Source organism: Spea bombifrons, chromosome 3, assembly GCF_027358695.1.
Source record: "Spea bombifrons isolate aSpeBom1 chromosome 3, aSpeBom1.2.pri, whole genome shotgun sequence".
Taxonomy (NCBI): domain Eukaryota; kingdom Metazoa; phylum Chordata; class Amphibia; order Anura; family Pelobatidae; genus Spea; species Spea bombifrons.
The window spans coordinates 44405859-44544912 of NC_071089.1; the positions used below are offsets into that span (position 1 = coordinate 44405859).

The following is a 139054-nucleotide window of genomic DNA, read 5'->3' on the forward strand; positions in this document are numbered from 1 at the left end:
ATAATGTACATATAAGTGTATGGTGTTAAAAGTGTCAGGAATGAGCCTAGGGTTGGTGGCACAGCATGGGTATATATATATATATATATATATATATATATATATATATATTTATATATTGAGGCCTGTCCCCTCTAAGAATATTGTACACTGGGCCAAAGTATGCAGTCATTAAAGCACTGGTAGGAATGCTTACCATGTGTTTAAAATTGGATCTCCAGGCATTTTAAAAAGCTTAATTGATATGAATACAACAAGGCAAACAAAGTGTCTTTATAAATTAAAAGGATATTTTAATACAAATAATTATCAGGGGGATCTGGTATCCCTACTGACAGGGCAGGAAGGGCATATTCTTACTAGTATACTAGCATAGTTTGCCTTGTCGCCAAAATCATGTGAGGAAATAAATAAAGCCCAGTGCTCTGTGACACTGCTTGGTGCATAAACACCAAAGTGTTAGATATGTTCATGCTGGGGAAAGAATGCAGCAAGATAGTTCATTATATAAAGCTAATAACCGTAACTATTATGATTACACAGATGCTACCTTGTTGGCTGTGGACCCTGAACAGGGTCCAGCTAACGGCTTTCTATGAACTGTGGCAAAAGCTACAAGATTGGCATGTGGGGAAAAATTTATGAGCAGATTTTTTTTCTACTTCTAATGTAAAGACAAACCTAACACTATTGAATGAAGAAAAAAAAAACAGGTCTCTAGGTTTTGACATGCCTGGCACTTTTGACTACGGCTGGTAGTAGAATTAATGCCTGGAAAGGTTTAAAATACCAGTATTTGAAATAGAATGGGATGTCTAGTATTCAAACATATATGGATTGATGGAGTAAATTGAATTGGCCGGTTTCAAAGATGTTCCAAATACAGGGGCGTATTTGGCACCTGGGGTGGATCCTGTATGTGGCACCCCCCTACACACACACTTTAAAACTGCATAGCTTCTATCATAATATAATGGAGCAGATATTGATGGTGGTACAGCATAACTGTTATCATTATAAACTGAGGCAAACATTGACGAGGGTACAGCAGAACTGTTATTATATACTGAGGCACACATTGACGGGGGTACAGCATAAAACCTATCACTATACATAGAGCCGGACATTGACAATAATGCAGCATAACCCATATCACTATATACTAAGCCAAACATTGATGTGGTGTAGGCCTACCACTTCAGTGTCTGGCTTAGTAAATAGGGATGCATCGAAATTAAAATTCTGGACCGAAACCGAAACTTGGCAGAAACTGAAAATGACCCACCAACCTTTAATAAAAAATAAAATCCCACACTTTTATTAACACACTAAAATTGGACAAAAAATATTAAATAACAAAAAAAAATATATATATATATATAATTGATAGCAACAATCACACTCCTATCATGCCCAGGCAGCCAGTACATGCTGGAACCTGGGCATGGTAGAAGTGAGATTACGGCCTCCCTATGCCATGCTATCCCCCCCCACACCTACACATCCATGCTATCACACACACACTCATTCACAAACATTTACTCTCACTGAATGTTTTCCTACCTCTGTCACTGTCACTTTTCCCGCTACAATTCCTTTTCCCCCTCCTCTTAGTTCTTCCTCTTGGCTCTTCTTCTTCTGTCTCCTTCCGGTGCAGTGAGCGCGGAAGGCGGTGGGCGCGGCTTCAGTGTTGTGTGTCGGGATATGACATTATGCCATTGTTTCCCTGCTCAAACACGACACCATGTTTATTCCTTATGGTAAAGTTAACAAAGTCCAGCCTTCAATAGACCTTCATAGACAGAGATAGAACACATACAAAAACCTATATTCCGCAAAATTTATGGAGAACAATATTTTTTAAAACATCCATTATTTTTATCTGATCCTAGTGATAAAACGGTGAGAAGCTGTGTTGTTTTTTATGTAATTAAAATTTCAGTGTAAAAAAATAAAACAAAAGATCTGTTAAGGTTTATTTTGCTCACCTTGCTAGAAAGTACAGATAATATTTTGTTTAAGTAAAAAACTCTACTAGCCAAACAAATTATGACACTTACTAGGCATCCCTCTACTTTATTGGACACCTTAGAGCAAGATGGAGATATCCATGTTTATTCCTTTGTTATGACTTTATTAGCTTTCCTTTTAAAACAGATAGAGACCCATCCGACTGATCTACATAAAAAAAAGCAGAGGCATTTTTATTCTAGAAAATATCTTCCCAGACATTTTCATCCCATGTATAGAGGAGGAAGTAAAAGTAAGCCTTCTATGTTGTATAATTGTATAACCTATGACCTCTGCACTGATCGCCAGAGAGATAACTCAAAACAAAAGATGCACAGATACGGGTACTGTTTTTTTTCTAAATAAACACTGTAATATGTTTACTGTTTGTAACAAAATGACATTCCATTCCAAAACATTTAAATATATAAACATAAAACCACTCAAAGAATTTAAAGTTTCTATTACATAAAACCAACTTTAGTAAATGCAATTTAACTCTACAGGACGGTTTCACTGTCTTGAAAAATCTAGTAGTGTTTTGACAAATACCACTGGCCATACACCACACCAACATGGTGGGTCATCCAATAAAGTTTTAAAAGTCGGGGTTCAGATAATGCTACAAACAGTGAAGTATTCATCTTCTGATCTAGGTTGCCCCATCCCAGATAGGCTAACCTGACCACATAGTACCCTACCTAAATACAGGGGCACTATGGTAAACCAGCCAAAACCCACTAGTCAAGGAAAGTGATGTCTGAGGATCAATTTTAAAAGAAAGTGACACAATGTATGTAGGCCCTATCCCCTATTAACACTTCATCAACATACCAGTTGTGGACTGCCTTAACCCAAATGTGACACCCACATCCTAATAGTTGGTCAAGTCATGATATCATACCTCCCAACATTTGAAATGGCCAAATAGGAAAACTGTTTAAGGGAATGTCTAGAGCTGTGGCTAGGTCTAGAATTTTGAGTTTGTAAGTGTCAGTGACCTATTGATATTTATGTAATTGAGTTGAAGTACTCCAGAGCATTTCTGCCTTGTAAGTGGGTTGAGCACTGATTTCGACATCATTGCAACCATGTGATTCACCCATGGAGATCTGCTGAAGAAATGGGGCTATCCTGTATAAATTGGGACAGTTGGGAAATATGTAAATTGTCGGTTTGTAGCATAGTGCTGCAGGCCGTAACCATTCAACTAAATAGAATTTTATCTGCACAAATTAGTTAGCATATAGTCTGCTGCCATGGGTTTTTTCCTCTCTGTGACTTGTGCGTTACAATTGTTTCAAATAGCTTTTATAAGGTATTATTGTAAAGATAATGTACATTATCCATACTTAGAACCATTTTGCCTAATGCTACCTGAGTGGAGCTTAAAAATTCAAATGCATTTTTTTCCTCAGTTAACAATTTAAATTCATGGTATAAATGGTAAATTCATAATTGGTAGCGAAGACTAAACAGGCAATGGCATTTACTTCTATGGTGCAACCATCTGCTACCCTTTTAAATTGTATTTAGTCAATAAAGTCATTATAAGTGTAGTTACAGGGATCATTTATTATATCATTATAAACACTTAAAAAAGGGGGATGGATAGAAAAGATAGGGGAGATGAGCTGTAACAGACGGCAGAGGGGATGCTAAGACTGGCCCCGCTTTGGTCACCGCATGCGTGATAGTATAGGCATTGTGTGTGTCTCTTTAGTAGTGGACATGTCTCTACAAGTGACTATGAGTCCACTGTAAGCGGTGTTGGTCACAATGTCTTGTGTGAAGTCACACATCCTGATATACAGTACTTACTAGTCATTTTTTCTGTGTCATTCTATATGTTTCAAATGCTCTGCTGCTAAATTAAGGCAGAGTAGGTGTCTAGTTTTTTGGTGGTTGTGTATCCACAAATATAGCCAGGCCACAAAAAGCTCCAAAACAGTTGTAAATTTTGAGAGACGAATGCTTTGCTTTATGTACTATAAGTAACCATCAGTAACAAATTCCTCAATTTCTTAGTTTCAATTGAGTTTTCAGAGCTTTGTGTCTAAGGTCTTCATAAAGAAACAGTATACTTTCTCCAAACATAAATGAGTGTCATTTTCTGGCTTCTGAAAATAAAGTTCTTTTAATTGTTCATTTTTTAATCCACACTATTACATCTCTAGGGTCCTGCAAGGTGCTGTATTAATGCTCTTCATGTGGAAAGGCGTACATTCTCTAGCCAGGGAAAGCCAGGGGTACATTCCCTTCTTGTTTCTGCTATAGCAAATACCAGTAGTCAGTAACTTAAAAAAGAATATCCTGTGTTGTCTCAAACACAAGCACACTCCATGATTTTTTTAGAATGCGATTGCTGACATAGAACTATTGTGCAAGTACTCCATGCATTGTAAAGTGTTCCGTTGTGTCCTTTTTATACACCAAATCAACTTCTACACATTATCATTGCTGGCACCCTCTTGGTCCAGGTGCCCCAGGTGATAACATTTATAGAACAGAGCTGGACCACAATTCCAAAGAAAGCTCTAGGTCACCACTATAGGAACCACGCTTGATCATAAGCAGGATGGCACAGAAGTAAGAGTGGAGGCAGGGTACAAGAAGGATGGCCAAGCTGGAAACAGGAGAGGCAGGATGCTGGACATTTGGATAGGACTGTTGGAACAATGCTGGAGTCAGGAACTCTAGAACTGGAAGGGTTTATGAAGATCTAATCGATTGTCCAGTGGAAACAGCTAATGAAGCAGGTGAGAGCAAAAGCCATCCTATAAGTAGGCTGAATGCTGGAGGATAGCTGGAAGGGAAAAGTCAGCACACCAGCCTCCTGGTGGCTACAGGGAAACGGTACAGCACAGAGCACTGATTAAAATTCCAGTGTAACCATGACACATGCAGCTGCCTTTCTTGCCTGGCACTAAGACAGGCCCTTGAAGTAGTTGTCCAGTATATATACTCAGCCTGTCTGGGTCAGTGTCTTTGGGGACACCCCCTTAGCTGCAGGTTTGTCAGGTTTTTATGGTATGACCCTGCTCTGTAGGGTGTGGAATTGAATTGCTATAATCTCTTTAGACAAAATGATGGTGTATTGGGTCTAGAGACTCCACTCTAAATATGACACTTACTGTTACGCCAAAATTTCATGCTTTAATATCTCACTGTGGGGGTTAATGTGTCCTTGCACTAGCATCTAGGCTGCTCACATATCTGTGTATTCAGGTCTGTATGTCGGAAGGCTCACCAGCGTGATTTTGGAAAAGTCTAACAAAACAAGTCCTTGGAATTTCATCTTAGTGGCCTAATTCATTTTGTTCTTCAGGCTTAGGAGACTCATCCTGTCCCTTTTGAGTGTTACTATGAAATTATTTCAATAATTTTTTATTGTGCTTTCCATGTCTGCTCCTCCCTGTGGCTTCAGGTTCAGGTTTGTAATGGTGTAATACAGGCAATAACATGCCATTCCCTACCTCTCTCCAAATAAATTATAGCAGGTTTTCCACACAAACTCATGTCCCATGAACAACTTCATCAGTACAAAAAAACAATGATTCAGTTATGGAACTAAGTTGTGGATGGGTCCTCCTTATCTCTGCGGGGTCTAGGAATTATGGATGCTAGACAAACTGAGAGTACCAAGGTAATGTATTTTACCACCTAGGACTCCTTAATTGACTTACCCTGATTCTTGCATTGCGAGTTACGTTTTAAAAAAAGGTAAATTCTCAATTATAGCTTTTAGCTCAACTAACTTAATTTATTAAAACATCCATACCTAGTGTTTTTCAGATTTGCAATCAATATTTTTTTTTTTTTTGGGGGGGGGCAAGATTGGTTTAAAAGTATAAGGACTATATTACCAAAGGAAAGCTGTGGTAAAATAAGCAAATCCATTTCCTGTCAAGCAGTATTCTTGGTTCTATTCTGTCCCCACTCCAATAATGACAGACTGAACCAAAAGGAATAAATGGCTTAACAATAGGGGAGCAATAATCATACAGATCCTAAAAGTGGTTAGGATGGTTGCTTTGGCGGGATTCCTTCTGCTGATGCTTATATGACTAAAGAAGGAGGTGTGCTTATGACAAGTGGTGGGGTCAAAAGCAGGAAGAACTTGGGCAGGAATGGTAAATTGGGCATGATTAAATGCAATCTCGTGTGTATCTTTTTTATTTTAATATTGAAACGTCATTATTTAGGTTGATTTAGTGAATTGAAGTAACTTATTATATTACTTCAGAAAGTAAGACATCTTCCTTAAATCAGGCCTCAATTTCACTAAACAACAATGAACTTAAAAGAAGGCAGCTCCAATAATGTCTCAGTATCTTATATGTTTAATAAAAGTAAAATCATTTACTTTTATCTGTCTTTTATTTTGGTTATAGCTGGAGTCACAATTATTATTTTTATATAGTTCCAGTTGATTATTTAGGTTCATTAAGTGTCTCTGACCTGAGGGATTGTTAATTAACTATATACCAATACTCTATCTCATATTTATTAACAAAAAAATAGACGTAGAAATTAAAGTTGGCATAATAGTCTTTGTATTAAGTAGAAAATCGGCACAGTTGTTTAACACCAAAAATTATACTTGCAGAAAAGCAAACCAGCAGGGTTTAAAAGATAAATATTGCTTACTGCAAAAGGTGCTGCTGCATTTGCTAGACCACACTTGTGCTGCTTTAAACATTTTTAAGTTTGTACAATCTAAGAAAAAAAGTTATAAGAAGCCCTTTAAAAGTTCTGAAGCTGCTAAACCAAAAGTTGTCCATGGACTTCCAGTTCCAGCTGAAGCCCAGCGCGAAGGCTACATTCTGTGGTCACAACATTAGTTACTTGATCTGCGTGGTCTCTCTTCATAGGGAGGCACAGGGTCTGGGCAGATACTAATGCAAGAGTCACTTGATGTCTTTAGAATTGCTTCTTCATAAGGTGGAGGTAAGCATATTGTTAAAAAAGAGGCATCGGGCACCAATGTACAGTAATGAAAAGGCTCTATGCTCCAAGGCAAGGTCGGAAAGAAATCCATTTCTCTGTCAGGAGCATTGTCCTGGAGGCCTATGGCAAAGATTTGTCTCTGTGGAATCTTACGTCTGCATCTCCGATACAAGAACAGGACAAAGAACCCTACTACAAGCAGAGCAGTTGTCGGTAGTATGATACACAGAAAGGGCTGTAGGTCTTCTTTGGTAGAATTGATTTCATTCGGATGCTTGCTCTGCAAACAAATGAAAGGACAAAAAAATCAACCTGACAAATCTTTACAGAAGTAATCCTTGCAAATTGCGCATAGCGTTTACGTGTAAAGCATTAAAAAACAAGAATAGCTATAATTTAGTTCATATAGATAGGTCAATTAAGGTCATAGGGTTCTCCTTTGTTGTCCTGTTCTTTGCATGTTCTATGCAAGGGCAGCTCACTCTATTACATGACTGATGATTTAAGGAAATCAGAAGATATCGTGGCACCTTCACGTTATGTGCTTGCTGTTGTGACACCATAAGGCATTGCACTCATGGAGCGTCTCATCTTTTGCTCCTTTTCAGTGTGCACATTGCCTAATTAAGTCACTTTGCATATTAGGCTCCATGTAGTCTCAAGTAATAGGGAATTCTCCTGGATAGTAGAAAGATATGGCATAACCCCCATCATATGTACTGCCCTGGCAAATTTGGCACTGTGGGTGACTATGTATTCATGTAAAAAAAAAAAAAAAGCTTAAAGGTTAACCTTATAGAAGGTAAGGAGGAGAACCTAGAGACAGTTTGGGTAACTTTAGAAATTCGTAACAAAGTTATTTTTTGCATTGGTGTGATATATAGAACCTCTGGAGATGCAGAGGAGCTCAACCATCTGCTAGTTGAAGAAATGATTAAAATGAAAGGTGTGCTTATCGTTATGGGGACTTTAATCTCCCTGATGTAGAATGGAAAAAAACAAACAAGGACTGTATCTTACGCAATTGGTAGAGGAGCCAACAAGGAGGGAGGCTATGTTGGATTTAGTATTTACAAATGGAGACTTGATTTTCAATGTCACTGTAGGAGAGTGTTTAGGCTCCAATGATCAAGATTGTGATTAAGGGCAGAGGATGTGTGGCACTGCACTAAAACTGACATAAATATTTTGACGGAGAAGAAACTAACTTTTAGGAACTATAAACAAACTCAAAATGAGGAAAAACAGAGCAAATATAAAATCAAGTTTAGGAGTGAAAGCGCTTTATTAGATGCACCAACTCAAACACAAAAAAATTTAAAAAATCCCAAGGCAGCATATAGAATTTGGGACACTGTTCTGTCAGTGACAACGGAAGAGAGGGGCGTAGGAGTAATTATGTCTGATGACTTAAAGGTAAGCATGCAATGCAATAAAGCTTATTTGAAAGGAGGAGCAATGTTAAAACAAGAGGCCATAGTCTAAAACTAGAGGGTCAGAGGCTTAGATGTAGTGTAAATAAGTTTTAATTTGCATTTTATTAATATATACATCAACCATGGGTTTTAATATGGAGTTGGCCCCACTTTCGGTACATTGCTCTGATATTTGGCTTGTGCGCTGCTGCTTCGCCATGGAAACTCATTTAATGAAGCTCCTGACGCACAGATGCAGATGCAGTTCGGAACTATATAGTCAGTGGTGCTACAGAAGACTGGGGATTTGTACATGCTGCATGCTCGCCCTGCTCTGTGAGTGTGCATGGTCTACTGCTTGTTACTCCTAGATGCTTTCACTTTGCAATAATAGCTCCTACAGTGGACCAGGGCAGATCTAGTGAGGCAGAAATGTTATAAACTGAGTTGTGGCAAAGGTGGCATCCTATGACAGTGCCACATTTAAAGCCACTGAGCTCTTTTGTATGACCCATACTACTGCCAAAGCGCTTGATATTCTACACCTGTTAGCAATGGGTTTGGCTGAAACTAAATCTAAATTCAATAATTGGATGGCGTTGTCCACATACCTTTGGTCATATAGCGTAGCAGCCTTACATGAGCAAGGTCAGGTAAAGGGAAAGCAGGTTGCCCCTAAATGATAATGGGTAGTCAACCTGGCATAACTGCTGAAAACAAGCCTAGCCCCCCCTCTCCTTTTCATGATCCGGCAAGCTAGTCTGTACAGACCAATGTCATTGATGGAATTACAGCACTCTTCGCTAGGGGTAACACTAGGGACAAATGCATTGCAAGACTGTCTCAAATATAGGTGCTTGTTTGGAAGCCTAGCAGTGATGGAAGACAGTAAGCAGCTGCATGGATGTAAACAAGTATTGCTTCTCTTGTAATAATATTTGCTTAATATCCGCTTCAGTGTTATAAAATATAAAATTGGGTGCTACTGCACATTCAACACTACACTTTGCACAGCACCATTCTCAAGGCTTCACTTTGCACAGCACAATTCTCAAGGCTGTATATAGCAATTAGTATATAATTTTTTTGTAATGTAACATTTATCAGTGGGGCTGCCTATCTGCATACTAAGCTGATGGGCAATTTACCAGAAATATTGTATGTTCAATTCTATATGTGAAACTTATGTTTAGTTACACTTAAACCTGAGGCTCCGCTCTGGGGAAATCAATATAGCTATATAGAGGAATCAGAATACTGCTGATGGTCTGTGACAGGTCAGCAGCTTCTCTAAGTGTAACATGGGGGAAAGGAATCAGATCTTAAATGAAGGGATCAGTTCTTGTGACATCACCTGTACATCCTCATTGTAACATCTCATTGCCCTAAAAAGATATAATTAAACCTTAAACCTCCAGACAGCAAATGGATTTATATACAATTTTTACAGGAAAAATGGGCTCATGACCTTTTTTTATAGACTACAACTAAATACTTTAATCTAGAATGATGATGGTAATAACGATAGGAGTTGTAGACATAAAAAGCCATTGCACCAAGGGTGACAAAAGTATCGTAAACTTGTGGACATGTATTTTTTAAATATGTTGATTATTTAGTATAATTACAGAATATAAACCCCTCTTTACGTATCTGCATCCCACAATCTTATGTGTACGTTCACCTACATGGACTGCAAGTGCAATCCACATGTATGTACCATTACCATTTTACTATTTGACAGGGAGTCTTTTAGGTTGACTTTATCTAGTTATCTATGAGTAGCTTAACCTTTTTTGCAAAATATAGCTTTCCCTAGGAAGATTTTATGCCGTTTATAGGGTTTTCTTATAATCTAACTATCGATACGATATGGAAATTGGCCTTACTTCTGGCCATCAAATGGTTAAAAGATTAGATGCTCCTTGCCCATTTCTCCCATCAGTCTTAAATTTGCTGCATCTCTGGGAAAATGAAAACATCATCCATACATTGCTTCTAGCTTTGCTATTGGCCCTAAACTATATTTTTTTCCTGAGATGGCCAGATGTTCATTGATTCATGCAACAAGGTATTGTTTCTCATTTGATATATCCAATAGAAAGATAATGTTGAAGAAAATAAATAGAAATTAGTTATAATTTATGATTTATAATGACTTGACTAAAGAAAAAAATATGCAAATAAGTTTATATAACCTCATTTAGATAATTACTTGCTGCAGGCAACCAAAAGTGTAATTAACTGAACATAAAAACCAGTATTGGGATAAAGCAAATTTAAAATTATGAACTAAAATCTTTCTTTGGGTGATGTCGTGAAGTCTCTTGATCTGAATTAGAGAATATATTAGCAAATCTGGCTTTGCATTTGGGAATACCTGGTCTATATCTATTCTCCATCTCTCAATCCACATCACTGTCCCCTTAATTATTTAAATAATGACCACACCTGGTCACTGATATTGAATATAAACTCATACTCATTAGATAGCTGTGCATAGTTTATTAGGCTATTATTTATTATGGCATTGACTGATTATTCATTTGCATGGTTAATATGAAAAATGTCACAAATACTAAAATTTGGCTTGTTTGTTTTTAAGAGATTGCTCACTGCAATACTTAGATGCTAAATGCAGGGAATGAATACAAACAACAGGGAAGAATAAAAACATTGTTGTTCTAGGTGGTTTAACAAATATTTCCTTTAATCAAAAACTTGAGAATTCTCAGGCTTTGATCCCAGTCTCAGGGTGAATTATTATGATCACACAGCTTGAAGCTGACTAATTTAAATACTACTATTATTTCATTCCACCCAAACATCCTCGCAGGTTTTATTTTATGTGTATTTTTGTAAATCACGGCTGCAATCCCTTGTTTACTCCAGAATATCCTTGCCTCTTTGGTACTGCTGTTAGTGTGCCATTATAATAGAATCCTTGTGACTGGCTGGTAAACGGTTAATTTTCAAAAGCTTCTTAAGGTCAGCTCACGGAGAAAGTTCCCCCCTATACCAATGGTTCACATAAAAAATATACAAGATTAATTTCCCATATGTTTGTTTTGTTCAAGGGAAAATCTGTTCACATTTAAAGTTATGTTTATGTATCATCAAGCTGCCATGCATGTCAATCATTTGTTGTATGCGTAATTATTCAGTATAACATAAAATACAAAATAGTTTTTCTAATATTTAATGATTTAATCTAAACTACATTATATAAACCACCACAATACTGACAACCTTTTCATTCTAGCTGTATCACATTGGAAAGATACATAACACATAATTCCAGTTGTCTCATTATAACCTTGTTTAATAGATCCCTGGTGCTCATATCTGTTATCTGAATTAAATGAAAATAGCATGTCTAATGCAAAGCGATAGAAATGCAGCAATAAGTAGGAACATTCTAATGGTTGCTATAGCGATTGCACCGCTTTTACCACTTTGTAAGAAACAACGATAATATAAAACCCCATTGTATCTGCCACAAAGCACTGTAGATAGTCAAAGGGTAAATAATGTATCAAGATAAATAATTATAACCCTTGTAAAGGGTAAAGTACAGGGTATGCTGAAAAAAGCAGCAGGATTTGAGTTGGAAAATATATCATGTGTAATCGAACCATTTGTTTTGTTTTCATTCCCAAGTAGTGTGAAAAACAAAACAAGTTAACAGCTGAATTAATCATTTACGTGATGTAGCTGAGTATATAGGATGATGTGTTGTATATGATATAACACTAAGTGGCAGCCCCTATACAGATGCTAGAATTCAAGCAAGAATTCCAGTTATTAGAAAGCTTTAAATAACACGGCTTACTCCGGTTGACAAAATCAAGCCTAAAGTAAGTTATGTAAATACAAAACATGAATAAAAAAATGATAGAAACTGGACCTACCTGCAGCTTTGTGTCTGCAAGTGGTAGTTCTGGCTCACTAGTCATCCAGTCATAGGTGCCCCTACCAGCATGGCCAAATTTACTCCAGCTGCTGCCTAGAAGCCTCCTCATGTTTCCAAGTGGTGCTGCTGTTGCCTATATCCCACACACAACAAGGTAGAGAATTTCCCACAATTCCCTCATTCGCCTGCCTTAACACAGATGGAGGCCTGTGAGCTAATGATCATTGGTATAACTTCTCTCGTGTTATTAACAACAGTGGAAAAAAGCGTGGCTAGGCTACTCTATCAACCTAAGTCAATCTCTCTGGATTTGTTACGGTGGCCTACATTACCAGAAAAGCTGGCATCAGGTATCAGAAAAAGGGCAGGGCTATGATTGGATAGCTCCCTGCATTAGGATTATTAAAGGAGAATTTGCCAGCACATGGTCTGATTCTGAGTAGATGACCTTCTAAATTTAGATCCTGTAGTAAAAAAAAAGAGAAAGAAAAAAAGCAAGCAGAGAAAAAGCAACAACCGAAACAAAATAAATGCAAATTCTGTATAAGGTTACAGTTGTGTGAAGATCAGATGTAAACTGTATGGTGTTGTTTAGAGACGAGCAAGAAGGTCAGAGGCAGCAAGGGCAGTCTTAAGTAGCATGCTGAATTATTTAGAACCATTAGCATTTAGATGTTAATGATAAATCTGTGAAATGCTTTTAGCCTATAAGAGGTTCTCGTTATTTGGAAGATATGATTACGCTCAGACTGCAGAATTTAGAGTCACTCAGTATTTGTGCAAACCACAGTGTCCCTAAAGAGCATTGTTTTACCCCTTATGTGCCAGAAAGACATTTTCCCCTTGCCTTTGAAAACTAAGGATGACTCTGAGCTCTTATATGGCATTAGCTATATTGCAATGATTTCATATGGATGGATAATCTGCTGTGGAGCAGAAAATAGATGTACGATAGAATGGAAACTCATTTTCTCAGTTTTATGAATTATTTGTTGTGATGCGATTCTTTATAAAGAAAACTATCAAATGTAAAATCAATGTTTCTCAGTTTTAATTTTAAAAGCATCAATTATTTATAAATACATAGGTCAGATAGCTTATTGCTATTTTCTACAGTTCATACTTATATTCAGGGGCGTAGCAAGAAACTACAGGGGCCTGGTGCAAAAAATGCCCCACAGTGCCACCTTTGCCCCAAACAGCTTATCAGTACCATCTCTGTCCCCAAACAGCTTATCAGTGCCATCTGTGTCCCCATACAGCTTGTCAATGCCCCCCAACAACTTGCCTGTGCCACTTTTGCCACCAAACAGTTTGTCAGTGCCCCCAAACTGGCCTGTTCCATTCATGTCCCCAAACAGCTTATAGGTGCTCACAAACAGCCTGTCTGTGCTATCGTTGTTCCCAAATAGTCTATCTGTGCCACCTTTGCCCCAAAACAGCTTGTCTGTGCTATATCCATCCCTAAACAGCTTGCCAGTGCCCACAAACAGCTTGTCTGTACCATTTTGCCAACAACCAGCAAATTAGTGCTCCTCAACAGCCTGCCTGTGCCATCATTACCCCCAAACAACCTGCATGTCCCTGAACAGCTTGTCAGTGCACCTAAAAAGCATCCCTGTGCAATATTTGCCCCCAAACAGCCTGACTGTCCCTGAACAGCTTGTCAGTGCACCTAAAAAGCATCCCTGTGCAATATTTGCCCCCAAACAGCCTGACTGTGCCATCTTTCCCAAATCAAGGCTGTGCTCGAAAGGGGGCAATGGGAGCAATTTCTTCTCTTGGGCTGCTCTTATTAGAGGATCTGAGGCCACTACCATAAACATTCTTTTTTGTTTCTTTTTACTTGAGGTTCTAAATATACCCACCTGGTTGTCTAGACTGACTGGACATTACACCACTTGTAAATACATCCCATTAGAGAATCTGACTCAATAATGCATGTGAATATATATATGATACAATATAATGCAATATAGCTATCACTAAATTGCATATGACGGCTAGATCTCCTGTTTTAATAAAGGGGAGAAATTAGTTATGCAAAGAATAATCATGCTGTACTCAACAACAGTAAAATTGAGATAGACGCGCCAATAATATATGCATAAGGGGCTTCTACAGAGGTTTCTGCAGGGCTCCTAAATATGATCGTGCCCACCGCTCTTGGGCAACCTCTGCCATCCCTTGTCCATCCATTTAAAACTGCTAGGTAATACCCGCAGGTAGCAGAATTCTTGCATGCTGATCAGTTTGCACACAGCAAGTAAGTGGTATGGGCAGGGGCACAAACAGGCTGTTTGGGGGCAAAGAAGGCACAGATAGGCTGTTTGGGGCAAAGACGGCACAGACAAGATGAGGGGACTGACAAGTTGTTTGGGGACAAAATGGCACAGGGAAGCTGTTTTGGGGCACTGGCCAGCTCATTTTGGACAAAGATGGTACAGGCAAGCTGTTTAAGTTAAAGATGGCACTAACAAGCTATTTGGGGGCAATAATGGCACATATGACTCATATAGGGGGTCCCAAGGGCAAATTTCACACCAGAAAATTTAGTATCTATGGAAATTACATATGTGCTGTACATATAAGCTCAGGACTGAACTAAAATACATTTCAAACATTTTCAGCTATTGTCAGGGGTAACCAACAGGTAGCTCCTATTACACGTAATGTCCATTACTAATGAAGGGTAGGATCAGTAATACAGCTGACCAGTGAATGTAACTACAGTAGAGTTTGGAACTTACCGGGCAGCATAATAATTGTGAGTTATTTTAATTTAGTTTCCAGGTGAAGGAAACTGCATTTGGTCATGCTTACTTCCACCTGCGTTCTCCCTGCCATCTACCTCTTTACAGTGAAACTGTGGCTAGCTGCACCTATATGGACCTAGATGGAGCTGGAGGCGTTCCTAAGTGTGAGCCTTAGTGAGCAGAATACTATTGAAATTTTTTGATTTTGTATGGACCCAAAGGTATTTTACACCTTGCAAATTGGTGCATGCATTCTTTTGTCTCATTTTCCTTCTCCCCATTGCTGCCTCTACTGAATCCATCCAGGAAGTCTAACAAGGTAGTGTACTTAAGTATACTTTCCATGCATGCAACATAGCACGGAACTGTTGTTCAAATAGCATACACGCAATTGGCTGAAGCTGAGTTTCCATCGACTTTAAAGTGAGTGCTACATACACAAAAAGCATAAGTAACGTTCCTGCTTTCTGTAGAGACGGCCGGGAGGAGGAGGAGGAGAAAAATTAGACAAAAGGAAATAACAAAATAATGTGTGCACTGATTTACCTGGCGTAAAATGCAAAATCTGAACATTTTGTACCCAACCTATTTTTTCTTGTTACCCACAATGTATGAAACATTTCATCCCTCATACTTTTTGTACAGAATATTGCAAGGAGATAAATGACCAGACATTCAATAGATTGCTGTGTATACTTTCAGTACGCAAATTATTTTTCCATTGCATCCATTTAGTTCTTCTCACACTAAATAATTCATATCCTGTGGGCAGCTGTGTTCAGATGAGAACCCTAGAGACCAAAGACTATTAGACTGCACAACAGACTGTGGCATCAGATTAAAAAGAAAAAAAAAAGCTTACACAGAAAAATGCTATTGCTTTTAAAGGGGCACTCTAGTCATCATATGTATTTTTATGTGTTTGATAGCTGAGAGGCCCCTTTAAATTTATATAGTGTCCACCTTGCAAATGCGTGGGGGAGATTTGGCAGAATCCCCCCATATGAATTTACCCCTTTGTCAGTCCTCTGGCACATGATATACTAACTGCCACTCTAGTGCTGGCTCATTAAACAGTCCAGGTGGAGGTCTAACAAGACCTCCATGATCATGAGCAGAAAGCACTCAAATTCATTTTAAGCAGCCAATTGTGTTGTGAAATGTGGGACCATAGAGGAGGTGGGAAGCTGCAGCGGCAGAGTCTTCTCCGTGAGATGTACATACTTTTTTTCTTTAACTTTGTATAATGTATATGAGAGTACTTACAAAGTTCCTCCATATGCATTGATTTTTGTTTTGTGGGACACTAAAGTGTCCCTTTAGGCAAACATAAATTGCTCTGTTTAGTAAAGAGAGTTTGCAGGACAGAATATTTCAACTCCCTGATTTGATTATGCAATATTAAGAGCAAACCTCAGTTGGCCCTCTTTAGTGAATAGAACTAAGAGTCTTAATTTCCATGACACCCATCCACAAAAATAGCAGGGTATGAATTTCTCTGGTATAGCATTTTGACGCATAAATAAAGGGCTAAGTTAATCGGTATATTATAATTATGTTAATCCAGGCATAAAATAATGTCGCCATGCGGCCGTCCCATCACCAAGGCCAGGGCCGTGCCAAGGTGGCAGGGAGAGGAGGAGAGAAAGGGGCGCCAAGTGGTCGCATATGAAAAAGTTTTTAGCAACCGCTCAGCCCCCTTTGTCTCCTCTGCTCCCCACCGCTGCCCTGACTGAATTGTGTAAATGACAGAATGAATGAGTGACTGACTGTATAAGTGTTTTGTGTGTATCATTTCCACAGTTATTTTGAAATCATATCTCAATCATAGTCCTTACTTCAAAGAGATAAGTACATATTATGTAGTTAAAAATGCATGTTTAACACACACACACACACACACACACACACACATATATATATATATATATATATATATATATACACACACTTCATAGTGTGTCCCTGAATGGCAGAAATGGGGTCACCCTATTAGCAAAGCTTCTTGAAGTCTAAATTAAACTTCTTTAAAGGGAGTAGAACGAAGATCTCCACATACTCCCTTCCAGGCACTCGCTCAGCCGCTGGGGAGTGATGCTGCCGACATCTTCTCCCTGGTGTTCCTGCTCTGCTCTGATAACCACAGTCCCATTCACTACCGCAGTCTCTGAGATACATTCACTGTAATAGGGAGCCAGTCTACCTCTGCAATCACTGCGAGGATCACCTCCACCGGAGGGTTGTTGCCGTCAAGCCTCCCTATATGCTTCCGATGAGTCTTGCAACTCTGCATAGCTTACCATCATTCCCTTTCCTGGAAAGATCCCGGTGGTGGTTTGGAATGTCTCTCAGACTAGGAAGCAATCCACTGCTGCCACCAATGTGACAGGACGCACTGTACCCCAACTGGGTACTCCTGCCAAACGTTTATTCCTGCTGCTGGGACACCAGCATTGAAGAGAGAAGTGTAATGCCGCTGTACTGGAGCTGCGTTGTCACTGTGGCTAGACGAAGCTTAGGAGGATGTTAGGGTCCAAAAAACGACTTGATCCAACCTTGGGACCCTGAGCGATAGCGGTGGAAACGTCCCTGGCAATAGTCTGCATGGTAGCCGAGCCAGAGTTCCATAGCCGGGCCTAAAGATTGGTAAAATCAGGGTTCCCAAATGAGCTTCACCATCAGCATAGCGTAACCCCAAAAGAGGGACGTGGTGGGACAACATGTGTCCATAGCGATGCAGTTCTAATCATCAGCAGCATCTCCGAGGTTCCTAACTGTGGCACAGTTCCATGGATTTGTGGCTAGGTCCCATTCAGGCATATGGAGCGTTTCTGGCCATGTAAAGCCCCCATAGCCTGCTAGTTCACAGGAATCTGGTTAGGGCAGACCAGATGGGGTTTCCTGTTTACCCTGTGTCCCCCAATGAGCACTGAGTGACTAAGACCAAAGAGGGGGCTGGGCAGGCAGGCAGGCAAAGAGTCTCCTCAGAAATCCAGTATCCAGTATTCCCCTCCCAAACTCAAATCTACCCCCATGCATCCTCAGCCTTAGGGGTTACGGTGACAATGCCCTTTAACAATCTTCTCCCTAAATGTGCAATTGACTGTCCACTATCCCATCTACTTTGACAAGCCTAAACTTTTGTCTTCACAAAAAAACTCCTGACAGGGGAAATGGCATATGATGCCCAAGCCTGGGGTGGGCAAGCTGCTGAAAAAGGCACTCCTGACAGCCACTCCCAGCTGTCCAGAACATCACTGAGACCAAACCTCCCTACTCATTCCTGGCATTAGGCCCTGCAAGAACCCCAGAAGCATTGCCTCTTCTGCTTCCATCAATTGAAGATAAGGAAAGCATAAAGGATAATTGAATGTAATCCCTTTTTGGATTCAATTTCATCCTCCACCTTCATGCTACAGTAATCTCCCTACCCAAAGAAGGAGCACAGAGTTGGGCAGAAGTATTGTCTACAGATAGGAGTGACTAGCCCTTTAAATGTTTAAAATTCCCACCATCGGGTACATGCATGCATGTAGCGGGGGTGGGCAGCACTAGGCCTCAATTGTAGGCCAAGAAGGCCCCGCTGACTGACGGACAGAAAAGCAGCAGGGATTGGCTCTGGGCCAACTGGAGGCCACAGCCGCACTTCCCACCGTCCCACATAGAGCACGGATCCACCTGATGAGCAGGACCCCCAAGAGAGTGCTGACTGGCCTCTTGAGGGGCTGGTGGGATGGGACTGTGTAAGGAGCATTGAGCAGGCGTTGTTGTTTGATTGAGTAGGCCTGAGGGCCGCACCAAAGGAAAAAGTCCTAGAAGCAAGGGCTCACGAAGGCTCAAACAATGGGTGAGATTTGGGTATGCGTTCTAGATGGAAGGGGAGGCCCACCTGCTTGACTAAGCCCCAATAAATCCCCTAACCTCTCCCTGACCCTCATTTTTCTACTTGCTCCACTGTCACTCTCACAGACAAGTTTCTCAAGCTCTGGCATGTTCAATGGCTTGCTGTACAAGAAGAAAGAGGGGGAGCCTGGCAACACCGGGGTATACTGGGGTGTCACAGCCCACTCCCAGACCATCCTCAACACCATGTCTCTCCGTCTCATCATAAACTTCCCATATGCAGGTGTGTATTGATGTGAGGATATATATGTTTGAATGCATGTGGTTGAGCATATTATGCAGTCTATGTACTGTATGTGTAAGTAGGCAAGTACAGTAGGTGCATTATAAGTTGGTATGTCTATTTGCAACAAAAGGACAGAAGCAGCTTCCGTGACAAATGTAAATATTTATTTTAATCTCATCTGATTGGCCAAACACATCTCCTGCTCAGAAAACAGTGGTGCCAGAAATCAAGAAAGGTTTAAAGGATCTACCTGATGTAATAGAAAACCTGGGCAAACCTTAAGTGGTGTAAGCAACATTGAGTGTTTTCTTCTGTTAGTACTGGGGGCTATATGTTTATCTTTGTGGCAGTATTGGCATTCAAAGCATAAAGATGAACCAGGGGTGTTTTTTGTATGGTTATCACCTTATAAACAGCTCACACATTACCTAGTGAAACCTCTATGATACCTCCCTTTTAAGGATGAAATTAATTATGCAGTGATTTCCCTTTTAACTTGCACATTGAACAGTGACATTAAAAGGAGCCAGATCACCCACGAGGGCGATTGATTCCCTGTTATGTGGCAGAGGGTCTGCTGCCTCCTCTTGGAACGACGGCCATAGGCCTAGTCAGCCTAGGCCAGAATACATCAAAGAAAGATTTGCCTCCTCTTCCTAGTTTTGCTCCAGTTTAAAGCAGCTAATCAGTAATTTGTCGTATACATTAATGGTCCTATGATCTCTGGAACATACCTTTAAATTAAATGTATTACTACACGTCGAGCAATGGGCAGAGCACCAAATTTTTTTTTTACCATGAGCTCAGCATTATGATATATTTTTGGTTACATTATATCACACCGATACAATCTTGTGGAGCATGTTGGTTTCTCTTTTTATTTCTTGGCATAGAGATAATGGTGTGTGTGTGTGTGTGTGTGTGTGTGTGTGTGGGGGGGGGGGGTGTCATTTAAGATTAAAAATAATGTTTCACCCATACATTTACTAGCTAATTGGCTAGTGCAACATATATGTAAAATATGTTACCTTCTGCCTTTTCATATTTCAGATATTTTAAGAAAATTAGTCTACTATATTTGTGTTTTTCTTTTTTATATGTGCAGTTGGTTTGGAGATGCTTTTTAAAAGTATGATATTATTTAATATCAGAGATTATGAGTATCAGAGAGTATGAGCTCAGTCGGAACACCTGTATAGGCTGTGCATGCGCATGAGTTCAACTGAGTGCTCCCTCAGACCCTGAAAGTTGTGTAATGTCCCTGCTTATAATATACAGCAAGAAACTGTATTTATCACTAGTGCCAAAAGCTACCTATTTATTTGTAAACCTATATTTTGTTTTGACCCAGTTCCTTTATCCAGAATAAGGATAATTCCATCTGGGGCACTAGAAATGTATTGGTATGAGATAAGTGAAACAAGACTGAGATCCCTTTAGACTAGAATTATTATCTAGTATTATCTTGTTATTAAGCAGAGCTGCAGATTAAATACCTAGAAACCCAGCCAAATATCACAGCAAAGGCCTTTTTCAAACTGCAGTTCCCAATCGCCCTGCATTTGCAGATTAAAAGCATAATTAAAAAGAGAATCCTTCTCTCCAGAAAGGCTAAGCGGCTGGGGAATTGTAACATCCTACAGCGTATACTAGGATGAATACTGAATATACAAACAAGATGTAAGTAAAATACATTGTCATAACCCTGCAAACATTTCATCTTCCTTACCATGATGAGCTTAACATTTCCCTCCTGGGAATCCCAGGTAATTGTCTGGGAAGGCCAATCAGGAGGCCCCTGATAGGTAAGGGAGGCCAGGGCACCCTTGCTTGTTTGGGCAACATACACTGGTACTGCTTGTTCCCATCCTGATGGCAGCTCAGGGCATATCAACAGCCAATGAATGAAAAAAGGAGTAGAAAACACAAAGGAGTATTTGAAATACACTATATGGACAAAAGTATTGAGACACCTGACCATTATACCAAAAGGGACTTTTGTGACAATCGCAGATTAGATGGTTTGGTGTAAGGAGTATGACATGGGGGGTCTTTATAACCGTGGCAAAGTATTTACAATTAGGAGAGAAAGGGTACATTTTGGTTCTACGTGCAGGGGTAATGACATAGGCACAAAGTCCACAAAACAGTTGGTAACAGCTATGCAAGATGATCTAGAGCACCTGCTGGAGCTGCTGCAAGGGGTCACACTAGTATGGTTGGAGAAAATTCCTTGAAGTTGCAACACAAAGTAATAGTGGTTTCGAACCACATATGGGGAAACATTAACAAACTAACAGCCACATACGTCAGAAGAAAACCTGCCATAAGCCTTTTAAAGGTGAGCGAACGGGAATGACTTCAAAGATACCCAAAATGGCACATGGGGGCAGAATGACCAGCTTTGGAAAAAAATGGTTTTAAAATAGCAAAATGCTACTTGTACTTATTGCCCAATAACTTGCAGAAAAAAGCAAAAAAACATAAAAACATTGGGTATTTCTAAACTCAGGACAAATAGTAGAATCTATTTAGCAGGTTTTTTCATTAGCTTTTTTGGATGAGTAAAAGATTTTTCTGGTAAAAGTCAGAAAATAATTTTTTTCAATTTTTTCATCATATTTTATTATTTTTTATGGAAAACTTGATAATATGATCAACAAAATGGTATCTGAAGAAAACCCTTCTCGTCTTGAAAAACACAACATTTAACTTGTGTGGGTACACTAAATGAGTGAGGAGAAAATTACATCAAAACAGGAGCACCGCAAAAGTGTTGAAACAGCCTCGGAGCCAAAGGGTACAAAAGGTAAAACACAGCCTGGTCCTTAAGGGGTTAAAACTCAATAATACAATGAAACCACCAGAGCCTATAATATAAGCATTCCAAAAGCCACAAAGAGTGGCGTATGTGCCCGTCTCTCTAGGGGGCCCGAGCGATCCCTTGTTCCTGTCTCTTTGTGTAGCTTGTGTAGAAAAGCCCCTTCCGACCTGGATGAGAGTGGGTTGTTGGTGTACATTTGAAGATTGGGTTGAGGATTTTTTGCTTAGTATACAATACATGAATGTTAAAATAAGGGATTATGGAGAGCAATTCTTTAGGGCTGTATTGTAGCAACCCCTTTAGTATTAGAAGCTTAAGCAAAGCTTTACTGAAAGTTAATTTATATGTGTGTCACTGATGGACATCTTTTGATATGCTGTGCAATGTGGTCCATGTTCATTTTGATTAAGGTCACATTTCTGTAGAGAAAAATGACAAAAGAGGGCTGCAGTTTGTATTTCTATGTGACATCTGCCCACAGAAGGATGAAGAACTGACTAATATTTTTTTAAGCCACCACAAGTGAAGGTAGTGAAAGACAACAACTAAATTCTGCACAGTGATCCATTTAATGTAACCGGGATTTTGTAACCATGCAACAAACACACGGATTACAGAATTACAGGTTGAAAAAAGGCTGCCAACTGCAAGTTACATTATCAGATGCATTGATATCAATTTATAGTTAAAGTATACTCAAACGATGTTGCTGCTGATGTCAGCCTTCATAACACTATGTTAAATTTGGTGAGACATTTGCTCTGGGAATACCCATGCCCCTTTGCCATAGCTGTAGCTGCTCCCTTTTTGAAAACTGAAATAATTTTATTTTATTACTAATAAAAAAAACCATAAAACAAATGATCTTTTCATTGCTTTTTATTGTACAACAAGCAACAGATGTATAATTATGTTTTAGTCTTAAAATAATTCTTCTCTTTTAAATCTTTCTGAACAAAATTTACACCAATATATAACTCGCAACCAGTTGAAAAAAGACAATTAGACATTGAGAATCAACAGGAAATTCCGATATACATATATAAAGCGTCGACAAAACTGCCAGAAAAAAAAGGGAGATATTAATTTAAATATGAAAGAGAGAGGATTGCAAAACAAATTAGCAGCAGCCAACATGCGAAGAGCACAACCACTAAAAAAAGAACATATTTAAGTATACATTGGTTCTAAACACTGACTGGAAAACACAGCTCTCAACCTGCTAAAGAAACAGAGTTTTATGATGGGCAGAGATGAGTTTGTGAAGAAAAGACTTTATTAGAAAAGCTACAGCGTTAGTCCAAAAACTTAATTTGTACCCTATGTGGGTATATTAATTTTTTAGACTTAAAAATGAAGTTTAAAAACACATACTGAGACAAGATTTTTAAAGCTGCTGTTCCATAAAGGAGACTCTTAAAACATCCCCAGATCAGTTCTGAATCATGTAGAGAGAAGTAAAAATAAACATTCTTAAAAAACTGGGGCATTAAAGAAAAAACAACCTAGGCCTAGCATCAAAGTCCTCACATTCCTCCAAAGTCTTCCCCTGTTTCTTACATCGCATATGTATAATGCATATGCATATTATCGCATAAATAAAGTAATATTTATTTGAACAATTTTTAGTGGCCTTAGTTATCTGGCCAATGTAATTTAATATGCACTTTTCATTTAAACAAACTGAAACAAGATGACACGAAGGACATTGGCACAACAAAGAATGCTCAGATGCAGCCAGGAGAGTACTGGAACTATTGGCGTTATTGATTAAGCTTGGTGCAGTAAGTTTGTCACATTATAGGTAAATTTATGTTAACATGAATACCATTTATGGTTAGCATTCAAGAAAAAATCACAAATCTTAATCTATATGTAACAAAAAATAAACTCTTTAAGCAAAAAACAAAACCACGAAACCCAGCTGACTATATTATGTTAGTTTACGAAATTCCCAAATACAGATTAGATATCATAGTAGCCCCTACTGGTGAAAAATTGAAAAAAACATTAATCATTCTGAAAAAAAAATCATAGCCCAGTTTTGGGTTATTGGGAAATATTTATTGAGGGGGAGCAATTACATGAGATTTTACCATTATTTATGAAATGCTATTATTTTTCTATGATTGTGTTTATTCGGTAACCCTAGTTATAGGTAAAGCTGGGCCATAACTGGATGAGTGGTACATAAGCAGCATTATAGTACAAGAGTTTTAGGAAACACAACATGCATGTATTTGTAAATACAAAAAACACAATTACCAGACCATGAAAGCAAAAACAGGTACAGTAAAATTGTACTGAGTATAACTTTTAATATGATATATTTACAAATCCATTCGTCCAATCTTCTTGAGCCTTACAAAATTATTCTTTTGGGTGCAAAATGATAAATGCAATTTTTAAAAAGGGTTCTGTCCTATACAATGAACACACTTTCTTTTAACACTACATATTATTGGCAAGTTTTTAAGTGAAATGGGACATATTAGATTGAGAAGAGCCATACACATGTAAAATCCATGAGGTTTAAGAATATGTATAGGCACCAAGTCAGGCATTCCCGTTGCATGGGATTTATGGATGGGGGTAGAAGCAAAAGTAAAAATACCTAAAGCAAGTGGAGTTACTTATGGGTTGTACTGAATGCCAGACCTAATGCTGGATGTTGTACAAAGTGTTATGTGTTCTTTCTACTCATCAAACAGAACATATGGTGACTTTCCAAGTCAATATTCACATCAGGATGCACAAACGTAGCTTGTTTATTGTGAACGAACAGTTACCTAGAATTGAATCATTTTGTAAACATATGCGACTCCTTTTACCTAGAAAAATGTAGTAAATCTTAATCAGTAAAAATTATGGAGCAATCTTTCTCATTTGCACATTCCTAGTATACATTTTATTTTGTTTATAAAATAATATCATAAATTCTACCAACTCTCCCCAACCATTCCCTGACAGCCTGCCTCACACGGATGTCGTTCACATGACATGTGAGCTGACTGATGCATGGAAATACCGCAGGCTGCAAAGCAGTGAACATCTGATCAGGTAGGATCTGAATTTGATTGAGAATGGTCAACACCATGTTTGTCCATGCCTAAAAATATGAGGTAAACACAGGTTATGACATTTCAGTAAATAATTGCATAGATACCTATGAAACCTCACTAATAACCTTCTTCCTTTCACAAGCTAATTTTAGGACATGCTCATTAAAATATTTTTATATATATATCGTATTTGCCCGATTATAACACGACCCCCCAAAATTGTAATATTACTTTAGGAAAAAAAGAAAAAGCCTGAATATAAGACTACCCGATAGGAAAAATGTTTTTTTAATAAATACTATGATTGAGAAATGTCTTTTTGTTTTTATTTACTTCGATTTGCCAACCTGCACCCCAGTTACGTACATCTGCCCCCAGGCTTGCCGCTCTGCCCCCCAAATATGCCTTATATCAGGGAGGCAGAATGGCATATAAGGGGGTATATCACTCTGCCCCAGAAATGCCTTATACCCCCAATATGCCAATGTGCCTACAGAAATGCCTTTTAACCCCCTATATGCCACTCTGCCTACAGAAATACTTTTTAAGCCCTTATATGCCACTCTGCGGGCCGCCCCCCCTCCCAACTTACCAATGCTTCCCCAGACTCACCCCTCATACTTTAGACTCCCTGGTGTCTAGTGGGAAAAAAACCTTGTCTTATAATCGAGCAAATACGGTATATATATTATTTATTTATTTTTAAAACTTTTTTTGGAACTGGAAGGTTCCCCTGATGGTGGCATGGTGAAATGTTACCATTTTTTTTTTTTTTTTTTTACATTTAATTAAATTATTATTTTTTTTACATTTATTTTACTAATCACATGTGATTAGAAAGCTGGGCTCCGCTGACTTGCATGGTTGTGTGCAGTACCTGTTGACGCCCCAGCGAGGATGAAGTCGATTTCGCTGTTGCTGAATGCCTCTACATTGAGGCATTACAGCAACACTGTTTGGGTATGCATGACGTGCCTGGACCGTCAATTGTCATCAAGGGCTTATGAGAGCTGTGCGTAAACAAATGCCCGCAAACCTCAATGAAGTGAAGCAACTTTGTAAAGAAGAGTGGGCCTAAATTCCTCCATAACAATGTGAGAGTGATAAAGACATACAGAAAACAATTACTTCACGTTATTGCTGCTACAAGCTGTTCAATCATAAGGTGTACTTTTAAGGTGTAGTTTCACACAAGGCTTCTCCATTTTGGCTTTATTTTTCTTGAATAAATCATAGCACAATGTGCTATGTAATAATGTCATTTCTTTTTCACATGACTGTATATATACACACACATATATGCGTGCATGTGTGTGTATTATATAGTATAGTATGTATAATAATACACAAAGACTGAAACAAATTGTAAGGGGACAGAAGAGGGCACCTATTTCATAACCCATCTAGTTCACTAAGAACCCTTTAGCCATCTCTGTGTAGTTTGGTGTAATGACATAGAACTGTTTTTTTTTCTCTTTGCTGCCCTGCGCCAGGTAAAGTCAGTTAAAGCTTAAAATAAACTTGCATACCAACGGATCATAAAATGATCGTGAACATTGCCATTGTAAGTCGAGTCATCAAGTTGGGTAACCCTACTAAGATACATGAGTTACCTATGCAAGCTTATGTTTCAAAATTACTCAAGAGACCCCCTGCTACTTTAGTTAATTTACAGAATTAAGAAAAAAATATAAAAATGTCAACATTCAGTGATTTAATAGCAATACTTTTAGTTATAAACTTGAAACCATAAATTCTTACCTGAATCTGTGCTTCAGCATCCCGTGTAGAAATGTTGAAAGTACTAACAGTTGATCCTGAACGAGATCTCTTCTCCTGTCTCAGAATTTCTGGACCAGCACTAAAAGAGTGTCTCATGTGAGACTGGTCTACAAGGTTCTGTGGCCTTTGTGGCACTGGTGAATCCTGTCCTCTTGAACATAATATATCTCCCTTCTTTTCTAATTTAGAGTCCTTGACAAATGTTGTCAGGTTATGTTGCTGCTTTCTCTTTTTGTACTCCGTCATCAGTTTGGCTATTGTTTTATCAGTAGCTATGGTGTAAATTTTGTTACCAGCATTTTCCCACCATTCCTTCTTCTTGCCTGGGTCCCTCTTCTCAGCTTTAGGACTTTGTGCAAAAGCTCCTGCACTGAAACTTTTAGGTGTTGTGTTATCTGTTGAATGGTCCTTAATTAGGTTCCTGTCATCTTCTGATGGCGTCTCTTTCCCAGAAAGTCCACCAGTTGAAGGAGTTGAGGTTTCAGATTGAAATGATGGTAATATGAAAAACGGATCTCCTTTAACGCCTGGAGGGTCATCATTATTCTCCAAATCCAGATGCATCTGAATGTAATTATTACAAAGTTCCATGCACAGCTTGTGAAGCCTTTTCACTAACCATGCCCAGTCAGCATTGCTAACTGGCTGCACACTTAAAGATGGGATTCTACCTCTCCATTGTCTCTTTTCTTTCCCCCGAGGAGGACTGACTTGTGCAGTTTCTTCAAAAATATCTTCATCCTCTGAAGAACACTGCTGTGAGGAATCTGTGCTGTGCTCCTCGTCTTCAAAAAGGATCTTTTTTACCAACTCTGCTGTAATGTTATCTTGGTTGGTTAGCAGAGCACAGATCAAGGCCTGGTAGTAGATGTTAAAGCTCATTGCTGACTGACGATAAAGGTTTGCAGCTCCTCCAATCCCAGAAACTTTCATCAACAGACACTTTAAACCAGGTCTTGCATCAAACTCTCTGGCAGTCCTGTATGAATCCAGCAACAAGTCAAAAATAACCGCAAGATTTTGCATTGAAATGTATCGGAGGAAGCCAACTGGCACTGGAGTAGTTTTATCTTCCTGATTTGAAGGTCCTTTTACAAACTCTTCTAGAAGAATGTCATACAAGTTTTGGAGGAGTACTTGGTGCGACAGTAAACTTACTACAATTGTCCTAAATGGAATGCTTCAACAGAGAAAAAGAGAGAAAAAGGGGAGAAAGAAAGTGTTAAAATTATATTGCTGTGAAAAGAAAAAAAGTCACAATATTAACTAAGTGTAAGCTATATATTATATATTTAAAATCACTGACTGACAAAATCAGACTTTGCCTGTAGTGTAACATTTTGGTGACCTGCATTAGTGGATACGTACACCGATCAGCTATAACATAATGATCATTGACAGGTGAAGTGAATAACACTGATGATCTTTATATCATGGCACCTGTCAGTGGGTTTGATATATTAGGCAGCAAGTGAACATTACATCTTCAAAGTTGAGGTGTTAGAAGCAAGAAGAATGGACAAGCGTAAGTATCTAAGCGACTGTGACAAGGGCCAAATTGTGATGGCTAGAAAACCGTGTCACAGTATCTCCAAAACAGCAGCTCTTGTGGTGTGTCCCTGGTCTGCAGGGGTCAGTACCTATCAAAAGTGGTCCAAGGAAGAAGAGCAGTGAACAGGCGACAGGGTCATCAGCAGCCAAGGCTCACTGATGCACGTGGGTGGCGAAGGCTGATCTGTGTGGTCAAATCCAAAAGACTAGCTACTGTAGCTCAAATTACTGAAAAAAAGTTAATGCTGTTTCTGATAGAAGGGTGTTAGAACACACAGTGCATCACAGTTTGTTGCGTACGGGGCTGCGTAGCAGTCAGGGTACCCATGCTGACCCCTGTCCACTGCCGAAAGCACCTACAATGGACACGTAAGCAAAATAATTGGACTACGGAGCAATGGAAGAAGGTGGCCTGCTCTGATGAATCACGTTTTTGTTTGATGGCTGGATACGTGTGCGTCTCTTACCTGGAAAACACATAGCACCAGGATGCATCCATGGAGGCCCCGCCCCACCCCGCAACTTACAGGACTTAAAGGATCTGCTGCTAAAGTCTTGGTGCCAGATACCACAGCACACCTTCAGAGGTCTAGTGGAGTCCATGCCTCAATGGGTCAGGACTGTTGGTGGCAAAAGGGGGCCCTACACAATATTAGGCAGGTGCTCATAATGTTATGGCTGATTGGTGTATATACAATGTAAGAGGTAGTTTGAACAAGTCTGGAAAGTATGGTCATCCTATATACCTATACGGCAATGTAAAATAAATAAATCAGGTGATGCTTTTCCTAATGACCCACCACCAACAAAAAATTTTAAAAGTGGAAAAACATGCCATCTCCTTAATTTGCCTTAATATACCATGGATATGCTTCACTGTAAAGCGTTCCCAACAAATCTTTAAAAATCCCAAAGATGGCTTGAAACAAACATTTAATTATGGTTAAGTGTGGGCTCATCTGAGGAAAACTTTGTGGTAATGTACATATTCCAAATGCAAGGTTAGTTACTCACACAAGCAAACAATGTTTTTTTAATATATAGAATTGGTCAATTACTAAGGAACTAACACCAATAATCTAAAAAGGAAAATCTGTGTACTAGTGAGTACTCCTGGGCCCATGAAATTTTAAGGCAAGAAAAGCAAGATGAAGAAATGGGGTAAATTTCCGCTTTACCAGCATTTGATAACATTTATACAATTAAGGTTTTTATACAGGGTATCAGGTCATCTTACCCCAACTTCCTGTTTAGTAGAGCAGCGTTAGTTAGTTAGAAGCAGGGAAGAAAAAAGCAAAGAATTAGAAAATTGATTGCACACACAAATCATATTGAATCACAGATTCGAATTTCTCAAGGGCAAACATTTGTTTTTGTTTTGTTTTATTTCTATTGTGAAAATTCATTGCTAGTTTTAGTTTTGTTTTTTTAGAGGGACTCAATTTTTTCATTTAAATTCATTGCAAGCCAACAGGTTTAACAAGGGTCTTTTGGAATAAGCAATAAAAATGCATACCCAATTTTCAGCATAAAACTTCAGAAATAAATTATATCTAGACCTGTTTTATATTAAATGCTAAGTGTTTAAACTTGTATGGGGTCTATACACTAGAGCAGGGTTTTGGGCAAGAGTTGTAGTTTAAACGCGCTCAATTCACTATTGATTATAAAGGGCCATCCCTAGCACATGACAAATTTCACTGAAAATGTATCGTTCAAACAGTAACGCGATGTCCAAGATATTTCACAGATTTAAATATGATTTATCCATGGCAATCCATCTTATTTCTGAGCTGAATAAGGGTCCTTCATAATGTGATATCAGATCAAACTGAAACTCTCCTGCAAACCTCCTCTTTAGTGAATAAACCCATACTGAAAATGAAGATAGATGATGTTGTAAAATAGATGATGTTGTAGGATGTAAAAAATATTCAACATTGTACAACAACATATTAATATATTTTTCATTTCACTAAAATAGTGAATGATATCTCGAGGTCTGGCACAAAACATACCCAGCATTGGCTTGTGCAAACAGACTTTATTGTGCAACACAAAAATCTCTCTCTCTACATCCATAGGTAATTTTTTTTTTTTTTTATAAATAATGTCAATATTTTAAATAATCTTCAGATTTAGTGTATTCCAATGGGTGGTAGTATGTTGTAATTAAGACTTCAACTAAGTTCTAGCACTGGTGTCACTTTAAGTAGGCATTTCAAATTGCTAAAATACACCGAAACATTTATTTTCCTATTAACAAAAATAGAACCAACAGTATTATTAGCTTTAGCAGTGAGTGAAATATCAAACTATAAACCTAAAAATGGATATTGCTGTATTAGCTTCAGAGGTCATTCTTTCATCACATATTTTAGCAGATCAACATGTATACAGTAAGATGTAGAATCACCTACATTTCCAGTAATTCAGATGCACTTTCTTTGAATGTAATGGCAAACAGAAGTGACGACATTTAAGCACATGAGAAATGAACAGGAAAAACAGACTGGGACTGGGTTAAAACAAAGCATTCATTACCATGTCCATAATTAGTACACCATATAAACTATATATAGACCGCTTCCTCTCGGGGAGGCTGGTTACCTTTTTTGATTATGACCATTAGGTTTCTCTTCCGGCGGTAACTCAATGATAAGCACACATGACTGGGCATGCTCAAAACCTTCCCTGTTGTTTGGAGTCTTTGGGGAACACTGAGCATCCAACATGAATACCTTTTAGCACACAAAAAGAAATACCCATAAATAACATTGAATTATTAATCACAAAATTATTAACTATGAAAGGAACAGCTATGTTTGAAATTCAGAATAATATTGTTAGAAGATTGCTCTAGTACAACAAAATATGATTATTTTATTTAACAAACAGGACCTTATATTATGGTATTAATAAAAGGGTAAGAGAGTTACCAATACCCCTTAGCATCATTACATAGCTTATTAAATAAATATATTTTGTATAAATGAAAGTGACTTTTTTACCTTGTGGAAAACGTGACCTTTGACTAAGTCCAGCAATACGGACGAAACGTGTCAGTGACCACTACTCTATTGAGGTTTTTTTTTCTTTTGTTTTTGTCCTGTGTCATGGAAGAATTTACTACTTTTATATTAATATTTAATATATTAATTAAAAATAAAAGGTAAAATAGTTTAAAATTTTACATATGGTATCTCTTATGGGATTTTTTTTAATTCAAATGATGCTTGAGGCACCGTACCCAGGAGGCAGCAATAACTATTTCAGCCGAGTTGCTAAACTCCATCTGATTAATAAAAATGTGGCAAAATTTGCATATTTCCTGTTCTGAAATCGTCGCACTCTAGGAAGCAACTGGTTTTCACCAAAGGAGGAGCAGTAACATAAAAGTACACCTTAAGGACCAGGACTATTTTCTGCTATAGAACCAGAGATTTGTTTTGTGTTTTGGCCATTTATATATTTTATATGCATTATATACAAATGGATAAAACAAAAAACCCAAAACATGTTTGCACAGTTTTATAGGTATATAAATTATACACAAGTAGTATAAATGGGAAAAAATACAAAAACTATATTCATTAACTTGCCCTGGTGTGAAAACCACCCTATAGTTTTCTTTTTTTTTTTTTGTTTTGAGGTTTTTATTTTTTTGGTTATTTTTAACCAATACCTAAACCTAACCCTACCTAACTAATTTCCCACTAACTAACACCCACCACACTAACTACCCAAGTATAAATTAAAATGTAACTGTATCTGTGCATGTAGTTGGCTGTCACGGTCACAGAGTGGGCAACAACAGCTGTGACCTTGAGATTGCGGCAACATGGGACTATTACGTTGTTGGTACTCCAGGGACATTGGTCACAAAGTGGTTCATGATGGTCTGATGTGTAATTATCACTACCCGTTGTGACTGACAATTCCCATGGTCCTCTTATAAAGGAGGTAGTTCGATCAATATGACTGAAGGCTGGGAAAGAGACTTTGCATGGTACCAGGGGAGGCAAATGGGGGCGAACTAGGGAGAAGAGAGACAGACAGCTCCACCAGGACATAGTGGTCTGACCAAAGAACAGCAAAATGGTTGAACCAGAGACAACTTACAAACCAATCTGACATGTATTCTGTTATTGAGGGAATATTAAAAGGGTAAAGTGAAGAAAACAAATATAATAAAGCACTACTTTATATGGAGAGCTGGTACTTTTATTCACCACTATACATTTCATTAAGATAATTTAAGTAAGCACTGTTAGTAGAAGAAATAAGTGTGTGGGGGAAATCATTGCCTTTTCCCTCAATAAACTCTTGAGTAATAAACGTTAGAAAATGCATCACATAATAATTTGATATAAAGTTTGTTTGCATTTTAAAATAAATTAGTTTTTTTAACCACTTAGTGATTCATTAACATGCAATGAACAATCTATAATAAATATCCAAAAATTATCAGAGTTTGTACCACAGATTTAAGGCTGAAATGGAAATTCAGCCATGTGGCCACTGTTGGCTACTCATACATATATATAGTTAGCTGAACAAGAGCATGCTTTCCTATTCCAACAGCTGCCTTGGGCTTACGCTGCCTCTTCACAAAACCACACTCACAGAAGAGGGAACACTCAACGTAGCACATTTTTCCCTTTTCTTATTTCTAGTCCAAATGCATAATTCTGCTTCTCTGGTTTTCTGGGTTAACACCCAAATTATCCTAGTCATGGGAGTGGGGTCCTGACACTCCCCCTCCCCACCCATTTTCTTCTTCAATGGGGTGTGCCCTGCGATGTCAGTGGGACCACCAACCAACATCAAGTGGGGGGGCTCCAGGTAGTCGCAGCCTAAAAGTTCCCAGGTATGAAAATAATGCACAACTTGCACATAGATGTCTGTCAGGCTCCATCCAGGCTGCGCAGCTGCCTTTCTAGAGCTCCCCCGTCTCGCTAGAGTTTCCCCCGTCTTGATAGAAATGGATTAATGTTGTAATCCATTCCTGGATTTCCATATGCTCTGTTCTATGCTTCTGATTCCTTGATTCCAGTTTTGCTCTTTGCTTCACCTCTGTTTCCTTTATAAGGTCTTCCCCACCCTTTTGTTATGTTTGTCTCAATCTGCAGTCTAAAGGTATGTCCTTCTTGGTTCTGTGTTTTAGCTTATTAGTAATTCAGTAGGCAGGGTTTAGTGCTAGGCCCCACCGACTATTGGAGTACTTTGGCTTAGTGTAGGGCTAAGCATATGATGTGACAGAATCTCCAATTGTTATCACATAGTCCTAGGCTAGTCCTGTATTTATGTTGGTCTGTCTCTTATGAACCTTTCGCTGAATCACCTGAGGATCTCGGTTCCTCTCTCCTCATGTCCCAGTTAAAATATCCTATCCTTGCTTAAAGGAGAAGCGTCTGAGTATCTCGGCTCCTCACTCCATCCCTTGTGTTCCTTGTTCCCTGTCCTTTGTCGTGTCCTGTATTATGTATGTCTTGTCTGGCTGTTTCTTGCTCTGTTCCCCTTGCTTGCTATTACTCTACTTAGTTTCCCTACTCCCAGCCTGCAGCATCCTGCACATTCGTATCATGCCTGCTCCAGGGTGCCTGCAGGATATCACTTTGTTTTGTTCTGGACAACATCCGCTGTTATGTCAGGGCCCTGGTATGTGGCCGCACAAACCTACATGCCCACCCGAGAGAGTGCAGTTGCCCTGCACCAGGCCCTGTCCAACTCCACTACTGCTCAATAACTACTACTGAACACCATCTTTGGGCGCTCTGGGTCATTACAGTCGTCTGTATGGACCCAGTCCCTGACAATGTCCTTGTTCCTCAACTATACCACCACTTAAAAATATTGCACGTGTACAGTTTACAATATACTCACAATTTACTAATCAGTTCACCCATACTAAAATACTGCTTTGCACATACCTGTTGTGTCATAGCACGGATTCTCCAGTACTCTGCCTCTGCGTTGGGGGACAGAGATGGAGCAGCTACCTTTACCTCACAAGCATCTCCAGAAAAGCTTTCAGAGCCACTATGGAAATAACCCAAGAGATTCTACAGGGGGACAAACATAAAACATTTAATCACCTCAAAAATCTTTTTTTCTTTAGAACAAAGCCTTTTTTTAAATGGAAGCTGTTACAGCTACGGGGGGTACTAAATATTAATGTCTATGTATATGCAAAGTCTTAAAACGACCTGTTGGTGTAATGATTAGGTGTCCCAATATAATTGTCCATATAGTGTACATTAAACGTTAAATAGGTCTACCATCCTGGACAAACCTGATTACTTTGTGGTTTTGTGTATGAATGTCTTTTCAAACAAGCTTTAGATCAGATTTAAATCAGGTGTCTCATAGTATTAATCTATTTAGCCATTTAATTATCTGATCAGGATCCAATTTAGTTTAAATATGATGTCCGTTTTATCATCGTTAGGCCACCTTAGCTAAAAGTTATGCCACTGAATTACAAAAACGAGTTCACCCTTTGGGATTCATATCCTATCAGCTTTCTTGGGGACAGATAATCTAAATAATGTCCCCACATCTCAGGGCTATTCTAAAGTGACTGTACCTGAAGGTGTCCCTCACAAAGGCTCTCCTCAACTGCTGTTATCCAGTGAGGTTTACATTGGAAGGCTTATCTCACAGGCAGGAACAGACAGAAGCCTTAAACTGAATTTTCTTACCTTCATAGGCTCCAGTGTGGCAGAAAATGCATCTTGCAAAGCACAGCAAGCCAGTCTCCACATCTCTTCTGTAAAAACTGGACCTGCTGTTACCAATACATATCTGGAAAACAATAGTAAAGAAATGAAAGTGGTTAAGAGTTTGTTTCCCATGTATACCAGGACATGGGTTGAAGTAAGTCCAGCAGTCATGTTTAATGAGAAATATATGCAACAGTTGCAAATTGACATTTTCTAATATTAAGAATATATGTTCATGGTATATATATACATGCATCATTCATGCTTTTGTACCCATTATATTTACCTTATACAAGAACAGCCAACTCTTGAAATAGTTTCAGTGGGTTCTGCCACGCAGGCTACCAGCAACTTGAAGAGCTCTTTCAGCATTGTGTTTATCATGTTTTCATAACCTATATCTAGTAAGGGAAAAATAAGCATTCAAGATTCAAAACATTCACAAATCTCTGAAGATCCAAACAGCCAGTAAGTGGCAAGAATGGCTGGACCACGGAGGGGCAAGCAAGATTGTAAGGTCACCACAGATGAGGAGGGTCACTAATACCAAGCCTGTTCCATTACACTAACAATGAAGAAAATCCAGACAACTGTTCTCAGGATGGATAACACATATGATCAAGACCACTCAGAGCCACAGGTACTTGTAACTAAAAGTAGAGCAGAGTCAACAATCACACAAGATACAGACTTGGAGGCTGAAGTGCCAGGTTCAGATGGAGACCAAGTTCCTCTAGAGTCTACAGAAGCTGCTTGCAAAACATCCCGATCTGGAAGAGTAATACGCCCTCCCGAGAGACTGAAAGATTATGTTACAGGATAAAGTATATTTAGCTTCATTTTTACAGTTTCTTTACTGTTCAGTAATGTATGTTTAATAGGGGGGATTTGAAAATAGTTTGGGAGATGTGGTATACTGTTGCTTTAAGAAAGGGCACTCTGCACTGTTTGTGGGGAACTCTATGGTCAGTGGCCATTTTAAGTTTGAGTTCAGTTGACAGTTTGAAGGTTATGTTTTGCATCTGAGCTGAATAAAGAACTGCTCTGTATAACTACTATCAAATAGTGCTGGCTCCTGTTCTCCATGTTAAATACCACACACAGAAAACACTACAAGTGAGTCTCATTGGAAATATACCATCCACAGAGGTCCAGACACACCAAAGTGAAACCATGTTTAAGTCTAAGGTTTATCCAGTGTTATCACAGAAATCAGTGCTATCACGAATATAGCTTTAATGTTATAAATTGAAAATAAGATGTAAATTATAATTATTATTATATTTTAAGCAAACTTGTATTTATAAACAATCCTAATGACGTGAGGTTGACAATAAAGACAAATTAAGATTAGACATGGTTAACTTTACAGTGATATTATCTTATATATATGTATAAAGGGATCCATGTATAAAGTGGATATAGAGGCAAAGGTGATAATCGTTAGCCTTATTTGCATGCGCCTACCCAGAATCCCTTGTGGTTGTGGCAGCGCCATGAGATTTCTGAGGGAAAAACAAGCCTTGTCTGGCATGTCTGGTGTCTGTAGATGAGTGTTTAATAATACTTCTACTTCCCTATCTATATATCTCTTCATACAAACACACTATTAAAATAATATATAATATAATAATAACATATAATAGTAAAAGTAACTTATATATATTTATTGGATCCTTCCACTTCAGACAAATCATTTTTATACATCTTTTCTAAGCAATCAAATATTTTGTTTTCTGCAAGCATGTTACCTGAATTAATGAAGCTTTGAATATGCTCAACCACAAGCTCACACGACAAGCCAATGGCATGTTTGAAGTTTGCGGATGCTGCATCCCAGTATGCGTGATCACCATGACTGCGACTTAGCCACAGTGTCATCACAGGCAAAAGAAGGTGCACAACTGAATAGATTGCAAATCCTGGGCCTGCGTGAAAAAGAAATACCAATTCCAGTAACTTTATTATTTGAATGAAAGTTTAGTCAAAGAGTATGACATCTAGCTACAGCGCCCCATAAAAACAATTTTGAACCTCTTCTAGGCAAGAAATTTGTCACCCTGATCTGCTGTCTAAGTGGGGGGGGCAAGCTGCCCCCTTTGCCCTGTGTCAGGTTTTTAAATGGCTGAGACGGCAACTTTGTTTGGTAACCAGGTCTATTGTCTCTTATCTAACAAAGCATATATGTCCAACCTGCTGAGCATATGGTGGCTAATCACAGATGACAAAAACATAATACATCTGTGACTTGATAAACCCAAGGTCCCAGGTCACCATGGCTACAAGGAACATTTTCTTACGGTGGGAGGGTTTCACCTTCCCAGGGGCTGATGAAGAGGGGGTGCAACAGGGCAACTGTTTGCCTAAAGCTCTACAATCACCAATGCCACTCAGGGGTGCTTCTGTGCCTCTCTCCCATGCAATTAATGCTGTGAGCTCTGAGCGAGGGTGAAGCATTGGCAGCATCCATCAGAGAGGCATTGGAGCGTGGCAGACTCATTAAGCATTGGATTAAAATTAAGTGGGTAACAAACTATACTAGTTTACAGTAACGGCATAGTACACATTTGTGGGAATCGACTACTGATGTATAGGAAGTATGAATGTAATAGTAGTGAAAATACTTATTGTGCTATCACAGCCTACTATTTTTTTTAAAAGCAAAAATCTTGAAAGACATTAAGTAGCGTTTCCAACAATCTAATTATTATTAGGGGCCTACGGCTATTGTGCTTTCAGTTGATTTATGATTTACTTGTAATAATAAACATTCATCTATCAAGAGTTTAAATGGGGTTGGATACCAAGAATCAAGAAACTTGTACTGTCGCCTACTCCGAAAATGTTCAGTCAATATTCATATCTATATTAAGCAAAATGGTAATTTACCGGGTACTTTAGCAACTTCTCTTAGAAGCTCAAAAAGCAAGTCCAGTGTCGGTGGCTGATGCTGGCGAGGGCAGTTAGACACAGCTGTAGTGAGCTGCTCTAAAAGAATAAGCCACACTTCAATAAGACCTAGAGAAACCAAAGAAAATGACTAAGTATCATGTAAAGAAAACAGTGACATTTTTAAAAGCCTCATAGATTGAAAATCAGTTTGTTCTCAAAAACTCCGGAAAACACACTGATATACATACCAGTATCGTCGTCAAACTCAGACAGCACAGCCTCAATCCCATCTTCACTGCTGGCTGATCGTTCTTGAACACGGCGTGGTAAAGTAGTCAGCCGTCCAGTCAGAAAAATAGGTTTCATTGGCATCTTGTAGATTTTAGCCAGTAACTGCCAAACCCAAGATTGGTAAAGTTAGATGTAATACGGTCAAGATACTATTTTTTTTTCAATTTTTAAAAAGGACACTCTAGCATAATGTGCACTTTAATGCAAATGATAGCTGGGTAGTTCCCAGGTGGTCCCTGCAGAATCTTGCCATTTGCCTCTATATCCACCTATATAGGATGTAGATGTGTTGGGCCAAATACAACTCCTGTCAGGTGGTGTACTCACCACCAGTGAGGTCCATTCTGGCTCGGAAAGAGTTGCAGGAGGTATGTGCCTAATGCCTCCTTGGGTGCATGAGGAGAAAGTGTTCCTACTGATTACTGGGGGAGCACTTTCCTGCGTCATATTGGGTGTTTCAATCTGCCAAGCAGTTTTGTGAAAATGAGACTACAGAGTAGGCAGCGGCTATAAGTACTTTGTGAGTACCGAAAGTACTTGGTTGGTGAAGCTGCATTGGACACTTGAGTGTCCCTTTAAGTGCAGATAGATGTAGGAAGTTGTTTGGGCAGGATGTTTTTTTTTTTTCTTGTAATCTAATCTACTCTAAAACTGTGTTCTTTTCGTTATAGTGTACACTCTACACTTAAGCCTTTGCAAAAAAAATTATGTACATGTCGTTTTTGATTTAACTAGCAAACTGCTTGGTGCAAAATGAGTACATGTTAATTTGGTAACCACCTGTTAAGATTTTCGTCTTGATTATCATCAAGGTTAAGTTCACTTCAACAACAATCTTTAATCGGAAAATGCACTCTATAACCCATTATTTCAAAATATAAAATAACACAGCTCTCTATATGACCCATCAGATGAAAATGATCTTCGGTACCTGCGAGCACTTTCTCAGGTAATCCAATGCTGGAAGGCACAAATCTGTGGATGTTAAAGCAGATCCAGACACAAGGTCTCCAATCTCTTTGCTTTCCATTTCACCTAGAAGATTTCATTTCACACACATTAAAGCAAAATGAATTTAATTCAAGGGGTCAGTTTATTAAGAAAAGCTGATGTTTAAAGGAAACATTTTCCATAAAGTTAAATGGTAAATGAGAAGAGCAATACAAATTGAGCCAGCTTTGTAGGTGGACCAAAACATTATGTTTGCATTTTTAAGCTTTGCGTTTATACAATTGCATAGAAATATTTTTGTTTCTTTATTTATTCAACACTAATAGTTGCTTACCACTTGACTAGTCACATACACATTAATAACTTCTGAGGGATTAATACATTGTTGAAGGCTATATAGGGGTGGAATTGGATAGACCAAATTATTTCACAGCTTGTAAAAGGCAGTAAAAGCTCTGAAAACGTGGCAGAGGTAAATTGTATGTTGTAAACCTCTTGCTTAACAATGTCCGACAGCATACAGACACTTCTTAAGTGACATCCATAACCCAACATAACCCAGATTCATTTGTCCTTCAAAATCCTTTGTACCCTTTTTTTTTTTAAAAGAGAATGATCATTGTGCAGTGACCCATTGTTCAAATCCTATTTTTCTAGAATAACTGTTAATATCCTTCAGAACATTATACTGTAAACAAACAGGCACTTGCTCAATTAGCTTCTAGTCAAGTACAACCATAGCATGACAAAACAGAGTTCACAGTTTAGTATATAGATGTATTATATACCTAATCCCTTTACAAACTTCATAAGGCACATAATGTAATCAGTGGCAGCATTGGCAAAGACTTGAATGTTGTCTGTATTGAGGAACGCTTCAAAGACATCAAACACTGGCGCCTGGCATTTCCCTGTTAAAAAGGGTGACATTGTGAGGTTAAAAGGTAGACAAGGTTACATACATACATACTGCTGCGAGTAGCAAATAAACAAAACCTGCTCATTCGCTTTTTTTTTATTCTTTCTACTGGTTATCATCTGAGATGGGGTAACAGCTCTTGTTATAAAGCAAATGAAACATTTACATTTTAAAGCAGACAGTCTTTGAATGATATTGTAAGCAAGAGTCTGAATAATAAGGGAGTATGTATTGCAGGTACAAAAATGATATATCCATGTAGCATTAATGAAGCCCAGAAGCTCATAACTCACCCATGGAGTACTCTCCAACAAGGTAATCCTTAACATCAGATTTGCTGCTATGTACGGTTTCCAGAGCACTGAACAGAGGTCTCCATCCTGAGCGGATCTGTGGGGAGCACATTTCCACCAGCTCTCCAATTGATGTCACCACCTGCAAGATACATGACTTAGTGCTAAACAAGACTAAGTATCTCACCAGTAACCATTATGTCCTATATTCCTGAACATTTTTTTACAAATAATTATTGGTTTGGGAAACACAAGAGAAAATTATATGGTTTTGATATGATGTTTAACCAAAGCTAGAGACTAATGGCTTGTTTAAAAAGTTATTAATGTGCTGAGCAGTAATATGTAGTAACTGAGCTGTTTCCTGTAACTATGTACAAAAAAAAAATACCACATATATTCATGTAAACAATAGATGTGTAAATAATAATAATGTGTAAAGAAACTATGGATTTTTTTTTTAGCTAGAACACTGAACTATTCATTAAGGCTAAAGCCATTAATAAAAGCACATAGAGTTGTAAAACTAGGTTTGAAATGGGGTCTTACCATAGCGATAGTCCGATCAGCAGAGCCGTTACATTTTTCATTGGTGTTAAGACTATTTTTAAAACGTTGTACATTTACAAATACACACTTTAGGAGACAATGTACATAAGATTGAGGTTTTACATTTTGTGCCCCTTTCTCACCTGATCCTGAACATCCTCATCACAGAGCTCTAACTGCATGATCCTCTCAAAAGGTTTGAAAAGTGCCTCATTAAAATGGAAGTGGGGGGGTTCATCCCAATCTGTCAGGACCTCAGTAATGATGTCATGTATGAAAGACACGGCCTTCTGGGAAACGTGTCTTTCTTTGTGACAAGCTGCCTTCAAAGTAAAAGGAACAAGGAACTTTGAAATGGATGTCAGCAGTTAAATCACTTGAACCAAGCATTTATTATATGTCTCTAGCATTTGATCCTTTAAAGGTTCAAAGACCCAACAGACACAAGACACAGCTAAAGAGTACAATTATAAAACAATACGGGGGCCCTAAAAGAGGATTTTTTAAAAATACAATATAAAGTTCAGTCCTGGAACTACAAAACAGCCCAGGTACAATGAGTGGACACCAGGTATTACTATTGACATATCATTAAAATGATTTACGTTAAAACTTTTAGGTCCCCTGATACACCGGGTTGCAAAAACCCTTTGATTTGTTTAAAATAAAAAATGTCTTCACATATGCAAAAAAATAATCTATTCCCAGAAAGCACACTTTGCCACTGCCTAGCTTTGAGCCTGAGGAAATGAGTTAAGAAAACATATTTTTTGGTGGATTCCTCCAAAACACAGGCATCACTGGCATCAAAAGGCTGTGGAGTGGGTGAAGCTGGCAGCACAATGTTTAACAAGGGGTATGCATGATTAACAATGAACAATTTTATTGTTTACCAGGGGTAGTATGATAAGCAGTCATGGTGTTTATCTAGTAGATTGGGCTTAGATAACAGAGCTGGAACACATGCAAATGGTTAATCTGCAGCTACCTATAACATTATATCATAAAAAGAAAACAGAACAATATTTCAGAAAACGAATATTAATCTGAAATGTGCAATACAAATTTTGGTGGGTTCTTACTTTTAAACGTTTCCCTACCGAGCAGGGCTAGTGTTGATTGCTACTCTATCCAGCCTTAGTGGGAATTCCATAATATGGGCTCCAATACAGAACTGAAGCACATGCGTGTTGACTTTAGGGGGGGGGGGATCACCCTTACTTTATTTTGTCTGCATTTACTCTTGACCAATGAAATACAGAAAGCATTAACTAAATGTTAAACCAGGCACAATGGGATGATGTTCTCTTTACCTCAACAAAATGGGGAGCCACTAAGCTCCAGCATCTCATAACATGAAGAAGTGGGCGAGATTTACTGCGCATGATACGTAGCATCACATCACCAAGACGAAACAGATGGAGTGCACTTCTCCTGTCTTGAGTGGATTTAATTTCCCCTACAAGTCATTAAAACACAAATTAAAATGTATTTTATTAAATTCTAACCGACTGGAAATACATTACCACTTTTTTGCTTTACTTTTTGTCAACCAAGTATTTTTTTAAATCCCATATACATCGATATCCCAGGTTGGTTTTTTTACATCCATGTGACTTTTGGAAAACATTTGACTGGGTAGCATTATCTACCCTGATGGGGAAGCTTATTTCAGAGGAGAAATGTTAGAATAAGTGGCCCTAGTCGCAAATTGGAGGGTCAGAAGTTTAGGTGTTTTACTTTACCAAGAAGTGGGTAGATAAATGAACAGCCTCCCAGCAGAAGTGGTAGAGGCTAATACAATGAGGGGATTTAAATGCATGGAATAGGCGTAAACCTTTCCTCTACTAGCTAAGAGAAGACCAAGGACTGATTAAGATCTCAGTTTCTACATCAGGAACAATGGGCAGACTAGATGGGCCAAATGGTTTGTATCTGCTGTCAAATTCTTCTTCCATGAAACAAGTAACACATGGAAAGAACTGATGCAAAAACTGGTTAAGCACTTAGTAAAAAGAACAGCCATTTCCTTTTTGAAGAAGCAAACTTAGACATTTTATAACATTTCTATTGTGCTTAAAGTAAAAGATCATGTTTCAAGTATATAATAACTGCAAAAACAGAAATCTTACCTGGCATCGCAAGGGAATAGTCGGCCGAGTCACTAACTAAATGAAAGAGCTGTGCTTGAGATGCTTTTCTCAACTGGAAGAGGAACCCGCTAAGTGCAACCAAATTGAGCTTGTCAGCAGCACTTTCAAAAAGCCTGTGAGAGAGGAATGTTTCATGAAAACAATAAGATAAGAGAAATAAGAAGGTCTTCACTTAAAGGTAATTAAATTCCAAATTACATAACATGTATGTATACAGTGAGATTCATATTAAGTCCAGCAAAATACAACGAAACAAATACAGATTCTCAAACAACGAATGCAAACAGGAGTATGAGCTGCCTCAGCTGCAACTCACACTCATCCCCCTTATTGCACTGGAGTGGGACAGACATTGTGCCAGTGCTCTATCTGACGCGAGGCAGACAAGGCAACTGCCTTGGGCAGCACATTTCAGGGGGCGGCAAAAAACCCGCCCAAAACGCCCATCGAACGCCCCCTGCAACTGTTCCAGCCAATGGTGCGTGCCCTCGCCATTTCTTGTGTGCGGCGCCGCAGGATCCGATTGAAACTCATTGCATTTTAGTGATGGGAAGTTCGGATCAGTAAAGTGAATCGGTTCATTTTGAGTAGTAAATTGAAATGAATAGATTCATGATCCAATTCTTCGGTTTACTCAATGTCACTCACAGCAGTTACTACTTCCCAGTCCCTCCCTGCAGTCACACTGACGATTGGCCCCACCCCTGTCCTTATAGCGTCCACACGGCTCAGCAACTCGTCTAACAGTAAGTATAAAATTAATATTTGGGCTGCTGAAAGTTAGGGGAGGTGGGAGTTCATTTAAGGGGCAGTTATGGTTGATGAGGTCTTTAGGATTAATTTAAGGGCAGTTATGGTTGAGGGGGTCTTTAGGCTTAATTTAGGGGCAGTTATAGTTGATGGGGTCTTTAGGCTTAATTTAGGGGCAGTTATGGTTGATGGGGTCTTTAGGGTTAATTTAGGGGCAGTTATGGTTGATGGGGTCTTTAGGGTTAAGTTAGGGGCAGTTATGGTTAATGTGGTCTTTAGGGTTAATTTAGGGGCAGTTATGGTTAGGGTGGGCCAATTTTAGATTACGGGGGTGCCCAAGTTTAGTCTTGCCTAGGGCAGCACAAAACCAAAATACACCACTGCATTGTGCTCAAGCATAGTTTGAGACTGTGCCAACTTGTCCAGCTATACTTGTCAGATTCACCCCAAACCAATATATCCAATTTTTCAAATAATTAATGTAATTTCTTTTATAGGTGAAAGGTATATTTTAATTAAGTAAAAGTTTCTGGAAAGAGAGATGCCAAATTACTCACTTATCTGCTTGTGTGGATAAGGTGCAAACCGCTTTAGCTGCACTGCTTCCACTCATCAAGCTGGTCCCACGGAAGTCAAAAGTTCTACCTTTGTTGCCTTCCTTTATTAGTTCCTGGATTGAGACAGGTTGTATGACAGGGCTTTTGCTCAAAGAGGCTTCCTCCTCTGTGTGAAGTTCTTGAAAACCATCTGCAGCAGCGCCTTGTGAATCCATGGAATGTTGGGACTGAGTAATTGTCAGTGGAGGCTGGGATGAGCCATCTCTGAAATGTGTGTGTTCTAAGGTACTGATGTATTCACATACCCTACAAAGAAACAACATGAAGTGGGGGAAATAGTAAAACTTTATTTGCAGTAAATCAGAAGTAACATTTGAAACCAAAGGTATAGGTACCAACCTGTCTAAAAAATCAGTGTGGTGGAAAAGTATTATCACAGCTAGGAAATGCCATAACCAGTCGACAGTTTGAGTTGAATGAATTTACGATTTGCATTATTTATGGTCACATTCCATCGTGCCAGCTGTAAAGCCAACTCTTTTATTACCTGAATACATGGGGCCAGCAGTCTTGATTGTGGCTTCCCATCTCCAAGCCAACATTAAGGATTGCATCCATACATAGGACATGGGCAGTGTGGAGACGATATCCTCCTAGTTTACCCATCTGCTCCAGTTTTTGTTCTACCCTTTGTTTCACTGTTAAAAGAACAAAACGGGTCATTCATAGTTAAATTAAGCAGAATGCAGGTACACCTATTGCCAGTCTAGAGCAGTTCAGAGCAATGTTTTTTGCTGGTGGACCATTAAAGTTTTCAGTATACAAGTTGTCGTAGGTCTATAATTGTGTTTCTCCCCTTTGTGAATAGTGTTTGACAATGACATGTACAAATATATTTAAATGGTGGTATTTTAATTATTTGCATGCACTAATTCTTCCACTATCCTTTGTCAAAGTTTGTGGTAGTCATTTTTTTGTGGTTTTTTCATACTTCAGGTATGAATTCATGGCTCTTTGTATATGCCACTGTCAAACAGCATCAAAACACAGGGACACCACCCATGCATGGGTTTATTGGGTTGTTTGGGGGCTAAAAGGCCACATTTGGGAAGTGGGCTTTTTTTCTCTTCATTTTGACATCTGGTCAGTCTGCGCCTATGCCCTATTTGGGACATCTTCGAACCTAGCCAGTTTAATTTGCTCCATCAAGCCATACATTTTTAGATACCCCTTGGGTATTTGAAATGGTAGTATTTTAACGGGTTCCATGATTTTTGAATATGCAGTGCTAATTTTAGCACTTGCTCATAAACATAAACGTTTTATTTTTTTATTTTATTTTTTATATCTTTGGGAGCGGGATTAAAAAAGCAGTCCTGCGCAGGGCTCTAGTCCACAGCAATAAGGTGTATGGTGGACGTTGACGCCTGGAAGAGGCATTACAGCAACAGTGTTTTAGCGAAGAAAGCGTTCTTAGATGCCAGGCATGTCATTGGTGCTTAAGGGATTAATCAACACGTTGAGACAACCCTTATTCAGGACAAGTAGAGTTTTCTTTTGAAACCATTGAAACACACAAAAAATAATAGCATGTAAAAAACTTTCTAAAACAAACAAGAAAGTGATTGCAATTGTTATTATATTTCTTTTACTTTTACTGATAGGGCTATAGGATTTTGGGACTCTTTTTTAAAGAAATATTTTAAAACATTTATTTTTTGTTTTTTATACTGTGCTCATTGCAATATGGAAAACAGATTTCTTTTGGAATCTCTATTATATCTTATGGATGCCAGTGATGTCAAAGTGACATCACTGAGCTCCCTAAAGTTACAGTTTATTTTATTTATTTTTTATATATATATTATATATATTTATATTTACTTACCATTTCTTTTTACACTGATCAGCAAGCATGGCTCCATAGCTTGCATTGATGATCTCAATGCATGTGATCAGCCAGCAGATGGAGCAATCTGCCTGTTGGGTCTATCCTCCAAAGACCTTCCAGCTGGTGTCAGCATTGACACTTACTGGAAAGGAATGTCCAATCAAGCTTTCGATTATTCCTGATATAACAGTGTACCAGTGCTTGCACAGGATCTGTCTGCTTCTGCAAAGGCTCTGATCTCCTGTGTAGTGGCAGAGAGATGTTCCTGACACACACAGTATGCTACAAGGGACATCTTGCCTCACTTTTTATTGCTGTACCGGTATGTCCATTGGGCAGTGAATATGACACTTTATATCCCTGACAGCCTTTGCAAAGGCTGTTTCTTTCCCTTTAGAAACAGGGGAAAACACACACATACGCATTTACCTGAGATAGAAACTGCAGCCTTGCTGAAGCTGCCATCCTCTGTTGTGCCCTGACAATTCTTGGTCCTGGTCTAAAGCATCCAATCAGTTATAGGAAAGAGCTCCCATTGAAATCTGTGACTTCCGACATAAGAACGAGGAAACTCCTACAGCATTTGCCAAGCCAGCACTGGAGCTAAATGTAGGTAAGTATATAACATGCGGAGGGATGTGTTCAACAGAACACATCTTGTGCACAGAAAATCGCTGGGGAGGGGGCATTTGCAAGGGGGACAAGCGAAACATTTTAAGGAACCATTAAAGTGAATATGATGTGTCTGGAGTGTCCCTTTAACAAGCATATAATTACAGATTTCAGGGTGCAGCTGAAATGACCAATATGTACATACAACAAAGCAGAGCACACCCATAAAATACACACTGAAAATGCTATTCAAAAACACCTAATTTAAGCATAAATATTGGGGATTCCAGAGAGGTGTGCAGAGAGCTATGGCTTGCAAGAGAGTCTTCAAGTCGGTGCCACTGCTTCAGCTTTACGGTGGGCAGTCCAGCAAAGTTGGGATTGCATCGGACTAGCCATTTGTTGTAGCTACCTATCTCTGACATGCTTTCTATAATTCATTTTTCTATGCTACGAAAAAGAGCACCTTTATCAGTCACAAGACAATATTCAACAACAGACATCAGTAATCAGATCTCACAACTCCTATGTCAAGTTACACACCTTGCGTTATTGTGTCACTGTGTTCAAGGCTTTCATCTTTCTCATCTTGCACACAAGACGCTGCTGCCATTTGAGCCAGGGCTGAAGCACAATTAGCAGCCACTCCTTATGAAGTAAAAAATAAAGTTATATATTATTAAATATGGTGCACAAATATCAGATTTTTGTGTTAATGTAGATTTGTATGTATAGCTTGTATTTTATTGTATGATTTCATCACTAAGTAAGGGTGGTATAAAATTCAACAGGTCTGATTACCTAACGCACAGCTTAGTCGGGCAGCTTTCCTGAGACCATCCAAACTCATGCAGATAGACTCTCTCTCCTTTTGGTTCTGCTCCTTCACTCCTTCCCCTAGAATGAACGCTAGGCCTTTGGAACTTCCAGCCATTCGTCCAGTAAGAGGGGCAGACAAAGTGTCAATCAGGTTCTTCCAGCAGCCAATTAAAATAAAGCGTGCAAAAGAAACACCTAGGAGAGACAGTTTTGCCAATTTAAACAGATAATTAAATTTACAAAACAACATAAACCAAACTAGTTTGATGTTTCATGTAATTACTATGTATACAATTATAACTATAGTTTGTAAAACAAAGGTGATGTTTTACTTTATAGAATACCAGGTAAATAAAAATTAGCCTTATTCTTTCTTTTTAACCCCTTAAGTACCAAAATGTTTTTTTATTTTTTGTACCCTTCATGACCATGGCTGCTTTTAACATTTCTGCTGTGTTTGAGTTTAGTATTATTTTTCTCCCTTCTCATTAAGTGTACCCACATAAATTATATCTTGTTTTATTCAGGACAAGAAGGGCTTTCTTTAGTGTATTATTATTGTGATGGTAGCCGTATCGTCACAATTACATCCTTATTTTGATCGTCTATTATTTTGATTTCTAATTTACTATAAAAAAATGAAAAGAAAGACTTTTATTTGAAAAATATTTTACTCGTCCTAAAAAAGCTAATAAACTGTTTAGAAATACCCAAATGTTTTATTTATGTTTTTTCAAGTTATAGGGCGCACAAGTAACATATTGTTATTTCCAAAAATATTTTTTTCAGCACCCACATTATATTTTTCAAAAGCACACAACCAGGGTATTTGACACTTTATATGTAGCCATTTTACCACCAATCTTTGCCAGGTGACATTTTTGATGATGCTTTCACAAAGATTGCAATTCAGGTATAAATGTGAGTTTATATTTATGTATATATATATACATACTTACACACACACACAGAGTATTGTAAAATGTAGGATGTGGAAAAATGAAAATGTGATTTAAGCACACATTGGAAAAAGTTCAGGATAAGTACAGTGGCAAGAAAAAGTAAGTGAATCCTATGAAAAATTGTGATGTAATCTACATCTAAGTCACAAATATAGACAAACACAATGTGCTTACGCTAATAACCCACAAACAATGATAACCTGTCATGTCTCTATCGAATATATCTAGGGCTGCAACTAACGATTATTTTAATAATCGATTAGTTGGCCGATTATTCTTTCGATTAATCGATTAATTGGATAAAAAAAAATGTGATTTTCTTTTATTTAAAATATTGTAATAAAAAAACTTACAATTTACACTTTCATCTCTTTATCACAATGGCATTTCTCTATTCACCTTCTTATTTTACTGACATAATAATAAAAGCTACAAGAACCCAAACACAGTGTTTCTCAAACTAGGTTTTAATACAAAGTTAATAGTAAATATTAATTCATATGTTAACTATTTTTCATACTTAATAAAAACTATGAGAAAAAAGCCTTGTTTATATTTTCTTTTATTTACCAAACTGCCCCCAGTTCTGCACATCTGACCCCAGCTTGCCACTCTGCCCCCAGATATGCCTTATACCTCCTATATGCCAGAGATTCCACTGTGCCCCCTGATATGCCACTGTGCCCCCGATATGCCTCATACTCCTTATATGCCAGTGATATGCAACTGAGCCCCCTGATTTACCTTTTACCCCCCTGATATGCCTAATATCGATATGCCTTATACCCCCTATATGTCACTCGCCCCCATTTATGCCTTATACCTCCCTATATGCCACTGTGCACCCTGATATGCCACTCCACCCCCCATAAATGCCCTGCACCACCCTGAAATTCATTATACTCCCTGATTCACCACTCTGCCTCCCCCAGATATGCCACTTTGAAATTCATTATACCCCCCATGCACCACTCTACCTCCTCCTATACACCACTCTAACTCCCTCAGATATGCCACTCTGCCTCCCTGAAATTCATTATACCCCCCATACACCACTATAACTTACCCATACACCACTCTGCTTCTCTCCCACCTCCCATACACCACTCTGCCTCCTCCCCCTCCCATACACCACTCTGCCTCCTCCCCCCTCCAACACACCACTCTGCCTCTCTCCCCCTCCCATACATCACTCTGCCTCTCTCCCCCTCCCATACATCACTCTGCCTCTCTCCCCCTCCCATACATCACTCTGCCTCTCTCCCCCTCCCATACATCACTCTGCCTCTCTCCCCCCTCCCATACATCACTCTGCCTCTCTCCCCCTCCCATACATCACTCTGCCTCTCTCCCCCCTCCCATACATCACTCTGCCTCTCTCCCCCCTCCCATACATCACTCTGCCTCTCTCCCCCCTCCCATACATCACTCTGCCTCCTGTCAGCAATGGAGGTTCACAAGACACCAGGGAGTCGGGTAGAGAGGCAGAGTGGTGTATGGGAGGGGTGAGGAGGCAGAGTGCCTCCTCCCCCTCCCATACACCACTCTGCCTCTCTCCCGACTCCCTGGTGTTTTGTGAACCTCTGTTGCTGACAGGCACTTTCACTGGAGCTTCATAGAAGCCCCAGCGGAAGTGAAGGGGAGTAACGGTGGCTGTCTGTGCGCATCTCGCAGACCCCCACCAGCTGACATAGAGGATGATCCTCTGCAGGAGACCTCGATTCTCTGTCAGCCGGTGGGGGTCTGCACGATGTGCACAGACAGCCTCCGTTACTCCCTTCACTTCCGGAAGTGGAGGGGAGAGGCGGAAGTTGTCTGTGCGCGTCCCACGGACACCCACCGGCTGACAGTGAGGGGAATCCAGGTCCCCTGCAGCGTTGTGGGGGATCTGGATTCTAGTGTTATAATCTGATCTCTGTTTGAGGTCGGATTATATAAAGAGAGGAGATTTTCAGAGCATTTGCTCTGAAAAAAACCTCTTTTTATAATCGATAAAAATCGATTTGACTATTATCGATTTTATCGATTAGTTGTTGCAGCCCTAAACACATCCATTAAACATTTACAGTGCTGGTGGAAAGAGTAAGTGAAGTTTAGCTGCAGTTTAGTCCTCGGCAACATTCAGGAGGATTTTTAGACCATTCTTCCTTACAGAACTGCTTAAACTCAGCCATATTCTTTAGAATATCTGGTGTAAATTTCACTCTAGAGGAAATTACACAGCATCTCTAATTGTTTAAGGTGGATTTTATTTTTTTAAGCCATTCTGTAGTACATTTACTTGTACTTGATTTTAGGGTCATTGTCCTGCTGCATCACCCAACTTCTACTGAGCTTCAGATGGCGGACAGCGATCCTGACACTAACCTGTATGATACCTTGATAAGCCTGGGAGTTCATTGTCTCTGATGACATTGGTATGTGGCTCATTTTTTATGACATACTTAGTGCTGCGTGTTCTTCCCAAGCAACTTAACCTTAGTTTCATCAGTCCACAAAACATCTTCCTAGTAGCATTGTGTAGTGTCAAGGTGCTCTTGCCAAACTTAAGGTGTACAGAAACGGTTTTTAATAAAAAATTTGTCTAACTTAACTTTGAAACCGTTTCCAGCTTGATCAACAATTCTTTATTGTAGGTCTCCTGAGATTTCTTTTTTGTAAGGCATCGCTCACATCAACAGATGCTTCTTGACTCAAAATGACTTCAAAAAGTTTTTTTATGTCAAAGTAGCTAACTTAGATGAAGATCATATCATATTGTATAACAACTTTATACATAAATGCTGATAATTCTAAAAAGTGTTTAATTTATTTTCTTTGAGAATTAGAGAACAGAATAAGTACACAACAAGTATGAGAGTGTAGTTACGGTCTTTACCTGCCATAGCTGCAGGGTCCATATTCTTGTCAGGAGGCAGTGAAGACTGAGTTGACGCAGAAGCTAACAGTTGCCCACCAATAGCACTGCTCCCAAGGCCATCTATATCTATTGAAGAAAATGCCATTAAATGTTAACAATCAAAAATTAGTCATTAGATAACTAAATAAGTTTAACTAAAAATCCAAAACCATGACTAATGCGGATATTTTGCGGCTATATATCTTGGGTCATTCTGCATAAAAACTAATAGGTAGTTTACAATCCACACAGTTACTAGTTTTACTAACTTTACTAACATTGCAAACTAATTTAAATGGGTGCTGCCTATATTGGGATCAACATGAAATGTCACTATAAGGGACTAGCCATTGCAATTTCCAGTTTATAAACACCAAAAATATATTTTCAGAAGCTTATGCAAGAACCACTAGAAATATATAATTGTTCTTACAGGGTGCATGTTTTAGCCAAATCCCAAATAAATCTGCTAATGGTTGACCTCTTTTTGATTCTAGTCTAACCAAAGCAAGGTTCCATGCTTTAAAGCAAAATAAATAATAATCATGTTCATAGAATAGCTTGTGCAATGCAACACTGATAAACCACTTACTTATAAGCATATTAATGAGTGGAAGGCATTGTCCCTCAGGGCTGCCCCAGTATCCTGACTCTCCAAGCATGTTTCTGTCCAAGATTTGGTGATAAAGTTCCTCAATCCAGGCTTGAGAGAAAAATATTGATACTCCACTTGACTGTACCTGCTTTATGAACTCCTTCTATTGTCAGCAAAGAGACACAAGGGAGATAACAATATCACGAATGGGTTCAATGAAGGAGCAAAGCAAGGTGTAAACAATTATTTAATACCGGTAATATAAAAGCCAAGAGTTGCATTTCTAGTAACTATATGATTCAAGTCAATAGGAAATTACTGAATGCATTGTATGGAACTTTTTATCAAGGAAAACATGGAAAAAGTTCTGCAGCCGGAACAATCACATCAATTTTAGACCTTTGCACCAGTGAGGTTCAAGTATTTAATAATAAATATGGCTCAACATAAGCATTTTCACTGTTAACCTCCAGGAATGAAAGTTTCCACACAAGGCTGTAGGAGCATGGATGTTAAAGTGCTCAGAGTGCCCTCTAATGTTTCATTACCTTCCTTATTTAACATTAAATACAGCATAGTCACCCTAGAAAACAATGAAATGTACTTGACTGACTGCTCCGCTTGTACCCCTTTGCACCACAATTATTCTCAGACATCACCCACAATGTGTGTACGCAAATTAGGATAACATTCTTCTTAACAACTTACTAATGAAACGACAGCCAAGGCTGATTTCTTTCTATAATAATCGCTGTTGGTGAGCTTGAGGTTGAGCAGGAGGGCATAATAAGATAGGGTATAAAGGCTGTCAGCATTCAACAGTGTCTGGAAAGTTATGTTGTTGGAGTTTTCAAAGCCTGGAGAATGCATCACCCCTGAGATAGAGAAAGTGATATGAGATTACCGACAGCACTGAAAATCAGTCAGTTATCTGAAAAAGGGAAAATCGGTTCTACGGGCACAATGCCAGGTGGATATACTTAACAGCAGATTTGCTGTAATCTGCATAGAATTCTACATTTCATTAATTCTGAATTCTTGTGGTCCCCAGTTAGGGCCTCTGTACTAACAATTATACATTTAGTTACATTTCTGTTTGTCAGGGTCAACACACCAAGAGAAATAGATATAATTATATGGAAGATGTAGGAGGATCAGTAAGAACTGACTGCTAGCACTAGTTTATGTGTGTGTAGTTTAGTTGGGATATTTAGGGGCATGTTAGTGATAAGCTCCCCACCCCAAGAAAAACAGCACAGGACGTTACTTCACTTTGGGGTTTATTCACTAAGGGAGACGGGGTACTAGGATTGTTAAAACAGGAAACAAGCCTCAAGTGTTCTCATAACTTTTAACCGATCAGCCATGACATTATGACCACCTGCCTAATATTTTGTAGGTATCCCTTTTACTGCCAAAACAGCCCTGACTCGTGGAGGTATGGACTCCACTAGACTTCTGAAGGTGTGCTGTGGTATCTGGCACCAAGATGTCAGTAACAGATCCTTTAAGTCCTGTAAGTTGTGAGGTGGGGCCTCCATTGATGCATCCTTGTGCCAAGTGTTCTCTGTGTTCTGACACCTTTTCATCAGAAACAGCATTAACTTTTTCAGCAATTTGAGCTACACGTGTATAAATAAACCCTGGCCGCCCATGACCACTGCAGAACAGGAACACCCCACAAGAGCTGCAGTTTTGGAGATGCTCTGACCCAGTGGTCTATCCATCACAATTTGGCCCTTCCCAAAGTCGCTCAGATCCTTATGCTTGACCATTTTTCCTGCTTCTAACACAATCAACTTTGAAGATGAAATGTTCACTTGCTGCCTAATAAATCTGACCCATTGCCAAGATTACCAGTGTTACTTACTTTACCTGTCAGTGCTTATAATGTTTTGGCTGATCGGTGTATGTCTAATGTTTGAAAACCAAGCAAAACACATAACCATATTTGAATATATATTGATTACTGGAAGTATCCCAGACTAATGCTGGGGGAAAAAACACCTATGATCCAATTGTGTGTCACAACAACAAAGATTAAATGGAAAGGGATCATGTGCATATAAATTGCATATAAGGACTAGTCATGTGAAAAGTCTATATGTACTACTCTTACTTCCCCTATGGCTGCTTAATTTTACTGATGCAAGAAAAGAGAACTGATGGTTTTAAAGGCTTATTTGTTGTACCTCTAAAAATGTTTAAACATATGAGTTGACAGATCTGTTCAGCGAGGACTAGTTTCCCTACTGTAGTAAAGTACAGCTAATGTGTTTTCAGACTACATGAATATGCACAAAGTTACCTGCTTGCAAACTTGAGCAAAATGTTGATGCAAAATTCTGCAAAGCTGAATCAACTTCTTCCATTCTTTGCAGTGACAGAAGACGGGGAATGAGGCCTTCAAGTGACTGCACAAAAAGTCTTGCACTGTGCTGATCCGCCTCTTGGTTTTTTAGCAACTTCAATGACAAAGCAGCAGTCCGCAAAGATCTATGACCAGGGCACTCTCGAGGAGTCTGATCCTCATCGGCTAGAGAACAATTATCTGAGCCGATGTCAGACACATCAGATCTCCCAGAATCCTTTTCTGCAGCCATAGAATACTGATCACAAGAGTCAAATTCAGTCCTAGAAAGATCTTGATCATCAACACTAAAATTACTCTCACTGTATCGTGACCCATAAGAGCGGTTCCTACTATCAACAGACAAAAAATTTGTTATATCTGGATAAACAGTTACGTGACTTCTTTGAATGACATCAGGCTGATCTACAACTTCCAAGTCAGAATCCTTATTCCTATTATCACGATTAATTGGGGACGGTAAATTATTACCGTGGCCTTCAACATTATCCTCTGGAGTAGTCTGTCCCATGTCTCCTTCTAGTGTTGTCTGACCTGTGTCAGTGGTAACACTTATGCTAATATCTGGACTCTTTTCAGTCCCTAGCTCCCATGGAGTGTGCTCTGAGGAAAGAATACGCCTCTGCCATTTGAAATCTGCCTCGTTAATCTCCATGGACTCTCTGCTAGACCCCGCACCATCTTTAAGCTCCTCAAGACGTCTAAGAAGGTGCTGAACCAGCTCTTCTCTAAGGCCTTTTCCTTGACTCAGTTCATCTAATGCTCCAAGCAAAGCACAAACGCAAGACACTGATGCAAAACAAGCTTCAATGCCTCCTTTCACACAAGCCTCGGTCATTCCATCCATGATCCTGCAGAGAAACATATAACATGTTACATTCAATCCATACATGATCAACTTCCTGCAATCACTGTTAAAGTAAATATTATCCTGAATTTGAGTAACATAAACTAATTAATAATAACAAAACTGTCACAGAAGACAGCATCACACTTCATGTCTTGATTTTTTACCCTTCTCATGGGAAGGAATAATTTAGTGGGTTAGAGTAATAATACAAATCTTGAGAGCAAGAAGTACAGACCTCTTCTCCCATGGGCGTGTGTGTGCGTGCAAATGTTTGTTTTTCTGAAGGGATTGGTGTGTTGATATATATATCGTCTTAAATTTGTAAATATCCGCACATAGAATGTTGAACTATTAAAGGATTTAGGGAAGCGACAGATGTTCTTTGATAAAGGCAGAGAATCTAGAAAATATAAGCTATGAGCCAAAGCATTTTCGTTTATAAATTATTGTGTCACGATTATTACAACAAAATCTGTCTGATTTTCATGTTCTTTCACTAGGTATACGGGCAAATGGCCAACCAAATGACTTCAGGAGAAACCCAATGAGCAACTGTTCACGATTAACATTAACCCCTTAAGGACCGGGCTCATTTTTCGTTTTGTACCCTGTGGGACCGCAGCTGTTTTGACACTTTTGTGGTGCTTGTGTTCAGCTGTAATTTTCTCCTCACCCATTTAGTGTACCCACATAAGTTATATATTGTTTTTTTTCAGGACAAGATGGGCTTTCTTCGGATACCATTATTTTGATCGTATCATCTTATTTACTATAAAAAAAATAAAAAAAACATGGTGAAAAATTGAAAAAAAACACATTTTATGACTTTTATTTGAAAAATCTTTTACTCACCTAAAAAAGCAAGTAAAAAAACTAGCTAAATAGATTCTACTACTTGTCCTGAGTTTAGAAATACCCAATGTTTTTATGTTTTTTGCTGTTTCTTGTAAGTTATAGGGCAATAAGTACAAGCAGCGTTTTATGATTTCCAAATCTTTTTTAACAAATCTGGTCAGTCTGCCTCCATCTCCTCTTTGGAACATCTTTGAAGCCAGTTAACTCAATTTAACCCCCTCAAACCATATATTTTTGAAAACTAGACACCCCAGGGTATTCCAAATGCTGTTATTTTAACCCTTTCCATGCACCAATTATAGAACTACACTTTGTCAAACTTTGTAATAGTAATTTTTTTTATTTTTTTTTTCACACAAATTGTACTTTAGTTATAGATATACAGGTCCTGATATATGTCACTGTAAAACAACCCCCCAATATGTGTTCAGGAACATCTCCTGAGTACAGCGATACCCCACATGCATGGGTTTGTCAGATTGTTTGGCTGGTAAAAGGCTACTTTTGGGGCATGCGTAATCCAGGTGGTCATTTGGTCATTCTGCCTCCATCTCCTCTTTGGAATATCTTTGAAGCGGGTTAACTCAATTTAACCCATTCAAACCATATATTTTTGAAAACTAGACACCCCAGGGTATTCCAAATGCTGTTATTTTAACCCTTTCCATGCACCAATTATAGAACTACACTTTGTCAAACTTTGTAATAGTATTTTTTTTTAATTTTTTTTTCACACAAATTGTACTTTAGTTATAGATATACAGGTTCTGGTATATGTCACTGTCAAACAACCCCCCAATATGTGTTCAGCAACATCTCCTGAGTACAGCGATACCCCACATGCATGGGTTTGTCAGATTGTTTGGCTGGTAAAAGGCTACTTTTGGGGCATGCGTAATCCAGGTGGTCATTTGGTCATTCTGCCTCCATCTCCTCTTTGGAATATCTTTGAAGCCGGTTAACTCAATTTAACCCATTCAAACCATATATTTTTGAAAACTAGACACCCCAGGGTATTCCAAATGCTGTTGTTATTTTAACCCTTTCCATGCACCAATTATAGAACTACACTTTGTCAAACTTTGTAATAGTATTTTTTTTTTTTTCACACAAATTGTACTTTAGTTATAGATATACAGGTTCTGGTATATGCCACTGTCAAACAACCCCCCAATATGTGTTCAGGAACATCTCCTGAGTGCAGTGATACCCGACATGCATGGGTTTGTCGGGTTGTTTGAGATTTAAAATGCCACATTTGGGAAGTGCGCTTTTTTTCTCCATTTTGGTCAGTCTGTACCTATGCCCTATCTTTGAGCCCAGCCACTCCAATTTACCCCATCAGCCATTTTTTTTATATATTAGACACCCCTTGGGTATTTGAAGTGCTTTTATTTTAACTCTTTGTTGAGATTTTTGAGAAATTTTAGCACTTGCTCAAAATAATAAACTTTATTTTTTTATTTTATTTTATTTTTTTAATACTTTTTTTATATTTTTTTTTTACACATTTTGCAATGTACTGGATGGTTCATCTAGTGACATCACTGCATAATTATTTTTAAATGTTAGCACATTTTTTTTTTTTTCCATTTTTATTTTTTTTTTGAATATTTTACTAATCACATAGTGATTAGAAAGCTGGGTTCCATTGACTTGCATGGTTGAATGCAGTACCTGTATTCAACCTGCAAGTGGAGCCAGAGTTCTCTAGAGGGTCTGGAGACCATCTAGCTAACTCTCATCTTTATTGTTTATTTTCCCGGGCCGCCGCCATCTTGCTTGATGGCGAAGATCACCGGCAGCTGCGGCTGTGACCGCTCTCCGGAGCAGTCACAGCCCATCCAAAGGTAAGTGTTTGGTGTCGCTGGATGCCTCCTGATCGAGGCATTCCAGCGACACCATTTAAGTTTAGGAGGCGATCGTCGATCGCCTCCTAAACGCTTTTAAAACGGGCGTCCGCCGCCATACAATGTATGGCGGCTGTTGACGCCCCGGGGAGGGGCCAGACATGGCCCCCGATGCCGATCTCGGCGTTACTGAATGCCTCGACATCGAGGCATTACAGTAACGCCGTTTAAGCGAAGAAAGTGATCGTTGATCACTTTCTAAGCTTATTTAATTTTATGACGGTTCAGAACCGGCAAAGGTCGCGAAGGGGTTAAGATTCATACTGAGATAAAAAGAACAAGAAAGCAAGAAACACCAATTATTTTTTGTTTACGAAATATTATTATTTATATATATATATATATATATATATATATATATATATATATATAGTGTGGAAATGTTTAAAACGTTGTTTAAAGTTTTAAGAATTAAACAGGTAGTTGTTACTAAGATTTAATAGCTTAGTTCTCTGGCTGCTTTAATCTTTTATTATAGGTATGGTAAATTATTTTCACGGTTAACCAATTTAATAAAAATAGAATGAAGTATTGAACAGCAATATAAACAATATATAACAAAAATATTTTTTTGGTATCTTCTAGTATCTTTCTATAAGGTCTTGTAATGTGAGATGTGAATAACGCATAACAGATATGGAATAAATGTACATTTGAAACTGAATTATAATAAATACTTACAACTTGAGAAGATCCAAGTGGGACTTCCTCTTTGAAATTGACCGTTTCCTTGTTTCAGGTTCAGAAGTACATGGTCCAGCCAAATCAAAAAGTCTCTGCGGGCTGCTGAGTATCTAGAATTTAATAAAAATCTAGTAATGAAATCCCTTTATAACAAAGATTACAGCACATCTACGTAAAATAATTTCACTCAAATGTGTTAAGGCTACTCTTGTTTCTCTTGGTGCTTCTATGTAGAAAACTAGTTTACAATAGAAGGAACCTCGACATAAAAAGAAAAAAGTATGGGCAGTCTCCAAAAATAAAATATACGTGAGTAGTGCAATCTGTGAACATTTCCACTGTAGGATCGTCTATGCCTGAATGAAGCTAAATACAAAATCAACAATGTAACATGAGAATGCTGTTCACTACCTACAACAAACCCGACAGACCACATACACCGATCAGCCATAACATTATGACCACTGACAGAAGAAGGGAATAACACTGATATTCTTGTTATCATAGCACCTGTCAGTGGGTTGGATATATTAGGCAGCAAGTGAACATTTTGTTCTCAAAGTTGATGTAGTAGAAGCAGTAAAAATGGGCAAGCGTAAGCATCTGAGCAACTTTGACAAGGGCCAGACTGTAATAGTTAGATGACTGGATCTGCTATCTCATGGATATAAAAAAAACAAAAAACAATAAATAACAATAAGTGCAAAGTAAATAATAGAATAAAAGAATCCTGAAGGAAAGGAGCTGTGTGGATCCTTTACTGCCTGGAGTGGGTCCAGAAGGAAGGAATCCTTTCGTGTACACCCCAAGTGGGCACCCTGAGTTGTTTATATAGAGCCTGTTCACGGCTTTATTTCATGTGAGTTTATTCTATACCCCATTGATATCAAAAATGCATTTAAGGGTTACACTATGATCTCTCTGTGTCTCAATTTACAGGGCTAAAAGAGAGGTCTAAACCACATTATATGCAAGTATATATATATATATATATATATATATATATATATATACACATATATATATAGATAGATACACACTAAGGTTGTGTATTGGGACATGTGCACTTACACCTTTATCTCATGAACATTCATGTCGCTTGTTAAAGCGGCATTTATCTTTTTTCCTCCTCCCCCTAATTAGGTGGTTAGGAGGATCTAGGAGTATGGAGGGAAATTTAAACACTCAGTTGGTATTCCACCTTTACCTGTGATAGTGCCTTATTGCCTTCACTACCCATTGTTTGCTGCCTGCCCAGACCTATGCTTATGACCCCGACTATTCTTTTGCCTGATCCCTGGAAATTATCATCTTGTTCCAGAACTATTTTGGACCCCTATGGTTACGGGTTCTGCTGTCCGTTGCCTAGAGTCTCCGTTGCACTATATAGCGGAGTTCTTCATCACCGCTAGGGGCGCCCAAATTACTGTAGTGAGGATCCACTTCCTGACCAGCCTAAATTGAAACATTGAATACCAGATTGAAACATTGAATACCTGATTTAAACATTTAGCTGTTCTGTAAACACCCACAAAACTCATGGTTTGTGAGCACCCTCATGTATGTGTTTACAATGTATTATTCCCTTTGTCTTTAGTTACAGTCTTTACTACTACTACACCCTCTAACCCAAGGGAAAAGGTCACCTACAGTCAGCACTTAAATGCTTATAGGCTAGCGAAGTTGGTTGGGTAAGGCAGCGAAGTTCCTGGACCCAACATTAGAAAAAGTTATTGTGCATAACATATCATGTGTTTGGGGAACATGGAAACCGCAAATACTAATTACAAAGGTGATGTATCCGAAGATTCAGTATCAACACTTTTGAAGGGTATACAACAGGATTATGAAATAATTTTTTTTTTTAAACCAAGAATAGGTGGTGGCATGTAAACATTTGTAAAATAATTATTAACTAAAAAAGTGCCCCTTAGACTCTGAAACCTATTTGCACTGGTAGCACAATGTATAATGAAACAATAGCATCTCAGACTGGAAAAGATCATGGAATTTTACCAACCTCCTTCATTATTTTGATTGCCTCTACACGGTTCTGTGGCGGAGCATATAGTAGTATGCGGTGATACAGTGACTGTAACACAGGCCTCATGGATTCAACAGAGCCCATCAGTCGCACTAACTCAGCTGCAATGTAATAGATTGTCCTGGCCACCGGTCCACTTAGTGCAGGTGCAGTAGAAGAGCACGCCGATCCCCTTCCCTGGTCAGCTACTCCAGCTGACTGACAATCAGAGTCAGTGCCGGTGTTGTGTGCAGATGTTACTGTTTTGTCATGGACAGGATTGCCAAGTATTACCACGAGTGCTGGGCACAACTGCTTCCTGGAGAGAGCCAGAGGATATACAAATGGCATAAATATACTTGCCCCTGTGAAACTAAGCAAATTTGTTTTCATAATGACATAACCTGAAAATGCGAGGGATTTATTGGGTTCCTGTTTCCAACCTCCTCCTCTACTATATAAGCGCTAAAAAGTTACACTAGATCAGTCTCTGTGGGAAGACAGAGGGGGGTGAGAGAGAGAGAGAGAGAGAGAGAGAGAGAGAGAGGGAAGAGAGAAGGGGGGATGAGAGAGAGAAAGAGAGATTGATATAAAGAAGAAGTAAAGGGTCTTAAAGGGATTTAACCACAATCTTTTTTTTGCATTGCACCACTTTAAGGCTACAAATGCATTATAATGCGCATTGCACTATAGGCAAATTGTGGTGTAATAAAAATGTCACTGCATTAGTTCTTATAACAGCAATTATAAAATCTTACTACACTATGCTCCTCCATAATGCCTAATTTAATGATCAGCACCCTTGAGAAATACATTTTAAGTATCCACACACTGGATTGATCTCATACCTGTATCTAAATTTTTTTTACTGTAGTGTATACTACTTTCTTACTGCCTTATATTTGTGTATGGTTATATATATATATGTTTTGAGGATTTGAAAAATAAAATCATCTGTTTCTATTTGTTTGGATTGCTCTATAGGTGTACATTATTACAGTCAGGTCCATTAAGTATTTGGACAGTGACACAATTTTCATAATTCTGTACACACATTTACATACATGTTTTCTCCCCATTTTCAGGGGCTTAAAAGTACAAGTAACATAATCAAAAACAATCCTTTGCAGTGAATTGCTATGAAAGAGCTTCTCGGTCAACTGCCCAATTACTTTAGTCTCTTAAAATGTAAGTGGCTACATAAAACAAGCGTTGCAATTCCCAAAACCCAATTTAGATGTAAATGCCCTTAAATTAAAGCTGAAACTCTTCACTTCAATCACATCTTGATTCCTTCATTTAAAATCCAGTGTGATGGTGTACAGAGCCAAAATTATTACAAAATATCTTTGGACCTGACTGTGTATGTATTTCTAGTTTATTGTTTAAGATGTTTAGACATACTGTTTATTTTGCTGGCATTCTTATTCGTAATAGCATATTTTGTATGTGTGCATTCAGCGGTTCATACATTTACAGAGCAATTTAATTTACTCCTGTTTTGGACTGTTACTTACCATATAAGATCCATAAACCCTTTGTGGCGGTGCATTGTGGGGGATAAACTGCTCAGCATTGAAAGTATACACTCAAGGAACAGCAGCTGCAGTTGATGGTTTTCACTAGAGATATAGAAAATTAGAGCTTTGAGCTTAATAAAATAGTTTCAGTGTAGGGACTCAAAGAACAATATCCACATCTGTCACAATAATGTGACTATAAACAGCAGAAAAAACGTTTTTAGAAACTGAAATGTGTAAATGGCATACTTTACTTTTATTCAATAGGCGTGTAGGGACAGGGGTAGATAGGGAGAAGGGAGAGGGGGTAGATAGGGAGAAGGGAGAGGGGGGTAGATAGTGAGAAGGGAGAGGGGGGTAGATAGTGAGAAATGAGGGTAGCAAGAATATTGAAATAAAGAGTCAGAATGAGAGAGAGAGTGAATGGATTAATGTGTGGATGCATTGATGAATATGTGTAAATAATTTGTGTGAAAGAATAAATGATTGTGTGAATGAAAGTGAATTAATGAGTGACTGTAAAAGTGTTTGTGTGAATCATAGGTGTATAATTGATTTGTCAAAAAGGCAAAGATGGCACAGGTAGCGTGTTTAAGGAACAAAGATGGCATACACTTGGCTGTTTGGGGACAATGTTGACTCATTCTGGGCTGTTTGGGAACAAAGATGGCACGTCGTGTGTGTGTGTGTGTGTGTGTGTGTGTGTGTGTGTGTGTGTGTGTAATTTGGGTTCTGGTCAGGTTCTGTGTGGGCAGTGTGGATGCCAGGGCTGGCTTTGGGGTGTGCAATTTGTGATCTATGCCTGTAATTTAGGGGTTTTTTTTATCTATACCTTTAATGCTGAGTTTTTATGTGAATTCCAATCGATCTATACCTGCAAAGCTGGGTTTTATCTGCTATGCTATGGTTCCATACATAATACATACATAATACATACATAATTATGTTTACTGAAAATACAGGATTTGTATGTCTTGGTCAGTTGTTCAATACCTGCAATGCTGCTTCCATGTGTTGTTTATTTGATCTATACCTTCAGTGCTGAGTTTGCATGTGATTTTCAGTTGATCTATACCTGCAATGCTGGGTTTGTGTGTTCTGTTGATTTATACCTGCAATGCTAATGTTCACTGCGTACAGACCTTTTACAGTGTTTTTTATTTTTGCATAATGACGTTTCAGAACTAGTGATAATGTCAAAGTAACCTTAAGTGGGATGAAACCAATCACACAGACATCACTGCCTTGAAAACAGTAGGGGGACTAATAATCAAAGAATACAGAACATGCACATCAATTTCTACTTACTTAATGACAGCCTGTAACTTGTCACACAGAACGACGAGCACAGACACTATGTCATCACAAAGGGACTCTGTAGATGGACCACTGTCTGTGGAATGGGAAAAGGGTGAATGAACGGACAGCAGCTAACCCAGCAGGATAACATTTTGTTGGAAAAAAAAAAGTTATCCGCTTTTTTGTAAATTTGTACTCTATCGAAGGAGACTCAGAAAAAGGTGGATAGGTTAAATAAACAAATATAGTCCTTCTGAAATGTTGACTTTATCATCTATGATAAGTGGATTTAATATAGATGCAGATTGATTCAAAATATACATATTGCCCCACTGCTTCCACATCGATGTGTTCATAGAGTAAGTTGAGTACCGGTTTTGAACTCTACAATATAGTGACAGTTCTAGTATACTTATGTAATAGTCTGGTAGAGCAAATAATATGGTAAAGAGAGCATGAACAGTTTAATTACAATAATACAGCACATTAGTGTGAAACCTTAATTAGAGATGGTAAAGTAAAACAAAAGAGAAGATATATAAATACAGCATTCCATTTCCAAAGAGTAAGAGAGGAAGTCTCTTCTGCAGCATTTCATGTTTCTTGCAGTCCATTTTAACAAGTTATAAAAAACAATGGCATCATGAAGACATTGTTTCCAAAATTGTTAAAAACGTAAGATGAAATTAATACATTGTGTTTATTAAATCAAAGCTTTGTGTCCCTGCATAGAAAGGAGACACAAATGTATTATTTATATAACATTATATAGTGTGTAGTAGACTTCGGTAGTAGTAGTGCATTCGGATTTAGATAACGAGGGCAATCTCTGAAGAGACTGCGGATGACAAGTTGCAAAAGTGCCGACATTTTGCTAGGATTTGTCAAGTCTGATAACAAGCTGTTAATCAATGATAGGTAGAAGTAGCCAAAAAAACAAGAGGTGGTCCCATTGATGGTTATGGCTGTAGTAAATAAATCCAACAACCTGTGAGAGCTTTTCTTACTATTTTCACTGTGGTCAATCAGCATTTACAAAGGGAAAGGACAAGCATTAGATATATAAATGTGTTGAGCATTTTAACTTGTCAGTAGCAGCAGTTACAGACTGATGAGAGTTGGCGTGTGAGACAGTGAGAGTTAACTTAGCAGAGGCTGAGATGAATGCTCATTACTCACTTACCATACTGCAAGTTAATCAATAGTTTATTTTAGTTCAGAAAAAGTACTGTTGTAGGGTGGATTGGAGAAGCTGTAGTGTATGTATATAATTTGCATACGCCACTTACAGTGACTGTATTAGACATCGTTTTACCAATTTATATGAATATATATATACTATTAACAAAAATATAGGTACCTTGGTTTTTGAACTCCAGAATAGCTTCTTGGATTTCTGTCCTCTAGCGAAGAGATTTTGTGCAAAACAAACAAAAAATTTATTATCAGAAGGCAAATTTGTTTTTTCTTTCACCACTCCTTTTCACATTATTAACTCCTTATTTTTGCAAGCAGTCCTTGCATTTTAAATGTCCATCTTAAAATGTAATTACAAACTATATAAAGACTTCCTTACAAATCTTAATAGCATCTGTGGGGTTGCCATGTGTAAAATTTCAAAGAAGGAAGTGATCACTTGAACCACTGGTCTATGATTGCATAATCGCAACCTAGAAAACTATCTTCAATGGCCATTTACAACTAATATCAGTAGCATACCCAACCGGGGGGGGGGTTTGGGTTGTGAAGCGGTCTGCCCAGGTGCCACTCAAAGGGTGTTTAGGGGTGCAGAGGTGGCATATACAGGTTGTTTAGGGGGTCAGAGGTGGCACAGGCAGACTGTTAAGAAGCAGAGGGGGCACAGGCAGGCTGTTAAGGGGGCATATGTAGCACAGGTAGGCGGCTTCTGGTCAGAGGTGGCACAGGCAGACTGTTTCAGGGGCAGCGGTGGCACAGGCAGACTGTTTCGGGGCAGAGGCCTACCACGTCAACATCTGGTTTAGTGCACAGTGATGGTTTTTCTGTACCATATCTGTTCAGTAGATGTTATTTAAACTAATTTATTTATTAATAATGTACTTTTTCATATTTCAATTTTTTTCCAGTTGACATACAGTTTACAAATTTTGTCAATATTAATGTTTTTTCGGGGGAGTGCTACATACAGTATACGCCCCGGGTGCCAAATACTGTAGGTACGCCCATGACTAAGATCATATTTGCCCGCAGAAAGAGAATCATGAGGAGTAGGATGGTTAATTAATAAAGGACAACCTCAGAGAGATTTTTGCTGGTGGAAGCATAGTTCTTTATTTTCCTTGCCAGAAGACCAAAATATACAACCCACAGGTTAGGTTATACATTTTGTCAAGGTTGGAAACGAGGGGTGAAGAGTGAGCCCACAGAATACCACAACGGTATTCCACCATATTAATTGGTGAAATGTACAATATGCCTTTTCATTTGGTTTTAAACCTACAATGGAAAATGCCAAGGAACAACACATAATAAAAACTGAAACAGATGACTCACCGGGCCCTCTTGCTTTTGACGTAACTGCAATGTCAAGTCACTTAACATCTGACTAAGTGTTGCCCTAACAGCTGTATTTATACTACGTTGATTAAAACTGGAAACATAGGTTTCAATGCATATCTGTGAGAAAGAGAAAGAATCATTGGTAAGAACGATTGAATGAATAGTCTTATTGTAGAATCTCAGGTATTGCCGCGCAGTCTTTGAATCATTATGGCTCCCTAATAATATATATCATATTTTCTGTAGGACAGTGCTGTGAAGCACAGAGATTTTTATTACTTATTGTACTTAATGCTAATTGTTGTAAACTTGTTTGGTCCATTTTTTTGTGAACCACCTTCAAACTGCTAGAGGCTAAAGAGGTCACAAAGACCCTGGCATTACATGGCTTACCAAAATGGCACAATATTAACCCCTTCATAACACAATGCATTGTCCTTAATTAATTATATATTATATATATATATACACATACATACATACACACACACACACACTAGGACAATAAGCTCTATTTCTGAAATACAAATTTCACAGCGCAAAACTGTGATACTTAAACACAAATAGGTACACAAAATTACAGGTGACAAAAGAATAAAACAAAAATGTATTCTACAGCTGTCAAACAAGGTACCTCCAGAAAAGCGAGTGGCTGCAGAGAGCGAAGAAAAGTACGATGGCATAGAGCAATTAGGATATGCGTAATGGATTCTCGGATCATGTCATGTAAACGGAGGGAGCCAGTTTTATGGCATGCGAAACACAACTACAGATGAAAGAGCAAACAAACAAAAGCATAAAACCATGACACTAAAGAGGATGGGTAAGAGATCTATGTACTTAATTCCATCATAAAAGGCACCACTAAATTATACTATGTAGAAACGGAATATTGCAAACATTGTGACATTCTATAAAGGGAATCTATCTAACTGAATAAAAATTAAGTCAGTCTTAATATATTTAATGTGAAATGGGAAGGCTGCATTTCAGAATTTAGCGTACATGATTCTTCATTTTCATACTGAACACAAAACACAGCCAGTCCTAAAGAAAAAAATAATTAATTAGGGCCTTTTATAAGGAATTCAAATTAAAATAAAAAAATAAAGGAAACAATAACGATGGGCACATGAAATGTTGATAAGCATGGTCATTTGGGTCAAGCTTGCATGACAATGTCACATATAAAACAGAGGCACGATTTTAATAACATGGCATACATTTCTTACCTCAGCAATTTTCAGCACTGCACTTCCATTTAGCTCAAATGTTGACGTATAGGTAATGCAGAGCAAGACCTGAAATTAAAGTTTAAAGTTTTTTTCCCCGTTTTTACCATATGATTGCTGAACAATGACTTTCCTTTTTCATATTTGCTGTAACCACACAAAATAGATATAATTTTGTTCAGGACAAGCAAGGTTTTTTTTAAGCCATAGAAACACATAAAACAATAATTATGTGTGGATATGTAAAAATCTATCCTTATATATATATAATCTCGATTTTAATCATTTAAATATAAATTGAGCCAATTCATATGATATAATACATTACATCATTCCATCAAGTACATGAGATCCTTTGTTTTATATACCCGCCATTTCTTCTTACTTATTTATACATAAAACTCCTTCTATTTTCCTTTCCTAGACATATTACGTTTAATATGTCTATTATGGCCACTATGTTCTAATGGATTCTTACAGCTCTTTTAACATGACATTATTCATGAGTAACTTCCATCAACCCCTAAATTGACTGGCTATCTCAACATAACTCCCACTCACAAACAACTTAATATAATAATAAATGAAAAAAAAGAGGTTTCTGCTCCCATTCCTTATCCCTGATCACATCCACAATTTATATTATATTTCTTATTGTCATACTACTGTTTCATGGTTCCATCCTTCTGTCAACTTCCTTACTTTCCAAATATTTCATCCATGACATCCATTTATATGTATTTTCAACTCCCTTCCCTTGAGTTAGAGCTATCATATCTTCTAATGAACAAGTTTTTTCCACAGCTGTTATCCACAAGTTGGGGCCATAGATTTCCAATGTCTGGGTTTCCAATTTCCAATACTTCTGGCTCTGACGTTATGTAGGGCATAGGCTACCAGCCTTATTTCCTCATTCATGGATTGTATTTTGGGAGAAAAACAGGGCTCTCTGGGCTTTTCTGCCTATTAACTAGAAGTTTGTTGTACACAGAGTGAGATCCTTTATGCCTTGTGTCTCAGTCTATCAATTTTGCTGTGAGCGTACCTAGTTCTTCTGCCATCAGCTGTGTTTTTTTAAACGTGTCAATATCTCCATTATCATTTGTAGCAGAATAGTTTGAGATGGCCTTCTGTGCCTCCCCCATCATTGCAATTAATTTAACCTCCACATGAAGGTCCTAGCACCTGCCAATGGATAGGACCTTAGGGAGTATTAGGGAGTTTGTGGGAGAGGAAAACAAAATAAATCCTTGAGTATTTCCTGTGCAGGCAGGAAAAGAAGGTATTATCCCTGCCCTCCATGTGTCAATAATAAAAAAAAACAAATTAAAAAGTAGTCTTTTAAGCCCTGTGAATTGCCTGAAGGAGGGTATATAAGTGACCCCCAAGGCGGTATCCAACTTTAGGTCGAGCATACATAATTTTTCATACTCTAGAAGGCCCTTACATATTACCCTATATTGTATTTCTTTTTTTAATACTACAGAAGTTACAGTATTTTTTTAAAAAAAATTCTTTGATCACCGATCTACTGATCATACTGTCTGATCAGCCAGTCAAAGATTACAGCAGGGTCTAGACAGACCCTCCGGGGTCTCTTCTCTTCTCATGAGACCTTCCAGCTAGTGTCATTGACACCTACTGGAAGGAAATGCCCTTTTGGGCATTTGAATAGTAACGGTATGCCGGCACTCGCTGAGTGCTCTTACACCGGACACTGTTGCCAGAAAGCCAATAATGCTGACTTCCGCTGACAGGGGAGAGTCCTGGTTGTCTAATATCTAACGACAGCCTGATTCCTCATGCTCCTTGCCACTACAAAAAAAGCTAATGGGTATTATGGCATTGTTTTTGAATAGATCCTCTCCAGCAGCTTTCGCTTAGCCAGTGCAGGAGCTGACTAATGGAAGGTATATAACAGACAGGGAGATATCTTTGGCTGAAAACATCTCCTGTATGCCAACTAGCTGGGGGGGAGGGGCAGAGGGGGGTATGCAAAAGTAACACCATGAAAATTTTAAAGGGACCATGCAGCTATCATATGCATTAAAGTGCATATGATGATTGGAGCCTGTCTGCAGAGCCACATTTAACGTTAATGGAGTTTTGATTAATCATCTCCTCGTAATGGAGCTCCGAATCATCACGTTGTGGTCCCCACAAGTTCCTTCAGCACTCCCACCACAGCTTCTCCAAAGCCCCCAAGAGACTTTTATCCAATATTGAACCAAAATGGTTAAAAAAAAAATCATTCTTCAAACCAAATATTGTCCCTGGATCAACATTACCTAATCTACAGTTACTAAGTAAATAATTGCTATAACCCTGGATGCCTGTGAATGCTGCAAATGACATCCCACTATTAAAACTATTACATTAATTATATAAAGGAATTATATAATAGTACATCTAATCCCTATACTTCATAACACGCATCAAGGAGGCCTAGTCTATCTTTTTTTGTGGTTAGTGGAAATATTTAAATAAGGTTACTGAAATTACATTTTTCTAAACCAATAATAATGCCCAATCTTCTACGATGCTTATGTTTTATTTTAAAGTTTTTTTAAAATATAACTTTGGTTAGATTTGCTTTTAATATTTTATTGTTGTTATTGTGCACAATGCATAATTATGCATTTTATTTTGTGGCATATTAAACGTCCAACACTTTATTACTATTTAAAGGATGCATACAAGTTCATTCCACAAAATATAGCAAAAAAGCATTTCACAAAATTGAAAATGTTGTGATGTAAACTGCACTGAAATACTTGCAAAATGCTAGTATTATTCAATTCTACATTATGGTTTGCACTGTAAATCATGACCCTAAACTATTTTCAATTTGAATTTGTTAAAATTGGAAAAAACAAAACTGTACTTGATAATGTGTATCAAATCAATGAAAACATATTAAGTATAAAGACTATTACTGTTCTATTAAGTTCTATTACATATTAAGTAATATCTGGTGCTACTAAAACCATGTGTTATGCTTCTATGAGAGCATCTCACAACCTTCATCTCAATATCCCCAAGACCATTATATTGGCCACCTTTCCCCAGTCTCCAATCTTTGGACAATGCATTGGTCTTATACTCAACTCCTTATCTTCATTCCTCATATCCAACCACTCAACAATTCCCATTGCCTTCACTTGCAAAACAACTTTCTAATTCTGCTTTCAAGTAAAATACTAATTCACTACCTTCCAATATCCCATTTGAAGGCTCTATGTGTCTAATCTTATCTCCAAATGCTATTCTTACCTCTAATCTTCATTCTGTCCCAATTTACATCTCTCCTCAACAGCTACCATGTCTTCCCACTCAAGTCTCCAGTATTTAATCGTTCTGAACCTATTCTTATTTATATTTTAAGTACCGTATTTGCTCGATTATAAGACAACCTTGATTATAAGATGATCCCCCAAAATCTAAATATTAATTTATGTAAAAAAGAAAAAGCCTGAATATAAGACTACCCTATAGGAAAAACGTTTTACTAGTAAATATTAATTCATGTAAACTATTTTTTCATATTAAATAAAAGCTATGATTGAGAAAAATATTTTTTTGGTTTTATTTCCTTTTATTTGCCAACCTGACCCCCAGTCTTGCACATCTGCCCCAGGCTTGCCACTCTGCCCCCAGAAATGCCTTATACCCCCCTTGTAACGGGTTCACCAAGAGAACTGTAGTAGCTCCCAGAGATCACCCATATGTATCCTCCTGTTGTCCCCGGAATCACTTCCAGCCAGGTGTACCCAATAAGTAGACACAACTACCTTGAACTGAGTACAGCAGGAATGAACAGTTTATTGTTGTAAAACATAGACTGATATAGCCACAGAACTTCATTAACATAAATCAACATTGATAAACAGGTACATGTAGACAACCCAACCTTTAATCCCCTTTAGCTACTGAATATCCCACTGGCATCCATCCTGTTAATGGGATTATTTTACACAATGGAGTTCCTGTCTGTTTGGCAGCCAGGCTGGAGCAATCTCTGACTACCTTGGGGCCTTGAATGACAGGTCATTCTGTCACACCCCCTATATGCCACTCTGCCTCCCTGATATGCCTTATACCCACCTATATGCCACTCTGCCCCATAATATGCCTTTTAACCCCCTATATGCCACTCTGCCTCCAAAAATGCCTTATACCCACCAATATGCCACTGTGCCCCATGATATGCCTTTAAACACCCTATATGCTACTCTGCCTTATACATTACCACTCTGGCATATAGGGGGTTAAAAGGCATATCATGGCCCGGAGCATTTGCTCTGAAAAAAACCTTGTCTTATATTCAAGCAAATACGGTACTTCATCAGGTTAGCCTTTCCCTGCTTATTCTAACTCTAAATCAGGGCCGGCCCTACAATGGAGCCGACTGGGGCAATTGCCCCAGGCGGCACTTTAGAAGGGGCGGCACTTTGCCGCCCCAAGCGTTTTTTGTTGTTGTTTGTTTTGAAGCGGAGGAGAGAGAGAGGGGCGCCGAGTGGTTTTCGCTTACCCGCTCGGCGCCCCTCTCTCTCTCCTCTGCGGCGAGTCTCCCTGCTCGGTCTCGGTGCCGGCTTGTAATGATGAGCGCCGGAAGTGGTGTCAATTTCCGGCGCTCAGCATTACAAACCGGCACCGTGGCAGGGGGGGGGTAGCGGCATTTTAAACTTCGCCCCAGGCGGCGTTAAGTCTTCGGCCGGCCCTGCTCTAAATACTACCTAAAAATCTGCATGTTAAGAGAATCATACAATCAATACTGTTAATACCCCACAACTACCGGTTCCCTCCAGCTTCAAGATCTCATTTGAACTCTACATATGAGCTTTGCTACAATCAAATCATCCTTTCATAGAAAGTCACTTACACCGTTTCTCAATCCGACTCAACCTCCAATTATACTGTAAGCTAACATGAAAATAGGGTTCTCTTCTCCTCCTGCACCAGTGGGCCATTTTCCCCTTATGGTAATGGTGATTACTATCTATACCATCTATACCATTAATAATAATAAACATAGGTATTTGAAGTTTGTTTACATTGAAATATTGCGAAATGTAAAAAAAAAAAAAAAAAACTTTGACAGAGATGACAACTTTTAGAGTCTTCAGAACAGTTCCATCAAACAATTTCACTGTAAAATTATTAAACTACAAATTTCGAAAGTGGAACAACAAAAAATCTGCAAATCCCGAAGCCCTATCCAAGCAATCAATTTCAAAGTCTGTGTGACCTTCCTTACTAACTATGTATATCAATACATCCTCACAGCTCTCAATGAGCCACTAACCTTTAACTATGGTTCAATGAGTCTCAGGTCATCTTATAACTGTCTAACTTTGTAAACATCTTATTGACTATTCACAGAGCTGGTCTTTCCTAAGTAGAAAAAGGGGGTTACAAGGTATGGGCATATATAGCAGTTTCTATCGAAACCAGTGCGAAGTGGTTCCGTGCCTGATACTTCTTCCTGTCGTGCATCCTCCATGTCTGTGATGTCAGTGCTACAGACAACGAGCGGCGACACAGCTGTTTTATTTAGGTAAGGTAAAAAAAAGTAAGGTAACATGAGCTTCCCATGTTCCTTACTAATGAACATTAATTATTGCTCTTTCTTTAGGCATTGTAAGCTAAAGATCACTATTTCGGATCATATGCAAAATAACTACTATTGATACACTGTTTTTATGTGGCTAAATTTAGTTTAATTTAACCCAAACAGCTGTCACGATTTTTCAAAATGTATTTCACAAAGAAACAGACCTGTTAATCTGGTTCTAATGCATACAATGCATGTCCACAATAGGCTAACAAGAAGTCACTATATCTATTCTCAGACAACTTGTAAACCAAATTAAGCTCTCTCAAAAGAACTAGCAATAAAAAATGCAGGTGAAACACATGCTAAACTTAATTTGTATCTGGAGTAAATATAATAACTACTACTACTAACTACTTTTATTGTATGGCAAAAAAAATCTAAATCATACAGATAAGGATTTATTGTAAAGATATATATTATTGACAGAAAAACTGAAAACATATACTGTAATAGGTTTCCAACTAATGAACATAAATATATTTTAAACCATCTGGCTAACCCTTGGATCAGGTGCAGGACATTTGAAATACCTGGCAAATTTCAGTAATAGCTCTGTTCTTTTCCAAGCATCACGTTTAGCACTCCAACAGAATTGTACTGTTAGGCTGATATCTTATAATGTTAATACTTTTCTGTGATCAGCTTAGGTATCATAGTTCTATTTCATGAAAATAGTGGTATCAAATTTGCCAACTATCCTAAGGACTGACTCTGCAGCATAAGTTGCAAAAAAGGCAAGTAGGAGGTAATATGGCACTAGACCATAAGATATTTTTCTGGTTTGCTTGACACCCCATTTGCTATCACATTCATATTAGAAGGTCATTGAGGCTTATGTGTAAAGCTGGTGCAGGTATTAAAAAACAAGAAAACATTTTTAAATAGTGCAAATATTTAAGCTGCAACATTTTCCAGGAATCAAATGGTCTCTCCAAAAAGTAGATCTGTGAACAAAATGGGGCCTTTGACACCATATAATAAGGTGTAACCCACGTACAAGTATTTGTTGAGAAAAAAAATAGTTACATTACATATTTTATTGTCCCGATTATAGGCTGCACTTTTTCCACCATCTTAAATCTTTAAATAAGGGGTGTGGTCTATATACAGGGTTTAAATTCTCAATATTTCCATAACTTCTCTGTCGATTGCTTCCTTGTCCCTGTATCCTTTCTAATTTCTCCACTTATTCTCTTGCATCTTATGTCTTGGTCTGCTTCTCCATGAACCAGGCCTCCCAGAGTACTTCTGCAAAAGGGCAGAGCTTCCGGGCACACCCTCTCCCTCGATTGGAGGAACACGGAAGAGGCTGTCCCCGTGACTCTGCTCTTTTGTGGACGTACCACGATAGGCCAGAATAATGCAGACAGAGAAGTTATTTAACCCACTGATATCAATTGAGGCTGTAATGCCTAGATGTTGAGGCATTCAACAATACTGAAAACTGCAGCAGGAGCTCTACCTACTTTAAAAGACCTTAGGAGGCAATCAGGATGCACTGTGACCGCTCCAGGGAGAGGTCATGAGCACTACAGCAAGAGATTTTGCCTTTTGCAAGATGGCGGCGCCCTGAGAACGCTAAGGTACTACATTCAACCATACAGGTCAATGCAGCCCAGCTTACTAATCACAATGTGATTAGCAAAATAAAAAAAAAAAAATAAAAAAAAATAAAGTTAAATAAAAATTTGGTAACATGTAAAAATAATTCCCACCACCAGGGAAGCATCCGGTACCAAAATAATATATTTATATATATATATATATATATATATATATATATATATATATATATATATATATATATGGTCAAGGAGCTGGATAGTCCGGACAACTACCTCCGATGACTTGTGCTCTCTTAGCCCGGGACATACACTAATTCCCCGGTTTCCCAGTCACTAGCCGAGTCTCAGTGTAGAGTATAACCAAAACGAAGACTGATTTATTTAAGACACACAGGGCTGGATATATCCAGCAAAACACACATTAACATAAAACAAGATGTTGGGATACAAACCACCCCCTTAATCTGCCTCCCAGAGACAACAGGGGCAGTAACGGGATTAACAATACAATGGGGTCCCAACCTCCGCTATCTATCACAGGCCGAAACCAGTTCCAGCAATTCACAGACACCGGAAGTGACGTCATGACGCTTTGGCGGGAGATTCTAACTTCCCCTGTGGTTCCCTATTTAAACCTTCTCAGTTCAGTTATGCCTTGCCTTCTGATGGTCGTCTATGCCTTGTGCTAGTGCCCAGATAGCGTTTACCTTCCTGATTCCTGTGTTTGAGCTCGGCTTGCCTCACTACGTTGTTATCCTGTATCCTGACCTCGGCTCGTTTATTGTTTATCCTGATCTCCTGAATCCTGACCTCGGCTATGTTTATTGGTTATCCTGCTCTCCGGAATCCTGACCCCGGCTTGTCTGAACTGTTCTGTCCTGGAGTCCTACCTGACCACGGTGTCTCCAATTACTTGTACGTGACAATTATACTTGTTTTTATTGACCTATAACTTACAAAAAAAGCAAGAATAAAAAAAAACCAAAACATTCGGTATTTGTAAACTCAGGAAAAATATTAGAATCGATTTAGCATTTTTTTCATTAGCTTTTGGAGGAGATGAGTAAAAGATTTTTAAATAAAAGTCACAGTATCTAAAGAAAAATGGAACTAATGACTGCACTAATCCACAGTACCTGTGAAGAAGATTATTTAAATGGTTTAGGCAGAAGAGCATTTAAACTGTATATAGGTTCTTCTTGATATAAAAAATATAACAATGGTGTTATTACAATAGATGTAGATCTATGGATTACACACCTTCATAACTTCAACTTGCAGATCCTCATGGAGCGAAGGAGTCACTTTAACCGAGTTCAGCATTTGGTTAAGCAGCTGCCGCTCATCAGTGTCTGTTTCCACGGATACAAATCTGTCGTCAGCCAGGAGCTTCTATAATAAAACATCAATACAATAGTGAGGTGTCGGCACTGAGTTTATTGATCGTGCTGATGCATGACTTACTACATGTTGACGGCCATAGAAATGGAAGTTTATCTTTAAGGTTTGAGTCATATTTTGCAGACATACGTATATGCAGCACTGATTAAAAACTAAGCAGAAACATTAAACCATAGTTTTCTGCACTGATATTAAACAGATGGCTAATAATAGGGTTGCCAAGTGGCCATTGTTGCATTGAAGAGTCCAGTATTCAGCATTTTGTTAAGGAAACATAATATGTTCATAGTTCCCAGCATTTAAAATTAGAAAACACCTTTTATATATATATATATATATATATATATATATATATATATATATATATATATATATATATATATATGTTAATATATATATAACCTTGAAATGTCTTTATCCACTACACAGAAATGGTTTGATCCTAAATTTTATTTGAGCCTTTTGGATCCAGTTAGATGCCAGCGCTACTCACAGGTGACATCAAAGGGCATTGGAAAGGGCATGACATAGTAATTTATCAAAAACAAAACATCAGCAGACAACAGCAACATATATATATATATATATATATATATATATATATATATATATATATATATATATATATATATATATATATATATATATATATATGGTAAACATTATAAAATGTGGTGAGAGGTTACCTGCATTCCAGCCAGTGCATGCTGAGCCAGCTTAATATTCTTTGACTCTAATCCAAGTTGGAGGGGATAAAGGCATTTTTCCCTGCAAACAAGATATGAATAAAAATAAATACAGATTAGATAAGAGACCATGACGCAAAACAATGAAACATACATCATCAAGGATTCATACTCATGTACATCTGCAAACGTGGTGTACATGATACAATGTTCAGCACGTGACAAAGAGTGCTACTTTGGAAAAACAGGACTTAAGCTGCACCTCAGAATGAACCTACACAGAAGCTCCATCAAAACCATGAGGAAGACAAATATTGCACCCCGGTAGGACATAATTTCACATAGAATAATCACTCCATCCAAAACCTGAAAATTAAAGTACTCAAAGGGAATTTTGAAGGCTCTCAGGAAAGGAAAACATTTGAGATGAAAATTATAACATTCTGGTTTCCTGACACACTACTAGAACTTCATATGGACATTCATCTTAATGTTCAATGTGTGTCTAATTGGTGTTATTGTCTCTGATGTGTTAATGTGTTTAATGTGTTTATTGGTTTCACTTTTGACGCAGTCGACCACCCCCTCCTCCTTCAAACCCTCCATGTTTTGGCATCTGTGACACGGCTCTTTCATGGCTTAAATCCTACCTTTCTGATCGTACTTTTAGTCTCATTCACTGGAACTTGCTCCTCTCCCCTACTGCTGTCTATTTGGTGTTCCTCAAGGCTCAGCTTTTGGGCCTTTCTCCATCTACACTTCTTCCTTTGGTTTCCAGTACCAACTATATGCAGATGACACCCTAATCTATATTTCTGCCAGCGCTTTATAAATAAATGTAATGTATATGCCTAGGTTTATTTGTTCTGTCCTTTGGTTATCTCTTTCCCTCTCTGCATTTTCACTTCCAGGCCAATTATTTATGACACCCCACTCAACTCCCCTCCCCTTCCACTATACCATCACTTATTTTAAGTTATAACCTGTGTCATGTTGATCAGTATTGCTTCAGACCTGATAAAGAGAGAATAACTCTTGAAAGCTTAAAGGTAAAAAAACATATCACCGCATATTCTGTAATACTCAGTTTTTTTCATATTTACTTTACTTTTCTCCCCAATTTAAATGGAAAAAGGGTGGGGAACGGGGCGTGTCAAGACCCTGCTCCCCGAGAGTTCCCAGGTATGATTATGACAAACCAATGCCATGGAGCCCCCAGTTTCAACTTTTATTTTCTCTAAGCCACTTACCTTAGCAGGTAAGGAGGAATCCTGGCTACACCTTCAGGAGATTCTAGCATTTCTGCATAGAGAAAAAAAAACATTAATTATTGGCACAAGAACATCAAGGCTCCCAGAATCAGCTAATGCAAAATTAATGCACTGCTTTGTCACAAAAATAACCTTATTTTAAAGAAATTCAAGAAATACACGAGCCATGCTTCAGTTCTATTTTTTTATGATGGGGAATAATTAATTCATTTAACAGCCTGTTTAATTTCACTGTCTGTGCATACTGTGCTTTTGAAATAAAGGGTCTGTAGTTCTAAGTCAGAGCTAAAGATCACACTATCATACTTAGTCAAGATTTTCTTTGGTAACATCTAAAACAGGGGCAAAAAAACTAAGAAAACTAATTTAAAGCAGAAATTTGGTGTCAGTGACATGTTTTTTTCATTTTATTCATATTTGTTTTACAATTTGAATTAAATACTTTTTTCAGATGGCTGCTTGTATATATACAGCCGTTCTTCTTGGAATTTGTGGTTACCTCTTAGGTAGAGTGACATCATAGTAGCAAAAGCTGCCTGATGCATACTTTGAAACTCAAAAGGGCTTGACCTCCTGTATACATAATTTGTATGTTTGTATATTTTAATATAGCTGCCATTTCTAAGGACATCTGGCAATGAATGCACAGAAATAAATAAAAATGTAGCTACGGGCACTTTGAATGAATGTGTGGAATATTCAATAAATTATTGCCCTGATTACTTTATAAACATGCCAGATACATACATTTTTTTTTTAATCATGGTATCTCCCAGTACTCTCTTTTTTTCTTCACCATTCATACCTGTGTGTATGTTTCCAGGACCAGACACAACTTTAACCCCTTTAACAAAAAACAATGTACCAACTACATCATAAAAAATAGAAATGGTCCTATGGAACCAGTGACGTAACCAGCACTGCAATGTTTTAAAATCACTACCATGTCACTGCTGTTGGTGACCGCTCCATGACCCAAAAGGTCGAGCTACAAACAGTTCCCTGTATTTCCATGTAGATTGCTTCTATTGTAAATTACATGAATGGGTAATGTCAGATGACAAAGGCAATGCTTAGACAGAGAACTGTAGGAAAAAAATGTTTTTGTGTATTTTATGTTCAAGGTTTATTCTAAAATATTTTTTTTTAGAATAATGACCATAGTCATAGTCATAGTCATACATTATTTGTTTTAGTAGGTGGTTAGTGTGGAATTTGGGTTTAGGTAGGGGTTTATAAAGAAAAAACAACTTAGAAATGTCCTTGATTTTGAAAGAAAAGCTCATTTTGTCCACTAAAATAACATCAAATAGATCAGAAAGACATTGTAGATGTTGTTAATTCTGTAAATGTCTATTGGAAAGGGATATTTTTTTATGGAATATCTTCATTGACATGCAGAGGGCCCTTTATCAGCAACCATCACTCCTATGTTCCAATGGCACATTGTTTTAGCCAAGTTTAAGTTTAAAAGGCCAATTAATCGATAGAAAACCCTTTTTGCAATTATGTCAACACAGCTATAAATGTCCTTGTTTTCCATTAAAAATGGCTAAGTGACCCCGAACTTTTGTACAGTAGTATATTATTTTGAGGGCGCACTTACGAAAGCTATAGCAAGAAACACAAAAAACTGTTCTGAGCCGGACATACGAATGTGGAAGTGTTTGTGTACAGTATTAGCATGGATGACACAGGAAGGCTGTTTGGGGGCAGAAATGGCACAGGAAGGCAGTTTTGGGGGCAAATGTGGCACATGTTGCTTGTGAAGTCGAGAGGGGGCGAAGGTCTGTTCCCCAGGTACTTATAGTATTTGGGTCTTTCAAAACTATTCAAAGCTATTTTTATGTATAAGGATTGTGCCGTGTTGACCGTGCAATAAAACATATGGGGCTGGTGTGCAAATATTTCCAGGGATGCTTTTCATTCCCAATTTGGCCCTGTCCTGAAGGGGTTAAACTAATTTAGCTCTTTGCAATTAGCAGGACTTATTGTTTTCAAGGTTTTGTATGTTTTTCTTTAAAGCAAGCACTGTGCTTTATACAATACTTAGCACATGAACATAGCACATGTGACTTACACCTAACAGGATAGAAATAAGCCATGGTTAATGTATAATCTGGCATTTGATTTATTGCCTACAAACCTTTTTTTAAATTAATAAGAAAGTTGCTATATACTACTGAACACAAAATAGTTTAGATGGTTTGAAACACACTCAATTTTATTGAATATGTCCTATATGCTTCAGACAAAAAGAAATAAAAATTATTGTAATGCACACAGACATATGATGCTGTGTAACTAACTGGTATACTGCTGAGTGTATATCATGCAAATGGCATCTGGTAAGGGTCGGCTAACCACACAAATTAAATTATATGTGATCCCGTGGCAACATTATTCACCTTAAAGTACCTAAAAACCACCATCTTGACAAAATATACAAGTGCAAATGATGTGCTGTTTGCACTTCTGAACAAATATTTTTAAGATCTAAAATGAAGCTTTAAAGGGACATTATATTTTATTGAATATGAGAGCTATAATGTCCCTTTAAATTAAATGTGGTATCCCCATGCGAATGTGTGGGGGATCCTGCAGAATCCCCCATATGCATTTGTCCTTTTCCAAACCCCCCCCCCAGGCTATTTGTAGTGCATTAGATGTGTTTGGCCAGACACATCCCCTGAAACATGGTTTACCTGGCTCCAGCATTAGCTCAGGAAACAGAAAGGGGGATGTGAACAGTGGAGACAATAACAGGACCATGGAAGAAGCAAGGAGATATGGCTTCTTCCTAAAGCAAGTGGTTTTTTAACATTTGAAATAATGTATATTAAAGTAAATGAATATGTATTCTTCTTTGGTGGGGCTATTCGGGATATAAAAAGAGATATACGGTAATTATCTTTAGAAATGTGGAATATTTCCTCCTCACGGACTTTTTGATGGCAGCAACTTTCATTAAAAAGTCAAATTGGTAGTCGAAGAAAGCTGGAGACACAAGAGTATTCCTATCCACCCTGAATGTATCTTTCTCATGTAGAAGATAAATGAATCACTCAAGTCCATGACACATTAAGCAATATATCAAAACTATGGTCCACTTGGATATCATACCTGATGGCAAAGTTTACAACTAGGATTAGTTACACATCAGCGTGGCATATTAACTAGATTAATCAGACAAAAAAAAAAGACCATCCACTTGAGGTGTTGAAGAACGTCTTTCCTAAACAGAGCAGAAGGTGCAAGAGACTCAACAACCCTAGATATGTTTTGGCCTCTGCTGGGCCTCATCAGGTATGCTTCTAGGGACAATGAGAATGGAGATCCATGGCTGGACTCACCTTTACACTAAATGTAATTCTCCCAAGTAAGGATGCCCCTTAGGCAAGGCCACTTAAGTGTTTTACCGTGTATTTGCACAACATCATTGGTGCTGCTCGTGAGGAGTGTGTAGGCTACTATTAAAATGTTTTAAACTGCCCGATATTATTCACAGCACTAGTTTATTGCTAGCAAAAAGCTAGTGAAGGAGGATACCCTGTCATCTGAGTGTAATTCAAGCAACCTGGGCTATAGTTTTAATTAGATGCCCTTGTAACTAACCTACATAACAACTTTTAAAGGAACTGTCATGTTATTTTTTACATGACTGTTTCTACTATGAAGAAAACTGAATCTGCCACAGTGCCACCCCACTGATGCCGCTTTACTTGCAGATCAGTTTGGCCATCCCCCTTCCCATTAAACAACATGCTAGGAATTTAGCATACAAATGGTATGGATGGCAAGGTTCAGTACTATGAGAAGATAAACCAGGAATTTCTAAAAGCATTACGCTCATTGCCAGATTCCATGCATGCATGTGCATAGTCATGAGCTGCCAGCACGTCAGCAAGTAGGTGGCAGGCAGCGTTTGCTACTGAGATTTTTCTGAAATCAGCTAAACTCATCTGAGCTGATCTCTTTAAAGGTTAGGAGATGGTACATACATCATTTTATTTTAAACCTCTATACCTATCTCCCTTGGCCTGCATCTCTGACTTTCCCAAACTCCCTAATAGTCACTTGCATGCCTCTGTTTTTCTACACAAATGTGAGCTCAATTTATTTTCTTTCAGTTTTCAACACAGAAGCATAGGATTTGACCTCAGATAAAACCATTTGACCCAGCATGTCAAAATGCCCTAAAATACTAAATAGACCTGGAATATGCAGCCATCAGGTTTGGACCTATAAAAGGTGTATTTTATGGATGACAATTGTCATTTACACCATTTATCTTAGGTATATGTTTAGTTTACCATTTTAGATCCTGCTTTGTTCATTATTTAAATTAATCCACGCTAATACAAAACCATAGATGACCTCCAAGTATTACGTTCATGTCATCTGATGGATTTCCCAGTGTAGTGATGAATGTGCAGAAGGGGGACAGTGTGAAGAACAGCTGATTGGCACAGAATTATTCTCTATTCAAGACCACCTCTAGATTGTCAGCTTGTTTGATCAGGGCCCTCCTCACCTGTTGTTTCTGTACGTTAAATTATTATGTTAGATACACGTTATGTTCCACACTGTTTATATTGTATACTAAACATGTAAATACATTTGCCACACCACAGCCTCACTGACACAATTAAGGACCATGGACAGTAGCTTCTTGCAGCAGACCCTTACAGTCAAATCAATACACCCAGCCATTTGTCCCATTTCATGACTGCTCATAGCAACGCTTACTAATTAGGCACTCTGATGGTTACATGAGTTTTAAAAAAAAAACACAGTTGTTTATATGGGCCATTTTATATGGCTTTGATGATCTATGCTTTTTCACCAATATTAAAACCTGATCTGCTTAGAAAACGAACAGCAACTCTATGCTATAAAGATAAATCAATGGCCTCTGACATACGTCATCATACAGTTGCACACGTTCTAGATCAGCTTACATTCCATGCAGAACAGGTGCAGCTACTTCTACGTACCGATTGCCAAGGAACAGTTGTCCTTAATAGCTTTGTGTTTATTCCCGGTTGCATCTTTTTGCAGTTTTTTCAGTATATCTTCCATGGCTACGCGGAAGGGAGATCTCCGTAAACGTGATGATGCTCAGTAATAGGCGATAAGCCCAGAATTTCTTAAGATCCCAGCCCCCTTTTAATGAAAGGTTCAGTGCGCAGCAGCATCCGAGGATCCCACAGTTGATGAATCATCTCTTAGATCCATAGGGACATGTGATACAAATAACAGCCTCAGTGACTGCTACAGGCAAGGGGGTGGAAGGGGGCAGATCGCCTTCATGCAGATCGAGGAAGACGAAGGAGGGGATAGGCTTTCCTCAGATGGAAATTATCCTATTACGAATTGTGGAGTGCTTGTTAGGGGAAACAATCCAACAACAAATACATAGGAAGGGAGGGAGCTAAAATACGGCATGGCATTTCCTGTGGGACGAATGAGCTTTTAGAGTAATAATCTATTGGCTGTGCGGGTTAGGAGGTGTGTGTGTGAGCATGCGCAGTAGGGTACAGGCGAGACCTGTGCTGCTAGGTTACCTGTAAAATGACTGGGTTGTAGGAACAATGCAGGGATGTACAGATGACAACAGAGCCAGCATGGGTTTTTCAGCTAAAGAAGATTAATCCATATAGATCAATATTAAAAGCCTCAATAAGCACCAAGTAGCAAAAAAATACTATGTGTGTATATATATATATATATATATATATATATATATATACATATATATATATATATGTATATATATATATATATATATATATATACACATACACACTACCGTTTTTGTGTCAATTTGTTTTTTTGCAAATTTTGTCCATTAAAAAAACACTAGATTGATCAGAAATTCAGTGTAGACATTGTTAATGTTGTAAGTGACTATTGTAACTGGAAACAGATGATTTTGAATATCTTTACAGGCATACAGATGCCATTTATCAGCAACATCACACCTGTGTTCCAATGGCACGTTGTGTTAGCTTATTCAAGTTTAAGTAATTGATCATAGAAAACCCTTTTGCAATAGCACAGCTACAAATTTCCTTGTTTTCCATGAAAACCGCTAAGCGACCCCAAACTTTTCAACGTTAGTGCACATATTTCTTGTTTGAATATGCAAATGTATGTATAACCTGATTGTACATAATTTATCTGCACTGTGCCATATGGGTGCCCAAGAAGGTCTTTTGTGCCTTCAACAATGCAATTTGTCAGCCATGTATTCCAAGGTAAGTGTCTGTGTATATCTGAGGCACAATATAGAGTGACTTATTGTTTTCCTTCACGCTGTACCAGGGGTGTCACTGGGGGCTCGACTTCGGATGAAGTGTCAACGTCATAGCCCCTAATGGATACTTTAACCCCAGAGTCTCCATTAAGGGCAATGGGCCGAATTTCTGAATCTCCCTCTAACCGGCCCCAAACTAATGCAGAGCGCCGGGGTATAACGCCATTACCCATCACTCAGCACCTGTGGCATAGATGTATTTCGTGGGGCGCACCGTCCCATGTGTCACTTACTACTTCACCATGATCCAGGTCGGACCAGATATTTTGGACTGGCCCATGGAGGCAGGAACAGAGCGTGGTCATTTAACCTGAGATCACGTGATCCTGCGGCTAAAGGCTAAGCTATGGGGGGGGGGGGAGGGAATGTGCATAAGTGTTGTTGAGCATGTATGTCTGTATGTTTTTGTATGACCATGTATGTGTAAGCGTGTGTGCGAGTACGGATGTGTGCGGGTGTGTGTGAGCATGGATATGTATGTGTGAGCATGGATGTATATATAGGTGTAGGCTGGTTGTGTTTATGGGTATGGCATGGATGTGTATGTATAAGTGGATATTATAATTATAAATAAAAATAAAGATAACGGAGAAAGAAAAGAAATAATGAAGCAAAGACGATATGGGGACAAAGGGGAGAGATAAAGAAGAGAGATTGCGATAAAGAAGAGGGTAGATGAGGAGAAAGGGGGAGCTAAGTAGTAGGAGGGATACTGAGTAGAGGAGAGATATAAGAAGTGGGGAAGATAGGGAGAAAAGCGAGATATGAAGGAGAGATAAAGACAAATGGAAAAGATGAGATAAATAAAAAGAGGTGATATAATGAGAAAGGGGGATCAAAGGAAAGGGTGGGAGATAAAAATAGAAAAGGGTGAGATAGGGAGAAAAAGAGAGGAAGAGAGCGGAAAAAGGGGAGATATACAGAGAGGAAAAAAGGGTGAGGTCAAGAGAAAGGGGAGAAAAGAGAGAGAGAGAGAGAAAGGATGAAAGATAAAAAGTGGGATGATAAAGATAACATAGAAACAAAAAAACCAGATAGGAAAGAGATAAACAGAAAAGGAAGTGATAGAAATAATGAGAAGGGGGATCAAAGAGTAGAGGGAGAAATAAAGAGAAATTGAGAGATAGAAATTGGAGAGATAAAGAGAAAGAAGAGGAGAGCTGAAGAGCATAGGGAGAGCTCAGATAAATGAGAGAAATGGAAGAGATAATGGAAAAGGGAGGTTCAAGAGGAGACCTGAGATTCTGAGAGCAGACCACTGAGGGTGCAATGTGGGTGCTAGGGCAAGTCCTTATGTACATTATAGAATTAAAAAATGGATGTCTAAAGGAGATAGTCAGAGTGTTGTTAATTTTTAAATGTTTTGCAAATATGTGTGTGTGTGTGTGTATAAATATACAGACCAGCCATAACATGACCACTGAGAGGTGAAGTGAATAAAACCGATAAAATTGTTATCATGGTGCCTGTCAGTGAGTGGGATATATTAGGCAGAAAGTGAACATTTCTTCCTCAAAGTTGAGGTGGCAGAAGCAGAAAAAATTGACAACCATAAGGATCTGAGTGACTTTAACAAGGGCTAAATTGTGATGGCTAGTCCACTGGGTCAGAACATCCCGCAACAGGGTCATGGGCAGCTGAGGCTCATTGATGCACGTGGGAGGAGGGGGGGGGCGAAGGCTGGCCCATGTGGTCAAATCCAACAGACAAGCTACTGTAGCCCAAAATGCTGAAAAGGTCAATGCTAGTTCTGATAGAAAGGTGTCAGAACACACGTTGCACCACAGTTTGTTGCGTATGGGGCACCCTGACTGGTCTGCGGCTACACAGCCCCATATGCAACAAACTGCGATGCACTGTGTGTTCTGACACCTTTCTATCAGAACTTGCATTGACCTTTTCAGCATTTTGGGCAACAATAGCCCAATGTTACAGGCCCTTAGTTTAAGTATGGTCAAGGATTCCACTGTGCCAAACAAGTACATTTCTGTTACAAAAGTGGCATAAGATTGAAATGTTTTTCATGCATATAAGCTTTAATAAGCATTCTACACTCACTGGCCACTTTATTAGGTACACCTGTTCAATTGCTTGTTAACACAAATAGCTGATCAGCCACATGGCAGCAACTCAATTAATTTAGGCATGTAGGTGTAGTCAAGACAACTTGCTGACGTTCAAACCGAGCATCAGAATAGGAAACAAAGGGGAGTTAAGTGACTTTGAATGCGGCATGGTTGTTGGTGCCAGACGGCCTGGTCTGAGTATTTCAGAAACTGCTGATGTTCTTGGATTTTCACGCACAACTGTCTCCAGGGTTTACAGAGAATGGTCCGAAAAAAAGAGAAAATATCCAGTGAGACAAAAATGCCTTGTTGATGTCAGAGGTCAGAGGAGAATGGGCAGACTGGTTTGAGGTGACAGAGAAGCAGCAGTAACTCCAATAACCACTCTTGGCACACTTTGGGCCCCTTAGTACCAATTGAGCATTGTTTAAACGCAACAGCCTACCTAAGTATTGTTGCTAACCATGTCCATCCATTTATGACCACAGTGTACCCATCTTCTGATGGCTACTTCCATCAGGATAATGCACCATGTCACAAAGCTCACATCATCTCAAACTGGTTTCTTGAACATGACAATGAGTTCACTGTACTCCTATGGCCTCCACAGTCACCAGAGCACCTTTGGGATGTGGCGGAACAGGAGATTCGCATCATGGGTGTGCAGCCGACATATCTGCAACAGCTGCCTTATGCCATCATGTCAATATGGACAGAAATCTCTGAGGAATGTTTCCAGCACCTTGTAGAAAGTATGACACGAAAAAATAAATAAAGGCAGTTCTGAAGGCAAAAGGGGTCAAACCCGGTACAAGCAAGGTGTACCTAATAAAGTGGCCAGTGAGTGTATATAAGACTGCAAATTTTGGATTGATTTAATTTTTGTAAGCATAAGAACTGGACCACGGAGCAATGGAAGAAGGTGACCTGGTCTGATGAATCATGTTTTCTTTTACATCACGTGCATGGTCAAGTGTGCACAGCAACTACACCCAAAGCAAACTCCACTGCTATCCAATCTGCTGTGGGCTCTAGCCTCAGATTTTTGGAGACCTAGCAACACCACTCCACTGTACACTTCGGTCCTCATTTGCACTTTAATTAGGGTGACCATATGTCCCAGATGAAGCCTGTACTGGCCATCTGGCACACTGGGCAAATGCCTGGTGGGCTGCTGGCTGACGTCACCATATACTCATCTGATCTGCCGCTCCAGTGGTGCTGGAGTGTATAGCCAGCAGCTGGATATGCCCAGCTCCACCTTACGTGAGTAGAAAAAATTAGCATCCTGCTGTGGATAACCAACTGTGACTACCTGGCCTGTGCTAATCCAGTCAGGGACAGTCACATAACTGTGGGGTCTACTCCTTCATCCTGGGCAACCCATTTCTGTGAGGTGATAAGTGAGGAGGAGAGCCTTAGCCCATGGGAAGAACATAATGATCGAGTAAGAGAGTATTTGCCTATGAGGGCAGAAATGTATGGAGGAGCAGTGTTATTGAGGGCCTTATATGTTAGTACCAGCATTTAAAATTTAATTCTAAAGGTAATAGGGAGTTATGAAGCAGAAGAGGAGCGGTGTGCAAGGAAGATAAGCCTAGCAGCAGCATTTAGGACAGATTGCAGAGGAGAGAGTCGGGTCTGCAACCAGAAGGATGTTGCAGTAGTCAAGACGGGAAATGATAAGTAAATGAACCAGAGTTTTTGTGAATTTTTGGGTGAGGAATGGGCAGATGCGAGAGATGTTTTTTAGATGCAAGCGGCAGGATCTGGCGAGGGACTGAATGTGAGGTATGAAGGAGAGGTTTGAGTCAAGGAGACCCCAAGGCATCGGCCTGGTTAATAGGAGAGATAGGGAATTCAGGTAGTGGAGTGTTGATGGAAGGAGGGAAGATAATGAGTTCTGTTTTAGAAAGATTAAGTTTTAGGTAGACATCAATGAAGAAATAGCAGACAAGCAATTGGTATTACGGGATATGAGAGACGGAGAGAGATCAGGAGAAAACAGATTATTACGTGCATATAGATGATACTGAAGGCCCAATGAGTGGATTAGTTAGCCAAGAGATGAAGTATAAAGAGAGAACAGCTTGCCAGAGAAGCTGACAGAGAAGGAACGGTTAGACAGATATGAGGAACTCCAGGAGAGAGCTGTATCTCTATTGCCTGTAGAAGCAAGTGGGTCAAGAGGAAGGTGGGGATAAACAGTATCAAAAGCAGCAGAGAGATCCAATAGTATTACAATGGAGAAGTGACCTTTTGCTTTGGCAGAGAGCAAGTGTTACGGCCCTGGGTTAATAAGTGCAGTTCATAGCGGTTATTATGACCATCCAGGGTTAAATAGTGCCTCTTGTGTCAATTACTGTTCGAGTGGTGTATTCCCTTTCTATATATGTGCTGTTTATTGTCTATGCTCCGTTCCCCTTCCCGTCCTCCCCATCCATGTACCACATGCCCTGCCCACGGACTTTGGCCCCTCGTAGCCCGGACAACCCCATGGAGACTCGAGATACCTTGTCGCTGGGGCCGCTAAAGAAGCAGAGATCAACCGGCGTGCGTCCCAGGGAAACTGCGTAATGCTGCCGCTCAGGGTCCCTTCGACCGATCACGTCACTTTTTTGACCAGATATCCCCTGGACCCCGAGCTATCCTTCGGCACAAGATCGCCACTGCTCCTTCGAGATCAGCCCGAGAATGACGGCTAAAGTCATACGGACATTGCGGGGCTCGGTGGCCTAAGAGTGGAGCCGGACTGTCTGGGCCGGGCGGGAAGATGTGGACATGATTTATAGTCCTTTCCTCACTTAACCTGTATATAAGCCCATGTGTTACCCCAATAAAGTTTGTTACTTCCCTGGAACATTTGTTTTGTCTAATGCTTCAGGGGCTCGCTGGATCACTAATTGTCCTTTTCAGGAGAATTACGGTACTGTATTCAGCTACGCCTCGGCGGGCTGCGGTGCCGCGAAGCTAAAGACACCGGACCAGTTTATGAGCCCTTCTCTGCTAGTGTTGGCTAGCACTGGAAGCAGTTAACCATTTCAATCCCAGGAGGAAGCATCGCAGAACCGACGGGCGTACCCAGCTGGGATACAAGGCGTACCCGTCACAGCAAGTCATTGGAGACTTTTGTTAGAGCTGTTTCAATAGAGTGAAGGGGTTTGAAACCAGACTGTAGAGGGGTCAAGGAGGGAATTGGAGGACAGGAAGTTCGTAAGGCGATTGTACACAATCCGTTCAAGCAACATACAGGTAAAAGGTAGCAGAGAGATAGGGCGGTAGATGGGATCTGAGGAAGGATTTTTTAGTAACAGCAGAGGGACTGCAGCAGAGGGACTGTGAGGGAACTGACAGCATCATGTTCTGAGCAAAGCCTGCTCAAAGGTAAGTTGCATATGTATGACATAAATGATGCAGAGTAAAATTTCCTGTTTCGTGCATTTGTACGACTCAACAATAACAAGGGTCATCCCCAACTAAACTGTCCAGAACCGCAAAAGTGCCTAAAAATATGTCATGGTTCCTCCATTTATTGCCACGTGTAGCCAGTGCCACTTTGTGTAGAAGGGTACATATTAATGACTGATAATGGTAAAATAGCTGTGGTTCTAGCCGTGGGAGTTTTCATCACTCACGTACCATACTGCAAGTTACTAATTGTTTATTACAGAGACTGCAGCAGACATTTGTTCCTATGTTCCTGAGTAGAGTTAAGTTGATTAAGACAGTTGCCCAGTTATGCTACTAGCCAAACTTGTATTTTTTTTATTATCTTTCTATCATATAATCTATTATTTTTCATTGATAAATAAATGTTGATGGTAAAAACAGGCATTTTACTGGGCTTGCACAGGGTGTGATTGTCTTTCAGTTTTTTTAAATTTAAAACCTGTTCTTAAGTAGTTTATTAAGACAGTTGGCCATTTACGCTGGCAGCAAGCCTTTAATTTGTGGACAACACAAAATATTTTTTATTATCTTCTTGCTGAATAATAAATATCGGTGGCAAAATTTGCCATTTGACTGTGTGAAATTTCTGAGTAGGGGGTATATAGGGGAGAGGGTATAATTTTTTTTTTTCATTTTTACCAGCAAGTATATAATTTGGAGAGAGAGTATTTCCAGTGTTCGTGGGTTGGGCAGAGCTGGGGCCTTCTTGCATAATGTTGAAGTTGAACTACCCCTACCACGAATAGGAGTTCCTCGTTCCACTGTGCAGCAGCAGCACATCTGCTGCATGTCATGGGTTCCCTTTCACGCACTAGCAGCACTACCATCACCAACATCACAACCATCATGAATACAATTATGAAAAACAAAACCAAAAGAACACTTATACCACTGCTACCTCTTCTGGTAGGCAACATCATAGAAAAGTATGGGAGCATTGTGAGACTGTGGGAGATGGACGCAGTGGAAGTTTTGTCGTAAAGTAGTGAGAAGGGATAAGGTGAAAGGACATTTCACCAATTGTTGGATGCATCAACACCTACGTACACACCACAGTGCAGCTTTGCTTCAGGATTTGCAACAACAGCAAACCCACAACAGCCGCCACCAGCAGCTGCCAGAGCAAAAGGGCGTAGTGAGGACTCAGCCTTCTCGAGGAGTGTTTTCCTGAGACAGGTAGTGCACAGACATCCACTGCACCAGCCTACCCTAGAACACTTTTGGGGTTTCCATTCAAGGGGCATGTCAAAGCAGTAGTCAAATAAGGTGATATGACTGCTTGGTCAGGTTATCGCTATTGGAGGTGCTTTCTTCTCCATGATTGCAGAATTCTTTGCCCCAAAACGAACGCACCAAAAAACGAAACCTTTTGCTTGCTGTGCACTAGTCTAGTGCAGAGCACAAGTCTAGTGCAGAGCAATGACTAGCCTTTTCTGGTCAAGCTTGTAATACAGCCACTTACCCTGACTGATTGTAGCAGCTGTGCTGGTGAATTTGTTAGATGTAACTAAAACCACATTTATGTTGGGCATTCTGCTTCCTGATTTTGTATTCATCTCCCCACCCTGTGTACACACATAAATCTGCTACTGTATGCTTTGTGGCTGAATCTAAAAGCTCCACCCTTCCAGACTCCAAGCCATGACTAAGGCAATAAACAGTGACTGTCAAAGCTAATGAGCAAATCATGGAAAATGGACTATCATGTTAAATCACTTTACAGACAAGGCCATGTCTTGATATATTTTATTAATTTAAAGGAACAGTTATTTTATATGAAATTCCTTTCTAAAAACGCAGATGCCCTCAACCCAGCCTCCACTTGTCTTGTTTCTTTTTGGACTCGGGACTTTTATGAAATAACTTATATTTGATTTATTTATTAAAGTCATGTTTTTCTTCTAACCCTGGTTTCTGCCTTCTTTACTGACTATATTGTGGACATTTACACTGACCACTGATAATATCCCTGGATTGGATAAACTGAAGACACTTTGCACCAAGAAAGTTGATTTGAGCCTGCGTGCAGGAGGAGTGACTACTCTAGAGACTCTCCATTTACATTTGATTCACCACTAATGATTTTGTCAATATATTATACTATAAGTGATCTATTGTTTGTTTTTAGATTTCCTCTGTGTTTTGAGATTTTTATATTATTTGAAGCTTGGAGAGGGGAAAATGGGAAGATATTGTTTGTATACTTATACCCCACTAGATATACACAATCATAAAACAATTCAGAAAAAAATTTGTCCCCCATAGCCTCTGTATTGTCCCTCCCAGGAACCTATAAAAACCCCTTAATTGCCTTTTTCATGAAGGGGTAGGGGCATTTCTTGGTGGTCAAGCAATCAATAAGGCCATAAATAATCCCCAATGGCTATGCCAGTAGCATCTGATGTTACGTCACATCCAGCACGTGGAAGGAAGCTGACAGGTCTGTGTTGCAGCTGCACAGATGTACAGTTCTATCATGCATTTAAGTGAGCTGGTTAAACGAAATCCCATAATATGAAGTTTGAATTGAAGAAATAATTTATAATGATTCCTTATTACATGGATTTGACTTCACAAACAGCCTCTCCAGCAGCAGAGGTTAAGAAACGGCATTATATTCTGAAGCACCTGTTTCACAAGCCTTAGAGAAGTGAAATACACAAGTAGTAAGTATGACCTAACTGGATTAGTATCCACCATACAGTAGTAGGGGGGCATGGGCCTACCACGTCAATGTATGGCTTAGTGATGGGAGTTACGCTGTAACACCATCATTATCTGGCTCAGTATGCAGTGATGGTAGTTATGCTGTACCATATCTAAGTAAATGTAATTTATTTAAGCTTATTTAATTTATTTATAAGTTAATAATTTCATTTTTCATAGTTTTATTTTTTTCAAGTTGAGATACAATTTACAGTATGTGAAATAAATATTCTTGCCATCATACAGGAACTGCCCCTGGTCCCAAATATTCTAGGTACGCCCATTCAAGCATATTTTAACTTTAATGTTGCACAGATCCACAAGTCATTAAACTTTTTAAATAATAAAATACAGTGTCCTCCTTTTACATTCTTGAAAGAGAAATATAAGGCTGACATATTGTCTTCTTTATAGTTGCCTTCTTTATAGTAACATAAACGTTGTCCACTGGGGCACAAAAGGGCCAAATGTAAAAGAAGACATTTTGGACAATCTAATTTTTCTAATTTTGTAGGAACAGTTTTGTGAAGGCCATTTCTATTCCAGCATGACTGTGCCCCAGTACACAAAGCAAGGTCCACATGGTTGGATGAGTTTGTTGTGGAAGAACTTGACTGGCTGTGAGGCGTGAGCTGCCCGGAACGAAGTAATAGAGGTAGGAACCCAGTATGCAGATGACAACCAGGAGCACACACGAAAAATAAAAAATAAAAAAAATGAGGAGGCACGTCAGGAATAGCCGGGGTCTGGTACACGAGAAGGTACGTCAGGAATAGCCGGGGTCTGGTACACGAGAAGGCACGTCAGGAATAGCCGGGGTCTGGTACACGAGAAGGCACGTCAGGAATAGCCGGGGTCTGGTACACGAGAAGGCACGTCAGGAATAGCCGGGGTCTGGTACACGAGTAGGTAGTTCAGGATATAACAGGAAAACACGGTATAAGGCACAATAACTGAGCACTGAATGAGTTTCAGTGCTCAGTTTTTAAACTTCCCGCCAGTGATCGCCACGCCCATAGACGTGACGTCACTCGCGCGTGTTCCCTGCCGGCAGCGGCAGGGAACACATAAAGTTATGTGGGGGCGCGCGCGCGCGCGCTTAGCAACCACCATGCGGCCGGCTGACGAGGACGGCACCGCCGAGCCGCGGGACCGTTTACCCGGAGCGGGTAGGTGCCGCCGGCGAGGACCCCGCCGTGGGTCCTGACAGGGAGACGGGACAGCCACGGCGCGGGACCGTTTACCCGGAGCGGGTAAGTGCCGCCGGCGAGGACCCCGCCGTGGGTCCTGACAGTTCCCCCCCCCAAGGAGAGGCCTCTGGACTCCCGGAGGACCTGGCCGATTAGGATGGTGACGATGAAAAGAGGACACAAGACGAGGAGCATGGACCTCGCAGGCCAACTCCCAAGTGTCCTCCTCAGGGCCATAACCTTTCCAACGGATGAGATATTGCAAACGTCTCCGAAAAAGACGGGAATCCAAAATGTCCTGGACCTCGTACTCTGTGTCATTGTTGACCAGGATAGGAGGAGGAGGAGTAGAACAACGACCAGGGTAGGGGTTAGCTGTCCACGGTTTGACCAAAGAGACATGAAATACTGGATGAATGGTCATGGAAGCAGGTAATCTCAATTCCAGAGCAGATGAGGAAACAACACGGACGACAGAAAAAGGCCCGACAAATTTAGGCCCTAATTTTTTCGTAGGGCATGTGAGCTTGAGATGGCGAGTAGAGAGCCACACTTTATCCCCAGGCCTATAGGAAGGGGCAACACGCCGATGACGGTCGGCAAATGATTTATAATGAAGTTGGGCCCTACGTAAGGTATTACGTAAGAGAAGGTAGGTTTTGGTAAGATTCTTGACATGGTCGGTGACTGACGGGACAGAGCTCGGAAGTGGAGATCCAGGCAACATCGATGGGTGAAATCCGTAGGTGGCATAGAAAGGTGACATCTTAATAGAACGGTGAAAATGATTATTATAGGCGAACTCTGCCAAAGGTAGGTAATGACTCCAGTCGTCTTGTAGGTATGTGGTATAACAACGAAGATATTGTTCTAGTGTCTGATTAGTTCGTTCCGTCTGACCATTACTTTGAGGATGGAAGGCTGTTGACAGAGAACGTTGGATGCGTAACTGCTTACAGAAAGCTTTCCAGAAATGTGAAGTGAACTGGGATCCACGGTCAGAAACAATGTCTTCTGGTAACCCATGGAGACGAAAAATATCTTTAACAAAGGAATGTGCAGTCTCAGTAGCTGAGGGGAGATGATCAAAAGGAAGAAAATGAGCCATTTTAGTAAATCGATCTATTATGACTAATAGAGTGGTAAGGCGATTAGATGGTGGGAGGTCTGTAATAAAGTCCATAGAGATGCAGGACCATGGTCTAGTTGGGACCGGTAAGGGTTGTAACAGGCCTGCGGGTTTATGATGCGACTCCTTGGATCGTGCACATGTAGAGCAGGAGGATATGAAGTTTTTGACCCCTTCTGTCATATTAGGCCACCAAAAAGAGCGTTGGATCAATTCCAGTGTTTGTTTAACCCCGCCGTGTCCAGCAAGGGGTGAGTCATGACACGCTTGCATAACCTGGATACGATTCTCAGGAGGAACAAATATACGATCTTGGTAATAATAAAACCCTTCTCGAATTTGTAATCCTGGAACATTAGGAGGGTTCATCCGACCGGTGGTGTTCCGGATAGAGTCCCATAGTGTCTGTGTCCCTGCAATGAAGTGTTGGGATGATAACACAGTGTCGTGATCCACCCTAGGAGTAGAGGAGTTTTCGTAAATCCGAGACAAGGTATCCGCTTTAGTATTGCGCGATCCCGGACGGTAAGTGATATGGAGTTGAAATCTTGTAAAAAATAGAGCCCATCTTGCTAATCTTGGTTGAAGTCTTTTGGCGGTACGTAAATATTCTAAATTTTTGTGATCAGTATATACTGTAATGGGGTACAAGGCCCCCTCAAGTAAATGCCGCCACTCCTCCAAGGCCAACTTTATCGCTAGTAATTCGCGTTCTCCGATACAATAATTCCTTTCTGCGGAGGATAAAGTCCGTGAAAAATAAGCAACTGGATGTAGGTGACCATCAGAATCTTGCCTTTGGGAAAGAATAGCACCCACAGCTGTGTCAGAAGCATCGACCTCGAGGATGTAAGGTTTGTGGGGAACAGGTAATTTGAGAATGGGTGCCGAAATAAATTTGTTCTTTAAAAATTCAAATGCTTTCTGTGCAGCTGTGGACCAAAAAAATTTATTTTTAGTTGAAGTAAGGGCAGTGATAGGACGTATGTGCCTAGAAAAATCACGAATAAATTTTCTGTAGTAATTGGCGAATCCCACGAATCTTTGTACCCCCTTTCTATCAGTGGGTGGAGGCCATAGGAGGATAGTGGAGATCTTACGGGGGTCCATCTGTATACTGGTGGGCGAAAGTATGTATCCCAGGAACTCGACAGTTTGAACTTCAAAGACACATTTTTCCAATTTAGCATATAATCCATTGGCACGTAGTCTGGATAAAACTTGGCACACATGGTCTCGATGAGCCTCCACAGAGGAAGAAAAAATTAAAATGTCATCTAGGTAGATAATTACAAAACGATCCAGGAAGTCACGAAAAATGTCATTGATAAAATGTTGAAAGGTGGCGGGAGCATTACATAACCCGAAAGGCATTACTAAATACTCAAAGTGACCGTAACGGCACCTAAAAGCTGTCTTCCATTCATCCCCTTTTCTTATTCTTACTAAGTTGTAAGCACCACGTAAATCAATTTTTGTGAATATGGTGGCTGAACGTACATGATCCAATAATTCCGATATGAGTGGTAGGGGGTATCTGTTCTTAATAGTCACTTTATTTAATTCACGATAATCAATACAAGGACGAAGACCCCCATCCTTCTTGTTGACAAAAAATATACCGGCCCCCGCTGGAGAAGTAGAAGGGCGGATAAACCCTTTAGAGAGGTTTTCATCAATGTATTCTTTAAGTGTAACAAGTTCAGGTTCAGCCAGGGGGTATATCCTACCGAAAGGAATAGCAGAACCAGGAAGTAAATCGATAGGGCAGTCATATGGTCGAGAAGGAGGAAGTCTATCTGCGCTTTTTTTTTCAAACACGTCTTTGAACCTCCTGTAAGGTATCGGAATATTCTCAGAAATGGAAACATCTTGAGCGAGACCAAGTAAAACAGTCTTTAGACAGGTCTGAGTACAATGCGTGGAAGAAAATTTAAAAACACCGGTCTCCCAGTTGATAACGGGATTGTGGATCCTCAACCAGGGGAGTCCGAGAATGATAGGGGATATAGGAGAAGGGACTATGTCAAATCGTAGGCTTTCAACATGGCTGTTTCCTATTTTGATTGTGAGGGAAGTAGTCTCTGTGCGGATAGGACCAGATTTCAGGGGACTGCCGTCTACCAGCTGAATAGCAACCGGATGTTCCTTGAGACGGGTAGTGATGAATAGTGATTTGACGAGGTCAGAATCCATAAAATTGCCGCTGGCTCCGGAGTCCACCATAGCTTGTAAGGGTATAGAGTTCTTATTCCACTGTAATGATACAGAAAGCGAGAGATGAGATGAAGAACAAGGTGCTTTCTCAATATGAGTGTATAAGTGACCAACAGTCTCCTTACCCTTAGAATACCGGGCACGGGTACGACAGTCCTTAAATTGATGGCCTGCACGGCCACAGTACATGCAGAGTCCCAGTGTTCTGCGTCGTTGTTTTTCTGCAGGTGACAAGGGTCCACGAACAATGCCTATTTGCATCGGTTCTTCTGTTGACTCTACTGGCTGCACTGGAACTGCGGTTTGCGTACGAGGCCAGACTGAAGGGGAAACGAGACGTTCCTGCCTCCTCTCTCTCAGACGACGATCAATTTGAGTGACTAATCTGAAAAAATCCTCCAGGACGGGGGGAATATTGGTACGAGCCAGTTCATCCTTGATGGCGTCAGAGAGTCCCCAGCGAAACTGGTCATGAAGTGCAGCGTCATTCCAAGTAGATTCTAGAGCAACGCGACGGAACTCCGTAATGTATTCTTCTACAGGTCTACGGCCTTGTTTCAGGGTGCGGAGGGTAGAGGCAGCTGAAGAAACACGGTATGGGTCCTCATAGAGGGCGTCGAGAGCCTGACGAAACGAGGACCAGGAATCCAAGAGAGGGCTGTGACTATGTAACAAATGATGTGCCCATAGCTGAGGTTCATCAGATAGCAGCGAAATTACAGTATGGACCTTGACATAGTCTGAGGAATAAGTCCGTGGTTTAAGATAAAACAGAACCTGACAAGCGGTGATGAATGTACGGTACTTCTGACGCTCTCCAGAGAACCTTTCAGGGAGAGGAACTTGAGGTTCCAGAGCAGAGGCCCCTTCCATAGCAGGTTCAGGGGCAGCAGCCACTTGGTCAGAAGGAGCGTTCTGTTGCATTTGAAGATGGTGAACTTGTTGCCTTAGTTGATTCTGGCTAACCTGCATCTCTTGCATAGATTGGTTCATTACCGCCAGCTGTTGAGTCAGAGCCGTGATGGCTTCAGACAAGCCTGCGGGTTCCATAATGATGGCTCAGTTATTATGTGAGGCGTGAGCTGCCCGGAACGAAGTAATAGAGGTAGGAACCCAGTATGCAGATGACAACCAGGAGCACACACGAAAAATAAATAGGAACGTCAGGAATAGCCGGGGTCTGGAACACGAGGAGGCACGTCAGGAATAGCCGGGGTCTGGTACACGAGAAGGTACGTCAGGAATAGCCGGGGTCTGGTACACGAGAAGGCACGTCAGGAATAGCCGGGGTCTGGTACACGAGAAGGCACGTCAGGAATAGCCGGGGTCTGGTACACGAGAAGGCACGTCAGGAATAGCCGGGGTCTGGTACACGAGTAGGTAGTTCAGGATATAACAGGAAAACACGGTATAAGGCACAATAACTGAGCACTGAATGAGTTTCAGTGCTCAGTTTTTAAACTTCCCGCCAGTGATCGCCACGCCCATAGACGTGACGTCACTCGCGCGTGTTCCCTGCCGGCAGCGGCAGGGAACACATAAAGTTATGTGGGGGCGCGCACGCGCGCGCTTAGCAACCACCATGCGGCCGGCTGACGAGGACGGCACCGCCGAGCCGCGGGACCGTTTACCCGGAGCGGGTAGGTGCCGCCGGCGAGGACCCCGCCGTGGGTCCTGACAGGGAGACGGGACAGCCACGGCGCGGGACCGTTTACCCGGAGCGGGTAAGTGCCGCCGGCGAGGACCCCGCCGTGGGTCCTGACACTGGCCTGCATAGAGCCCTGACCTCTACCCCATCACCTTTGGGATGAACTGGAACAAAGATTGAGAGCCAGGGCTTCTTGTCCAAAATCAGTGCCTGATATCACAAATGCTCTACTGGATAAATGGGCAAAACTTTCCATAGAAACACTCCAAAATCTTGTGGAAAGCCTTCCAAGAAAAGTGGAAGTGGTTATAGCTGCAAAGGGGGACCAACTACATAATAATGTCTAGGTATTTAAAATGTGAAGTCCATGTTGATGTAATGGTCAGGTGTCCCACTACTTTTGTCCATATAGTGTATATAGGTTACCTGCTTTGTACAACACAGACGTGTGTATGTGATGCTTCAGATACAGTTTTAGTTCTGTGCTTCAAGTGTTTTGGGTGTTTAATTCGACTTCTTTACACAATATCAACATTCTCGCGGCCCGTCCCGGGGAAACTTTGAACTGTTGCCGCTTGGGGTCCCTTCAGCCAATCGCATGGCTTTTTGGACAGGATACCCTCAGGACCCCGAGCTATCCATCGGTACCCTGGGATCGCCGCCGCCCCCTCGTGATCACCCCGAGAACGACGACTATAGTCATTTGGGCATTGCGGGGTTCTGTGGCCTAAGTGTCTTGCCAGACTGTCTGGGTTGGGCGGGGAGATGTGGACATGATTTATGGTTTGTTTCTCACCTAACCTATATATAAGCCAGTGTGTTTCCCCAATAAAGAGAGTCCCTGTTTTACCTCACTACGAGTCTTGTCTTGTTATTGAGGTAAGCCTTGGTGCTGCCCTTATCAGGGCAGTAGAGTGCTGTATTGCTATACTTTTGTTTACTACAGTGCTGCCGAGGTTCCCGAAGAGTTGTGGCTTCTGCCATGATCACTTATTGTCCTTTTCAGGAAAATAGCCACCCTATGTAGCTCAGCTTCGGCTAGCCACAGAGGCAGAGCAGCTCTGTTACAGCTGCGTCCTCTCTCCTCGATGTATCACTGGTCTTGTCTGTCGGTGAAGGCGTTAATCGTTGGTGTCCCAGTGGCCATGGGGCGGAGGAAGCAACGTTTGGCGGGTGTACCCAGTCGGGGTACAGGTCGTTCCCGTCACATTGTGAAAATGCTAGATGTATTCTTATTTTGGTGTAACCTCTGACTTTTAAGTCTTTATCATCTGATATAAATAAAAACTACAAAATATAAACAGACTTCAATATTTTGATATGAATTAAAAAACCTACTCTAACCTACTCTTAGGTAAACTTATACATACGCTATAATTAAAGACAGGAAATCTGATTTTTTAAGGAAGAAACAGCCAAATAATATTTCAATGGTTTTTTTCTCCAGAGCTCCGAGAACTAAACTTCCTTTATTGTACACTGGAGGGCAGTATATGTATGTGTGTGTGTGTATATATATATATATACACCGTATTTGCACGATTATTAGACGACCCTGATTATAAGACGACCCCCAAAAATCTGAATATTGATTTATGAAAAAAAAGAAAAAACCTGAATATAAGACGACCCTATAGGAAAAAAGTTTTTACCAGTAAATGTTAATTCATGTAAACTATGTGAACAATTTTGTTTTAATAAAAGCTATGATTGAGAAAAATATTTTGTTTTTATTTTCCTTTTTTTCAACCTGCCCCCCAGTTATGCACATCTGGCCCCTGACTCTGCCCCAGAAATGCCTTATACCCCTATATGCCACTGTGCCCCATGATATGCCTTTTGACCCCCTATGTGCCACTCTGCCTCCAGAATTGCCTTATACCCCTATATGCCATTTATGGGGTTAAAAGGCATATTATGGGGCAGAATGGCATATAGGGAGGTATAAGGCATTTCAGGAGGCAGAGTGGAGTATAGAGGTTTAAAAGGCATTTCTGGAGGCATAGTGGCATTAAGGGGGTTAAAAGGCATTTCACAGAGCACTCTGCCTCCAGAAATGCCTTATGCCCAGAGAGGGAGAGAGAGAGAGAGAGGGTGAGAGAGAGAGGGTGAGAGAGAGAGAGAGGGTGAGAGAGAGAGAAACGGCAGAATAAAATAAACTTTGATAAAAATGCATTTCTTGTTTTTATTTCCCAACCTGCCCCCCAGATATGCACATCTGAGCCCAGGCTTGCCACACTACCTCCCAGATGTCACATACCCCCAGATATGTCACATACCCCCAGATATGCCACATATCCCCAGATATGCCACACTGCCTCCCACAAATGCCTTAAACCCCTGATATGCCACTGTGCCCCCAGATATTCCTTATAACCCCCAGATATCCCATAGTGCCCTCATAGATTCACAGACTCATTTGCGGCACACTGACACAATACCTTTATAAATAAGTACTGGGTTGATCTTCACTGCCCCAGGATTTAGATTCCCCTTAGTTTGCCCCCCCTTTACCTCTAACTCTACCTTAAGTAACTTTATTAGATTAAGTAACATTATTAAATTAATTAAATTAACTCTCAGTCCTCAGCATTAAATTAACCCTAAAGACCCCATCATAACTGCCCTTAAATTAACCCTAACAACCCCATTACCCATAACTGCCCCTAAATTAACCCTAACAACCCCATCAATCATAACTGCCCCTAAGTTTACACTGAAGACCCCATTAACCACAACTACCCCTAAATTAACCCTAAACACCCCATTAACCATAACTGCCCCTAAATTAACCCTTAACACCCCATTACCATAACTGCCCCTAAATTAACCCTAAACACCCCATCAACCATAACTGCCCCTTAATTAACCCTAAACACCCCATCAACCATAACTGCCCCTAAATTAACCCTAAACACCCCATCAACCATAACACCCCTAAATTAACCCTAACAACCCCATCAATCATAACTGCCCCTAAGTTAACCCTGAAGACCCCATTAACCATAACTACCCCTAAATTAACCCTAAACACCCCATTAACCATAACTTCCCCTAAATGAACCCTAAACTCCCCATTAATCATAACTGCCCCTAAATTAACCCCCACCCCCCTTAACGTCAGCAACCAAAATATTAATTTTATACTCACAGTTAGATGAATTGCTGAGCCATGTGGACGCTATAGGAAATGGGCGGAGCCAATAGTCAGTGTGACTGCAGGGAGGGACTGGGAGAAAGATGGGGCAGGGCCAATCGTCAGAGTGACTGCAAGGTGGGACTGGTAAGTTGTAACTGCTGTGAGTCACACTGAATGAAATGGATTATAAAACGAGGGGTATTTGCTCTGAAAAAAACCCTCATTTTATAATCGATAAAAATCGATTCAACTAATCGACAATGAAATTAGTTGTTGCAGCCCTAAAGTTATATGCTGTAAAACCCAGTGACAGTGTTGCTGTCACAATGCCAAGGTCACAAACGCCACTACGGGAGATTTTACCTTTTGCAACATGGCAGCGTCCTTAAAGAAAAACAAACACGTATCCAAGTCTCTGGAGACCCTCCTGAGAACTCTGGTACTGCATTCAACCAGGTAAATCAATGGAGCCCAGCTTTCTAATCACAATGTGATCAGTAAAACCTTATAATAAATAAAAATAGCTAAAGATAAATTATAAAAATGTGGTAACATTTAAAAATAATCATGCAGTGATATTAAAATCAGGGAAACCATCCAGTTCCAATAAAAAAAGTTAAAAAAAAGGCCACAAATATTAAAATGTTTATTTTTATTAGCAAGTGCTTAAATTAGTGCTGTATGTTCCCAAAAATCCTGACATGGAAAGAGTTAAAATACCCAAAGGGTGTCTACTTTAAAAAATAAAAAGAATGGTTTGATGGGGTAAATTGGAGTGGCCGGGTTCAAAGATGTCCCAAATAGGACATGGGGCAGTAGGTCCATATTTCAAAGCTCCAAGTTAAAAAATGCATTTAAAATGCAAGTTAAAAGTGGCATTTAACCTCCCAAACAACCCCACAAACCCGTGCATGGGTGGTGTCACTGTACTCGGGAGATGTTGCTGAACACATATTGGGATGTTGTGTGACATATACCAGGAGCTGAAAATTTGTGTGCTAAAAAAAAAAACACACAAAATAACTTACTACCACAAAGTTTGACAAAGGGTGGTAGAAAAATTAGTGCATGGAATGGGTTAAAATACCAGCATTTGAACTACCTTGGTGCATCTAGTTTTCAACAATATATGGTTTGATGGAGGTAAATTGCATTGGCCGGCTTCAAAGATGTCCCAAATAGCACATGGGGCAGAATGACCAGATTTGGAAAAAACGGTTTTGAAATAGCAAAACCTTGTTTGCAAGAAAAAAAGCAAATAAACAAAAATACATTAAGTATTTCTCAACATATAGTAGAATCTATTTAGCAGGTTTTTCATTAGCTTTTGTAGACGAGTAAAATATTTTTCAAATAAAAGCAAGAAAATTCTGAAGAAAGCCTTCCTTGTCCTTGAAAAAAACAACATATAACTTGTGTGGGTACACTAAATAGCAGAGGAGAAAATGACGGCTAAACACTAGCACCCCAAAAATGTTAAAACAGCCTTGGTTATGAATGGTACAAAAAATAAAAAAAGAGCCTGGTCCTTAAGGGGTTAACATCGGTAGCAAGTGCCACTTTATCCAGACAAAAACGTAATACATATTTAAATAGTACAGCTGTGCAATAATTATATCTATAAAAGTCACCTTTTAAATGGCTTGCTGAAGCTTATTTCAAGAGGTGACCAAACGGAAACGTTAGAGGTCATATAGTTGTGATGAATAATTAACTCATGATTATTACAAATAAAACATAAATTATAATGTTTGTCAGACACTGCACTTATCTGCATGGAGATATTTTGCTCATTATGCATACTGAAAAAGTATGCGTGTGATAAATCAGACACATTCTCCATGAATAGTTTCATAATATGGGTCAGTTTCTTTTGACATGTTCCAATACTTGATACACATGTAAAGACTTATCAATATTTGCAGGGGTGAGCCTAGGGTTAGTGGTGCCTGGGTGCATTTCCCATAAATAACACACATATACACAAACACACTCTAGCACCTACTGACATTCACAGCACCAAAGGTAAATATGACACTGACCCCATGTCAGTACTACTCTTGTGGCCTTGTGTCTGGGGAGGGCTACAGATGTTGTGGTTTACATATTGATCAAATATCAGTTAAGAATGTAAATGCAATAACTAGAAAAATTCATGGAATTATTGGGCCAGGCCCTGTTTACCAAAATATTGCCTGTTTATAATAAGGGCAAGGTCATTCTGCCTCCATCTCCTCTTTGGAACATCTTTGAAGCCGGTTAACTCAATTTAACCCATTCAAACCATATTTTTTTGAAAACTAGACACCTCAGGGTATTCCAAATGCTGTTATTTTAACCCTTTCCATGCACCAATTATACAACTACACTTTGTCAAACTTTGTAATAGTAATTTTTTTTATTTTTTTTTCCACACAAATTGTAATTTAGTTATAAATATACAGGTCCTGGTATATGTCACTGTCAAACAACCCCCCAATATGTGTTCAGGAACATCTCCTGAGTACAGCGATACCCCACATGCATGGGTTTGTCAGATTGTTTGGCTGGTAAAAGGCTACTTTTGGGGCATGCGTAATTCAGGTGGTCATTTGGTCATTCTGCCTCCATCTCCTCTTTGGAATATCTTTGAAGCCGGTTAACTCAATTTAACCCATTCAAACCATATATTTTTGAAAACTAGACACCCCAGGGTATTCCAAATGCTGTTATTTTAACCCTTTCCATGCACCAATTATAGAACTACACTTTGTAATAGTAATTTTTTTTCACACAAATTGTATTTTAGTTATAGATATACAGGTCCTGGTATATGTCACTGTCAAACAACACCCCAATGTGTGTTCAGGAACATCTCCTGAGTGCAGTGATACCCGACATGCATGGGTTTGTCGGGTTGTTTCAGATTTAAAATGCCACATTTGGGAAGTGCGCTTTTTTTCTCCATTTTGGTCAGTCTGTACCTATGCCCTATCTTTGAGCTCGGCCACTCCAATTTACCCCATCAGCCATTTTTTTTTTATATTAGACACCCCTTGGGTATTTGAAGTGCTTTTATTTTAACTCTTTGTTGAGATTTTTGAGAAATTTTAGCACTTGCTCAAAATAATAAACTTTATTTTTTAATTTTATTTTTTTAATACTTTTTTTATATTTTTTTTTACACATTTTGCTGGTACTGGATGGTTCATCTAGTGACATCACTGCATAATTATTTTTAAATGTTAGCACATTTTTTTTTTCCATTTTTTATTTATTTTTTTTTTTTGAATATTTTACTAATCACATAGTGATTAGAAAGCTGGGCTCCATTGACTTGCATGATGAATGCAGTACCTGTATTCAACCAGCAAGTGGAGCCAGTTCTCTAGAGGGTCTGGAGACCATCTAGCGAACTTTTTAACCTTTATTGTTTTATTTCCCGGGCCGCCGCCATCTTGCGGATGGCGAAGATCACCGGCAGCTGCGGCTGTGACCGCTCTCCGGAGCGGTCACAGCCCACCCAGAGGTAAGTGTTTGGTGTCGCTGGATGCCTCCTGATCGAGGCATTCCAGCGACACCATTTAAGTTTAGGAGGCGATCGTTGATCGCCTCCTAAACGCTTTTAAAACGGGCGTCCGCCGCCATACAATGTATGGCGGCTGTTGACGCCCCGGGGAGGGGCCAGACATGGCCCCCGATGCCGATCTCGGCCTTGCTGAATGCCTCGACATCGAGGCATTGCAGCAAGGCCGTTTAAGCGAAGAAAGTGATCCTTGATCACTTTCTAAGCTTATTTAACTTTTTGACGGTTCAGGACCGTCAAAGGTCATTTAGTGACCTTCTTGTTATGACGGTCCTGAACCGGCAAAGGTCGCGAAGGGGTTAATGTCTATTCTTCCAAAACATGTCAGTTTCTTCACTCAGGTGCATGATATAGACGAATGTTTAAATGAACCAAATATTGACACCGTTATAGGGTATTGGCAATAGATGATTATTATATAGTGATCCAGACCCAGACTGTGGTACAGCTTGATTCCTATCATCACATAGCGATCCAGACAGACTGTGGTAAAGCTTGATTCCTACCATCATATAGTGGTCCAGATACACACTGTGGTACAGCTTGATTCCTACCATTACATAGTGATCCAGACACAGACTGTGGTAAAGCTTGATTCCTACCATTATATATTGATCCAGACACACACAGTGATACAGATTGATTCCTACCATTATATAGTGGTCCAGATTCACACTGTGGTACAGCGTGATTCCTATCATTATATAGTGATCCAGACAAACACAGCAGCTTGATTCCTATCATGATATAGCCGAATGTTTAAACAATCCAAAAATTGACACCGTATTTTGGTATTGGTAACCGTCTGGTGAATGAACCTTTACCACTGTGACCTATTAACAGCTATTTTCTCAAACTTATTTCATTAACAGAACAGGGATGTCAGGGAGAAATGACACAAGATAGGTATGCCGACTTGTTGGTGTTTTTTAGGTTAGTGAGCCGCTGTGCCCTCCCTCTAACATTGCAAACATTCCGTCTGTAAAATAAGACAGAAGTGTGAGACGCACTGGGGTGGAACAGGGAGTGTTCTGTGTAACCTGAGAAAGGATTTGTTTTCCAGCTTGAGCCGGAGGGAGGAAGGAGTCACCCGAAGGAGCAACAGCCGAAGCGCTTGATAGAGCCCATCCCAGGCATACCGCTCCTCCCATAACACAACAGGTCTGTGCAAACCCCAGTGAGTCACCGCAGAGACAAGGTGCGGCTCCCGACAACTTTTTGTAGCCGGTGTTGGCTGTGCGTCGGTCTCAGTCCGAAGGAAATCACACACAGAGAGACACCGTGCACCCTGCGCTAGAGCTGCATCATGTTCAAGTGCGGTATCGCCTACCCCAGGTGCAAATGGATCCTGCCATTACTGCTCCTCTGTGCGATCATCTTTGATATCATCGCCCTGGCCGGCCAGGGATGGGTGGAGACGGAGAGCGGCAGGGTTTATGCCTCCTTGTGGCAGACATGTGATTCCGTGGGGAATGGCAACTATGGGTGCCGATCTATTATGGACTACGGTAAGAACATCTCTAGATGGGCTAAAAGAAGCGTGGGGATGACCAACGTATCAAAGGGACTGTGAATTATTAGAATAGGGGGTAGCCAAGCAACCAAGCTCGAACTACAACTCGCATCACCTTCAGCCAGGTTAGGGTAATGGCAGTTTTAGTTTAAAAGTTATTGCCAAGCCCTGCCATAGTTCTTGCAAACTATTGCATTATGTGAAGTGATCTGTTGCCGCGTGCACTATATATTCTGAGGTTTATTCTCTAAAGGGGGAGTTTGCAGGAGATTTGTGGACGAAGGTCCAAGTTTCTCCAGCAAGAAGGGCTAAGCTGACCCTGTATGCTGTATAGTTCAATGTGCGGGGAGACATGAAGAAATGTTGCATAGTTATAGTAAAGAGTAGACAGTAATGCAAACTCTCTTGTCGACTCTCTCTTTGGCGAATTGGTAGTATTTGTCACTTAAATTAAAGCTACAAGCGTTGGTTGTCAGGGTCTATTACAAATATGTACATTGTACTTCTGCAGAGGCCTGTCCACTTCTTGTCAGGCTGACCACAAGTCTTGTTTGTTATACTTGGGGGGGGGGGGGGACTTTTCCTGACCAAAAAGGTATTTTCTTCTCACAGGTAATTATTCCCCGTGAAGTTATAAAGTTTGGTAAATGCCATATGCTACTGTACCACATTCAACTCATATGTGCCCTTATCGACAGACCATATCATTAATAAGATTATAAAATATGGAGGCTGTTTTGAATACACAAACAATACTCCTCAGTCTTGATTGAAAGAGGAATGACACAGACCTTTCTGATAATATATACTACCATATCGCTTCGTCACAACGTTCTACTTCTAGTTTATCTTTATAGTCCAAAGGCCACTTCGCTGCAGAATTTAGCACAGCTTTGACAAATATTTGCTGGTGTTTCCTTGTGGTGTATTCCTGTACTTTCAAGAGATTCAACATAAAAGGATAATCCATATTAGCTTGTCAGGCTCAAAGGGCTATTATTCCGACAGGTTTTTTTTGGGGGGGGGTCCCCTAATTCACATGTAAGAAAACAATAATTATGAATTGATAAACAATGCACACCGTATATTGTAAGAAACCTGTTGTAGCTGTGGTCCACGAGAACTGGAGTTCTCACGTTTGGTATGAAAATTAATTTGGTATGTGAAGGGCAACCAAAGTCGTTCCCATGGAACGGTTTAAGGCAGGTATAATCTGCACTGCCCTATAAGATGCACCCCTTACGTGGCATCAAAAAGTTATAGAAGATGACAAAATGAAATGTAATGTATGGCCAATCTGTTCTGCTGAAGGGTTGGTCTTTGTTCTTGCTTTGAAGCTGATATGGAAACTTTTGAAACTTATATAATTAGTTGTAAAAAGTTGCCTTTTTAGGTCATTTTTAGTCTGTACTACATCTCTGTTTGGAGAAGTACCTGTGGACGTTGTGAAGCTGTCCAAAACACAGGGACAGTAACCAAAAACTTTATAACAAGTAGAATCTGTTTGGCTCTCCAGGTTTTAGTGTAAACTTGATCGCCATAATCATATTACGTTGCTAGACATGCCTCTGAGGGTGTTTCCACGGATGATCTGCATGAAGTCAGGTGTGACAATTAAAAGTAAAGAGAGAATAACTTAAATAGTCTTAAATGTTATATATATATGTTAATGAGAGGGTGGTAGATACAGCCTCCAAGCAGAGGTCGTAGAGGCTAATATAGTAAGGGAATTTAAAAATGCATGGATGGGCATACAATTCTCCAGAATCTAACACAAGACCAAGGACTGATTAAGGTCCTTTACTACAGGAAAAATGGGCAGACTACAAAGGGCCGAATGGTTCTTCTGTGCCGAGCGTTTGCATTAATTTCCATGTTTTGACAGCTGTATTTTGAAACGAGCCCTGGTGTGTTACCATTTTTCTTGTTTGCCCATCCCAGTTCTAAAGTTTTAACTTGTGCATCCAGTTAATCAAGGTATAGCTGGAGACATAATGTGTTCCAAATGGCCATCTGGGAAATTAGTGATCTCACAAAGCATTTACTGATTAGCGTATCCATTGTCTTAATAAATGTAGAATATGTATAAACAATGATTGTCTGTTTCTTGAGTTTGAAAAGTGGTTTTATCACCCTAAAAACCATTGGACTATTCAGCTAGTAACAGCATTCAAATGTTTTCAGGATGATAACGCCACTTTTCAAACTTTTTACCACCATACTGAGATTAGCGTCCTGAATTTGAAATTAATTGCTCAGAAGGACCTTATTTGGCAGTTATTGTCGATTGTTGCATTAGTAAACATAAAGTGTAAGTTAATGGTTAAAAAAAGGAATATTCATTGTGACAAATCTGCTGTTTTTTTTTTTCTCAGAGCAATAATATAGCTAATTATTTTTATATACACTACCGTTCAGAGGGTTGGGGTCGCTTAGCTGTTTTCATGGAAAACAAAGACTTTTCTAGTTGTACTAACATAATTGCAAAAAGGGTTTACTAACAATCTTGGTTTTCTTTCAAAAACAAGGAAATTTCAAAGTGACCACTTCAGGAGACATTACATTGTGGTTTAGTTTTATTGGAGAGATCATATATGTTGCCTAAAATAGATTTCTGAAGAAGTATTTACTACCATTCTATTTAAGGACTAAATGGATAGGCACACGTGGTCCGTATATAGTGTATCACCAGGTTTTGTTCAGGTTTTGACAGCTGCGTAACATTTTCTTTTTATCAAGTTCTGTTTTATCTTTTCATTTTGACTTTATGGTTTTAAGAATACATTTTTTTTTTTTTATTTATATATAAACGCTTAATGTAGACAAGGGTGCATGTATAGTACCCTCCGGTATGTAGTTGCGTTTATGCTTTTGGGAATGCCAGTGGTTATTGCATGTTCAGCATTTTTGAACCATAACGTGATCATTCTTGGTAGAATTTGTAGCAAGCGTGTTTTACATCTGAACTACAAAACAAGAATAACTATATTAATATATTAATATTTCTCCTAAAAACTCACTGGAGTACAGCATTCTATTTTCAGAGTCTTTTATTTATTTATTGTAACAACAAAGATAAACAATGATAGGGGTGGGCAGGAATACATTTGGCAATCTCTTTGGGTATTAAGAAAAATTAAGAGACTTTGCATGGAAATAACATAAGATACTGTGTAACTGCAAAAATGATGGCAAACCTTTGAGGAGCATTGTAGTGTGGAAGTTCAGTTCATACGCTTTGCTTCCAGTATACCTTTTTCTCTAAGTGATGACCAAATAGGTCTGAAGAAATGTAAAATGTTTTTTTGGTTTTGGTCATAATGGCAATTACCGCTAATATTTTCCCACATAGCTTAACACAAACGTGTAGCACCCCAGACATGATTACAGGTTACTTTGTTCTGTTACTAACTGTGCTATTAACTCTGAACAATGTGAACCTTCCCAATAAATGTGTATTACATTTCTATACTTAGTCACCTCAATTAGCTGGAGAAACTTCACGCGTTTATTTTAGTACTAATATATATATATATATATAAGTGACACTGGGGGGAAAAATATTGTTGTACTTATTTATTATATATAATAGTTTTTTGCATGATATGTTTTCTGGGTGCTTTGTATTAACCATTTGTATATCTGTGCTAACTTGACATAGTAGAAAATCTACTTGGACAAATGCCCTGACTCCTTACCATGCTGCCAGCAATAAACCATAAACTATTTTCCTCTATCACCCAGCCAGACGCTTTTATCAAAGTCCATGGAAGAAAGGGTTGTACAACCATGACATCATTAGCATCGTCATAAAGAATTATTATTATTTTATATAGTGCCATCAGATTCCGCAGCAATCTATAAATGGTAGACCGGGCATAACAAGATGGCATACAGAAACAGGTGAGAAGGGCCCTGCTCAAATGAGCTTGTAATCTAGATGATCATTTCAGTGTGATGTTTATGCAGTGAAACTTACCCAAAATATCACACGACAGACAATAACAGCCCCCAGGTCGGCAGGTAAAGGACGTTTATTGGAACAAAATAAAACCATGTTTATGTCAATACTAGCCCATGCTACTATACAGAGCACAGAATTTCATACTCCAAGAGCTAAATGTTTTTCCCCATGGCACTTCCCCTTTGAAATTATTAGTTTAGTTTGCCAATGAATGAGGGATTCATTAGATTTGTACTTTTTCCATGCCTCCAGCTCCTTCATATGCAGGAGATACTGTTGGCTGAACACATCTCCAGCTTACCATTGTCCATGCTTGTACACTAGATCCCAGCTAGTGGGATCTAGCAAACTACCCCCACACAATGTGTAGAAGCTTCTTTTTTCCCCCTACAGATATGTAATACATTAGTAGCATTATAGGGGCGCTAAACTGTCTTAATATATTTAATATGACCATTTCATCAAATGTGTTGACTGTAAAAACCTGTTGCATTGCATATTTTGCTGATGCAGGCTTTGTGATTCAGACATAAACATACCATCCTAACGTCACACCCATACACAAGGTGAGCTCAGTGCTAAAATTAAGGGTGGAGGAGCATACAGTCACTCCTTTACCTAAAGGACTAGGTGTGGTCCACAAATCTTATTTATTCCATTTTTGACATGTATAAACCTGTACCGTGGTATACTGTAAAATGATCGATTGTGCCGTAGGTGATACTGGGGAGACTAAAACCTGTGGGAAGGATACGGTACAAGGGGTTGGCTCAGGGAAAGGAAAGTGTATATTTTCCCAGGAAACTGTGTTGGTGGAAGGGCAAAAATGCTTATGTTGTGTGAAACGCAATCTGTAAATTTTAGTAAATCCTACATTTTATAGTTTTACACTCTAAAACTAGAAACCCACTAAGTGTCTACCACGGGACCCAAGGATGTGCATGGATATTCCTTGAGATAATTCTCCCCTATAAGTTGCTGATTCCCATTGACTGGTTCTGGCAGCCTTTGTAATATTGGAACAGGAAAATAAAATTGTTTGGCTAATGCTAGATGAGCCACATTCCGACACAGATCTCAACTTCTCTGATGTAAACTTTCAAACGAAATATTTTTGAAACAATAACACTAAGCTAAACAAGCTATAGGACATGTTAAAACAGTTAGTACTGCTTAAAAATGTGACAACAAAAGTTCTACCAAGTTTTTATTTATTTACTTTTTACAAAAAAGGAGTGATTTTAAAATTTAATTAGCAGACTTGACCCCAGTTGCAGAGGAGTTCTCCGTGCTATGGGTGCTTTGATCATTCATCCAGTCATCCCCCTACTCCCAGATTTCTGCACCAGCTATAACATAGTTAATTGTTAAGATGTGAGCAGCCAATCAGGAGGAAGATGTTGAGCACATTGTGGGAAATAATTAGGTACAAAGTGGTACAATCTCCATAGCAACTAATAGAGTAGTTAGTTCACTTTGCACCTGTACTAAAAGTACCAATATAATATACATATTTTTACATATTATTCCAAATATGAAAATAAAAGCTACAGACCCCACTCTGGCAAGAGACTTTGTATTATGTGATGCCTTGATAGGTGTCTAGCAACCAGGGGTCTTACTCACAAGCTACCTCTGTGACTTGTTGTCCATATAACCCACTGAATAGCACTGTACAGTGTACATGATATATAATCATATTAATTTTCCATAATTCTGAGCAAAACACATTGTATCCATTAATTCAACAAGACGAAAGAGCCACGCAGCAAAACTATCGTTGAAGATGAAGAACAGTTTTATTTAAACTATAGCTTTTAATGCAACCACCCAGTCTTTGCACTTGAAGCCATGATACTTTAACAAACCTGGTCATCTTCTGGGATCATGTTTACCCAAGGCTTCATGTCTGAAAGCTCATTGTTGGGACTCGGTTTATTCTCCAGACAGAGAGATCAAATATATCTGTGTGTGGAGCAACTATACTGTGTATAGTTAAAACTATATTTTAGATACATGTTGTTTTTAATGTATGATTGAAGTAGGGCTATTAATGGGTTAATGAATTAACCCAAGACATAAATAAATAAAAAAAAAAAGTTTAGTCCTTTTGTGTATTTTGGAATCCATTTAATGACTGCTGAGTCTTTTTATGTTCCATACCAAAGAGAACATGGGAAGGAAGTGTTTTTGTTTGAACTTGATTCTAAAACGTTAGATTAATATAGGGTGGAAAAAAAGAGTAAAATCAGTTTGCTCAATTCCCTTGATCTTGAAACTGTAATGCACTAAACAAGTTTGTGTAAACTTTTCCAAATATACGTTGCTCAAGTTTGAATTTTAGACATGTAAATACGCGTTCTGTGGATATTTCGTTCCCGTAAACCATTTTTGCATTTAATTAGGAATAATTTCTAACTACACCTGCGGGCTCCTTGCAGTTATTGTTTATTCGTATGCCCATCTCCGCCAGTTTAGAAACATCCCCTATTAATTTATTAACATCTAGGATTAAGCCAAATAATATACTGAATTCCCTTTCATTTAACTGGCTGATCAGTTATTATTTTTTAAATGATTACCCCTGACCAAAGATCACAAAAAGCGGTCTAACAGGCTGTACCTGATTTGATGGTTGGCCCTGGGCAAGTGCCTGTGTTACTCAATAGGCAAAGCAGCTTTGTGTCTGATGCAACCACCCTTTAGGCAAATGGCTAGGGATGCATATTTTCTGATAGGACTCTGTTATTTGTAGACTGGTATAAAAAATGTTAACATATTTTCTTTTTTTTTTCTCCCGTACAGCATGGGGCAAAGCGACAGCTGCACTTTTCATCATTGGCTTCATTATCCTGATAGTGTGCTTTCTCCTCTCCTTTGTTGCACTGTGTGTTCCACAAATTCCTGTACTGAGAGTCATTGGTGCTCTGCTCTTGTTGGCTGGTAAGTAATTCATTTGGAAGGTTTTGTAAAGTGGCTTGTGTCTTTAACCCCTTGAGGGCATGGGTGGATCAGCAGTCCAGATTTCTCTTTTCCCTCTCCCTGCATGCAGATAGCCTGCTATATGCCTTGGGATTAATTACTCAAGGGACTTGCTGCTTTTGTGAGTTTATTTTTATTTCTAATTGTTTTTTGTGTTTGTTCAGTTATTTTGCAGATTATTGCATTGGTCATCTATCCTGTATGCTACACAAGAGATGTGGTTTCTGGAAATGAGAACTATCTGTATAGCTGGACCTACGGATTTGGCTGGGGCAGCACAATTATCATGTTTGGCTGTGTATTTTTCTTCTGCTGCCTCCCCAACTTTGAAGATGAACTGCTCGGCAATGTGAAAACCAAATATTTCTACACTTCATCCTAAGACTTTACACCTATTCTAAAGTTAGGGAAAGAGACTAATTTTTTAATAACCTGTACAATGTTGCTAATCTACTGAGCAGTTTACTGTTTTTTTTTTCTCTTTTTAGATACCTTCATTGTGCTTTTGTTCTCTTTCCTGTTATATCATTGCAGCTAATTTTAAATAGATTTTTATATGCTAAAATGGAAAATTGGCTTTCATGCAGGAAAACAATGGGCCAAAACATAATAATCTTTACTTGCTGTAACATTTACCTATTTTTATAACAAGCTGTAAAAAAATGAATCTGGCGACACAACTGCAAGAAGGGTGTCACGTCTTTGTTTAGCATGTTTAAACCGATAGATTTCATAACATTTGTAAACATGTTAAAAATATAGATGCTTTAAATAAACATTTGTTTTCTTTTTCTATTAAATGGGTAATACCCTTCAGAAAATAATCTTTAAAACCAAAAGATGTATAAATCTATTTTTTGTTAGCTGTACCTTCCATTTGTTTACTTTTAGGCTTGTCATTAAAGTTAAATATTGTAATGTTTTAAAGTAGATGCTTGCCGTACTTGCTGATAACTGCACTCCCTATTTTTGTGCTGAGATGCCTTTTAGCTTGCTTTGACTGGGGAGATGTCTGATTTCAGCTAAATAGGACCCTGCCTCAAACACACAATAACCTAATCCAGTTCAATATATACAGTATTTATATGAACAGGCAAAAAAGTTCTTATCCAACACGTTCCTCAAACACTTACTATGACATATACTATGTCTTTGTATGGATATTAATGTTTGAATAACTGACACACTGGAGTTCTTTTTCACAATCCTTAAAGTTTAGGGTCTACTCAGCAAGTGACAAGCTTGGTTTTTAATAATAATAGTCACAAGGCACATAACTGCTTAGTATTAATAAAAATGATCACCTCTATATTTAGTTTGTCAGATACAGTACATGGACAATTTAGTACTTCACTTAAAAAGTTTTTTTTATATTTTGGATACCAATTTTAAATGAAAAAGAAAATCTAAATATTTAAATATAGACGTGTCTTTTTAGAAGCGAAATGTATTGTGCGCTGACATAGATTTGCATATCCTAAAGTGCCTTTGTACTTTTTATGGAGTAATGTTGTATCATTTTTCATTTTATTAAACTAAACACTTGCCTGTTACTTTTGGTTTGTTTCTGCATTTTATGGTTTCTTCTTAGAATAAAGGAATGTTATAGTTTCATATATTTGTGCCTTAAAAAAAAATTCTTTACTAACGCTAAACATCATCATACTGTATCACCAGCCCATTGTTTGTTCTGAAAGCCGTGATGTTTGAAGGGACTAGATGTCAATGGAATAAATAATTTGAAATACATATTATGTAAAATGGCCAGCATTTAGAACGTAACAATTCTGAACCTGCTTTTTAAATTATGGGTTAGTATTCATGGTCATAAACTCTGATATGTGATAATGTGAGCGATCATGATCTTTTATATTCACTAAGTACGTTAGGTGGTAGCAAGTTTAATTATAGTATAGTTACATTGGTATTTGAGATCGCACTCAGGAGCAATCATACAGACCCCTGACCTTTTTATCGCTTTCTTAGCTCTCTTTTAGCTGGCCACCACCATATTGAATATGATCATTGTGGGGAGCAATCATATTGGGCCCCTGAAACTTTTTTGGTGTTGCTGAATTCCTCATCATCTGGGCATTGCAGCAACACCGTTTTAGAAAAAGAAGGCAATCATTTATTTTCTAAGCTTAAGTCCATGACGTGCCAAGCACATCACCGATGTGTAACTGGATGCTTTTCAGTGTATTCATGTATTGTTTATAAATATATACTGAAAGTGGGTAGTAACACAAAACCGTCATTTATGGTTGCGATAAAAGGTGCAAGCGATAGATCCCATGGTAAAACTGGTCAAAACAAAAGTATATATGTCCTGAAAGCTCATATCTACGGCAATAAAACAAGCACACATTTATCGTTTTGGAAACTTTGAAATAGTTTCACATCTTTACAATAGTTTTAATTGAAATTGTACAACTTACACAACAAATAAAGCACTGGGATATATAATTGTGTATTTCTCAAATGTTAGCGTAATGCAATAAAAAAGTATAGTATATATGTCCTGAATAATACAATAGCATATGCATGTTTTATTACATAATCACATGACCCCTAATCTTGGGTGTGCAAAGTTTCAAGCCAAGAAATTTTCACAGTTGGACCTCAATGTTCTTGTGATTTGGAGGGGATAACTAGCCTTAAAAATCACTAAACCCCCACAAAACTATATATACATTGCATTTGCATAGGTAAACCTTGTGAATTTGGGAGGAAACTACCCCTGAACACCAAAGTAACCTCCAAACTATACATTCCTTAAAAGCACACCTTGAATATTGCAGACACCACATGTACCTTTCTAAGTGGACAACATCAACCACAAATCTAACAGGAGCACATAATTTTGAGGCTTTTTTCCATGTTAAGTTTCATGTCAGCCATGTTTTGGGATGGATGCTGCACGCTGATTTAGCTAGAACAAGAATGAGAACTTAAACATTTAATCTCCCACTTCTGAGTACATACATACCATTTTTTTAAATCTAGGGAATATGCTGAACAGATAACAGATAATGAAAAATCAAGTTCAAACACACACACAGACTATTCTCAACTTTATTGTCATAAAAAATAGCCACATCATAATGATAATTAAAAAGAAACAAAAGTTAAAAATTAGGTGCCAGAGCATCTTCTACAGCCTCCATGAGACATATACATTAAAAAAAAAACTTCCCTGCCCCCAAGCCTATAAATTTAAAATAAGAAACAGTGTTGTATGGAAGGGAACATTCTGCCTCTCATGTAAAAACTTGTGCACGCAAAATATTGCTGACATAAATCAAGTTGTTTTTCATCAGTGAAACCCAATTTGTGGACGAAATCTTAAATACCCTATTTGCTTGATTATGACCAGGTTTTTTCAGAGCAAATGTTCATCTTATATTTGAGGTTGTCTTGTAGTCAGACCTCTATTTGAGGTCTGATTATAAGACTGAGATCCAGATCCCCCGCAGCGCTGCAGGGGACCTGGATCCTCCTCTCTGGCAGCCAGTGGACAACCTCTGATGCTGCAGGCGATTCCTCTGGAGCTTCTATAACAGAGCGCCGGCATCACGTGACCTTTTGGTGCTCCACCATAGAAGCCCCAGCGGAAGTGCCGGCAGCAGTGGAGGTTGTCTGTGCGCATCCCGCAGACGTTCACCGGGTGCTGCAGGTGACCTGGATCCTCCTCTCTGGCAGCCGCTGAACGTTTGCGGGATGCGCATAGACAACCTCCGCTGCTGCTGACCGGCACTTCCGCTGGGGAATTTATGATGGAGCACCGGTGTCACATGACCTTTTGGTGCTCAGTCATAGAAGCCCCGGCAGAAGTACTAGCCAGCAACAGCGGAGGTTGTCCTCGCCCGGCTGTCCCCACTAGACACCAGGGAATCTGAAGCACGGGGGGACAAGTCTAGGGATGCAAGTCGGGGGGGGTATCAGGGATTTCTGGAGGCAGAGTAGCATATAGGGGATAAAAGGCATATCAGGGAGGCAGAGTGGCATATAGGGGTGTATAAGGCATATCGGGGGGGGGCAGAGTGGCAAATAGGGGCTTAAAAGGCATATCAGGGAGGCAGAGTGGCATATAAGGGGTATAAGGTATACCTGGGGGCAGATCTGCATAATTGGGGACAGGGTGGCAAATAAAAGGAAATAAAAACAAAATTTTATTTTTCTCAATCATAGTTTTTATTAAATATGAAAAGATTGTTTACATGTGATTTAATATTTACTAGTAAAACTTTTTCCTTATAGGGTAGTCTTATATTCAGGATTTTTCTTTTTTCCCTAAATTAATATTCACATTTTGAATATTTTGAATTGTAAGACCATCTTATAATCGGGGTTGTCTTATAATCTAGCAAATACAGTAAGATTGCAGACATTTTTGCAAGTCACAATACAAGTAAAAATTATTTTTTTCTCCTCTTCATTCCCGGTAGCACAGGAGATGGCTTCACCTATACGGATAGGGCAGGAAAAAACCCTTGCCCTTTCTAGGTAGCCGCTGTCATCCCCTGTTTTTGGAGCTTGTGGGTGGTCTCCATTTACTGTTCTGTTGCTCGCTGTGGGAAGTGGGGAGTGTCTATCCACCCCTGCCTTAGTCGATCCATTCTGTCCACAGGAGCATCCCTTCGTTTACAGATCCCGGGGATCCGTTTTTCTCGGCCGTTAAAGCCCCAGGGCGACTTGGTGCTATTAACTGGACGGCAGCCAGGTATTCGACTGAAGGCAGGGAGCTATGATTTGGTTTTTGGTTGTTGGTCTCTGTGTAATCATAACCGCTGATCTAATGTATGGTTACCTAGATGCTCTTTCTCTTGGTCCACCCAGGCCACTTAACCCTTTAGCAAAGTGACTCTGCATAGACTTAGCAAAATTTTACACCTGGTAGTACTTTTCTATATTCCGGACACCTATGCCTCCTTTATACTTGGGAATGTACACTCTTCTGTCTTGGATCTTTGTCTGAGTTTGAGGGTACTTCAGTTTATACAAAACTCAACAAATTGAGCTGACTTTATCTGGTAAGTGATGCAGTCCATCCAAATTTCAAACCCATGTGTCCCTTGGATTTCTGATACAAAGAAATAGAGATATCCTATATTTAACAATTGTGCCTCTAGAATTTCCACATTAAGGGGATACATTCTCATTAAGGAGGTGGATTAAAAAAATGCAATAGCTTCTGTCTTTGACTGGTGTAAATCATGATCTTTCCATACATTATATAATTGTGTGTAATAGTATGCAAACTGGTGTGCTATGTATACCTAGAAATGGCTCACTATGATATCCACCCAATCATATGCGATGTCGCTGCACATTCCTAATGCATGTAATAAAATTATACCAACAACATTGATCGCTATAATATGTTGTTAGAGTGGTTGTGTATGGTGTTAGAGTGGCTGTGTGTACGTGTACATGTGTAAGTGTATGGTGTTAAGTAGCTATGTGTGTATGTATGTTGAGCTGTGCCTGACCATCATCATTCTATGCCAGCGCTCTGTCATAGAAACCCCGGCAGCAGCGGAAGTCGTCTACGTGCATTGTGCAGACTTTCCCAGGCTGCCAGAGAGGAGGATACAGGTCCCTGCAGGGGGATCCTCCTCTCTGGCAGCCGGGGGAGGTCTGTGTGATCCGCTCAGACAACCTCCACTGCTGCCGGCACTTCCGCCGGGGCTTCTATGCTGGAGCACTGGAAGGTCATGTCACGCTGGTGAAAGTGCCGGCAGCAGCGGGATTGTCTGCATCCCACAGACGTCCACGGCTGCTGGAGAGGAGGATTCAGGTCCCCTACAGCGTTGCGGGGGATCTGGATCCTCACCCTGCTGTTTGCTAACTGAAAAAGAAAGCTAAACACCTGCATGTCCCGGGCATCAGGCGACACAAATTACGTTAAAACACGTTTATAGGCCGCACCCCCACTTTAAGTGGGGTAAAAAGGGCGGTCTATAATAAGGTAATTAAGAAATGGCTCGCGGGAACAAGCAAGAACCGGCCGAATCCCACCACTGGTCATTCCCGGTAGCACAGGAGATGGCTTCACCTATACGGATAGGGCAGGAAAAAACCCTTGCCCTTTCTAGGTAGCCGCTGTCATCCCCTGTTTTTGGAGCTTGTGGGTGGTCTCCATTTACTGTTCTGTTGCTCGCTGTGGGAAGTGGGGAGTGTCTATCCACCCCTGCCTTAGTCGATCCATTCTGTCCACAGGAGCATCCCTTCGTTTACAGATCCCGGGGATCCGTTTTTCTCGGCCGTTAAAGCCCCAGGGCGACTTGGTGCTATTAACTGGACGGCAGCCAGGTATTCGACTGAAGGCAGGGAGCTATGATTTGGTTTTTGGTTGTTGGTCTCTGTGTAATCATAACCGCTGATCTAATGTATGGTTACCTAGATGCTCTTTCTCTTGGTCCACCCAGGCCACTTAACCCTTTAGCAAAGTGACTCTGCATAGACTTAGCAAAATTTTACACCTGGTAGTACTTTTCTATATTCCGGACACCTATGCCTCCTTTATACTTGGGAATGTACACTCTTCTGTCTTGGATCTTTGTCTGAGTTTGAGGGTACTTCAGTTTATACAAAACTCAACAAATTGAGCTGACTTTATCTGGTAAGTGATGCAGTCCATCCAAATTTCAAACCCATGTGTCCCTTGGATTTCTGATACAAAGAAATAGAGATATCCTATATTTAACAATTGTGCCTCTAGAATTTCCACATTAAGGGGATACATTCTCATTAAGGAGGTGGATTAAAAAAATGCAATAGCTTCTGTCTTTGACTGGTGTAAATCATGATCTTTCCATACATTATATAATTGTGTGTAATAGTATGCAAACTGGTGTGCTATGTATACCTAGAAATGGCTCACTATGATATCCACCCAATCATATGCGATGTCGCTGCACATTCCTAATGCATGTAATAAAATTATACCAACAACATTGATCGCTATAATATGTTGTTAGAGTGGTTGTGTATGGTGTTAGAGTGGCTGTGTGTACGTGTACATGTGTAAGTGTATGGTGTTAAGTAGCTATGTGTGTATGTATGTTGAGCTGTGCCTGACCATCATCATTCTATGCCAGCGCTCTGTCATAGAAACCCCGGCAGCAGCGGAAGTCGTCTACGTGCATTGTGCAGACTTTCCCAGGCTGCCAGAGAGGAGGATACAGGTCCCTGCAGGGGGATCCTCCTCTCTGGCAGCCGGGGGAGGTCTGTGTGATCCGCTCAGACAACCTCCACTGCTGCCGGCACTTCCGCCGGGGCTTCTATGCTGGAGCACTGGAAGGTCATGTCACGCTGGTGAAAGTGCCGGCAGCAGCGGGATTGTCTGCATCCCACAGACGTCCACGGATGCTGGAGAGGAGGATTCAGGTCCCCTACAGCGTTGCGGGGGATCTGGATCCTCACCCTGCTGTTTGCTAACTGAAAAAGAAAGCTAAACACCTGCATGTCCCGGGCATCAGGCGACACAAATTACGTTAAAACACGTTTATAGGCCGCACCCCCACTTTAAGTGGGGTAAAAAGGGCGGTCTATAATAAGGTAATTAAGAAATGGCTCGCGGGAACAAGCAAGAACCGGCCGAATCCCACCACTGGTCATATCTGGTGCACTGCTGGCTGGCAGACCCACAGTGGGAGTTTGAATAGATATATGCCTCAATTCAGATCTATTTTTGCTGCCGTAAGACCAAGCCCTTTCAATTACACATTTTTTTTACTTTTATGTTAATTTGGGAACTCACCTACCCATTATCCTCTTGTACTCATGAAGCTTGTTCTTGCAACACTAGATGCTTTCTGGAGGTGGTACACTTAATTGTTAAATGGAAGCATTACTTCTGGAAACAGAAAAAAATACACATTGCACTAGAAAGAAAGCAATTGATGAATCTGGGTGGATTCCCCCGAGAGAAAGCCTTCTTCAGGGATTTGGAATTACCGTATTTGCTTGATTATAAGGCGAGGTTTTTTTCAGAGCAAATGCTCTGAAAAATACCCCTCGTCTTATAATCGGGGTCGTCTTATAATCAGACCTCAAATAGGTTTGACTATGAGACGACTAAGATCCAGATCCCCCGCAGCTGCAGGGGACCTGGATCCTCCTGTCTCTCCCCCCCCGCCCCACTTACCGGTACTTCTGAGTCCCCGGTGTGTAGCTGGGGCAGCATGTAGATGTCTACGCGATTCGCGGGGAACTCTGTTCTCTGACAGTCGGGGAAGGTCTGCACGATGGACGCAGACAACCCCCGCTGCTAGCCACGCCTCCTTCCGGCTGCAGCGTAAGTGCGTGGGATCTACACGCTGCCCCGGCTACGTGACAGGGAAGTCAGAAGCACCGGTAAGTTTTGGGGGGGGAGTGTTAAACGGGGGGCATAAGGCATTTCTGGAGGCAGAGTGCTCTGTGAGATGCCTTTTAACCCCCTTAATGCCACTCTGCCTCCTGAATGCCTTAAACCTCCCTTTATGCCACTCTTCCCCATAATATGCCTTTTAACCCTCTAAATGCCAGAGTGGCATATAGGGGTATAAGGCATTTCTGGAGGCAGAGTGGCACATAGGGGGTCAAAAGGCATATCATGGGGCACAGTTGTATATAGGGTTAAAAAGGCATATCATGGGGCACAGTGGCATTTAGAGGGTTAAAAGGCATATCATGGGGCACAGTGGCATATAGGGGGTATGAGGCATTTCTGGGGCAGATGTGCATAACTGGGGGGCAGGTTGGAAAATAGAAGGAAATAAAACCAAAATAAAACCTATAGGGTCGTCTTATGTTCAGGCTTTTTCTTTTTTTCCCAAATTAATATAATCAGGGTCGTCTTATAATCGAGCAAATACGGTAATTTGTGTCAATGCCTGCACTGCTGTTTGCTCCTAGAGGAGATCACATTGGAATGTAATGCTACTAATGCAGCAAATAAGTTCACTCGTGTACATGCACGGATAAACTGAATTACTAGTTTCTGCACCTGAAGAATGTGGTAACATTTAAAAATAAGTATTCAGTGATGTCACCATCAGGGGAACCATCCAGTTCCTGGAAAATGTAAAAAAAAAGTCCAAAAATAAAATAAAAAAATAAAGTTTACTATTATAAGCAAGTGCTAAAATTAGCGCTGTAACGTCCCAAAAATGTTGACATGGAAAGAGTTAAAATAAAAGTATTTCAAGTACCCAAGGGGTGTCTATTAAAAAAAAAAAAAAGAATGGTTTGGTGGGGTAAATTGGAGTGGCCGGGTTCAAAGATAGGGCATAGGTACAGACTGACCAAAATCGGAAAAAAACACACTTCCCAAATGTGGCCTTTTAGCCCCAAACACCAGAAACCCACGTATGGATACTATTAATGTTATATATTGATATAAACAGCTACCCAAAACATAGATAGCTTGTTAGAACTTTAAATGTTTAACTAATTGATGCTGGTGGTAATTATGGAGGTATGTATATATTATAAAGTATACTATTAAGCAAATGCTTCTTTATGTCCATACCTCATCAGGGTGGTAAAATAGGTCACACTGGGCATCATTGTCACCAGATACTTAAATACACACACTCATGTACACATCAGCCATTACCTTTAGGGCGGAGGTAGCGTGTTTTGTACATGAGAATTGCTGATGAAGAATGAGCCAGTCACAATAATTCCTTTGTGGGGATTACATATTATATGTATAAAAAGAAGTGTTGATTTGGCACCACCCTTGGGAAAACTCCTAAATATATGTGTAAGCAAAATCATTACCTTCTACTTATAAAAATGCTTTTAAATTATAATAACTGTATAATTTATTTCTCTTACTCATATTCTGAGCATTCATAGTGTTTGGTTATGAGGTTTAACTATAGCCAGGATTCATTGAATGGTGTTGTTCCACCTACTCTTCTCAATGTAAAACTTTATAACTAAATGAAGCACTAAAAACATCATTTCTTGTGCCCTACTTTTGCCGTTTTACTGTTCTTGCGGTGCTCGTGTTTAGCTGTCATTTTCTCCTCTCCTATTTAGTGTACCCACACACATTATATGTTGTTTTTTTCAGGACAAGGAGATACTATTTTTTGAAAATATTATCTAATTTCCTATAACAAAATAATAAAATTGAAAAAAAACCCCCACACTTTTTCTCACTTTTATTTGAAAAATCTTTTACTCATCTACAAAACCTAATGAAAACAAACTGCTAAATAAATTCTACGATTTGTCCTGAGTTTTGAAATACCCAATGTTTTAACGTTTTCTTTCCTTTTTTGCAAGTTATAGGGCAATAAGTACAAGTAGAGTTTTGCTATTTCAAAACCATTTATTCAAAATCTGGTCATTCTGCTCCTGTTACACTATCAAACCATATATTTTTGAAAAATAGACACCCCAAGGTATTTCAAAAGCTAGCAGTTTAACCCTTCCTATGCACTAATTCTACTAACAGCCTTTGTCACACTTTATGGTAGTAATTTATTTTGTGTGGTTTTTTTTATTTTTTTTTTTACACATATTGTAATTCAGGTATACATTTACAGCTACTGGTATATATCACTTCAAAACAACACCCCGACATGCATTATATGGCAGACATGGCTGCCCCGAGGAGGGCCCACACGTTGCTGAATGACTTGAGGCATTATAGCAATACTGTTTAAGTGAAGAAAGCTTGTTTAATGCCATGACGTGCCAGTTTTATTGAAGTGTCAGGGACGAGCCTTTGGTTAGTGGTATGTGGGAGATGGAGAAGATGAGCAGGAAAAAGAAGGAAAAATGTATGTGTATGTAAGTGTACGGTGTTTGCGTTTGATTCCATTTGGATAATAAGTATTTGTCTGATTGTGTTACAACGTGTGTCGATTGGTGCTGTGCTCTTGTTTCCATACTAGCTTCTCAAATATCAGAGGATTATTGATTGTTGAGTATAGGGAACATAGAAGTAAAATATAATTCCAATAGATATTACATAGGTATGTTTGACAACCAGAGGGCAATAAAAAAAGATTATAAAATATGGTAGGAGTAAATAAAAAACATTAAAATGACAGATGTGCTATAATGTATATGCTTAACATTCTAAATTAATGTCTTGTTCCAAATGCACCAGACACGGGCCCCATATGCATAGGCGACCAATTGCAGCCAATTAGGGGTGCAAAACATTGGGGCGGGTAGGGAACTGCAGCTCCTCCATAAGGCGTGTACATAGTTCTTTCATTTTTATGCAGCTTTAAACAATGCATATGAAAGCGTGTCCCTTTATGTAAAAAAAAAAAGCAGGTGTGCACTACGCTGAAGAGAATTCTAGATCACATGGTGTCTTTATGCATACATTTTCCAAGTTGCACGCACTAATAGTATCAGTCTAAAGGTTGCAATGTGGAGTAAAAAAATTGACTAACACTTGTGAATGTAAAAAAATGACAGATACCAGTACAATGTTAACACGTTCAGAAGCTGATAGTATCGGTTTTGCATGATTCACTAAATTTGTAGCGTAAAAGTAAGAAAAGTAAGTGTGTTCTAAAGATATGGCCACATCCACTTACTACACCAAAACAAACAAATGCATACTGCTAAAGATTAACCCCTTGATGGCAATTGCCGGTCCCGGCACGTTGCGGAAAATCAAGGCCTTAACGACAAATGACGTGCCAGGACCGGCACGTCTTTAAACGGGTGCAGAAAGCGATCTATTTTCGCTTTCTGCACCGAAACGGCGTTGCTGTAATGCCTCGACCTTGAGGCATTCAGCAACGCCATGATCGGCACAAAGGGGCCATCTCTGGCCCCTCCCCGGGGCGTCAACATCCGCCATACTTTGTATGGCGGCGGACGCCCGTTTTAAAAGCTTTTAAACTTAAATGGTGTCGCTGGAATGCCTCGATCAGGAGGCATCCAGCGACACCAAACACTTACCTCTCGATGGGCTGTGACCGCTCCGGAGAGCGGTCACAGCCGCAGCTGCCGGTGATCTTCGCCATCCGCAAGATGGCGGCGGCCCGGGAAAAAAAACAATAAAGGTGAAAAAGTTCGCTAGACGGTCTCCAGACCCTCTAGAGAACTCTGGCTCCACTTGCAGGTTGAATACAGGTACTGCATTCACCATGCAAGTCAATGGAGCCCAGCTTTCTAATCACAGTGTGATTAGTAAAAATAAATGAAAAAATAAAATAAAATTAATAATAATTAGAAAAAATAGTAAAAAACCAGTAAAATGTAAAAATAATTTCCCACTTTTTTAAAAAAACGGCAAAAAAAATAAAATATATATATATAAAAAATATATTTTTGTGAGCAAGTCCTAAAATTGGCATATTAGCTTAAAACAATTCTCACATGGAAAGAGTTAAAATACTGGCATATTAAATGCCCATGGGGTGTCTACTTTTAAAAAATGTATGATTTGATGGGGTAAATTGAATTGGCCGGGTTCAACAATGTCCCAAATAACACAGGGGGAAGGATGGCCAGACATCTAATTTCCAATTAGAAAAATGCACACGTACCAAATGTGGCCTTTTAGTACCCATGCATGTGGGGTATCACTGCGCTCAGGAGATGTTGCTGAACACATAGTGGGGTGTCGTGTGACAGCGGCATAAACCAGGAGCTGTAAATTCATACATAAAGTAGGTGTGTGGGGGAAAAATACACACAAAAAAATACTACTGCAAACTTTGAAAAAATTCTGGTGGTAAAATGTGTGCATGCAAAGAGTTAAAATACCAGCATTTAAAATACCCTGGGGTGTCTAGTTTTCAAAAATATATGGCTTTATTGGGCACACTGAAATGGCCCGGCTCCAAGATGTACCAAATAGGGCATGGGCAGTGGATCCCCAAATGCCAAAGTTCAACATTGAAAAATGTGCATGCCCCAAATGTGGCCCTTTTGCCCCCAAACAGCCAGGCAAAATCATTGATGTGAGGTATCGCTGTACTCAGGAGATGTTGCTGAACACATATTGGGGTGTTTTGTGATAGTGACATATACGAGAACATTTTAATTCATACCTGAATTAAAATATGTGTGATAAAACAAACGCCAAAAAAATTACTACCATAAAGTTTGACAAAGGCTGATGGTAGAATTAGTGCTTTGAAAGGGTTAAAATACTAGCATTTGGAATACCCTGGGCTGTCTAGTTTTCAAAAATATATGACTTGATGGGGTAAATTGCATTGGCCGGCTTCAAATATACCCGAAATGGCACATGGGGGGAAGAATTACCAGATTCGGAAAAAATGGCTTTGAAATAGCAAAACACTACCTGTACTTATTGCCCCATAATGTGTAGAAAAAAGCAAAAAAACATAAAAACATTGGGTATTTCTAAACTCAGGACAAATAGTAGAATCTATTTAGCAGGTTTTTTCATTACCTTTTATAGATGAGTAAAAGATTTTTCAACTAAAAGTTAGAAACAGTCATTTTTTTCTAAATTTTCACCATATTTTATACTTTTTTAATAGTAAATAATATGATACAATCAAAACAATGTCATCTAAAGAAAGCCCTTCTTGTCCTGAAAAAAAACAATATCTAATGTGTGTGGGTTCAGTAAACAGAAAGAAGAAAATTACAGCTAAACACGAGCAGCGCAGAAATGTTAAAAAGGCCATTGTCACGAAGGGTACAAAAAGTACAATCAGCCTTTGTCACGAAGGGGTTAAAGGTGAATTATGAAAAAATATGTTTTATATGTTTGTTTGCTGTATAAATAAATAAGCTAACGTGTAGTAAATTTGACACCAGAAGAGGGCTGGCAAGAAGCACAGGAAGGTAATATTCTGGGTAGCTGGAAGATTATGGCCCACTACCTAAAGCTTCGTGGGGTTTTAACTGACAATTCAAAATGTATACTCTGGGCATGTCTACAGAATGTCTCCTTTTTATTTTCAAATATTCCATATATGTGTCAAGTGCACTTGGCAAGTGTTTTCTGCCAAATACTTGTTAGAGTACTTTATTACTGGGCCACTTGGTTGGACTTGTCTCGTGGCTAAATAGTTGCTAACTCTCTGTCATTCAAGGTATAGATATTTACTTTATTATTAGAACTTACAGATAAACACATTACCATTTTAGTATTACAATGCTGTTCCATAACTGGGCTGGCATTTTTTTATGTTTTTTTGGCAAAGTCTAATCTTGGACTTTCTATTCTTGAGGCTTATGAATGGTTTGCACCTTGGCAGGCTTGGATAATGATATGCCTACCTCCTAGAGAGTGTTCTTAACTTGGCTCAATGTTGTGAAGGGGTTTTTCTTTACCATGGGAATAATCCTATGCTCATCCACCACTGTTGTCTTCTGTGGACGTCCAGGCTCACCAGTGTGTTCTTTTTTTCTCAAAATGTACCAAACTGTTGATTTGGCCACTCCTAATGTTCCTGCTATCTCTGATGGATTTTTTATTTTTTTGCAGCATGAGGATAGCGTGTTTCACTTGTATTGAGAGCTCCTGTGACTACATTTTGTGGGTTCACACCAACAGCTTTCAAATGTGAATGCCCCACCTCAAATCAACTCCAGAGGTTTTACCTACTTAGTCGATGAATAAATAAAGAAGGAATACCCCACAGCAGTCCATGACTTTTGAGTCAATTGTCCGATTACTTTTGGTCCCTTGAAAGAGAGGGGGCCATATTTTAAAGAGCTATAATTGCTAAATCCTCCAATTTGGATGTGAATACCCTCAAACCAAAACTGCACTCCAAGCCCATATTCATTATTTAACTGTAACTTAACATCAAAACTTGTGTCAGTGTCCAAATATTTACACATCTAACTCCAAATCCCTCCCTCCTGTTTTTTTCTTTTGCATTTAATTGTAAAATCATGCCCCAGTTGATGCAAAAGGAGCATTCAAGAAATTGAATCCACAATACAAAAAAATAAAGTAAATCAATATTTTCACGGCTGTTTGTAGTAGGCTATAGAATAGAAGGTATGCTACAGATGAAGAACACTTTAAAAAACAGCCATGGCCATTTTTAAAATGTCCTAAAAAATACTCTGTATATGAGTGTGTGTTAGATAAATAGAAGCATACCATGTATACCATGTACTTTTTTATGCAGGCAACATTTTGCACCGTGCCCATAATATATGAAAAACTGTAAACTTGTCACATAAAATGTTTAAATGCAAGGTATGTGCACTATCCAGTCCTGTCCAAAACACATTTACAGAAAGCGAATGTATAGAAACCTATAAAAGATGCAGGAAAAGGATCCATTCATCATGAAAATGCCACAACTGGCTATATCTAGAACTACTAGAAGGCACACAAAAAGCTTTAACAGCCCAGGAGTTGATTGCTCCAAACCCTCCGCAATATACGGTTAATATTGGTTCCCTAAGTTCCTTTTTGCATAAATCCTTAATTTGCCTTTTGTGTAATTTGGCAGAAAGGGCAACTGTGTACCATAAGTTGTCATGGCCACTGGCCAGCTTCCTCTATTGTGCAATGCTAAATACCGGTACATCGCTTCCTAAGTGGTAAATATATACTGAAAAACAACGTCTTGGCCCCAATAGGCTTCTAGAGAACATGCAAATTATTGCTGATTGACGAACGTTTATTTTTCTACTTAAGTTGAAAAGCATGGTTGTGACAGTAACAGAGTACATGTATGGAATATAAGATATCTGTAATTTATGAGATACGGGATAGAATATGCTGATGAACATTTCAGAGGAGAGTCATTCTCTGTTATACAGTAACAGGGTGTGGCAACATGTCTGTTGGTTGACTAGCCCAACAAAATTATTATAAAGGGCAGGGCACACAGGGATCGAGTCAAATCATGGTTTCTACAAACAAAATTATGAGGAAACTCATTCACTGACACAACTTAAAGCTAAACTATGGATTTCACACAAACTGCTTATATATGAAGTGATTTTATTGATTGATTAATAAAATTCATTTTATATCCTTACACATCTGGACGTGACTTATGAAAATGCTTTTTCCTGTTTTTCAGAAGGAATGTGTATTTATAAAAGCCCTGCATAGGAGACTTTGATGGTATGAGAAACTGTTCCCTTTAAAACGGTGTATTAAACGATGTAGTGGTTTTAAAAATAAGTTTTTTCCACCTAACTGGTGGAAACAGCAGACCTTTTAAAATTTACTGTACTAAAAAATCACATCATCGTTTCCACTACAATGTATGTATATGATTTACAAGTGCGTGGCAAGATGAAAACAAAAATAAAACACAAAGTAAAACTACGATTGCAATTTATAAATTATTATGCATCAAATGGTTGTGTCATCACACACGTCATATTAAATGACACACATGTATAAATATTTGAATGTTTTTTTGTGGCAACTATTCTTGAAACAATTACAAGCCACACATCACCTACATAGCAAAAGTTTCTTGCTTCCCGTCTGGACGTGACCATTGGGCACACCAGGAAAATGCGCAGAGGGACGGTGACCTTTCCCTGCACCTGTGCTTATTCATGAGGTGGACGCATGCTGCAAAATTGTAGTGCATGTCTATATGCATGCAATTGATTTATCAACGTCTGGCCAGGTTCAATTCCGGTGTGGAAGTCCAGTAATTAACCTGGTCACAATGTGAGGGTGGCATTATAATATTGCATCATGCCCAAGGACCACTTGGTTCCTTCCTTCTGTTCCAATGAGGGCATGGTGAATTTAAAGCCTGTATACAAAAGAAATAGGACATCACTGCTGGAACATAAACTTGACTGCTGATATTTTTATGACAAATTTAGGATTTTTTTGTCTAAATTTATCAATAAAAATATTTTTTTACTTAAAAGAGTGTAACCTATGTTGTCTGTGCCCATCTTTAGGACTGACCTAAATTAATCTACCCTTTTCTAAAAATATTTATGATGTATTATAAACAGAAATTGTCTTCTTCTATATGCCAGATTCAATTACACAAACAGTTATATACCGGCCACAAGGTCAGCCAAAAAGGACAAGTAAAGTCTTCCTTCCTGGCATGCATCTCACAAAAGTGAACTTCTTCTAGAAGGCCTAGAAATGGGGACCAAAAGGACCAACATTTGGTTAGAAATAATCTGGAAGCTCTACAGATTACTTTTTCAGATGGTTTTATTTATGCTGTAATAAAGGTAACCACACCTACCTCTAAGACAATAGTCAGCACATACTTTTTATGTAGCAGCACTATATGCATTTTTATAAGCTTCATGTAGTAAAAATAGTAGGTCTTCCACCCAAACTGTAAAAAAACACAGTAGTGAAAAAGGTGCTGTTCCAGCTAATCTGGTGAATGTAAAATGTTTAGTTTAAATGAGATAGCACCTTTAATTAAAGGAAGCATGTTTAACTGTTAAAGCGATTATACATGCGTTATGCTCACTAGACTCGGGTTGTCAAGGCGGCCCTGGCACCTTAAGGCCAGAGGCTGCCAATGACATACATGTGGCCAACGGTAGGATATAACAGACTGCATGTTACCTTTTTTATACTCATGCAGCTTGTGACTAGGCATATCCAGCCAATGGTGACACATGTAGCACCCAATCTAGTGCTGGAGTGTGCTAGATGGCCTGGTTGTATGGACTACAGGAGTGAGGAACTCACAGAATGGGAAAAAGGGAACATACAAATAATCTTAAACTGGGATATTCTGGCATAGGTCTAGGGCAACAGGATCAGGAGGGGTGCATCCCCTTGCCACATAATGGGGCTCAATCACTATACTGGGCTGGTTGGGGGAGATCTCATCTCCTTTAAAACAACCAGACACACCCTCCAAAGCATGTAGTATCAATGCATGACATTATATCACATCACTCCACAGAGATAAAGGCGGTGGGGCTGGCTATTCAGGTGCCTAATCTAGATATACCAATGGTTGAACCACTTTTTGACTTACAATGATAAGGCATTGCTTTAAATATATACATTATGGAAAAAGTAAATTACAGAAGGACCACTGTAAGGTACTCATGTACAGGACATTAAATAATGGGCATTTCATCCCCAATCTCAACTAATTCCAAAATGAAATGATAGCGGGGAGCCACTTAATTTATTTCAATCACAAAAAATGTGGACTAGGGTATTGCCTGGTTTTTCCACCTTAATAACCTAGCAATGAGCACCTTGTATTTATTTAAATGCTCTACGAATTCCATGCCATTGACATTCTGATTTGTTTAAGAATTCCCTAGCCTCTCTGTGTGTGTGAACTTTTTAAGTGCTGGTCTGTAGTTTTAAAGAAAGTTTTATCTACTACATTTCTGAATTTTTTTTAAATCTGTATTATTTAAAATTAATATAGTTATTGCAAAACAGGTTGATCTGCATTTAAACAGCTATAGTTCTAATTGTGCAGACCAAATGGCTAGAAAATATGACTAGTGGAGGCTATTTTGGGAATTATTTCACAAGTTCAATAACTTGTAAGGAGTGATATACTGTTTCTGCTTCAGTGTATGATAGCCACTTACTCTTGCAAAAGTCATGTTAAACTGGCTATTCATGCAACACATCAACACAATTAGTGTATATGGTTAGATATACGGTATATCTCATGCTCTCCTGTGTGTAGGATCCGGCAATTTCATACAAATACCATGTGGATTTAGGCAGTAGCGTACCTAGCGGGGGGCGGTCCGCACCAGGTGCCGCTCATCAGGGGGGTGCCAACTTGCCGGCACCCGGGACCCCTCCAGAGACGGACAGCAATGTCCGCCGCTGGAGGAGCAGGCTCGCAAGGGAGCGGTATCGGAGGTCTTTAACAGACCACCAGCTCCCTTGAGTGATTTTAAGCCGGTTCAAGGATCTCCCTTGAACCCGGCTTAAAATTACTCAAGGGAGCCGGAGGTCTGTTAAAGACCTCCGATACCGCTCCCTTGCGATCCGCGCGGCAACAGCTGTTGTGCGCCGGGGTTTGTTGTCAGATCCCGGCGCACAACACTGAAGCTGCGCCCACCGCTGTCCGTGCCCTCTGAACCCCGTGCCCTCGGAAGAAGACAGAAGAACTGAAGAAGAAGAGGAGCGAAGAGCGGGAAAAGGAACTGTAAGGAGAAAAGAGGAAAGGTAGGAAAGCTTACAGTGAGAGTGGATTGGTGTATGTGTGTGGATTGGTGTATGTGTGTGGATTGGTGTATGTGTGTGGATTGGTGTATGTGTGTGGATTGGTATGTGTGTGGATTGGTGTATGTGTGTGGATTGGTGTATGTGTGTGGATTGGTGTATGTGTGTGGATTGGTATGTGTGTGTGGATTGGTGTATGTGTGTGGATTGGTGTATGTGTGTGGTTTGGTGTATGTGTGTGGATTGGTGTATGTGTGTGGATTGGTGTATGTGTGTGGATTGGTATGTGTGTGTGGATTGGTATGTGTGTGTGGATTGGTATGTGTGTGGATTGGTATGTGTGTGGATTAGTATATGTGTGTGGATTAGTATATGTGTGTGGATTAGTATGTGTGTGGATTAGTATATGTGTGTGGATTGGTATGTGTGTGGATTGGTATGTGTGTGTGGATTGGTATGCGTGTGGATTGGAATGTGTGGATTGGTAAGTGTGGATTGGTAAGTGCGGATTGGTGTATGTGTGTGGATTGGTATGTGTGTGGATTGGTATGTGTGTGGATTGGTATGTGTGTGGATTGGTGTATGTGTGTGGATTGGTATGTGTGTGGATTGGTGTATCCATACATATATATATTTCTCCCCCCTTTGTCCCTTTCTCCCCATCTCTTACCTTATCTTCTGTCTTCTTTCTTCCATCCAGTTGTGGGAGCCCGAGGTCTGGCACTTGAGACCTCAGCTTCCCTGCTCTCTAATCACTAGGCGCCGGCTATTGATGCCGAGCGCAGGGATGACGTCATGTCCCGGCGCCCGGCATCAATAGCCGGCGCGTAGTGATTAGAGAGCAGGGAAGCCGAGGTCTCAAGTGCCAGACCTCGGGCTTCCCTGCTCCCTCATCACTACGCGCCGGCAATTGATGCCGGGCGCCGGGACATGACGGCATCCCTGCGCTCGGCATCAATAGCATGCGCGTAGTGATTAGAGAGATTGGTGGCTTCGTGGGAACCTCCGGCTTGGTAAGTACCCGGCGTATAAGACGACCCCCCACTTTTAAGAAGGTTTTTTGGGGTTAAAAAGTCGTCTTATACGCCGGAATATACGGTATTATTCATTGAGTCAGAAGTTTACAAATGAGACCTTTTAAGAACTCACTATATAGAGTCATTGTTAGTTTTTCACTCCAGCTGCTATGATACTTTACTTTTCACAATAACTTTTTTAAGGTGCTACAAGGTGCACGGTGAATTAAAGTCTCAATAACATTAAAGTGACAATAACACTGCTTAAGTTTCATGGGGTCAGCAGTACCTCTGCTGCATATTAGAGAGCTAATAGCTATTTTGGTTTGATCAGGCTCTATGTAACAGCACTGCTCAGTGGACAGGTTAAAAGGAAGATCACCGATCTCCTCAAGCTTTATGATTAAGCGTTAAGGTGTGAAACATGTCAGGTGTATACAAGGGTGGGCTGGCAGTCTAAGTCTTGCCAGGACACACCAGGAAAAGCTCTGCCACACCGACACCCAAACATACACACCAGGACAGGCTCTGCCACACGAACACCCACACCAGGATAGGCTCTGCCACACCGACACCCAAACACACACACCAGGACAGGCTCTGCCACACCCAAACACACACACACCAGGACAGGCTCTGCCACACCAACACCCAAACACACACCCCAGGAAAGGCTCTACCACATCCGTACGGGTAAGCTGCAACAAACAAAATATTGTATTTTCCGCACTGCTTTGTTGTTGACCCCCCTTTTGTGATTTTGCCCCTTGTGTATCCCCCCAGCCAGCACTATGTGTATTTATGCCCCCAGCTGTCCCTCTCTTTAGTATTGATTTATGTAATGGGCCCAGCTGCCCCCCTTATTGATCCCACCAGCCCAAATAAAATGCTGCCCTGCAGTATGGGGGATGTATATCTGACTAGCCGGTTTCTTCCATGAGTCTATACATTGCCCTTACTGCAGGGCAGCATTTTATCTGGGCTCGTAAGCAATATGTAAAAGGTTTGCAATGTCCTGCAAAACATGGCCAATGTGGTAACCCTAATCCCCCATACCCCTGGGTATTACCCCCAGCTAGCCCAGAATTGTATATTTATTCCACAACCCAGCCCCCCCTAGTATTGATGCCCCCACCCAGCACCCCCTTGTGAATTAATGCCCCCACTCCTTTAGTATTATGTCAGATTGTGCTGCCGTGGTTCATTGATTTACTCTGTTGGTTTGTTGTGGTCGGAGTCCCCTCTACCATGTGCACTGCTCAACCAGTTAATGTTTTTCCTCCTTCAGTTTGGTTCTCCCAAACCAGCCCCGAACATTATGAAGGACCTTGTCAAGTCGACACAGCCTTTGTAGTACATTTCTGCCCATTGTCATGCATCCTTATATATCGTATGATATCATACGCCAACACTCAGCAGTTATGAGGGCAGCACAGAGCAGCAGTTGGTGGTGCAGCCCTGGGTTAAGCCTAAGGTAAATATGGCCCTGGAAATGGTATTTCTAAGTATGTATAACACAGAGCCAGGGGAAAATCAGTGGGATTGATTCTTTATAGTGCATAGTTGCCAACATTTGGAAAAAAACTCCAGGGACACTTTGCGGCACAGCTATCAATTACTTACTTGAAAATATACCACATCCAATGCCTAAAAGTTCCACCCACTCTACCCAATCCAGAAAATTAGCATAATTTAGCTCCGTCTAGTTAATATGATGTTATGTCACCAAGTTTCCATCAACACTACTGTACATTCTTGGTGTGCAGTAGATACTTTGCAGCACAGCATCAGTCGGTATAAGTAAAAATATAGTAAAACCTTTTGCAGATGTGCTTCGGTTAGAGAGCTGTGTCTACACCGAACAGACATTAGTTCACAAAAAATTATATAGAGGAGGAAATATAGCAAAAATAATTCTAAAAATAAAAAATGTAAGGTATAGAAGGAGAATTTACAGAATAGAATGAGAGACATAGGAGCACAGCTACACAGCATTGTAAGATGGCCATACGGGAGCTGCAGTGGAGGTCTGCGCAGCAAGAGCGCATATTTCCAACAATTTTACATCTACCTGGGCCAGTCAGGGGAGATCAGAGGATCTGATAAACTGGCCCATGAACCCCACTGCCCACAAAAGCTTTGTAAGTAGTCATTTAAAATGCATGGGGCTCTGAGCACTGACAGTGCTGATAACCTGGCAGAATAATTTCTGCATATACAAACTTACTTTACTTATATCTGAACAATAGAGAAATAGTACACTGATTTTTCTATTGACTATTGCCACCGGTAGAAATGAACTCACAAGCTTACGTACATGCAAGAGTGCCCTCTTGTGGTTATAATGTAGTCAAACTGATTTATTCATACCAATATTTCTGTTCGTTCATTTTAAACCATATTAATTCCAACATAAATACCTTATTATACAAACAGCTACAAGAAAAACCGGAGGCAGATAATGGTTTACAACAAGAAGAAATTTCATTTTTCCTCCTGAGAACTACATTCAACCATGGAGCCCAGCCTCCTAATCACAATGGGAACAGTAAAATATTTTTTTGGGAAATGGAAAAAATAAACATAAACTACAAAAAGTAAATATAAATTTGGAAACATTTAAAATAATTATACAGTGATGTCCCCATCAGGAGAACCATCCAGTTCCAACAAAATGAAAAAAATTAAAAGACAGGGTTTTTTTCAGAAATGGTCTGAAAAATAACCATCGTCTTATATTCGAGGTCGTCTTCTAATCAGACCTCAAACAGAGGTCTGACTAGAAGACTAAGATCCAGATCCCCCGCAGCGCTGCAGGGGACCTGGATCTTCATCTCCGGCAGCTGGTGGAGGACTGTGCGATGCACGTACACATCCTCCGCTGCTGCCGGCACTTCTGCTGGGGCTTCTATGACGGCACGCCGGCGTCACATGACCTTCTGGTGCTCATTCATAAAAGCCCCGGCGGAAGTGCCGACAGCAGCAGCGGAGGTTGTCTGCGCGCATCGCGGAGACCTTCCCCGGATGCCACCACTACACTCCAAGGAATCTGAAGCACGGGGGAGAAGTCTAAGGAAACACTGGTAAGTCATGGAGGGTAAGAGTGGCATATGGGGGTGTAAGGGCTTTCTGGAGGCAGAGTGGCATATAGGGGTTAAAAAGAATATCAGAGAGACAGGGTGGCATATAGGGGTTAAAAGGAATATCAGGGAGGCAGAGTGGCATATCTGGGGGGTAGAGTGTCAAATAGGGGGTGAGGAGGCATATCTGGGGGTTTAGATTTACAAATTATGGATATTAGATTAATAGGGACAGAACGCTGATCCGGGGATTTATTCTGATATGCATTTTTCTCAATTATAGTTTTCAATAAATATGAACAAAAAGTTTACATGTGAATTAATATTTACTAGTAAAACTTTTAGGGTAGTCTTATATAAAGGCGTTTTCTTTTTTTCCTAAATTAATATTCAAATTTTGGGGGTCGTCTTATAATCAAATACGGTATATATATAAAAAGTTTTTTTTTATGAGCAAATGCTAAAATTAGTGCTATATCTTCCCAAAAATCCTGACTTAAAACACTAGCATTTTAAATACCTAAGGGTGTCTACTTAAAAATTAAATTATTAATTAAAAATTAATAGTTTGATCGGGTAAATTGGAGTGGCCAGGTTCACAGATGTCCCAAATAGGGCATATGACCATATGACCAAAATGGAAAAAAAGCGCACTTCCCAAATGTGGCCTTTTAACATGCATGGGTTTTGCCTTGATGTTTGATTAGAAAGCTGGGCTCCATTGACTTGCATGGCTGAACTTTTAAAACGGAGATCCGCCGCCATACAGTATAAGGTGGACGTTGATGCCCCAGGCAGGGACCAGACACGGACCGGGGAGCGGCCGGAACATCACCTTGGAGTGTTTAGTTTTCAAAAATATTTTGGTTTGTATAGAAACAGGCAGCTCATTGGCTCATATAACTGATTGGGAGTCTCCACATTCACTTGTTTATCGTTCAGCTCACGGGTTATGTTTTCCCTATCTCACAACATAATGACTTTTCCTCATCATGCCGGAAGCTGGGCGAGAAACAAGTGAATGTTGAGACTTTCGATCAGTGATATGAGGTATTCATAGCCAGAAGATGGAGACTAATAAGTGGGAATTGCTCCCTTACCCCATTGATGTGCGCTTCCCTACCCCGTCTTTTTGGGGGTATAGCAGTTAATTTGTTTAGAAGTAGTGTGTTTCCGATATATTATCCCACACCCTTGTTTGCTCTTCTAATCACCTTTTTTTTTTTATTACTGCCTTGAAAATGTATTTTTCAATGGGCGCCGCCATTTTGCAAGTTAGATGGGGACTCATAATTGAGTCCAATATAAAAGATGCATGACTGGTAACCTCTATCTACAAGCTTGATTTGCACAAGAGCTGGTCTCTGAATATTATTTTTCTGAGGTCATATAAATCAAAATACGTTGTGTTAACGGTACTTTTCCCCCACAGGGAAATCTATTTTTATTTTAGTTACATTTTAGGTTATGAATGTTCTTCCTTATTGTCTATTTGGATTTGGCATTGGAGGCGTCCTTGGATAACTGAGGAGAGTATTTTTGTCTTTTTCTTTATATAGGTATACCTGTATCCTCTGTAGAGCACCAGCAGATTGCAAAGCTACAATAAAAGGGGACAGTGAAAATTAACAATGACATTAAAATGCATGGGGCAGAAAAACATTAAAAGCGTATTAAGACATCCTAGTACAGGAGAGCCCTGTTCTTGCAAGCTTACAATCGATCAGGTTATGGGCCGATACTATTTGCATTTTTCCTAACAGTGTTTGCACATAACTTTAAAGCTTACTGATGTCTTTTTAACATATTTGACATGCCTTCTATCTAACAATTAGGCCGACGGCTGTAGAACTCTTACGCTCACCAAATCTTAGAGGTTACTGTTAGGGTTTTCAAATGCCGAATTGCTCAGTTCTACAT

General features: G+C 39.6%; 3 protein-coding genes across 3 annotated transcripts; 1 reads left to right on the forward strand and 2 right to left on the reverse strand.

Moving 5' to 3' along the window:
- Positions 1-6371: 6371 nt before the first annotated feature.
- SMIM28 (small integral membrane protein 28) lies at positions 6372-12422 on the reverse strand. The gene is made up of 2 exons (XM_053461049.1): positions 12287-12422; positions 6372-7240 (listed from the first exon to the last, which is right to left on the reverse strand). The coding sequence occupies exons 1-2, from the start codon at positions 12395-12397 to the stop codon at positions 6851-6853; spliced, it is 501 nt and encodes a 166-aa protein (XP_053317024.1). The 5' UTR covers positions 12398-12422; the 3' UTR covers positions 6372-6850.
- Positions 12423-24472: 12050 nt separating this feature from the next.
- Positions 24473-83507, reverse strand: ARFGEF3 (ARFGEF family member 3). The gene is made up of 35 exons (XM_053461024.1): positions 83070-83507; positions 78052-78103; positions 76802-76883; positions 75975-76106; positions 67533-67601; positions 66935-67066; positions 66295-66417; positions 65123-65165; positions 63772-63856; positions 62461-62565; positions 60941-61262; positions 58918-59030; positions 54559-55472; positions 52959-53125; positions 52248-52413; positions 51635-51742; positions 47777-47989; positions 47519-47623; positions 45020-45170; positions 44473-44778; positions 43145-43278; positions 42326-42471; positions 41156-41335; positions 40464-40605; positions 40040-40162; positions 39232-39335; positions 38258-38402; positions 38007-38135; positions 36869-37045; positions 35404-35518; positions 35097-35199; positions 34326-34457; positions 31003-31133; positions 26821-28021; positions 24473-25106 (listed from the first exon to the last, which is right to left on the reverse strand). Exons 1-35 carry the CDS (start codon positions 83152-83154, stop codon positions 24915-24917), a joined length of 6627 nt encoding a protein of 2208 aa, XP_053316999.1. The 5' UTR covers positions 83155-83507; the 3' UTR covers positions 24473-24914.
- Positions 83508-106654: 23147 nt separating this feature from the next.
- PERP (p53 apoptosis effector related to PMP22) lies at positions 106655-114603 on the forward strand. Its single transcript, XM_053461043.1, has 3 exons — positions 106655-107009; positions 113784-113921; positions 114125-114603. Exons 1-3 carry the CDS (start codon positions 106808-106810, stop codon positions 114340-114342), a joined length of 558 nt encoding a protein of 185 aa, XP_053317018.1. The 5' UTR covers positions 106655-106807; the 3' UTR covers positions 114343-114603.
- The last annotated feature ends 24451 nt before the right edge of the window (positions 114604-139054 follow it).

Coding starts and splice junctions, on each gene's coding strand:
- SMIM28 (XM_053461049.1), bottom strand. CDS start 12,397: ATGAGGAGGCTTCTAGGCAGCAGCTGGAGTAAATTTGGCCATGCTGGT. Junction 7,241..12,286: donor TTGCAGACACAAAGCTGCAG/GTAGGTCCAGTT, acceptor ATTTGTTTGCAG/AGCAAGCATCCGAATGAAAT.
- PERP (XM_053461043.1), top strand. CDS start 106,808: ATGTTCAAGTGCGGTATCGCCTACCCCAGGTGCAAATGGATCCTGCCA. Junction 107,010..113,783: donor CCGATCTATTATGGACTACG/GTAAGAACATCT, acceptor TCTCCCGTACAG/CATGGGGCAAAGCGACAGCT. Junction 113,922..114,124: donor TGCTCTGCTCTTGTTGGCTG/GTAAGTAATTCA, acceptor GTGTTTGTTCAG/TTATTTTGCAGATTATTGCA.
- ARFGEF3 (XM_053461024.1), bottom strand. CDS start 83,154: ATGGAAGATATACTGAAAAAACTGCAAAAAGATGCAACCGGGAATAAA. Junction 47,624..47,776: donor CCGACTAAGCTGTGCGTTAG/GTAATCAGACCT, acceptor TTACTTCATAAG/GAGTGGCTGCTAATTGTGCT. Junction 45,171..47,518: donor CAGTGACACAATAACGCAAG/GTGTGTAACTTG, acceptor TTCTTTTAACAG/TGAAACAAAGGGTAGAACAA.